This window comes from Mesocricetus auratus, unplaced genomic scaffold (assembly GCF_017639785.1).
Source record: "Mesocricetus auratus isolate SY011 unplaced genomic scaffold, BCM_Maur_2.0 Super-Scaffold_100038, whole genome shotgun sequence".
NCBI lineage: Eukaryota > Metazoa > Chordata > Mammalia > Rodentia > Cricetidae > Mesocricetus > Mesocricetus auratus.
In genome coordinates this window covers 11,071,136-11,205,284 of record NW_024429216.1, presented here as the reverse complement: position 1 = coordinate 11,205,284, position 134,149 = coordinate 11,071,136, and the positions used below count along the sequence as shown (strand labels likewise).

The 134,149-nt window shown below is 55.8% G+C and overlaps 7 protein-coding genes across 19 annotated transcripts; 4 read left to right on the top strand and 3 right to left on the bottom strand.

Annotated features, from left to right (window-relative positions):
- Positions 1–13,704: 13,704 nt before the first annotated feature.
- Ercc1 (ERCC excision repair 1, endonuclease non-catalytic subunit) lies at positions 13,705–24,642 on the top strand. 2 transcript variants are annotated; one of them, XM_005086305.4, is made up of 10 exons: positions 13,705–13,834; positions 14,239–14,340; positions 16,393–16,608; positions 18,471–18,574; positions 19,070–19,169; positions 20,604–20,680; positions 22,114–22,213; positions 23,152–23,223; positions 23,339–23,407; positions 24,542–24,642. In XM_005086305.4, the coding sequence occupies exons 2-10, from the start codon at positions 14,239–14,241 to the stop codon at positions 24,593–24,595; spliced, it is 894 nt and encodes a 297-aa protein (XP_005086362.1). In that variant the 5' UTR covers positions 13,705–13,834; the 3' UTR covers positions 24,596–24,642. The 2 variants fall into 2 exon arrangements, with proteins under 2 accessions (XP_005086362.1, XP_012980906.1); XM_013125452.3 differs by having other exon boundaries at positions 13,713–13,834; positions 14,192–14,340.
- Positions 24,493–27,360, bottom strand: Polr1g (RNA polymerase I subunit G). Its single transcript, XM_021223211.2, has 3 exons — positions 27,236–27,360; positions 26,938–27,079; positions 24,493–25,926 (listed from the first exon to the last, which is right to left on the bottom strand). Exons 1-3 carry the CDS (start codon positions 27,255–27,257, stop codon positions 24,780–24,782), a joined length of 1,311 nt encoding a protein of 436 aa, XP_021078870.1. The 5' UTR covers positions 27,258–27,360; the 3' UTR covers positions 24,493–24,779.
- A 295-nt stretch (positions 27,361–27,655) lies between these two features.
- Ppp1r13l (protein phosphatase 1 regulatory subunit 13 like) lies at positions 27,656–45,570 on the top strand. Of its 5 annotated transcripts, none has more exons than XM_040734275.1 (15): positions 27,656–27,775; positions 28,610–29,073; positions 35,989–36,067; positions 36,143–36,223; positions 36,313–36,455; positions 37,237–37,747; positions 37,825–37,923; positions 38,000–38,091; positions 38,602–39,031; positions 40,059–40,519; positions 41,450–41,581; positions 41,672–41,805; positions 41,905–42,071; positions 43,856–44,055; positions 44,848–45,570. In XM_040734275.1, the coding sequence occupies exons 3-15, from the start codon at positions 36,061–36,063 to the stop codon at positions 44,884–44,886; spliced, it is 2,496 nt and encodes an 831-aa protein (XP_040590209.1). In that variant the 5' UTR covers positions 27,656–27,775; positions 28,610–29,073; positions 35,989–36,060; the 3' UTR covers positions 44,887–45,570. The 5 variants fall into 5 exon arrangements, with proteins under 5 accessions (XP_040590209.1, XP_040590213.1, XP_040590212.1 ...); XM_040734276.1 differs by lacking the exon at positions 27,656–27,775 and adding an exon at positions 28,267–28,472; XM_040734279.1 differs by lacking the exon at positions 35,989–36,067 and having other exon boundaries at positions 36,147–36,223.
- A 3,300-nt stretch (positions 45,571–48,870) lies between these two features.
- On the top strand, positions 48,871–62,027 carry Ercc2 (ERCC excision repair 2, TFIIH core complex helicase subunit). Its single transcript, XM_040734354.1, has 23 exons — positions 48,871–48,948; positions 49,151–49,250; positions 51,670–51,747; positions 51,824–51,886; positions 52,035–52,148; positions 53,278–53,394; positions 53,476–53,592; positions 53,884–54,007; positions 54,146–54,242; positions 54,328–54,461; positions 54,529–54,697; positions 55,132–55,250; positions 56,803–56,872; positions 56,949–57,018; positions 57,098–57,199; positions 58,136–58,199; positions 58,522–58,643; positions 59,714–59,806; positions 59,884–59,956; positions 60,125–60,195; positions 60,269–60,412; positions 60,514–60,657; positions 60,791–62,027. Exons 1-23 carry the CDS (start codon positions 48,944–48,946, stop codon positions 60,881–60,883), a joined length of 2,283 nt encoding a protein of 760 aa, XP_040590288.1. The 5' UTR covers positions 48,871–48,943; the 3' UTR covers positions 60,884–62,027.
- Positions 60,948–70,306, bottom strand: Klc3 (kinesin light chain 3). 7 transcript variants are annotated; one of them, XM_040734358.1, is made up of 13 exons: positions 65,920–65,976; positions 65,084–65,349; positions 64,120–64,350; positions 63,654–63,723; positions 63,123–63,342; positions 62,743–62,830; positions 62,568–62,669; positions 62,148–62,321; positions 61,738–61,828; positions 61,622–61,662; positions 61,441–61,547; positions 61,301–61,364; positions 60,948–61,143 (listed from the first exon to the last, which is right to left on the bottom strand). In XM_040734358.1, exons 1-13 carry the CDS (start codon positions 65,930–65,932, stop codon positions 61,072–61,074), a joined length of 1,539 nt encoding a protein of 512 aa, XP_040590292.1. In that variant the 5' UTR covers positions 65,933–65,976; the 3' UTR covers positions 60,948–61,071. The 7 variants fall into 7 exon arrangements, with proteins under 7 accessions (XP_040590292.1, XP_040590290.1, XP_040590291.1 ...); XM_040734356.1 differs by having other exon boundaries at positions 61,622–61,828; XM_040734357.1 differs by having other exon boundaries at positions 60,948–61,364.
- Positions 70,307–88,822: 18,516 nt separating this feature from the next.
- On the top strand, positions 88,823–98,808 carry Ckm (creatine kinase, M-type). Its single transcript, XM_005086307.4, has 8 exons — positions 88,823–88,979; positions 92,134–92,345; positions 92,791–92,945; positions 93,339–93,471; positions 94,858–95,029; positions 96,786–96,909; positions 97,630–97,819; positions 98,428–98,808. Exons 2-8 carry the CDS (start codon positions 92,153–92,155, stop codon positions 98,604–98,606), a joined length of 1,146 nt encoding a protein of 381 aa, XP_005086364.1. The 5' UTR covers positions 88,823–88,979; positions 92,134–92,152; the 3' UTR covers positions 98,607–98,808.
- Positions 98,809–101,303: 2,495 nt separating this feature from the next.
- Mark4 (microtubule affinity regulating kinase 4) lies at positions 101,304–131,507 on the bottom strand. Of its 2 annotated transcripts, XM_040734300.1 has the most exons (18): positions 131,160–131,507; positions 125,202–125,402; positions 122,329–122,382; positions 122,174–122,222; positions 121,621–121,686; positions 121,169–121,239; positions 119,886–119,942; positions 117,894–118,130; positions 112,992–113,111; positions 112,609–112,708; positions 111,332–111,441; positions 111,076–111,235; positions 108,990–109,207; positions 107,147–107,250; positions 105,172–105,450; positions 104,948–105,027; positions 103,823–103,867; positions 102,307–102,518 (listed from the first exon to the last, which is right to left on the bottom strand). In XM_040734300.1, exons 1-18 carry the CDS (start codon positions 131,208–131,210, stop codon positions 102,454–102,456), a joined length of 2,067 nt encoding a protein of 688 aa, XP_040590234.1. In that variant the 5' UTR covers positions 131,211–131,507; the 3' UTR covers positions 102,307–102,453. The 2 variants fall into 2 exon arrangements, with proteins under 2 accessions (XP_040590233.1, XP_040590234.1); XM_040734299.1 differs by lacking the exon at positions 104,948–105,027 and having other exon boundaries at positions 101,304–102,518.
- Positions 131,508–134,149: the final 2,642 nt, after the last annotated feature.

Here is a 134,149-nt window from a genome sequence, read left to right as displayed (position 1 = left end):
TACACCTGTCTTCCGCTCGAAAATTTGAAAACCTCTTAGCCCCTTAAAAGGCAGTGTCCCTGTGCCTCTCCAAGACTGAGGGTCCCCCTCTTTTCTTTTCTTTTCTTTTCTTTTTTTTTGGTTTTTCGAGACAGGGTTTCTCTGTGGCTTTGGAGGCTGTCCTGGAACTCGCTCTGTAGACCAGGCTGGCCTCGAACTCACAGAGATCCACCTGCCTCTGCCTCCCTAGTGCTGGGATTAAAGGCATGTGCCACCAACGCCCGGCTCCCCCTCTTTTCTTTTGAGGCAAGGTCTCATAGGCATATATATATATATCTCAGGCTGGTTTAGAACTCTTGCCTCAGCTTCCTCAGGGCTGAGATTAGGGGCGTGCCCCACAACTCCTGTGGGAGGGGTTTAACGGTAGTACCTGGGTCCTAGTGCCACAGGGTTTCAGCGTGGTTACCACAATGATAGACAGCCCCAGTGAAGGCGTGGAGATGGCTGCGTAGACACTAAGACCCACAGAGTTAGTATCGCTAAGTGACAGGCTGGGGTGGCAGAGGGAGCATACAATCCTAGCACCCAGAAGATAGGAGCAGAAGGGACGGTCAAGATCATTTTAGCTTATAAAGCCAGTTTAAAGCTATTCTGGGCTATGGAAGACCCTGTCATAGTAAAGAAATAAAAGACAAAAGTTAAAAATGGTGGATATGCTAATTAGCCTCTGCAGATCATTGCCCAATACAAGTGAAGATTTAAAAAAAGATATAGTATCTCATGAATATATATAAATAGGACATCAGTCACAAATAGTAAATAAGACCCTGGGAGGTAGCTTATTTGGTCAAGTGCGTGCTTGCCTTGCAAAGGGAGGACCTGAGTTAACCCACTTTAAGAAACAAGCAAACAAGCCGGGCGTTGGTGGCACACGCCTTTAATCCCAGCACTCGGGAGGCAGAGGCAGGCGGATCTCTGTGAGTTCAAGACCAGCCTGGACTACCAAGCGAGTTCCAGGACAGCCTCCAAAGCCACAGAGAAACCCTGTCTCGAAAAACCAAAAAAAAAAAAAAAAAAAGAAACAAGCAAACAAAAAAAGCTGGGTTTGGTGGTGTGTGCTTGTAAGCCCAGCACCGAGGAGCCAGAGACAGGTAGACCCCTGGAGCTCCGTGGTTCTCGACTCGGCAGGTTTCAGGATACCAAGAAACCCTGTCTCAAAAGCAAAAGCCTGTCAGAGATGGCTCAGTGGTTAAGAGCACCGGCTGCTCTTCCAGAGGACCCAGGTTCAGTTACAGTACTCATGCGACAGACAGCTCACATCCAGTTCCAGAGGCTCTCACCCCCTTCTCTCAACATCCCCCTCCCCAGGACACTGAACACGCTGGTGCCAACATACAGGCAGGCAAAACACCCAACCACAGAGGAGTTTGAGGCCGGCCGGAGGTCTGGGGTTATGCAATTAGAGAGCCTCAGCCCACCCAAGGAAAAGTAAATAAAACAGCCGTGCAGGGTTGAGGAGACAGCGGCTCAGCCATTAAGCATGTTTACCACTCTTGCAGAGGACGCTAGGACCCACAAGGTGGCTGACAAACCCGTATTACTCCGATTCTAGGAGATGTGACGCCATCCTCTGGCCTCCAGAGGATCCCCCATTGCATGGGACGCCCATAAACCCATCCAGGCACCAAGCCAGCCGGGACAACATAGCAAGACACCCCCAACAGTGTGGAGGCGGGAGACTGGGGCTGGCGGAGTTGGTCAAGGGCTTGAGCATGAGTACCCGAGTCCACTCTGAAGCATCCTTGTACAATGCAGGCTGTGACTGACTGCACGTGGTGTTAGTCCCAGAGGTAGAGACCAGAGGATTCAGTGAGCTCCAGGGAGGAAAGCGATTGAAGAAGACAGGACTTTGACCTCTGGCCTTCACAGGTGTAAATACACATGAAATAAATAAGTGTATATTTAAAACATTTTAAAAAACCGATAGATAAATAACCAGGCATGCTAAACTTCTAATCTGAGCACTCAGGAGGCAGAGGCCAGCCAATACAACGTATTTGAGACCCTGTCTAAAAAATACACAAAGAAATATCTTTTTTTTTTTTTTTAATTGACACAAGCCGGGCAGTGGTGGCACGCGGCTTTAAACCCTGCACTCGGGAGGCAGAAACAGTTGGATCTCTAAGTTCGAGGCCAGCCTGGTCTACAAAGCGAGTTCCAGGACAGTCAGCGCTACATAGTGAGACCCTGTCTCAAGAAAAAACAAACAAATAAACGAAATAAAAAAAAGTAAGGGACCCCAGTCAGGCCCAGGGTGAGTCCCAGCTCAGGACATCTCAGGAGACCCACCCCAAGAATGCCAGACCCTCTCTCAGCGCTTAGCCGGGCTGCCTCACGGGACCCTGCGGCTGCCGCGAGGCTGGGATGGACAGAGGCGGAGGTCGGACGGACAGACTCGGTGGAGGGGGTGCAGATCCGGGCTGGGCTGGCCCGGGTGACCGCGGGGCCGCCTCCCGGCTGCCTTCCGCTCCCCGGAAGCGCTGAGTCGTCGCTGCCTTATCAGGCGGCCGCTATTTCGGGCTCCGCTCGCAGCGCGGTGACTATTTTTAGCGGCGTTCGGGTAAAAATGGAGGCGCCGCGCGCGCGGGTGGCCGAGGCCGTGCGCGCCCGGGGAGCCGGGGACGCGCCTGAGTCACCGCCGCGCAGAACCTTCCAGGAGCCTCGGGCGCAGTTAGGAGGGGGCCTTCCACGCACGGGCATGGCGGAAGGAGGAAACCGAGGCATGCTGAGCCCCCGGCCCCCCCGGGAGGGGCTGGCAATGTGGCTAATGGGCTAACTGCAAGGTAGCATCCTGCGACTTCAGCTGGGATCTCTCTGTCTTTCTGTCTGCCCGTCTGTATTTCTGTCTCTGTGTGTCTCCGTTTCTGTATCTCTGCCTCTGTGTGTGTGTGTGTCTGTCTGTTTCTCTGCCTCTGTGTGTGTGTCTGTCTGTCTGTTTCTCTGCCTCTGTGTGTGTGTCTGTCTCAGTTTCTGTCTCTCTGTCTCTCTCTCTCTCTCTCTCTCTGTGTGTGTGTGTGTGTTTCTCTCTCCTCTCTTCTGAGATAGGTTATACCAGACTAGCCTTGAACTCAGAGATCTGACTGTCGTTGCTTCCTAGCTTCCATCCTCCTTCCCTCCCTCTTTGTCTCTTTCTCTCTCCGTCTGTCTGTCTGTCTGTCTGTCTGTCTGTCTGTCTCTCCCTCCCTCCCTCCCTCCCTCCTCCTCCCCTGCCTGTCTCTCTGTCTCTGTGTGTGTCTCCCTCTCCCTCGCTTTGAGATAGGGTCTTACTGTGCAGCCCTGGCTGGCCTGGAACTCCCTATGTAGACCAAGCTGGCTTTGAACTCCAAGAAATCTGCCTGTTTCTGACCCTCAAGTGCTGGGATGGCTTACACCTTCAAAAGTGACTTTTATGTTTTTTAGTGTGTGTGTGTGTGTGTGTGTGTGTGTTGCATGTACAGCCTATGTGCCTTTACATGGGTTCCAAGAACACCTTTACTCACTGAGTCATCTGGATGGTCCCATTATACACTTACAAAATTTATTGCCAAGCAGGGCCGTACACACCTTTAGTCCCAGAACCACGCCCCCCCGGGTCTTCTTGAGAGGCAGGCAGAGATCTCTAAGAAAGGTCAGCCTGGTCTACATATGGAGCTTGAGGCCAGCCAGAGCTTTGTAATGAGACCCCGGGCCACCACAGACAGCCTGCCTTCTAGGGGAGGGTGGGCAAGCCCCCGTAGGAAATGCGGAGATGAGCATCATACAGCCTGGGCCTCACAGGGTCCCGGCTGTCACGCAGAGAGTATCATGATGCTGTCCCCAGACTCAGAGTAGTAGAATTCAGGGCTAGTTCTGGGAGGCCTTGGAGAGAAGCAGGGGATTAATTAGGAACTTCTCAGCCTTGGCTGCCAACTGGTTGAGGAAAATGTATTGGGCTTAGCAAATAAGTCAACACAGAGAGCGTGTGGAGGGGGAGAGAAAGTGTGACTATCCAGCTTCAGTCACAGCTTGACGCCATGAGATCACTCACTGTCTGTATTCTCCGTGATCCCCCAAAGCAGGCTCTCCATGTTATTTGTTAATCATTAACTTATTATTGCACGTGTGATGGGAGGTACGGGTGTCACCTGTGTGGTGGTCAGGGGACAGTTTTGTAGAGTTGTTTCTTTCCTTTGTTTCCCTTTTGTTTTTCGAGAGAGGGTTGTGTGTGTGTGTGTTTGTGTGTGTGTAGCCTTGTCTGTCCTGGAACTCACTCTGTAGACCAGGCTGGCCTTGAACTCACAGAGATCCGCCTGCCTCTGCCTCCCGAGTGCTGGGATTTAAGATGTGTCACCACTGCCTGGCTGCTTCTTTCTTTACACCTTTACCTGGGTTCTGGGGACCAAAACCAAGTCCTCATAGTAGCTAGGATGACTCTGAATATTTTTCATATAATTTGTTTTCATTTTATGTGTATGACTACTGCGCCTGCGTGTATGCATATGCGTATGCGTATGGACCACCATAGTGTAATACCCTAGGAGGCCACCAGGGTGCGGCATCCCTGGAACTAGAGTAATGGATTGTTTTGAGCTGTCACGAGCGTGCCAGGGATCTGTCTTAGCGTATGTGTAGAAGGAAGTATTCAATTGGGGGCTTGCTTACGGTTTCAGAGGGTGCGAGCACGTGACCATCATGGCGGAGAGAATGGCAGCAGGTACTAGCTGTGAGTTCACATCTTATCCGAAAGTTGCAGGTAGAGAGCGCGGGACAGTCAGGACCTTGGAACGCTCAAATCCCACTCCCCAGTGACATACCTCCTAATTTTCCTCAAACAGTTCCACTAGCTAGAAACCAAAAATTCAAATATATGTCCTCCCCTTCTCCCGCCACCCCGTCCCCCAGACAGGGTTCTCTGTGTAGCCATAACTGTCCTGGAACTCGCTCTGTAGACCAGAACTGGCCTGGAACTCAGGGATCTGCCTGCCTCTGCCTCCCGAGTGCTGGGATCAAAGGCATGCGCCACCAATGCCCAGCTCACAGCCAATATTCTTAACCATGGCCGTGGGCTTCTAATTTTCCATCTCCGAAGTGTGTGTCATTCCATGCTGGGGATGGAGTCCCGGGCTTCATGGTTGCTAGGCAATTGATCTACCCACTGAACCACACCCCCAGCTCGCGATCTACTGAACCACACCCCCAGCCCATATTTCATCTTGTTAGCGTTATTTTAGGAGAGTGCTCACTCTGCCCTCCAAGCTGGACACCTAGCTGTCCAAGCCCCTGCCTCAGCCATCATTCACTGGCCCGCAACAGGGTCATATGCCTGTCTCTGACCCAATCACGGTCACTTGTGGGCAGAGGGATGGGCCTGGATTGGGTGAACTCGCTTGAAAAAGAGATGGACTGACCCCGAGGGAACGCTGTGAGTTGAGGTTTGGAATGGGATTCTCTCCCCATGAATTGGATGGTGCTGACGGAAGTCCTGTCCCAGCATCCACGCTCGGGTGGCCGGGAGGAGGGGGGGCAGGACAGGTTTCCTCCCGTGGTAAAGGTATGAGAACAAACAGTACTTTCCCTTCCAGGGCTGGGGTGAGCATCTGCACGGGAGGCATTCAGCCCACAGTTTGGCACCACCGAGCGGGTGCTGGGTGACAGGCGGCTGCCACTTTCAAAGTCACCTCTGCAGCTCCTGAGATGCAAGTACGAGCCGGGAGGTCAGGAGCTCCCCAGCTAGGGATGGAATCAAGCTAACCCTGAACCTGAGATGGACCACACTCTGCCACTAAGTCTTCCGAGTCTCCCTCCTGGTGACAGGTGGATGGGATGGGGAGCCGGAGGTATCAGCCCAGCCACCGTTACCTGTCATGACTCCCAACAGGGCCTGCCTGGTCGGCTCTCACCAAGCCGTTCTGTCTGTCAATTCATGTATTCACTGGTTGTGTTTACTTATTTATTGTGATGTGGTCAAGGCTGGCTTTGAACTTGCCACTGGAGGAGGGCCTTGAATATCTGAGCTTCCTGGTTCTTCCTCCAGGGTCCTAGGATTGCAGGTGTGCCAGGCTTCCCTGGATCTGCTTTATTCAATAGCCGCTTGCTTCCTTTGGAGACAGGGCCGCGGTAGGTAAACCAGACTGATCTGAACTCACAGAGACACATTGGCCTCAGGCTCCAGCCTCTCTCTCTCTCTCTCTCTCTCTCTCTCTCTCTCTCTCTCTCTCTCTCTCTCTCTCTCTCTCTCTCTCTCTCTCTCTCTCTCTCTCTCTCTCTCTCGGTGCTTGGGGTGGAACTCAGAGCTTCCAGGGAGACAGGCACGTGCTATACCTACCGTTGAGCCACGTCCCCTGCCCCTCACTGGTGATTTGATTTGTATGCTAAAAAGATTGCTTTAAAAGCCTCACAGACTCATCCTGTCCAACCACCCTCAATTGGTGTGACCCTTGCTCTTCAGTGTGACTCCTTGGACTCAGAGAACACCTGAGCCTCCTGCACTGCTGCATACCCAAAGAGGACCAGGCCACATTGAGCCAGCACATAAGGTGCACCAAGAGTAACCAACACTGGGGGATTCTAGGCAGGAGCTCTACCACTGAGTCACACCCCAGCCCCTCACTGGGGGGATTCTGGGTAGGGGCTCCACCACTGAGCCACACCCCAGTTCCTTACTGGGGGATTCTACACTGGGTCACACCCCAGCCCCTCACTGGGGGATTCTAGACAGGGGCTCTACCACTGAGTCACACCCCAGTTCCTTACTGGGGGATTCTAGGCAGGAGCTCTACCACTGAGCCACACCCCCCAGGCCCTCACTGGGGAATTCTAGGCAGGGGCTCTACCTCTGAGCTACACCTCCTGGGGTCTCAGCGTTGTCAGTTTCTGTAACATTCTCAACAGAGTCACATTTGTGTACATTTTCTGAATAAAAATTAAGCTATACCAGTTCTCAGGAGCTGATTGATTGCCCCCTGTTCCTGCCTAACCTGGGCTACACAGCAAGACCCTGTTTTGGGAAGGGGTGGGGAGTGTGGAGGGGAAGGAATGCAAATTAAAACCTCCAAATCTGGCTGGCACCATGACTTGGGGGAAAGGGACACACAGAGCTAGATCCCTGGGACCTTGTAAAGATGGCAGGGAAATGGCCACGAAGGTGCCCTGTGACCTTACATGTGTGCTGTGGCGTGCACGTGCCTCTCCCAGTAGCAGGTAGAGCTGTTAAGAAGCCCCGACACATCCCAGCACTCGGGAGGCAGAGGCAGGCAGATCTCTGTGAGTTCGAGGCCAGCCTGGTCTACCGAGCGAGTTCCAGGACAGCCTCCAAAACAATACAGAGAAACCCTGTCTCGAAGAAAGAAGCCCCAACACTCTAACCAAGTATTCTGTCTCCCACTCACGACTCACCACTTGGGAAACTGAGGCAGGTGTATTGGTGATCTTTTGGGGGAGGGTTTGGTTTCTTCCTGGGCTAGCCTGGCCTACATAGCGAGTCCCTGCTACAAAAGAAAACACAGTCAGAGTTGATGTCCCATGCCAGTCACCCCTGCCAGGCTGTGAGGCAGGAGGACTAAGAGCTAAGGACAGCCTGAGCTACAGAGAGACCCCATCCCGAATAATTAGTTAATTAAAATTAAATGCAAAAAAGTCACCAGACCAACAAGACGGCTCAGTCGGCAAAGACATTTGTACCAAGCCTGATTACCTGGCTTTAATCTCCAGGACCCACGGGGTGGAAGGAAACAGGAAAACACTCTTGACTGCTGCCCTTTGACCTCAATATGAATACTGTGTTCGTGTTCCCTTCCCAAATAAATGTCAAAGAAGTTTCAAACATAAGCTGATAATAAGAACAAAAATAGCGCCGGGCGTTGGTGGCTCACGCCTTTAATCCCAGCTGTTGGGAGGCAGAGGCAGGTGGATCTCTGTGAGTTCGAGGCCAGCCTGGTCTACAAAGTGAGTTCCAGGACAGCCTCCAAAGCCACAGAGAAACCCTGTTTTGGAAAAACAAAAGATAAAAAAATAATAATGAGATCGGGCCAGGTGAGGTGGTGCGTGGTGCACACCTTTAGTCCCAGCACTTGGTAAGCAGAGGCAGACGGATCTCTGTGAACTCACCGCCCTGGGTTACATAGTGATTTCCAGGCTATCTTGGGCTATATAAAGAGACTCTGTTTCAAATGGATGAAAACAAAGAAAACGGATAGGTTAAAGGGACATGTAACAACTCATTAAAAGTATAGTAGTAACCAAATTTCATGTTAACCCGTGTTGTACAGTTTAATAAAACACATTCTCCAGAAGTCAGCAAGAAGGTGTCGCTGGTTTTAATATTTTTTTTTTTTGGTTTTACGAGACAGGGTTTTTCTGTATTGTTTTGGAGGCTATCAGTCCAGCCTGGCCTCGAACTCACAGAGATTCACCTGCCTCTGCCTCCCTAGTGCGGGATTAAAGGCGTGCGCCACCACTGCCCGGCCTTTTTTTTTTTTTTTTTTTTTTTGAGACAGGGAACTCGCTCTGTAGAGCAGGCTGACCTGGAACTCACAGATATCCCCCTGCCTCAGCCTCCCAAGTGTTGGAATTGAAGGTGTGTGCCACCACTCTCTGGCTCTTGATGTCTTAACTTATTTTTATTTTATGCCCACGGGCTTTGGGCTCCCTGGAACTGGAGTTACAGACAGGTGTGAGCTGCTATGTGGGTGCTGGGAATTGAACCCAGATCCTCTGGAAGAGCAGATTTCTCCAGCCCCTGTTTTTGATGTTTTTTTTTTTTTTTAACACACTATAGATCTAACCAACGGTATAGTGTTATTTGCTTGTTTGCTTTCTTATTTACCTGTTTGTTTTTGGGACAGTTTCAGGTAGCCCAGGCTGGCCTCAAACTTGCTAGATTGCCCAGGATGACCATGGACGCCTGATCTTGTAGCCTCCATTTCTCCTGTGCTGGGATAACAGGCCTGAACCGGCCTTTGAGGTTTGTGTAGTGATGGGGGATCGAACCCAGGACTTTGCCAATGCTGGGCAAATGTTCCAGCAACAGAGCTATTCTGCAGCCATTACTTGATCTCGTTAAGACAGTACCTTGCTGAGTAGCCCAGCTGGTCTCTAACTTTTCGTCCCCTGGTCTCAGACCCTGGAGGGCTGGCATCTGGGTCTGGGCCTCCATACCTTAGTTAGGATTGTGAAGTCATTACAAGCCACCACCTTGTTGGGCTTCAATGAGACATCACTGCTCTCCCTCACACTTCTTTTTTTTATTTTTGAAACAACCTTATTTACATACAATCCCAGTTCCTTCTCCCTCTCTTCCTTCCACTACCCCCACCGTCTCCCCATGGAGGCCTCCCATGGGGGATCACCAAAGTCTGTTACATCACACAGGCCCTCCCCCTGTATCTAGGGTGAGCGAGTATCTGTCCGTAGGGAGAATGGATGGTTCATGTACTGGGGATAAACACTGGTTCCACTGCCAGAGGCCCCATAGGCTCTCCAAGGCCCCCAACTGACGCCCATACTCGGGGTGCCTGGTTCAGTCCCATGCTGGTTCCCCAGCCATCAGTCTGGGGTCCATGAGCTCCCACTTGCTTAGGTCAGCTGTGTCTGTGGGTTTCTCCAGCCTGGTCTTGACCCCTTTGCTCATCACTCCTCCCTCTCTGCAGCTGGACTCCAGGAGTTGGGCTCAGTGTTTAGATGTGGATCTCTGCTTCTGCTTCCATCAGCTACTGGATGAAGGCTCTAGGATGGCATTTAAGGTAGTCATCAATCTCGTTATGGGGAAGGGCTGTTAAGGTGGCCTCTCCACTATGGCTTGGATTCTTCCTTGGGGTCATCCTTGTGGATTGCTGGGAATTTCCCTAGTGCTAAGTTTCTTGTTACCCCCATAATGGCTTCTTCTACCAAGGTATCTCTTTCCTCCCCCCCCCCCTCTCTCTCTGTCTCTGTCTCTGTCTCTCTCTCTCTCTCTCTGTGTTCACATTTATTTTTGTGTCTGGTCTGCTGTGATTTCCTACAGGCTCCATTAAACCCGGGGGGGGGGGGAGTCTGTCAAGTGTCCACGTGTGATTACAACGGTCATTTGGATGTCCTAGAAGGGCAGGGAGCCCCTGAGGGCCATCACACCTCTCCTGGGCTTCCTAAGGCCCGGATGCTGAGGCCTGCATGACCACGGGACCAGGTTGCCCAGGTGTAGGCGGAACAGAACGGCACTGTCAGTCTGGCTGAGCTGCCCCCCCCCCGCATAAGCATCTCTGCAGTGTGCCCATTTTCTCTGCTTGCCAACACTTTCTAATTCGCGCTAATCGGCTAAACTGAATCTATATTTAGCTCCGTCTTGCGCTACCCTGGGCATCACTCCTTTACCTCAGGCCATTAGGTCACAGAGGGATGGCGCTCGGGAGTAAGTGGACCGGTTCTCAAGTCTTTGGAAGCAAGGATGAGCATCCCGGGCGGAGGAAACACTGGAGGGGGATCGTACAGGATCCACGTTATGGACTGACGGCTGTCTGTGGTCAGTGTGTCCGCGCCTCCACCCCGAAAACATTTCAGTACTCTTTCTGGTGAGAAGCCAGTGTGCATACCTAAGTCCAGTTCATTTGGTGGAAGTCCTACCGCTAATCCAGCCGCAGTGCCCCACGCTGCAGACATCTTTTCGCTGTGTATCTGTCTGTCCACGGCCTGTCCCAGTGGACACGTTGGGATGGCCTAGTAGAAGAGGTATCCGTGAGGGCGCGGGGTCGGGTCCGGTGTGTCCCACTGTCCCCCATCCCGGGGCCTCCACTCCGGGCCGGGTGAGTCAGCCCCGGGCGGCTCCCGCGTCATCCCGGCCGCTCTGCTCCGCGCTATTTCGGGCTCCGGGCGCTATAAATAGAGGTTCTCACAGCCTAGGCGAGCCGCCCCCCTCTCTGCTCGGGCCCCCTGCGTCCCCAGCCCGCCGCGATCGCCGTCACCACGGCTAAGTTTAGAGGCGGGTGGGGACGCCGGCCTGGTCACTGCGCCCCTCCCCTACCTCCCCACCGCGGAGGGCGGAAGCTTTGAGGGTCTCCAGCTGTCTGTCCAGTTACTTTTTGGTCCCCCCATTCCCCATCCCTTCTGGAGTGCAGAGGGGAAACCAAGCTGATACAACAGGAGGAACAAGCTCAGGAGGAGACCTGGACCGGGATGCTAAGTGAGGAAAGTGGGATCATTTGAACTCAAAGCCCCAGCAGTGGCAGGCTCTGGATTTGGGCATGCAGGACTCAATGCAGAAACTGAGCATGGAAAGCAAACCTAGGGATGATAAAGAACCAAGAGCAACTTTTCCCGCCCTAGACTAGTACAAACGACTCAAAGTCACAGCCGTGGGCGGCCGGGACGCAGGTTGGCTGCGATAGGGATGCGCATCGCCTTCTCGCTGGGTCCTGAGCATTCCTCGTGGTGCAGCCCAAGCCGCTGGGGACTCCTCTAGCAGGGAGCTGGCGGCCCCTGGCGGTAGAGCCGAGAGTTGCAGAATCAAGGGCTGGGGATACCCGCACCCCCACACACACACGTGGGAGAAACTGAGTTAGAATTCTGCTTGGCTTGGCATCTCAGACACGCTCTCTGACATTTCGTTTGGATTCACAGGCACGTGTCCTGACGCTTTATTTTAAAAATGGCGTGCAATTCTATTTTGTTTTCTACGCATGAGGGTTTTGTGTTCCTGCTGCCTGTGGAGGTCCTCTGGAAGGTTTGAGAAGGTTGTGAGCTGGGAATCGAACCCTCCGGGAGAGAGAGCCGTCAGGACTCCTAACCGCTGAGCCATCTCTCCAGTCCCTGGTCCTTTTATAACTCACTGTTGTAGACCAGACTGACCTGGTACACTCACAGAGACCCGCCTGCCTCTGCCTCTCGAGTGTTGGGATTGAAGACGTGCACCAATCAGTAGTCAGGGTTGTTTTTTTGTTTTTCCAGGGTCTTGTGGCAAAAGCTAGTTTGGAACTTGCAGTAGTCCTCCTGCCTCGGTTTAAAAGTACGCTAGTGGTTGTCAGCACACACTGCTATTTTACTGTGTCCTTTTAACCTCAGCAAACGATTCCAGGTAGGGAAACTAAGTAGGGACTCGCCTCGCAAGAGCTGGGTTTCTGTGGCTTCTGCACACAACACGCGGCTCAGGCGGGCCCTCTGGAGGCCGGGCTTGTGAAGGGCCCTCTTACTCGGTGGTCACTCAACTCTTCATTTCCTGTACGAGTAGGCTCATCGGCTACTTACTACTTTTTCCTTTCCCTTCCTTCCTTCCTTCCTTCCTTCCTTCCTTCCTTCCTTCCTTCCTTCCTTCCTTCCTTCCTTCCTTCCTTCCTTCCTTCCTCCCCCTCTCTTTCTTTCAGACAGGATCTCACTTTGTAGCTCTGACCTGGAAATCACTCTGTAGACTAGGCTGACCCTGAACTCACAGAGTTCGCCTGCCTCTGCCCCCTAGTGCTGGGATTAAAGGTGTGCGCCACCATGCCCAGTTATTAATTGTTAGTATTTTCTGCTGTATATCATAGCTCCAAAGGTGTGGGGTGTGGCTCGGTGGTATCCCCCTGCGTACAATGCCCAGCATACATACATCATAACAGGGAAAGCATTAAAAATACACAGCAGCCGGGCGTTGGTGGCGCACGCCTTTAATCCCAGCACTCGGGAGGCAGAGGCGGGCGGATCTCTGTGAGTTCGAGGCCAGCCTGGTCTACAGAGGGAATTCCAGGACAGCCTCCAAAACAATACAGAGAAACCTTGTCTCGAAAAAAAAAAGCAGATTTCATATTATAACTTTAGGGCATGTTCTCCCTCAACATACCAAGACCAAAGGGAAAACATGTTGATAAATACAAGCAAAAACGGAGAATCCCCAAAGTTTGAACCAGGAGGAAACATTTGCAGTCTATGGAAGTGACTAACAGAACCGATACCCAAGCATCCCTCCAATAAATGGGCAGTAATAAAAAGATGCTCATCTTTGCCTCCCCTTTTTAATTTTAAAAACTGTTTAATTGAATTGCTCATTTTGAAAAAATGGGCAAAGGATATGAGCCAACCTTTTTTTTAAAAAAATGGGCAAAGGAAATGAGCAAGAACTCAAAACATAAGACCATTAAACTCACAGAACGGTGCCCTATTTCCTTAGCAATCAGAGAAGTACAAGTTGAAACAGGGTGAAATTCTCCTTTCAGGAAATGAGTAATACTCAGTCATCCGTCGTCGGGCCCCAGGTCTCTGGGCTCAGATGTCCCTTCCTTCAGGAAGCCGGTTCTGACACCCAGGCTGGGTCAGGTGCTGTCCCTAGCCAGGTCTCAGTGTCCTCCGGGCTGTCCCATCCCGGCCCTGCCCCTTCTAGGCTGCCCTGTCTGGGTGGGACCATGTGTGACTGTCCCACTGGACTGTGAGCCCCAGGGAGGTCAGAGCTGTCGCTTGCAGCCACTGTCTGGCATGCAGGTGAGTGAGTCAGTGTCAGCGGGCCGGGGTTCCAGCCGAGTCCACCCACATGGACGGGGAAGGCGTTCTTGGGTTTCCCGCCTCCCCGCCTCTCTTTTTCCCATCCCCGAGCCCCCGTCTGGGACCTGGGGACACAGGAAGCACTCAGCAGGGCCTCGTGAGCGAACCGCTCGCCTTCAGAGACTCCTGGGTACCCAGGTTCACGCCCCCTCTCCGCCCCAAACCTCCACGGTCCTCCAGGACCATAGAGAGCGGCGCCCAGACGGTGCCTCTCCGCTCCGCCTCCCCTGGGGAGCAGCGAGACGAGCGAAGGGCCAGAGCGGCCGGAAGTGAGTCCAGCCTGGGGTAGTGCTGGCCGCGCTGGCGGTGCGCCGCCTCTATCCCCCTCGCGGTAGTTGCTGCTCGGCCTCGGGAAAGGGTGAGTTCGACGGGGCTCAGACCCCGGGGTAGAGCCCAGAGGGGCGGGGGAGAGGGCGAAACGGAGGCCGCGGGTTGATGATTGGTAGAGGCAGAGGCCAATCACAGCCCAGGCCGAGACAAGGCCGACACTGGGCGGTGCCGGGGCATCCAGGTGAGCCTCTGGGGGCGGGGCCAACCGGCCCTGAGCCGGTGTGGGGCGGAGCAATGCGGCAATGGGCGGGGCTGCGGGTTCGTGGACCAATCCGGAGTGGGCAGGTTGAAAGGGGCGGGCTCACGGGGCGGGCTGCGGGAACCTAACGCGGCTGGAGCCCTGCAACCTTTTGGGCTGCACCGTCGTGGCCGACTTTCCCGTTAGAAGATGGGAATGCCAACCTGGATGTCGCCACGCCCCTCACGCCCCAGATGGACCTCGGGAAAGACGAGGGAAGTCTGCCGCCGCCCTCAGGGCCGCCCACCAGGAAGAAGTTTGTCATCCCCCTGGAAGAGGAGGTCCCTGCTGCAGGGGTAAGGGCGAGGACTTGGGGGCTGCTGGGGGTCGAGGGAACAGTAAGGGACCCCTGGGATCACGGTGTGAGTTCAGCAGTCTTTGAGGTTTGAGCTGCTTTGGAAAAACAGCCTGCTGGCCTCGACAAGCCTCGGTTTCCCTGTCTGTAAAATGGGATGGCAGGGTGGTTAAGAGAGGGCTAAGTTACAAGCTGTAGGCTGGCAGCTAGCCAGTGGCCAGTGACGGTGTCTGTTTAGTTTTGGTCTTGAGGTTGGGTCACATGTTTCCTGGGCAACCGTTAAACCTAGTATGCGGCTGAGGCTGTGAGCCTATTCTTCCCACCTAACCTTCCAAGTGCTGGGATTACAGAACTGGACCATGCCGTTTGTTCTTGAGATATTTACTGTTTTATGTGCGTCGATGTTTAGCCTGCACATATGTCTGAGCATGCATGCATGTAGGCCTGCAGAGGCCCGAGGCTGGCATTGCACCCCCTGAACTGGAGAGAGAGAGAGTGTTGGGAGCTGCCATGCTGGTGCTGGAACCCAGGTCCTCTTTAAGAGCAGCCAGTGATCTGAACGGCCAAGCCGCCGCTCCAGCCCCTAAAACACTTATGGTGCGTGTACACCTGTGGGTGTGTGCCACGGAGCTTCTGTGAGGGTCAGATGGGTGACTTGTGGCAGCTGGTTTTCTCCTTGCTCTGTTTGAACAGAGGTCATCGAGTTTGGTGGCCGTCACCTTTACCCACCAGGCCATCTCTCCAGCCATTTTTCCTCCTCCCTCCCCCTCTCCCTCCTCCCCCCTCCTTCCCTCCCCCTCTCTCCCCCCTCCCTCCCTCCCCTCCCTCCTCCCCCCTCCTTCCCCCTCTCTCCCCCTCCCTCCCTCTCTCCCCCTCCCTCCCGCCCTCTTCCCCCTCCTTCCTCCCCCTCTCCCCCCTCCCTCCCTCTCTCCCCCTCCCTCCCGCCCTCCTCCCCCCTCCTTCCCTTCCCCCTCTCTCCCCCCTCCCCCCCTCCCAGACAGAACATTGCTATGGTAGGCCTGCCTGACATACAAGTCGCAGCAATCCTCCTGCCCCATCTCCAGGTACTAGGGCATCACTGGTGTGCTTCACCACAGCGATCTCTGCTGTGTGTTTTCCAAGACCTACTACGGTTTTCAGGATCGGGATTTACATCTGACATTGCTTGTCATTCTGTGTGTCGGGTGTACCTGCCATGGCACTTGTGTGGAGATCAGGGGGCAGCTTTGGGGAGTTAGTTCTTTTCTCCCACCACGTAGCTCTCAGGCATGAGGTTGTCAAGCCCAGCCATCTCCCTCGGCGTTGGTGGCCCACAGCTTTAATTCCAGCACTCGCAAGGCAAAGGGAGGCGGATCTTAGTGAGTTCCAGGCCAGTCTGGGCTAGAAAGTGAGTTCCAGGACAGAGACGCCCTGTATCGAAAAAGAAAAAAAAAAAAAAGAATTGAAAGCTTATATATTTTAAGAAAGAAAAATCAGGGTCCTGGAGAGATGGCTCAGAGGTTAAGAGCACTGGCTGCCCTTCCAGAGGTCCTGAGTTCAATTCCCAGCAACCACATGGTGGCTCACAGCCATTTATATAGGAGCTGATGCTGTCCCTCTTCTGGTGTGCAGGCAGAACACTGTATACTTAATAAATACATAAAAAAAAGGAAAAAGAGTCCCAGGAAGAGCAGTGGGGCTGGAGGAGAGGGAGACAGGCGCAGCTCACACAGGTGTCTCCCAAGGCGGGGCTGCAGGGGCAGACCTAGCTCTGTTAAGTTTTCTTTTAGACAGGGTCTCAGGTAGCCCAGGCTGGCCTGAACCTTACCACATCAGTGAGTATGACCTGAACTTGTGAGCCTCCTGCCTCTGCCTCCCGAGTGCGGAACGATGTGTGTACGCTATTCTGCCTGGCTCACCAGAGCTTAGGCAGGCACTGCACCCACCGAGCCAAAATCCCAGCCCTCGTTTGGAGTTCTTAGCCCCTGAAAGCATCTGGAAGAAGGGTGAGAGTCAGAGGAGGGGGAGGGTTCCAGCGTTCCTTCACAACCCCGAGCTTCCTTTCTCTCCACAGGCCAAGCCCTTATTCAGATCCTCACGGAACCCCAGCACCTCGGCAGCCTCGGTCCCAGCGGCTCCTCAGACATACGCCGAGTATGCCATTGCCCAGCCTGCAGGAGGGCCGGGGGCCACTGGGCCCACAGGCTCTGAACCTGTTAAGGGAGAGAACTCCAGCCAGACCCTGAAAACAGGAACGAAATCCAACAGCATCCTCGTGAGCCCCCGGCAGGTGAGGGGGAGCTGGCGTGCTGGGCGTTTCTGGTGGGAAACCCCATTCCAGGGATCAGTGTTGGGATCAGCGGAAGGAGGTCTGAGGCGCATATGCCGTTCTCAGAAGCAGTGTTTGTTCATTCCTTCACTCATAAGTCATCACTCCATTCGTTAATTCCTTCCCACAGTTCCCTCATTCATGCATTCATTCATGCATTCATTGATGGCTTGTGGATGAGCGCCCCAGGCCTTCCTGCCAGGCAGCTCTGCTCCTGTCCCCAGGTTTGTTCACTGAGTTAGAACCTTAGGGAGAGCACTCCATGAAACTGTGGGTGCTTGGGGATCCCACTCAGGTCTACATCTTACTGTTTTTACCACTTCACCAAATGAGCCCCATAATTATCTATTTATTTAGAGAAAGGCTCTCACTATGCAGCCCTGGTTGGCCTGAATCTCACTAAGTCACCATGCAGACCAGGCTGGCCTCAAACTCAGAGATCTGTTGGCCTCTGTCTCCTGAGTGCACCACCACACCCAGCTTTATAATGAAGGATTTTGATATCTGTGGTGGCTTCAATGAATTCACCCATCCATTCATTCCTGGGTATGTTCATTCGCTCCTTTGTCTATGCGTTAACTCTTCTATGCATTTAATGCCTGGAGTGTCATGGCACAGGAGAGGGCCCCCACACCCCCACCCTCCACCCTCTGGGACCACCCACGCACCCAGCTACAAGGAAGCTCTTTTTTTTTAAAGATTTATTATGTATACAGTGTTCTGCCTCCATGTATGTCTGCATGTATGTCTCCATGTCAGAAGAGGGCACCAGATCTCATTACGGATGGTTGTGAGCCACCATGTGGTTGCTGGGAATTGAACTCAGGACCTCTGGAAGAGCAGTCGGTGCTCTTACCTCGGAGCCATCTCTCCAGCCCTACAAGGAAGCTATTGAACTTGGTGCTTTTGGGTCATGGCCGATGATGTCATAGGCTCGGCTGGTGCCATCCCTAACTATTGGCCTACACTCAGCCTTGAGCTCCTCCCTTCGTGGAGGTGGGGCACAGTCCCAGCCCTGAATTCTGAGCATGGGTCCCTGTGTACCGGTATCTGTTCTGGACCAAACAGGAGCCACTCTGAGTCACCCGGGACAACACAGGGTGTTCCCGTCCCTCAGGAATTCCACAGGACTTAGGAAGTCCATGCCAGATGCTATCTGTCACTCAGGAAATTCCACAAGTCTTAAGAATCGGGGTCAAGGTGCATGTAGCAGAACCAAAGGCTGCCTTTGTGTCCCGTCCACAAGGGCTTCAGGAGAGCCAGATCTGGAACCAGGGGTCAGAGTCCAGATGATCACAGAGCCTGGTCACTGCTGTGTACCCGGCATGGATCAGAGCTTGACTTGTCCAAACAGTCTCGGTCCCAGGCTGTCGAGGTTGTCAGGGAGCACCGGAGGGAAACTGGAGAGGACATGTTCAATAGCCTGCTTCATTCTGGGGACACTGGGGGGCCATAGCCGAGCTTAGCTGATGCCTCTGGTTATCATTTGCAGGGTGGCCAGGAGGCAGTGAGGGGATGCTGACACAGGGTGCAGATTCCACCACAGGGGGGGAAAGAGGTGCAGGACAGGCATGGAAGCCGGGGCCTCCCCGGAGGGACAAGTATGGATGCTGCTGAGGTCACAGTGAGAGCTGGCATTCAGCAGACAGCAGGAGGGATTGACGCTGGGACGGAGGCTGAAGTCTGTGGGTTGTGATCCTGGGGAGGGGAAGAGCCAGCCCTGAAATCCCCGGCTTTAGGGTGGGAAGGGGGAGGGGAGGGGCTGGCCACTTCTTAGTCCAGGTGCTACCCCATACGCGGCTTCTGCCTGTCTCCCTTGGCAGAGGGGCAACCCTGTGTTGAAGTTCGTGCGCAACGTGCCGTGGGAATTCGGTGAGGTGACCCCTGACTACGTGCTGGGCCAGACCACCTGTGCCCTTTTCCTCAGGTAAGCTCCAGGGGCTCCGATGTCCTGTCGCACAATTTCGGCACTTTGAGCCGTTCTGTGGGCAAGTTGTGGTTCAGTGTCCTGGGCTCTGGGCCTGTGAATGGCTGTGTTGCAGAAGGGTTTGTGGCATGTAATCATCCAGGTTGTGAGGGGAGAGGGGCTGGACGCTGGATCTGAAGAAGGGAGGCTGGACTTCTGTATCTGAGAAGGGAGACCTGGGCTCCATATTCCTGGCTGAAGGAGAAGGGTGGGGTCCTGACTTGAGGACAGTAGTCAGTGTCCTGCCCAGAACACCACAGCCAGGTTGCCCTTACCTGCCATAATCCTAACTTGAAATCCATCCCTGTTGGTTGACTTCCCTGGGCCCTGGCAATATGCTGGCCCCTTGCTGTGCTAATGGGTCTCAAGTTGTGCATGCCAGTGAGATGCATAAGGCTGCCTGTGCCTCGGAGACATTGGGACCCTCATACGTGTCCCCTTCCCTGTGTCCGCCAGCCTCCGCTACCACAACCTCCATCCAGACTACATCCACGAACGGCTGCAGAGCCTGGGGAAGAGCTTTGCCCTGCGTGTGCTGCTGGTCCAAGTGGACGTGGTAAGCAGGGCTGTCGTGGCTGGCCTCCCTCTCTCCATGCAGCTGCAGCGTGGAGTTAATACATGGGCTGCTGAATCCCTTTTAAGACAGAATCCCTAAAACCTCGAGGAAGAATGGATTTTCAGCTGAGATTGCTACGGGTCTCGGGAAAGCCTGCATGAGCTGGGAATGGAAGGGAGCCTTGCTAGAATCAGACATGATGGTGCATCCTCGTCATCCAATCTCAGCACTCTGGAGGCTCCTGAGCCAGCCTGGGCTACAATGGGACTTAGACTCAAATAAAAATAAAAGATGGGATTTCTAGCTCAGCAGGAGAATCTCCCAGTGAGGGGCTGGGGTGGGGCTCCATGGAAGAGCCCCTGCCTAGAATGTACTAGGCTTGGTCCACAGTACTGCAAGAGCAAAAGCTTGCCCCAGGCCTCTTCACCTAATCCCTGGCCTTGACCTAAATATCTCTTATTTCTTGTTCATCTGTTACCACAGCCTCTCATGTCAGATTCAGTTTCTCCCTGTCACCACCATTTATTTAGGGATTTTTTGTTGTTGTTTGTTTTTTCGAGACAGGGTTTCTCTGTATTGTTTTGGAGGCTGTCCTGGAACTCGCTCTGTAGACCAGGCTGGCCTCGAACTCACAGAGATCCGCCTGCCTCTGCCTCCCAAGAGCTGGGATTAAAGGCGTGCACCACCAACGCCCAGCTCTTTTTTTTAACAAAGTCTCACAACAGAGCCTAGGCAGCTAATCTAGAACTTTATATATCGCCCAGGACAGCGTTGAACTGACAGCAGCCTCCTGTCCCAGCCTCCTGAGTCCTAGCATTAAAAGCTTAAGCCATTGTGCTCACCTCTGTTCTCTTGCTCAAAACCCTTCCTAGCTCCCTGGCACCCCCTCCTCTCTCCCATGGTGAGTGAGTAACTGTGAGATGTGACCCCCACTTGGGTCCCTGCTCTCATGTCTAAGCTTCTGTATTTGATGTTGTTTTAAAGACTTGAGAAGTATTTTTCCATTTATTGATGTGTGTGTGGACATACACATTCAAAAGTCAGAGAGCAACTTTTCGGGGATCGATTTTCTCCTCCCTTGTGGATCTTGGGGACGAGCCTCAGGGGGTCGGCCTGAAACCAGGCACCTTCAGCCAAGAGGGTGGAGACGCCCACAGCCCTGCACAGCCACTGCGATGTACTCGTCTGTTTACTGAGACAGGACCCTCACTGGAACCTGAGCCACCACATGAGATTAGCATGCCACCACATCCAGGTTTTCCGTCCGTGCCGGGGACAGAACTCGGGCCCTCGTGGCTTTACCAGCTGTGCTGTTTGTCTGTCCCTGTGTCAGCATCATCCCTGCCCTGTCCCCTGGGCCACCCCCTCCCCAGCGCTCAGCTGTAAATCCCTGCTGGCTCCCAGGTCTCTACCTCTGTCTGTCTTCTCTTCCAGAAAGATCCTCAGAAGGCCCTGAAGGAGCTGGCTAAAATGTGTATCTTAGCGGACTGCACCCTGGTCCTGGCCTGGAGGTAAGACACAGACCCGGCCCACTCCACCCGCCACCCACCCAGCCTGGGTAGGTAGTTCCTAAGCCAGGCATGGTGGCACAAGCCTATTACCCCAGCTCTGGGGAGTCAAGGCAGGCTGGTCAAGGGCACAAGGCCAGCCCGGGCTGATGAGACCAGGTGCACTGCCTCTCTCTGAGAAGATGAAGATGGGGTCTTCTCTAAGTTTTTGTTTTGTTTTATTTTTCAAGACGGTTTCTCTGTGTAGCAGTCCTGGCTGTCCTGGAACTCGATTTGTAGATGAGGCTGGCATCCAACTCGAGACCCGCCTGCCTCTGCTTCCCAAGTTAAAGGTGTGCGCCCCCACGGCCCAGCAAGTTTTTTGTAGTTATAAGCACCAAGGTGGGTGACAGAGGTCAGATATGTCCAGGTTAGACCAGATGACTGAAGGAATTCTGTATTTAGTGTTTCTGGTTTGTTGTGTCCCCCAGTCCCCATAGCCAAGGCTATCCTAGAATACAGTCTGCCTGCCTCAGCCTCCTAAGCGCTGTTATTGTGTGTGCCACCATATCTACATCTATAGAGGTCTCTAAAGGGCACACCAACAAACCCCAAGTAGAAAACACACACACACACACACACACACACACACACACACACACACACACACACACACACACACAGTTCATTTGGGGAAGAAAAAAAACACTCCTTCCTCACACCCACCATAAGTAAAATCAAACCCTGGTAAGTTAATAGCCTTCAACTTAAAGAGACAGGTCAGTGTTTGCGAGCGCTGGCTTCCTGGCAGCAAGCCCTGGTGTCTAGCGCTGTACCGCATAAACCCAGCAGAGCTGCTCACGCCTGCAATTCCAGCTGTACCTGGGAAATGGAGACAGGAGGATCAGGCAGTACAAACTTTACTAAGTCAGCAGTTCAAAGCCAGCATGGGATACATGAGACCCTGTCTCAGAGAGAAAAGACATCTTAGGCTGGGGGTGACGGGAGACATCTGTCATTCTAGCGGTAGGCTGAGGCAGGGTCAGTTCAAGGCCAGGCACAGAGACATAGTAAGACCCTGTGGTGGTAGAGAAAAGGGAGATGGGGGTGTGGCTCAGTGGTAGAGCCCCTGCCTAGAATTCCCCAGTGAGGGGCTGGGGACGTGGCTCAGTGGTAGAGGCCCCTGCCTAGAATCCCCCAGTGAGGGGCAGGGGCATGGCTCAGTGGTAAAGCCCCTGCCTAGAATCCCCCAGTGAGGGGCAGGGGCGTGGCTCAGTGGTAGTGTCTAGAACTCCATCCCAGCATGAATAAATAACATCTGTGAGAGCCTACCCTGCAGGGCTCACTGGTTGGGACAGGAGTTGGGGCTGGGGTTGGCTAGTTGTGGAACTGTTAGCAGTCCCATGAAGGAGAACCCCGAATGATAGCCTCACCCTGCTGACCTGTCCTGTACCCAGCGCCGAGGAAGCAGGGCGGTATCTGGAGACCTACAAGGCGTATGAGCAGAAGCCTGCTGACCTCCTCATGGAGAAGCTGGAGCAGAACTTCCTGTCCCGGGTGAGACACCTCCCTTGTCCTTTCAAAGCTCACCCACACCCTTGCCCTCATTCCCTGTCCAGCCCTCCCTCATCCGCGCCTTCAGCTGGAAGGCTCAAGAACAAACCAGACCTTGTCCCTCAGCCCTGACTTCCTCGCCTGCCCTCAGCATCTACCATCCCTCTGCTAGAATCTAATTTCCCATGCCAGCTCTGATGCCACCTCCTCCAGGAAGCCTTCCTTCATCCTCTCAGCCCAGAGTGCCAGGCTGGAACCATCCTGACCTTACCGTGACTGCAACGCTATGCAGCACTGTAGCCGTTGGGATGTTATTTTGTGAATGAACTGATGATTTCCCATGCTCATGAGGGACTCTGCATTTGCTTCTGGAGTTTTCCTGGGAAGTGACCCAGCCCCACAGCTGCACCCCCTTCCCACACTGGGCACATTGGCTCCAGAAGCCCCAGGAAGGGTCTCCCCTTACCCCAGGGGAAGCAGAGGGAGAGACTCAGCTGACAGCCAGTGTGACCCGATCCTGCCCACCCAGCCATTTAAATGGCTTTAATCCTAGCACTAGAGAGGCAGAGGCAGGGGGATCTCAGCAAGTTCAGGCCAGACTGGTCTACAGAGCGAGTTGAGACCGTCCTGGTCTTCCTAATTGTAGGCTAGTCAGGCTTACATCTAGAGACCCTGTCCCAAAAGGTGAGTCACCCAGGGTGGGTGCTGGGAACTGAACCTGGGTCCTTTGGAAGTGCAGTGTGGGCTCTTAATCGATGAGCCATCTCTCCAGCCCCCTTTCTGTTTCTGGAGACAGAATCTCCCTGGGCCCTGCAGGCCTGAAAATGGCTGTGGACCAGGCTGGCCTCAAACTGGCCTCTCCCTGCAGCTGCCTTCTAAGCAGTATTCACAGGCTGTCCCGATACCCAGGTCCTAAAAAATATCCTGTCTCTCCCACCCAGGCCACCGAGTGTCTGACCACCGTGAAGTCAGTCAACAAGACCGACAGCCAGACCCTCCTGGCTACATTTGGAGTAAGAGGCCCCCTGGGTATCCCCTCCTGACCTCCCCAGGGGCGTCCTGGGCCCCCTACAGCAGGGACGGGCTGGGGTAGAGCCACTGCCCTGATGTCTCGGTCCCATCTTTCAGTCCCTGGAACAGCTCTTCACTGCCTCACGGGAGGACCTAGCCTTGTGCCCCGGCCTGGGCCCCCAGAAGGTGAGAGCTCTGGGGGGACACTGCAGGGGCGAGGGTGAGCCCCAAATCAATGAACATTACACCTTGAAGGGCTATTAAATCAGTGGTTCTCAACCTGAGGGTCATGACCCCTTGGGAGGTCACCCAGAACCATCAGAAAATACAGATGATTTTATGGTTGGGGTCATCACAACGAGGAACTGTATTAAAGGCCACAGCACTAGGAAGGTTGAGAATTACAAGGTTGTTTTTAGACAGGGTCTGAATGTAGCGCTCTGGCTGGCCTGGAGCTCACTGTAGACCAGGGAGGGCCTGAACTCCGCCAGCTCCACTGGGCTCTGCTGCCATCATCGGCTTGAGTCACCATGCTTAGCTTAAACAGCTCCATACAAGCTTTCTCCTGGGGGCTGAGAATGAATGTCGCTGAGTTGGTAGAACGCTTTCTTCTTTTTATTTTTTGGTTTTTCGAGACAGGGTTTCTTTGTGTTGCTTTGGAGCCTGTCCTGGAACTCGGTCTGCAGACCAGACTGATAGAATGCTTTCTTAGCATTCACAAATCCCAGCTGACACCAGCACTGTCTGACTAAGCATGGGGGGCACTCAGAGCAGCCCGTGAGTCCTGGATAAGGCAGGGGGCCGTAAGTTCAAAGTCATCCTTGGCTAAACAGCTAGCCGGACCAGCCTAGGATTCTGACACTGTGTTTCAAACATGAATAAGGTTGTTTGTTTCTTTTACTTGATTTTTTTTGAGACTGTCTCATGTAACTCACGCTGGACTTAATATAAGGCCCCAGCCTCCCAAGTGTTGAGATTACAGTGTGTATTTACTTATTTGAGACAGTTTCTCTGCATAGCCTAGGCTGTCCTGGAACTCGCTCTATACACCAGGCTGGCCTCGAACTTAAGAGATCCACCTGCCCCTGCCTCCCAAGTGCTGGGATTAAAGATGTGGCCACCACAGTGGGCTAGTTTTATTGTTCTAAATGATTGGCTTACATCTGCCTCTCATACACATATGGGGAAACTGAGGCCCAAAGGGTGGGTGGGAGCCCCGTCTCCGGGCCAGTCTCAAGTAGAAACCTAGGATAAAAGAGCCACATGGGCGCTCTAAGCAAACAGCCTTTAATGACAAACTCTTTCTCTCCCGGCCCTTAGGCCCGCAGGCTCTTTGACGTCCTCCACGAACCCTTCCTCAAAGTGCCCCGATGACCCGCTGCCCGAGCTCCAGTGTCACAATAAAGCATTTTCCAGGCCCCTGCTGGGTGTGCTGGCATGTTCTCCTTCCTGGGCCCCGTGAGCCCCGCTAGTTCCTCAGTTTCCCCAGGGTGCTTTTAGGGCTCTTCTGCTCTGTCTCCTGTCCCGCGGTAGGTATCTCCCAGTGGGGGACGGTGCCTTACACCCCACTTCCCTGATCCTTCCTCTGCTTCTTCTTTTTCTTTGTGGTCCCTTGAACGGCCTCGGGCTCCTCAGACTCTCGTGGGTCCGTCACCTCAGATGGGGGCTCAAAGTCAGCGGGAAGTGCAGCCTCTGTCACCTCGGTGCCCAAGGCCAGCTCCTCACCCAGCCGCTTTTCCTTCTTCCTCTTCTTTGTTTTCTTGGGGGACACAGGAGCTGCCTCGGCCTGAAGCCCGTGTCCGGAAAGTTCAGGCTCTGTCACCACTCCAGGGAGCCCCGCCTCTGGCTTCACTACCAAATCCTGCCTCTTTTCTTTCCTCCTCTTCTTTGTGGGGGGCAGTGGGATGGCTTCCTCCTGGGGTTCCACAGGGACCTGTGACGGAGAGTCAGCCATGGTGTCCTCGGCTGCCTCCATCCCTTCAGGCTCCTCCCGCCTCTTCCTCTTCTTGGTGGGGGACAGGATGGTCCCTTCAGGAGGCTGCGTCTCAGCCTCAGGCTCCGTGGGCCCCAGCTCCTCTTGTGGCTGGAATGTCTCTGCCCCCCTGGACCTGCTCCTCCTGCTCTTCTTCTTGTTTCCGGTGGCAGATGGGAATGGTGGTTCCGAAGGCTCCACCGTCTCTGCCAGGGGCTCTGCTGCTTCCATCGTCTCTACCTCACCCGCCTGGTGCTTCTTCTTCTCCTTCATTTCTGGGCCACCCCAGGCTGTGTCTCCCTCCATGGCTCCGTGCCCGTGCGCTGCCTCCTGAATGGCTGAGGCCTCTGCGAGCTTTCTCTTCTTTTTCTTCTTCCCTGAAGTGGACGACCTCAGAGGCATGACGGACCCAGGGCCCGTGACAGGAGGGCTCCCTCCAAAGGCAGAGAACCGAGGCCTTAGGCCATCAGGGATCTGAGGTGGCAGGCTTGTGGGAATGGGCTGCAGAGGGACCCGAGAGATAAGAAATTCTTGAAGGCCCTCCATGATCCGTAAGCTTCCATGGGGGGCTGGGCCACAGGTGAGTTTCCCTCCGGCCTCTGCTGACGAGGCCAGCAGGGTGGCTTCTCCGGCCTGGGGGCTGCTGGTAAGGACCCTGTATCGGCACTTCCTGCCATCCAGTTTGCCCTTGACAGTCTTTGAGCCGGAGAGAGGCACGCGCCGCCCATTGAGGCTGAGGAAAGAGGAGAAGGCAGAGGCTAGCTAGATCCTTTGCCAGGAGGACGGGGCTCGAAGCAGCTTTCTGGGCTGGGGTGCAGCTCAGCGCTAGAGCCCTGGGTTGTTTCCTGCTTCAACCAACCAACTTCTGTCGTGGGGGTTTGTGTGACGCCCAGAACTCCTCATCAGCCTGCATCACCCCACGTACTGCAGACAGACATGTGCCACCGCTCCTGGCTTGCTTTTTATTTTTTGGGTTTTCAAGACAGGGTTTCTCTGTGTGGCCCTGGCTGTGCTGGAACCAGGCTGGCGGGGAGCTAAGAGATCCACCAGCCTCTGCCGACTGAGAGCTGGTTAAAGGTGTGTGCCACCAGCGCCTGGTTCCTAGCTGTTTATTTTTTTAGAGAGGGTTTCTTTGTGTAGCCCTGGCTGTCCTGGAACTCCTTCTGTAGACCAGGCTGGCCTTGAACTCACAGAGATCCACCTGCCTCTGCCTCCGAGTGCTGTGATTAAAGGCGTGAGCCACCACCTACCGGCCTGTTTCTTGAGACAGACTCTGTGTGAAGCTACCTTGGTATGATAGCCTTGGAGCCTACAATTTCCTGCTTCAGCCTCCTGAGATTAGGCTAAGTAATGTTTAAGGTGGGCAGACAGGCAGGCAATGATGCTCAGACACGGAGTGTGTGTCTGGCATGAACGAGCCCTGGATTTGATCATTTCACTACATAAAACTGGACACGGGGGATGTACTACTTAGGTGGAGGCGGGGGACCTGAAGTTTAAATACTACATGGGACGTAAGACTCTCCAAACAAAAGAGAGCATGTGACACCCACGTGTAGCCCCAGTACTCAAGAAACTGAGGCTGGGGGATTCTGGGACTTAGAAACCAGCCTGGGCTACAGAATGAGGCTGTTTCAAAACAACACAGAGCAGCGTTTCCGGGCTGCTCAGAAATTAAGTTCTAGGTCCCGGTGTGTGTGTGTGGGGGACAGGGTACCCCAGTAGGTGGCCTGGGACCACTCACCACTGTGGGGCGAAGTCCGCAGGGGCTCGGATGAGCCACACTTCTGTATCCGGGAATGTCAGCGCCTCCAAGGAGAAACGAGGGGGGTCCGCGTCTGGAGACACCGCCGTAAAGTTGGGGGGGCAGGAGAACCGAGCGGCACCTGTGGGGAGAAGGGCGCAGGGTCCTTGCGGCGCCGCCATCCTCGCAAGGCGGGTCCCTCGCCTTCGCCTCCCGCGGCGTCCCTCCCCTCCGGGAGCCGCCCCTCCGTCCCCCGGGCCCCCTTCCCCGCCATCCGCCCCCGCTCCGCTCCGCTCACCCGAGGCCTGGCCGCCCGCCATGCCGGCTCCGGAGCAGCCCACGCGGGACCGGTGCTCGGCGCGGCCTGCCCACCACGTGGGCCCGGGAGGTGGAGTCGCACCCGGAAGCGTCCAAATCGCCGGGGTGGGGTGGGGGCGTGGCTCGGCCCCTGTCCCTCTGCTTACGGGACCCGGCCGGTGATTGGCGCTTCTGAAGCGCACACAGCGGAGGAACGACTGATTTCCCAGCCGTCCACTCCCGGGGGAACCCAATCCCGTTTGTCGGGAACGCAAGCCGGCTCGGATCTCGGAGGGACCCGAGCTTTGCTCACGTGGTCTCTCCCAACGCCGTCTTAAAGGGGCCGCGGCTCTTAAAGGGACAGGCGTCTGTTGTGCGGGCGTCCACGTGAGAGCCCGGGGAGGATTCCGCTCGGCTGCGTCGCGCTTCCGAGGCTGGAGTGTGTCTGGGCAGGCCCCGACGCGGCGAGGGCTTGAGCGGACGGGGTCGGGAAACGGGGCGTTTAAAGCACCCAGGAGAGGCGGAGTTTCTGGAGCTTGGGGTGAGCGGGAAACCTGGGAAGGAGGAGTTTCTGGTTAAGGGGCGGAGCCTCGGGTCCAGAGGGGCGGGGTCTCGTGGTTAGGGGCGGAGTCTCGAGCCCCAGGGGCGGAGTGAACGGCAGTGGGGCGTGTGAAGAAACCCCTAGGTGTGCCCGTGGACCAAGCGTCCCGAGCGGGACGTGTCCCCGCGCCCCGAGGGAGGCAGAGCCGCCGCTGGCCGCCCCCTCCCGGCCCCGCGTCCCAAGTAAACAGCCGCACGTGGGCGCGGGGTGTGGGGGGCGCGTCCACGCCCCTTCCCAGCAGAGCCGCGGGGCGGGGGCGGAGCCGCGGGGCGGGGGCGGAGCCGCGGGGCGGGGGGGCAGAGCCGCGGAGCTGCAGAGGGGGCGGAGCCGCGGAGCTGCAGGGCGAGCGGCGAGACAGGGCGGGCCGACCGCATTCCTGGCCGGTGCGTCAGCGTCGCGTCTCGCCCCCTCCGCGGAGATTCGGGCGACTCCTCCAGAACCGGGGCGCTCTCCCTCCTCCTATGCCTTTCGAGGACTCGAGGGGGCCGGGGGGCCGGGAGCTGCGCACTCCGCGTCCTCCGCGCGCGGCCTGAGGCTCTGGGCCGCCCTCCGAGGGCTCCTGGACTGCGGTTCCCAGGGGACCCCGGGTGGCCGGCGGGGACTCCGCGCCAGCAAAGCCTGGGCGAGTTTCTGTGAGGTGCTGATTTTTGAGACGTGGTCTTACTATGTAGCCCAGGATAGCCCCGAACTCGCAGAGATGCCCCCGATTCAAATCCCCGACTCTAAATCCCCGATTCAAAACCCTTATTTTTATTTTTTACTTTATTTAAACAGGTAGGCCGGGGCTCGGAGCCCTGATTAAGACGGACCCTTTTCTCGGCATAGTATTGGACCGTGTAAATTTCTCCCTGCCCTGGGAAACTGAGTCAGGAGGCGTGGGGAACGACTAAGGAGCTCTTCCCCTGCACCCACGGTGAATGGGGGTGTGGACTCCTGTGCATTTCGCCGCCCAGGGCACCCTCGATCTTCTGGTCCTCGCTCTTGCCGTCTGTGAAATGGATCGCGCCTGACTCCAAATGGCAATGTGCCTGGCTGCGCCCCGGCCCTCCAGGACTACAAATCCCAAGATGCTCCAGGCGACCGCGGCTCTCCCTCCCCTGCGGGACACGCCTCCCTCCAGCCCGAGTCACGTCGTCTAACCTGTTCCCCTGCGACTGCCCCGCCCCGTCCTCCGCTCCCCGCCGCCGGAGCCGGAGCCCGAGGAAAAGCCCCCTGGTGCCAGGATCTGCCCCGGACGCGTGAGTTCCACCCCACCTGGGGTCTAGCCACCCCAGAACCAGACGCCGCGGCCCTGGGGAGACTTGGTGGGACCCCGGGCACCTTTAGTCCCGGGGCAGACTGTGAGGTGCTCACCCCGGGTCCCCGGGATGGGGCAACTGGGGCGCAGGCTTTCCTGCGCAGGAGGATGGGGCTCGGACGCCCGCGGTCTTAGGGGCACTCGGAGCCTTTGGAGTCTTGAAACCTTTAACTGCGGACTCTGGCGAGTGTCTCGGGGATGTTGCGCTCCCGGCTCTCTGGGTTCGGGGCAGCTGTGGGAGGTTAGGACGGTCTAGAATGGCCGGGCGCCCCTTCGCCCTCCCGCTGACTTGGGCGCCGAGCCTCTAGGTCCTTGCGTCAAACCAGAGGCGCTGGGATAGTGGACCCCGGTCCTTGAAGGCAGTGAGTGGGGCCAGCACGGGGGTGGGGCGGGGCAGGGGGCGGGTGTTCTTCGGGGGGCCGTGTCCCGACGCTACACACACTACTTTCTGGTTTTGGGGTGGGGGCAGGGGGTGAGAAACCGGGGCAGCTCTCCAGCCTCCTCTGTGCCGCTGAGCGAACCCCAACATGTCATTAGCCGGGGCGTCAGACCTGCCTAACCAGAGCAGGCACAGCCTACTGAAGGCGCCCCCTAGCCGAAGCGGGGTCGGATCTCTCGTTGCCCCCACCAGGGTGGGACATTCCTGGAGTTGGCTGACATCAGTGTAGAGCCCAGGCCAGCATAACAGGACCGCGGGGATGGGCCCGGGGGGGGGGGGTTGTGTGACCCTGGCCTGCTGCGTTTGCACGGAATGGAAGGGGTAAACCGAGGCTGGTTTCCCCCTGACAGCTGTCTATGGAAGGGATTCCTCCCTCCCAGCAGATTCTTCTAACTAGCCTTCTTCCTCTCGGGGTGGGGGGTGAGAAATGTCACCTCCACTTCCATCTGTGTGACCTGGGTATTGTGGGAGATAAGGGAGGGATAGAGGCTAATTCTGGAAGTGTCTGTCCTTGAGCCTGGGAGAGGGCGGGGCCTGCAGGCAATTCCCTCATCTCTCCACCTCTGGGCCCCTGGGTCGGGGACTAAGAAGGTGGGATGGGGAGGTGACAGGGATCTGAAGAGTGTGAGGGGTTAATGCCAGGGAGAACGCGGGTGACAACCTGAAATGAAACGTGTAAACAGTAGCCACATCTGCCAACCCAGACTGTCCTGCCGGGCTCGGGTCAGGATGGGTCTCTGTGTCCGCACAAGTGCTTGGCAGTCGTCCAAAGGAAAGAACGTGGAGCTCCACCTTCAGTGGAGTTAGTTGACCCCGCGGAAGGACTCCTCCCCAGCAATGGGGAAACTGAGGCAGGCAAAAACGACACCGCCCACACGCTGGGATCTTGCCAGTTTCTGTCTGGAATCTTCCAGGGTTCTCACCCTCCCATAGTCCTGCGTTACTCAGGGTAACCGCGGTTGTGGGTGGGAAATTTAGGGTCTGAGGTCCAAAGGCTCGGGCAGTTGAGGCCACTGGCCACAGAAGCAGAGCTCTTCAGAAGGGTTGGCATGTGGGCTCAGAGTGCTGCCTTATCTAGCATGCAGGAACCCAGAACTGAATGAAGCAGACTCCACGGTAAACGCCGGTATTTCTAGACCGGGGAGATGGGGCAGAGGACTGGAAATGTAAGTTTAGCATGGAGGTGGTGGTGCACACCTTCAACCCCAGCACTGGGCGGGGGGCAGAGGCAGGCAGATCTCTGGGTTCGAGGCTAGCCTGATCTACAGAGTGAGTTCCAGGACAGCTCAGACTACACTGAGAGATCCTGTCTCGAAAACCAAAAAGAAGAAAGGAAGACAGAAAGAAGGAAAAGAAAAAGCGTAGGAAAGGTTACATGAGATGCTGTCAGAGAACACAAACAAAACCCCAGCCACCACTGTGGGGGGTGGTGGTGCACACCTTTAATTCCGGCTCCTAGATCCCTGAGGCCAGCCTGGTCTGCACAGATGCAGAGAAGACAGGGCTACGCAAACAAACCAACCAACCAAAAGAACCTCTGGGAGCATCTCCGGGGCCTGGGTTGTCCTCCCTGGCTCTGAGCCTGCCCGTGTGTGATTGATCCCCCGGCCCCATTACTGAGCCCAAGACACGTGCAGGCTACATAAGCAAACTGTTGCCGGGAGCTGAAGTTCAGCTCGTGTTTGAGACAGTGTCACTCATGTAGTCCAGGGTGGCCTCAGTGCTGGGACTGCAGACACTCACCTGCGCTACCCTAGGAACCATGGAGGCAGGCTGGCAGACCGAAACATTCGGTCTTTAGATTGCACTGTTGTAAACACTGTATAATTTAGGTCTTCTCATGCTCAGAGCTCATCTGGGTGAAGGCATTAACCCCCCCCCCACACACACACACTCTATACACATGGAAAGCAAGGGACAAAGAAGCCATCGTGATAACTAGCTCAAGGCAGAGGGGAATGGGCTAGGGGAAGTCCCTGGCCCATTTCACAGAGGCAAACATCAAGTCTGACCCGGCTGGAGTGAAGGATTAAGTTGTGGGTGTTCCCCGCCCATCCCAGTGCCCTGACCTGGATCCCAGTGAGTCCTCCAGGAAGCCCAGAAGGACCCTTCAGCTCTGAGAACCTGTTTGGTGCAGAGGAGGCAGGGAAGCCTGAGGGTGGAGATTGGGAGCGGGTTGAAAGGGGAGCTGTAGAGTTGGAGGGGAGCCCAAGGAAAAGACCCGAGGGTGGAGGGAGGAACAGGAGCATGGGAACAGAGGCTCTGCCTCGCCTGGCTCGCCCGGTCCCTGGCCTGCGGAGCTGTGCACCTGCCCGGGCCCGCCTCGCATTCCTGGGGCCTGAGCTCAACCATTGCGCTCGCCGGGAACGCGCGCCCCCTAGCGGTCGCGGTGTTCCTACCAACCACACCAGCGCGGGGACCCCGCGCTCTCAGAACCCAGTGGATAATGACGCGTTTCCCCAGAGATCATTTTCCTAGGAAGGGGATTTCTGTACTCGGGAAGAACAGGCTCTTACCTGCTGAGCCACGCCTCGGCGCTCTGTGCACACAGGAGAGCCGCTACCCGTAGAGGTCGAGGCTGCCGCTGCAGCTGGGAAACTTTGGTCCTCCACATTCCAAACGGTGCAGCCTTCTCTCCAGCCCGGAGACCAGGTCGTTCGTGTAGCTCTGGCCGGCCCTGGAGCATGAAATGTAAACAAGCCTGGCTGTCTTCAGGCCTCTGCCTTTGGAAGCTAGGATTACAGGCGTGTGTGGCCAGGCCTAACTATCCTCTATTTTCTGAGGCCCAGTTTCTCATGGCCCTGATTTCTTCTTGTATTTTCTGTCCAGATAGATCTTTGCATTGGTCCAGTGAGGCAACCTCTTTACCTTTGTTTTACAAGTTAAGCAGCTGAGGCACTGTTGCCGGGGCATTCCAGAGGTCTCATCTCTGGTTTCTGGCTTGTGGTAGACTCCAGGAGAGTGCAGTTCTGGGATAGACAGAAAGTACAGCAGGAAAATTGTAAGTTGTGGGCAGAGCAAACTAAAGAATTCTAGAATAGAATAGAGATAGAAGGATAGAATCTTGAACTTGAATCCTATTTTTCAACTAGGGATTGAATCTAGGGCCTCAATCACGATAGACAGAGCTCCATTATTGAGCCACGCCCCCAACCCCTCACTGGGGGATTCTAGGCAGGGGCTGTACTACTGAGCCACCCCCCCAGCCCCTCACTGGGGGATTCTAGGCAGGGGCTCTACCATTGAGCCACATCCCCAGCCCCTCAGTAGGGATTCTAGGCAGGGGACTCTGCTACCATTCCAAGCCCCAGCCCCTCACTGGGGGATTCTAGGCAGGGGCTCTACCACTGAGTCACACCCCCATTCCCAGGTCAGAAGTTTCTCTCAGTAGACACTCAAGCCTTCATCTCCATCTTTGTAGAGCTTTACCATCTCAGAGTCATTACTGGGTGTGGCGATGCCTGACTGTATCCCCAGCCACAGAGAGGCAGGAGGAGCCATTAGCAAAGTCCCTGGATAGCCTGGGCTACATGAGACTATAACATCAGGTTCCAGAGTGGAGCCCTCCCTGAGATCAGAAGGGCCTTTCCGAATACTCAGTTCGCACCCTCCTGCCCTGTGGGGGTCTCGGGCGGAGTCAGGGAGTCTCCAACCCCAGGAGTGCAGATCACACATGCTCAGATGAGCCAACAGTCCCAACAGGTTCTAGTCGTCATGGCTCTCCAGACAGAGGCTGGTGTCGACATGTCCCAGCTGGCCCCGCGGCCTACACCTTTACCTTTACCGCCAAAGCTAAAAGGTGACAGGCTGGCGGGCGTGGCGGCTGCCATGGGGATAGAGATGGCTGGCCTGACCGGTTCCCAGCAGCCTGGCTTCCTCCCTCTAGCTTGTGACCATAGCTGTCTCTCTGGCCCCGGCCACGCCCCTGTCCGTCCTCCTAACAATGGGTCAGTGTGAACAGGGCCTCCTGTGGACGGTGACAGAGGAGGTGGTGATGTACCTGCCCCTGGCTGGCCTGGAACTCACCAGGCTGGCCTGAAACTCAGAGATCCACCTGCTTCTGCCTCCCAATGCTGCAATTACAGGCGTGGCCACCACCACCCGACTAATTTATTTTATTTTTAAGTACGAGAATGCAGAGGGTGCTGGGATTGACATGTGAGGCTAGCTCGTTTCTAATTCAAATTTTAAAAAGGTGTGTGGGTGTTTGTTGGTACGCACATGTGAGTGTGGGTGCTCTCTGAGGCTGGAGAGGGCATTGGGTGCCTGGGAGCTGGAGTTGCAGGCAGCTGTGAGCCGTTGTGCTTGGATGGGTGCTGGGAATCGAACTCAGGCTGCTGGACAATCCGACCCCAGGCTCTGTCTCTTCTTCCATTGTATCTCTTCTTTTTCTTTTTGCTCTTGGCGGCAGGGTCTCCTATTGTCTGAGCTTGCCTCCAACTTGCCGAGAGGCCGAGGATTGCAACTCATGATCCCCTTGCCTGTTCCTCCCAAGCACTGGGATGGGGGCGCACCACAGACATGCGCTCGCTCCAAGCTGTGTGAATTGTATTAGCAAGAGGGTTTGTGCGCTCCTGTGTGTGGAGTGTGTGTTCCTGTGTGTGGAGTGTGTGTGTGCACCTCTCTGCATGTGATGTGTTGGTGTGGAGTGTGCTCTATGTATCATGTGTTGGTGTGTCCTTGTACATGGAAGCCAAGGGCAATAACGCAAATCTTCCTCTACCACTCTCCACCCTATGTGGCTGTTTTTTAGGATTTGTTTCTTTTGTTTTATGTATATGAGTGCTTTGCATGCTGGAGTTACAGAAGGTTGTGAGCCGCCATGTGGGTGCTGAGAATTGAACCTCTTGACCTCTGAACCCTCTATCCATCCCCACCTTCGGTTTTGAGACAAGGTCTCTTTCGGAACAGATTTGGCAGGAGCAGCTGCCTGTCTCCACTTCCTCAGAGCTGGCATTCCCAACATGCACCTGTGCTCCCAGCATGCACCTGCCCCTCTGAGTTTCCCTGGGGTGCTAAGGGCTGACTTCAGTTCTTCATGCTCAACAGAAAGGCCCGAACCAACCGAGCCAGCTGTGCCGTAGCCTTTAACCCAGGTTAACTTCTCACTTGCTTAGCCTCCTGCCGGCAGGCACCACCACAATTGGTTAGAAATGTTTTTAAGGTAGGGCTCACTCTGTATCCCACACTATATTGAACGCACGTCGTAGACCAGGCTGGTCTGAAACTAGAAGTCCTTTATGGGACTGGAGAGATGGCTCAGTGGTTAAGAGCACTGACTGCTCATCCAGAGGACCTGGGTTCAATTCCGAACCCACATGGCGGCTCACAACTGACTGTCACTCCAAGATCTGACGCCCTCACACAGACACACATGCAGACGAAACACCAATGCACATAAAATGAAAATAAATTACTTTTTTTAAAAAACAAATCCTTTGCAGCTGCCTCAAGAACTAACGTTGCAGGTGAATGACCCAGGTCTAGCCCGTAACTGTTGTTAGAGGTGGAGCAGGCCCTAGGGCCGTGGTTTAGTTGGTAAGGCGCATACGTAGCGTCCGTTCCCAGCACTGCACAATCCACTTGGCACTCCAAGCCTGTAATCTCAGCACTCAGGATGTACAAGCAGGAGGACCAAAAGTTGGAGCTCACCCTAAATTACGTATGAGCTTTAGACCAGTCTGGGCTACGTGACACCCTGTCCCACACAACAACAACAAAATTGAGCTGGAGAGATGGCTCAGAAGTTAGGAGCCCCTGTTGCTCTTACAGAGAACCCAGGTTCAGTTCCCAGCACCCGTATGTTAGTTCACAACTATTTGTCATTATTGTTCAAGGGAATCTGACGCCCTCTTCTGATCACCATGGGCACCAAGCTTGCAAACGTGCGTGCAGACTCTCATATACATGAAATAAGTAATCTAAAAGTGAGCAAAACAAAAACCAAACAACAAATTTAGTATGCAGGTACAGGCCTGTAATCCAAAAGTCCTGGAGGCCAAGGCAGGTCAAGGATTGTGAATTTGAAGTCTATGTGAAGTTTTCCAGGCCACCCTGAACACTTAAAAAGACTGTGTCAACAGTAAAATGATGGCTGGGGGAGTAACTCGGTGGTAGAGTCCCTGTCTAGAATCCCCCAGTGAGGGTCTGGGGGTGTGGCTCAGTGGTAGAGCCCCTGCCTAGAATCCCCAGTGAGGGGCTGGGGGCGTGGCTCAGTGGTAGCGCCCCTCCCTTACATGCATGTGGCACTGCCTTTAATTCTCATTATAGCAATAAACAAAACAAAAAATGAACACCAAAACTGGTGGTGTCTCCTCATCCCTAGTAAACTTTCATTATAGTAGCAGTTAATTATTTCAACCTCAGTTCAATACCACACGGGGTTGATGGTGACATTCTTTGTCTCAAACTTTCTAGAATGGCTTAGGACTTCTAGGTAGCTAATGGACATGGACAGAGTTTTGAAGGAATTGGCATTCTGGAGCCTTAATGGCTGGTGAGGGCCCTGCCTTCCCCGGGGGTCGGGCCTTGGGGGCGTGGCCTGAAGGGTCTGAGCACCTTCTCCATCCAGGCAGGCACCCTGCTCCGGCCGGCACCATGGACAGCGAAGCATTCCAGAATGCTCGGGATCTCCTGGATCTGAATTTCCAGTGTGAGCTGGGGGCAGGGGCGGGCGGGCGGGGCCCGGTGAGGGGGCGTGGTGGAGGGGCGTGGCCTTGACTTTCACTCTCACCCACCCAGCGCTGGCCATGAAGCACATGGACCTGAAACAGATGGAGTTGGACACCGCGGCCGCCAAAGTGGACGAACTGACCAAGCAGCTAGAGTCCCTGTGGTCAGACTCGCCAGCGCCTCCTGGCCCACAGGCTGGAGTCCCCCCTAGGGTGAGCCTGGTGACGCTCCTGACCCCCAAAGACAGCTTCTCTCAGGGAAGGCTCGAATTTCTAAGGCTGTGAGCTATGCAAGGCCATCTAGAAGAGAGGGACCCTAGGCATGGAGAACGGACGCTTTCCCGCTCTAGGGGAGCTAAGGCAGAAGGATCGATTCAGTGCCAGCCTCTCCGGACTTCATAGTGAGTTCAAGGCCAGCCTGGGCTACGCAGAGGCTGGCTAAGTTATAGAATGTTTGCTTGGCATGAATGAAGGTCTGGGTTCTAGCTCCCGATTCATATAAAATCAGGGCTTGTGGTACACTCCTGTTATACTGGAGATGGAGAGGCAAGAGGATAAGGAGTTCGTGGCCACACTTGGCTACATGAAATCTCAAAAGTTTTTTTTTTTAATTAATTAATTAATTAATTAATTTTTTGGTTTCGTGAGACAGGGTTTCTCTGTGTATCTTTGGAACCTGTTCTGGAACTGGATCTGTAGACCAGGCTGGCCTGGGACTCACAGATCCACCTGCCTCTGCCTCCCAACACCGCCCAGTGTTGGGATTACAGTGTCCGCCACCATTGCCCGGAGTAATTTGTTCATTTTTTAAATCAGTGTCTCAGTATGTAGCCCTAGCTGGTCTGGAACTCACAGAGATCCACCTGCTTCTGCCTCAGGGTGCTGGGATTAAAGGCGTGGCCACTTTTTTTTTTGAGACATGTTTCTCATATGCAGTACTCACCCCACTCCCTTGTCGTCTTCTCTGACTCTTCCATGCCCGACTTCCCCACAGATGTCCCGGTACAGCGCCAGCCCTGTCCCAGAGCATTTTGGCAGCAGAGGGTCCCCACAGAAGACATCCAGCGATGGCACCGAGGCCCGTTTTGGACGCTCGGAGAGTGCCCCGTCCCTGCACCCCTACAGCCCTCTATCCCCCAAAGGCCGGCCGTCCTCCCCGCGTACCCCCATCTACCTGCAGCCGGATGCCTACAGTAGCCTGGAGCGCGCGCCGTCGCCCAGACCCCGAGCCTTTGACGGGGCAGGCAGTCCCCATGGCCGGGCACCGTCCCCACGGCCGGGGACTGGCTCGATGCGCCAGCCGGGACCCCCAACGCCCTTCGACTACCTGGGCCGTGCGGGGTCCCCCCGGGGCAGCCCTCTAGCCGAGGGACCCCAAGCCTTCTTCCCGGAGCGCGGACCTTCTCCCCGGCCTCCCGCGGCAGCGTATGACGCACCGGCCGCATTCGGGAGCCCCCTGCTGGGCGCGGGTGGCAGTGCCTTCGCCCCGCCGCTTCGCGCACAAGGTACACAGGGAGCCATCCTGGGGGGCTGGCCTAGTGTAGCCAATGCTTACACCCTCACTCACGCACCCCTTCCCCAGACGACCTGACGCTGCGCCGGAGGCCCCCGAAAGCCTGGAACGAGTCTGACTTGGATGTAGCTTATGAGAAAAAGTCTTCACAGACAGCGAGCTATGAGCGTGAGTGACAGGGATAGGGGAACCTGGAGGACGGGAATCCGGAGTCCATTCCAACGATGAGATGCGTGTTTTGCAGGGCTGGATGTCTTCACACGGCCTGCCTCGCCGGGCCTGCAGCTTTTGCCCTGGAGAGAGAGCAGCCTGGATGGGCTGGGGGGCGGTGGCAAGGTGAGGGGCAGGTGGGCAGCACGGGGGTAAAGTTGGAAGTGCGTGTGTGCCTTCTCTCATGGTCTTTATGGTGGGGGGCTGAGGATTGACTCTAGGGCCGCGTTCATTCTAGGTGAGTGGATACTGCTAAGCTACCACCCCCAGCCCCTCACTGGGGCATTCTAGGCAGGGGCTCTACCACTGACCACACCCCAGCCCCTCACTGGGGGATTCTAGGCAGGGGCTTTACTACTAAGCTAGCTGTATCGACAAACTTCTGCTTGGTTTTCAGTCCCTTCTGAGTGGTAGCCTCCAAGTGTGCATACTCTTCCTCTTTTGTGTGTGTGTGTGTGTGTGTGTGTGTGTGTGTGTTTCTCTAGCCCGAACTGGCCTTACAGTCAAAGTCAAGGCAATCCTCCTGCCTCAGCCTCTCCTGCTGGCTTTCCTGTGCATGCCGTCACACACACGTCCTTTCCTTCCCCTCACCCTGTTGCCCTTACTTGTCTACATCCCTTTCTCCCTCCCCCACAGGACAACATCACCAGTGCCACATTGCCACGCAATTACAAGGTGTCCCCTCTGGCCACCGAGCGGCGTTCCGACGTAGGCAGCTACCGCCGCTCTGTGGGCTCGGCGGGGCCCTCAGGCACTCTGCCCCGCAGCTGGCAGCCCGTCAGCCGCATCCCCATGCCCCCCTCCAGCCCCCAGCCCCGCAACGCCCTGCGCCAGCGCCCCTTACCCCTCAGCATGATCTTCAAGCTCCAGAACGCTTTCTGGGAACATGGAGCCAGCAGGGCTGTGCTGCCGGGGTCCCCCATCTTCTCCCGAGCACCCCCACCTAAGCTGCCTCCCCAGCAGCCACCCCAGCCAGCCCCACAGCCCCAACCTCAGATGCCCCCCCAGCCCCAGGCTCAGCCCCAGACTCCGGCACCTCAACAGACTTGGCCTCCCATCAGTGAAGGTGAGTCAGACGAGGGGTCCTGGGGCAAACGATGGGGACCAGGGCAGCTGGGCCGCCACGGCAACCAAGCCTGAGTCCAGACGCTGTCCCTGGGGAGAGCCGGGCCACATAAACACGGGGCCAAGATGACAGAGCTTGAGACGTTCAAGGCATGTGCTAACCGCTCTGAGCCTTGTGCTCCCCGAGCGTAAAGCCGGAATCTTGATAGAATCCTATCTTTTGGGCCGTGATGCTGAAACCATATCAAGTCATGAAAATACGGCCCAGCGCATAGTCACTGCATAATTCCCATTGTCTCCTGGTTGACGGCATCCGTCTGTGCTAGAGGGGCGGAGTGATGCTGAGAGTGAGCCTCTCCAAGATGCTCACTTGCTGTGTGACTCAGGACAAGTCACTCAACCTCTCTGAGCCTATCGTGGTGGCATTGGGATGGTGGATGAAGACCAGTGGATGTTTTTCACCAGCTTCTGCAGCGCTGCTGGGGAGGGGAAGGGTTATAAAACAAACAGAGATCCCTGAACACCAGGTTTCTCCTCTGGAATTTCCTGCATGAGAGGTCAGGGCAGTGAAATTCTTAGGATCCTAGATAGCCAAGTTTGTTGTTGTTTGGTGGGGCGTGCAGATTCCAGAGTCAACCAGCTGTGTGACTTTGGGCGAGTGGATCTCCCTCTCTGAGCTGCAGATTCCTTTCTGTCAAATGGCGACAGTCACTGATCTTTTCTACAGTGTAGAAGGGATGCCTGTGTAAGGCTGAAGATACAACTTGGTGTGTCCAATGCTTATCGTGTGCCCTGTGGTCAGTGCTCAGCACCGTAAATAACTAAGTCGGCCATGTGGATGTTCAGTCAGTGGGAGATGCCGTCACGTTGTGTTACCCACAGCCCCAGGCAAAGTGTGTTCTAGAGTCTAGAGACGGCAAGTCACTGCCCTGAGGTCACACAGTACAGGATCTGGGTGCATCCCAGAGGCTGTGGATCTTGGTTAACTCCTGGTTGGCTTCCTCTGACGGGGCTCTTGTTCCTGCCAGGCCTCCTCAGATGCCCTGCTGAGCTGGAGCCCGAGCCGGAGCTGGAGGGGCTGCTGGCTCCCGTGCTGGAGGCTGGGGACACAGACGACGGTGCCGTCCCGCGGCCTCTTAGCCCCACCAGGCTGCAGCCGGCGCTGCCACCCGAAGCCCAGACCGTGCCTGAGCTGGAGGAGGTGGCCCGGGTACTGGCCGAGATTCCCCGGCCCCTCAAACGCAGAGGCTCCATGGAGCAGAGCCCTGCCGCCGCCCTGCCCCCCACCCACAAGAAGCAGTACCAACTGATCATCAATAGACTCTTCCATCGGCATGGCGGCCCCGGGCCGGGAGGGCCCGAGCCAGAGCTGTCCACAATCACAGAGGGATCGGACGCCCGAGCGGGGCCCCCTGCTCCCGCCCCACCGGCTCCCATCCCGCCCCCAGCCCCTCCCCAGAGCAGTGTTCCAGAGCAGCCCCAGAGCGTGGTAAGTCACAGGAGGAGACTGTGGTGCTCCTCGTGGATACAGTTGCTGTCTTTACCACACAGTGGTTTAAATGAGACACAGTGTTGTACCCAAACCCGGGCTACACACTATCCACTCAGATTAGCATGGCTTCCTGACCCAAGATGGTGCCCACCATGCTGCAGGAGGAGCCTGGGAATTGTAGTCTTGTGTGTAGACGGGGCTGGGCTCAGGGAAGGGGACAGACTGGGTGGATGGAGGGTGACCTGACAGCTTGGCTTCCTTTGCCTGTGCCTCGTGCCCAGCTTTCCTTCATGAGTCTCAGCTTTGTACCTGCAGCTGACTGGAGCGTTCAGTGTGACAGTGCGCTTATCTGAGACCTGGGGACCAGGCAGTCTGTGGCGCCTGTGTTTTCTGGGCTCCTGCTCTGTCTCCTTTTGAAGAGAGAGTCTCTGGTCCCCAAGCCTTTGGTCATCAAAAACTGCAGAGTTGCCGGCATTGGTGGCGCATGGCTTTAATCCCAGCACTCGGGAGGCAGAGGCAGGCGGATCTCTGTGAGTTCGAGGCCAGCCTGGTCTACAGAGCGAGTTCCAGGACAAATCCTGAAACAATACAGAGAAACCCTGTCTCGAAAGAGAGAGAGAGAGAGAGAGAGAGAGAGAGAGAGAGAGAGAGAGAGAGAGAGAGAGAGAGAGAATAAGTGCCTTGAAGACCACCTACTACTCCAAGCATTCCTAGCTTTTAGATCTCGGGGTCCTAGACTCCAGAGTCACAGGATGACCCGATAGTTGTGAAGGGCCAGTGTACCAGGGCGCAGCCAGCTCTCCCTCCCTTCACTCTTCCCTCCTGGGAGTGAGCCCTCCTGACCGTGAGGTGACCCGGCCCCGGGTCTGTGTTTCCCCTGAGGTGTGGGCGGGAAGACCTCCCTTGAAGCCCCGCTTTATGCTGCAGGAAATGCGTTCGGTACTGCGCAAAGTGGGGTCCCCGCGCAAGGCCCGGCGAGCGCGCCTCAACCCGCTGGTGCTGCTGTTGGACGCAGCGCTGACGGGCGAGCTGGACGTGGTACAGCAGGCGGTGAAGGAGGTGAGGTCCCCACACCCCGTGGCAGCCCCACCCCGGGGGGGGGCAGTGTGTGAGAGGCGGGGCTGAGCCCCCTCTTCCTGGTCTTCCCAGATGAATGACCCAAGCCAGCCCAATGAGGAGGGCATCACCGCCCTGCACAACGCCATCTGTGGTGCCAACTACCCCATCGTGGACTTCCTCATCGCCGCGGGCGCCAACGTCAACTCCCCTGACAGCCACGGCTGGTGAGCGGGTGGTGGGCGGGGCCTCGGCGTGGGCACTTCCAGTTGGGTGGTGCTGCGGGTTGGGACCGCCCTGCCTGAAGCTCAGCCTTCCGCCTCCAGGACACCGTTGCATTGCGCGGCTTCATGCAACGACACTGCCATCTGCACCGCGCTGGTCCAGCACGGTGCGGCCATCTTTGCCACCACGCTCAGTGATGGGGCCACCGCCATTGAAAAGTGCGACCCTTACCGGGAGGGCTACACAGACTGCGCCACCTATCTGGCAGGTGCGAGGCTGTGCCTGAAGTGGGGGTGGGGGTGGGGGCCGTGCAACCCGCCAGGCCGATGCCCGTGGATGGGTAGCGATTCAGGAACCGTGTCATTCAGACCGCACGGGCATTCCACCTGAGGGGCGAGCAGTCCAAACTCCAAATACTCTGTCCAGCTGCTGTGGGAGCCCACACTTGCCATCCCAGCGCTAGGGAGGCAGAGGCAGGGAGATCTCTGTGAGTTGGAGGCTAGCCTGGTCTACATAGCAAGCTCAGTCTAGCCAGGGCTACAGAAGGCTACCCTGTCTCAAGACCAAAAACCAACAAGAGGAAGGGCAGTGTGGCCCTCTGCTGGGAAGCCGTGTAGAGGCTGGGACACTTGCAGATGTCCCTGTGTTCACATCAGCTTTCACCAGGGACCAGGCTAAACTGCATGAATGGCACAGCCAAGATAGACTGCACCAGAGGCTTGCCCGCAGTCTCCACCGGGAGAGGCGGATGGGGTCATAGCTGGCATTAGGGGTCACGGGGCATGAGGTGGGGATGGGGGTCAGGCCATGCCGGCCCGTTCCTAAGGCTGGAGGACATAGTTGGGACCAGCTAGAGTCCCAGAGAGAGCCTGTCTTTAGAAAAGCTAGAGCCCCAGAGAGAGCCTGTTTTTAGAAAAGCTTGGGTGGATGGCAACTGTCCATAACTCCAAGACCTGACACTCCCACACAGACACACCTGCAGGTAAAACACCAGCGCACAAGGCAGCGTTGGTGGCTGCCTTTAATCCCAGCACTCGGGAGGCAGAGGCAGGCGGATCTCTGTGAGTTTGAGGCCAGCCTGGACTACCAAGCAAGTTCCAGGACAGCCTCCAAAGCCACAGAGAAACCCTGTCTCGAAAAACCAAAAAAAAAAAAAAAAAAAAAAAAAACACCAGCGCACATAAGATAAAAAAGCAGACACTGAAAACGGGGGGCTGGGGGGGTTGGGGGTGGGGGGTATGTGTAGCTCAGCGGGTGGAGCGCTCGCCTGGCATGATAGAGGTTCTGGGTTTGTCCCCTGCACTGCAGAGAGTGGGTGCTGAGGCCACACCACAGCTAGGGAGGCGGAGCCAGAAAGACTGAAAGTTCAGGGTCACTCTTGTCTATGTCTAGTCTGAGGCCAGCCTGGGTTACAGCTGGCCCTGTCTGTCTTTAGAGAGGGAGGTCACTCAGCAGTCAGGAGTATTGAGTTCAGTGCCCTGCACCGCCGTGGTGGCTACAGTCGTCTCCACTGTAATCCATGGGATCCAGTGCCCTCTTGTGGTGTGCAGATGTACAGGCAGACAAAGCTCCATCTACATAAAACATATAAATAAGCAAATCTTTAAAATAGGAGGGGAGGGGCTGGAGAGACGGCTCAGAGGTAAAGAGCACTGCTCTTCCAGGGGACCTGAGTTCAGTTCCCAGCAACCACATGGCGGCTCACAACCATCTGTAATGAGATCTGGTGCCCTCTGCTGGACTGCAGGGATACATGCAGGCAGAACACTATACATAACAAGGAGAGAGAGAGAGAGAGAGAGAGAGAGAGAGAGAGAGAGAGAGAGAGAGAGAGAGAGAGAGAGAGAGGCATGAAGGGTTGACCATCATTTTGGCACACCAAGATTCCTCAAGTGTCAGAGAGTGCCTGTTCCAACCCCTCACTGCCACCCACAGACAGAGACCTCTGTTGTTCCTGTCCCGTGCGGCTCCTTCCCCGGCCCTGCCCATGCTGCCGTGTTCTGTGTGTTCCCCGGCCCTGACCATGCTGCCGTGTTCTGTGTGTGTTTTCAGATGTTGAGCAAAGCATGGGTCTGATGCACGGCGGGCTCGTGTACGCACTCTGGGACTACAGTGCGGAGTTCGGGGATGAGCTGTCCTTCCGGGAGGGCGACTCAGTCACTGTGCTCCGGAGGGACGGGCCGGAAGAGACCGACTGGTGGTGGGCCTCACTACACGGCCAGGAGGGCTATGTGCCACGCAACTACTTTGGGGTGAGCCCAGAGGGGACCCGGTGGAAGCCCCCATTAATGGGTTTGGCCTGGCTGCTCTCAGGAAAGAGAAGGAGCAAAATGATGCCATTTCCTGTTATCCCGGTGCTTTGGAGACTGAGGCAGGGGAATTGCTAAGAGTTTGAGGCCAACCTAGGCTACATTGTAAATTTTAGGTTAGCCTAAGCTACAAATGGACTTCTTTCTCTCTTCAGTCCCTCTGCCACATCTGCTCACACACACACACACACACTCACACACACACACACGCACACACGCACACTCACACACTCACACACACACACACACACTCACACACACTCACACACTCACACACTCACACACACACACTCACACACACACACTCACACACACACTCACACACACTCACACACACACTCACACACACACTCACACACACTCACACACACACTCACACACGCACACTCACACACGCACACACACATATTCACACACACTCACACACACACTCTCACACACACACACTCACACACACGCACACACACACACACTCACACACACACGCACACACACACACGCGCGCTTCATTATTACCGTGGTAAAGGAGTCTAAAAGAATCCATCATTGGGTGTGCTATGGTGCAGGCCAAGGGGACCCCTTTCACTCAGGAAAGGAGATGGCAGTCACGTACAGGTTGCCCCATGTCTTCCCACCCTTGCCAGGGTGTGGCGGGTGGTCAGATGGCAGCCCCCCTCCTTGGAGGTGGGTTAGACGGGGCTGGGCTCCTGGTGTCTAACGGTCCCCTTCCTTCAGCTCTTCCCCAGAGTGAAGTCTCAGAGGAGCAAAATCTAGCAGGAATGAAGGATGATGTCGAGGACAAACGTGCAAGCCAGCCTGCCTTCCACCCGGACCTCCCCAGTCCAGCTACTGCCGAGTTTCCCTGCGCCCTCATCTCCAGAGGGGTGCGGCCTGCGCCAGAAGTTCCTCCAGAGGCTCAAGGAAGGGCAGCTCCAGACTTGAGATTAGGAAGCCGCCTTAGGCATCGGGTGAAGTGGGCCTGAGGACCTTTGTGGGCAGGAGACCTCCCCCACCGCACGCAGACACACACACATACACAGACACACAGACAGACACACACACACACACACACACACACACACACACACACAGACTTGCCAAATCAGACCTAGTTCAAAGAGCCTGCTAACTGCCCGCCAGCCGCTGCACTGTCTCAGCTGGCCTGGGAGGGTGGACGCACCCTTCATTCCTCCCTGAGTCCTTCTGCCCCCATTCCTCCCAGCAGCCCCCATTCCTCCCAGCAGCCCCCATTCCTCCCAGCAGCCCCCATTCCTCCCAGCAGCCCTCATTCCTCCCAGCAGCCCCCATTCCTCCCAGCAGCCTTGGGTGGGGTGCATGGCTCCTCAGCAGGATGTCTGCCCCCCCTCCCCAACCAAGTGCCTTCACACCCGTGTGGCTTAATGTTTGCCACGACATGGGGAACTGTTTCCTTTATAAATAAAGGTAGTTTGCACAGAAGCGAGCATCATTTTGCATCTGTTCAGGCTCCAAGAATGCTGTCTTTGCTTCAGAAGGATGGGTTAGTTTTTGTCAACTTGACACAAACCTCGACAAGATACTCACAGAGGCTGTCACTCACAAGCCCAATGTCTTTATTTTATTGTTTGTTTTTTGAGACAGTGTCTCACTATATATTCTAGCTGCCCTGGCTCTTGCTATGTAGATCAGGCTAGCTTCAAGCCTGCTTCTTCCTTTCAAATGCTAGCACTACAGATGAATGCCACCATACCCAGCTTTTTGTTTTGTTTTGCTTTTTGAGACAGGGTTTCTTTTTTTTTTTTTTTTTTTTTTTAAGGAGACAGGGTTTCTCTGTATTGTTTTAGAGGCTATCGGTCCAGCCCGGCCTCGAACTCACAGAGATCCGCCTGCCTCTGCCTCCTGAGTGCTGGGATTAAAGGTGTGTGCCACCACCGCCCGGGGAGACAGGGTTTCTTTTCTTTTTTTTTTTTAAGATTTTATTTATTATGTATTCACCACTTCATGTATGCCTGCCTGCCAGAAGAGGGCGCCAGATCTCATTACGGATGGTTGTGAGCCACCATGTGGTTGCTGGGAACTGAACTCAGCACCTCTGGAAGAGCAGCCAGGGCTCTTAACCTCTGAGCCATCTCTCCAGCCCCGAGACAGGGTTTCTTTCTCTGTGTAACTAACCCTGGCTCTCCTGGAACACACTCTGTAGACCAGGCTGGCCTCGAACTCACCACCTGCCAACCCCTCCTGAGTGCTGAGATTAAAGGTGTGTGTGAACACCTCCTTGCTCATGCCCAGTTTTTTAAAAAGGTTTTGAAACAGGATTTTATGTGCAGTCTAGACTACCGTTAAACCTATAATCAGACCCTGTAGGAGCTGGGGTTGATAGATGTGCCCCACCACGACCAGCTTTATTTATTTAGCAAAAGACAAAGAAAAGCTTTTAAATCATGTGACGTGGAAGAAATGGGAATGGCCCAGAGAATAAAAATGTTTAAAGGGGAAATAAAGAAAAATTAAAAAGGTCTGGCACCGCCTCCCCCAAGTCCATCTTCAGGGTCCTAACGTGAGGTCTAAGTTGAGAGAGCAAGAGGAACGTGTAACTGAGTGACTGGACACAGGCAGAGTGAGGTCCTGCCCATCACTGACCCCTCAGTGCCAGGCTGGGCTCCCCCTGCAAGGTGGTTTGATACAGGATCAAGAACTGTGTGAAGCCGGGTGGTGGTGGCACATGCCTTTAATCCCAGCACTCGGGAGGCAGAGGCAGGCGGATCTCTGTGAGTTCGAGGCTGGGCTGGACTGACAGCCTCCAAAACAATACAGAGAAACCCTGTCTAATAAAAACCGAAAAAAAAAAAAAAAGAACTGTGTGAAATCTCAAACCAAGAGGAACGTTTCCTCACTGACTGGCACCAGTGCATGCGTGCGTGCGTGCGTGCGTGTGTGTGAATGATGTGTTTAATTTGGTGATTTGGAGGTTAGAGACATCCTTGTTTAGAAGATGACATCTGTGCCTGGTCTACAGAGCGAGTTCCAAGACAGCCTCCAAAACAATACAGAGAAACCCTGTCTCGAAAAAAAAAACAAAAAAAAAGAAGATGACATCTGTCATCTGTGTGCTGGCAAGACGGCTCAGCAGGTCAACGAATGCACTTACCATGCCCAAAATTCTGAGCTTTCAATCCCCAGGATCTGCACAATGGATAGAAAGAAGCTTCCGGCAAGTTGTTCTGCAACAGTTCCCGTGCATGCCCCTGTAACTAATAAAATGGGGCTGGAGAGACGGCTCAGCGGTTGAGCACTGTTGCTCCTGCAGAGGATCTGGCTGTGGTTTCCAGCGCCCGTGTAGGGGCTCACAGCCATCCACAGCTCCAGAACCTGGGGGTCTGATTCCTTCCTCTCACCTCCAAGGGCGCCAGGTAGACGCCTGCTGCGCATACTTGTGTGCAGGCAAAACACTCATACACATACAATAAAATAGTTAACTAGGAAGAAAGAAAAAATAGCCAGGCATTGTAGTACACACCTTCAATCCCAGCATTCAGCGGGCAGAGGCTGGTGGATTTCTGAGTTCGAGACCACCCTCTGGTCTACAGAGTGAGTTCCAGGACAGCCAGGGCTGCACCCAGAAACCCTGTCTCAACAAAACCAAAACAAATAAAATGTAATTAAAAGCAGGCACTGAGGCAAATAGCTCAGTTGGTAAAGTGCTTTTTTTTTTATTATGCATGTATTTATTGTTGGTGGTTGGTTGGTTTTGGATTTTTTTTTTTGAGCCAATGTTCTCATAGAGTCTCGGCTAGCCTTGAACTCATTAAGTAGCCAAGGATGCTTTTTTCTGCCTCTGCCTCCTCAGAGTGTATGTGCCCCTAATTGTAGGTATCCTTGGGAGCCAGAGCTAGTGCTACAGGCGATTGTAAACTGCCTCATGTAGGGAGCTGGGATCCCAGCTGGTCTTGGGCGTCCTCTCCAAGATCAGAAAACGCTGGTAACTGCTGAGCATTGCCTTTAATGAATTTTCAAATAACACGTAGGAGAGTCTGGCTAGAGTAGGGAGAAGCTGTTTGTAGGTTTCTTTTTTTGTTTGTTTGTTTGTTTTTTTGTTTTTTCGAGACAGGGTTTCTCTGTGGCTTTGGAGGCTGTCCTGGAACTCGCTTGGTAGTCCACGCTGGTCTCGAACTCACAGAGATCCGCCTGCCACTGCCTCCCGAGTGCTGGGATTAAAGGCTTGCGCCACCAACGCCCGGCTGTTTGTAGGTTTCTTGCGTTATGTCTGGACACAGACTTTAGAAATCCGTGCTTGTCGCCGGGCACTGGTGGCGCACGCCTTTAATCCCAGCACAGAGGCTCTGTGAGTTCGAGGCCAGCCTGGTTGGTCTACAAGAGCTAGTTCCAGGACAGCTTCCAAAGCCACAGAGAAACCCTGTCTCGAAAAACCAAAAAGAAAAAAGAAAAGAAAAGAAACCCGTGATTGTCTGGTACAACTGAGCCATTGTAACTGCAAGGCTCCGAAAGGCCTCCAATTTCTCGGCTATTCTCCCCTGGGCTCCAATTCACAGCCAGGGCACAAACCAGGAAGAGCTGAATCGATCGCGTCGGCTCTCTTCCTTCCTTCCGCAGCCTGTTCGCAGCCGTCGACGATCCTCAGCGATGCCTCGGGCACCGCCTCCCTCCCAGAGCCCGCCCTCCCGCCTCCACGCGCACGCGCCCGCCCTCCGGTTGGGCGGAGTGACGGGCAGGAGCAGCCAATAGCGTCGCGAGGAAGGCGGCGCTCTCGGCTCACGCCCCCGTTGCATATTCAAGAGGCGGGCGGGCGGGCGGGCGGGCGGTGGAGCGGACGCCGCGGCGGCTGCGAGGCGCCATGAAGTGAGCCGGGGGCTCGGCGGTGGGCGATGGGGCGGCCGGCGGGCGTCGCTGGGGCCGGGGCGCGGCGCGGAGAGGCTGCGGAGGCCGGGCCGGGTGGCCTCGGGGTCCGCGGCGGGGGCGGGCGGGCGGGCGGGCGGGCGGCACGGAAGCCGGGACGGCCCGAGAGCCCCGGGCACCGACGCTTCGCTGCCGCCGTCGCCAGGCTCAACGTGGACGGGCTGCTGGTCTATTTCCCGTACGACTACATCTACCCGGAGCAGTTCTCCTACATGCTGGAGCTCAAGCGCACGCTGGACGCCAAGGTGGGTGGCGGCTGCCCCCCCGGTGCACACCCCTGGCTCCCTCCGCTAACTTCCTGGTCGGGGGTGGGGGGGCCGCCCGGCCACGTTGCCCCGGGCCCGCAATCCCAGCGCCCTGTGAGGCTCAGGCTGGAGCGGCGCTGCGAGTTTTGAGGCCAGCCTGGACTACATAGCGAGCGAGACCCTGTCTCGGCAAGAACAAAATAAATAAATAAATAAATAAATAAATAAATAAATAAATAAAACAACCAATAGGGCTGGGAACGTAGCTCGCCCGGTTGGTGTAGGGTGCTTCCCTGGCTAGCGTCAGGGATGGAGATCTGGGTTTCATCCTGGCACCGCATAAACGGAATGTGACAGTGTATTGCTATGATTCCGACGGCAGGGAGGCTGAGGAAGGATTGAGCCGAGTTTGAAGGGCAGCTTGGCTTTTATAGTAGTGAGTTCCAGGCCAGCTAGGGCTCTGTACGGGAGACTGTTTCCCAAAACATCTAGATGACTTGTGGAGGTTCATAGAATGTTTGCCCAGCATAACCCAAACATGGAGTTAATGATGCGCCGTGCCTGTAACCCGAGCCCTGGGGAGGCTGAGGCAGGAGAATGACTTGGGGTTTGCAGCCAGTCGGGGTGAGTTTCAGGCAAACCAGGGCTATATAGTCAGGGCCTTAAAAAGATAAGGGCGGGAAAAGCTGGGCGGTGGTGGCGCACGCCTTTAATCCCAGCACTCGGGAGGCAGAGGCTGGCGGATCTCTGTGAGTTTGAGGCCTGGCTGGACCGACAGCCTCCAAAACAATACAGAGAAACCCTGTCTCGTAAAACCAAAAAAAAAAAAAAAAAAAAAAAGAGTAATAACAGGATTTGATAATAGAGTCAAGGCTGAGTCTTAGGGACATAGAGACTTTTTTCTGTCAGCCTGGCTTCTACCTTGCACTCTTGGGCATGTCTTTAAGCTCTTGCCAGTTTCCACCCCCTGTAAATGGTGGCTGTACTTCTCCATGGCGGGGCACTAGAGATTAGTGTGGTTGGGACACGCACCAGGCCCCGGTTTCATTAACAGCGCGGTGTAAAACGAAGTCTGAATTCACACCTGTAATCCCAGCCCTCAGAATGTGGAGGCGGGAGGATCACAATTCATTCTCTGGTACAGTAGGGTGTTGGGGCCTTGCCTGGTGTTGTAAACAGAGGAGGCAGAGGCAGGAGGAGCCCTGTGACTTGGTCTATAGCCTGGTCTACATATGGAATTTCAGGGCAGCCTGGGCTACATATGGAATTTCAGGACAGCCTGGGCTACATAGAGAGAGCCTGTTCTGTGCTGGGCAAGTGCCCCTGTCTCCCGCTACAACAAAGCCGTCTCTTCACTTAGTGTTGGTGAACGTCCTGGGGTGGGTGAGACCGCCTGAAAAGGAGGCGCTGGAGAGGTGGCTGGGTAAAGAGGGCTTGCTGCCCTTCCAGACCCCAGTTGATTCCCAGTGCCCATGTCTGCACTGACCATCAGCTGTGACTTCAGCTCTAGGGCATCCTCGCCCTGCTTCTGTGGGCTCTGCGTACACACATTAATTAATTTTTTTTTCTTAGTTTTTCGAGACAGGGTTTCTCTGTATTGTTTTGGAGGCTGTCCTGGAACTCACTCTGTAGACCAGGCTGGCCTCGAACTCACAGAGATCCGCCTGCCTCTGCCTCCCGAGTGCTGGGATTAAAGGTGTGCACCACCACCGCCGGCCTTTTTATTTATTGTATATACAGTCTTCTGCCTCATTTAAGGTGGTTGGGAGCCACCATGTGGTTCCCAGGAATTGAACTCAGGACCTCTGGAAGAACAGTCAGTGCTCTTAACCGGTGAGGCATCTCTCCAGCCCCAAATTAATCTCTTTGTTGTTGTTGGTGGTGGTTTTTTTTTTTTTTTTTTTTTTTTTTGCTTTTCAGGACAGATTTCTCTGCATTTCTTTGGAGGCTGCCCTGGAACTCGCTCTGTAGACCAGGTTGTCCTCGAACTCACAGAGATCCTCCTGCCTCTGCCTCTTGAGTGCTGGGATTAAAGGTGTGCGCCACCACCGCCCGGCAGTCCTCACAATCTTGCTCCAAGTAAAGGCTATGGAGCCACTTAGAATCGAGGATGCTGTGACCCAGAGAGGTCAGCAGAAATAGGCCCAGCCTGTAACCCCAGTACTCAGGAGGTGGAGGCAGGAGCATCACCAAGCGTTCAAAGCCAGCCGGAGGTGCATAGCAAGTATTAGACTAGCCAAGGAAAATCCTTGGAATGAAAACTAAGAAAAGAAGCAGGGATGAAGCCCCTTGTTTCCTGGCCTTCATGGCAGTTCACCGTTGTGCGTGTTGAGTTCCTGGTAATGATGTGTTGGGGAGGGTCCCCAGAGTTCACGTCCCTGAGGTTCTGAGAGCCCTGTCTTCTGTGCCCAACTTTCAGGGTCATGGAGTCCTGGAGATGCCCTCAGGCACAGGGAAGACAGTGTCCCTGCTGGCCCTGATAGTGGCCTACCAGAGGGTGAGTGGCCACCCCAAGAGTCTGGGCTGGGGATCGGGGAGGGACTGGGTGGGGCTGAGCTGATTGTCATCCACAGGCTTTTCCGCTGGAGGTGACCAAACTTATCTACTGCTCTCGGACCGTGCCAGAGATTGAGAAGGTGGGCAGTGGGGTGGGCCCGGTGCTCCGTCCCCTCCCCTGGGCCTCAGTGGTCCCCAGTTGCTGCCCTCACTGGCCTGGTGGGCCTGGTGGGCAGGCTTCTGCTTGTCCTGTCTGAGTCCCCACGCGATGCTCCCATCTCTAAGCAGGTCATAGAAGAGCTCCGCAAGCTGCTCAGCTTCTATGAGCAGCAGGAGGGCGAGAAGCTGCCGTTCCTGGGACTGGCACTGAGCTCAAGAAAGAACCTGTGCATTCATCCCGAGGTGAGACCCCGGGCTCGCCCTCAGCCTTGGGCTACCCAGTACCAGCCCGAGACAACCGTGGCCAGTATGAGGTGACCACCAATGTAACTCCTTTTTCAGGCTCATCCGTCATAGCCCAGGTTAGCTCCTGTGCCTAGATCAGAAACTGCTTGAGTGCCAGTGTGGCGCCTCAGAATTTCTCACTTGACCTTAACGGGATAAGTCAAGGTCTAAGTGGCATTGCACACTTGAAGTGTTGGGATTTTTGTATACCTGAAACATAAATGAATTTCATGGCAGCTTCCTGTCCTCTCTGACGGTAGCCATTATGTGTATGAAGGTATTCCAGAACCTCAAAACACAGTTGAGCCAAGGGCTTCTCAGTGAAAAACAAGGTTTCTCTGTGTAGCCCTAGCTGTCCTGGAACTCATTCTGTAGACCAGGCTGGCCTCAAACTCACAGAGATCCGCCTGCCTCTGCCTCCCAAGTGCTGGGATCAAAAACGTGTGCCACTACTGTCAGCTTGATTTTTTTTAAAAGATTTATTTACTTACTGGCAGGTTTTTATTAATTTTTTTAAAGATTTATTTATTATGTGTACGGTATTCTGCCTGCATGTCTGCAGGCCAGAAGAGGGCACCAGATCTCATTACAGATGGTTATGAGTCACCATGGGGTTGCTGGGAATTGAACTCAGGACCTCTGGAAGAACAGTCAGTGCTCTTAACCTCTGAGCCATCTCTCCAGCCCCAGGTTTTTATTTTTAAACACTCCTATTGAGTGTGCTTTTTAAAGGTATTTTTATTTATTGTGGGTGCAGTGTTCTTCCTACACACATGTCTGCACATGCCTCACTGTGGGCCTGGCCTGAGCGTGCCCTCCCGTCCTCCCGCTTCGGCTGTCTTAGTAACTGGGACTCGGGCACGTGCTGCCATGCCCAGCTCTGGGGACAGTTCTGAGTCTTAGCGGTGCTCCCTCTCTGACACCCTGAGGAAGTCCTTTTAACTAGCAGTGGCTCAGGTAGAGGCTCCAGTGCCCAGAAACCCCAGCGGACGTGCTACTCGTGGTGTCCCGAGTTTGGGGGCCCAGGTTGGCATGGCTGGCACACGCTGCCTCCTGTCTCTGTTGTAAGCTGTCCCCTGACCCCCAGGTGACACCCCTGCGCTTTGGGAAGGACGTGGATGGCAAGTGTCACAGCCTCACCGCCTCCTACGTGCGAGCCCAGTACCAGCAGGACGCCAGCCTGCCTCACTGCCGCTTCTATGAGGTGCGGGGAGGGCCCGGCCGGGAAGGGCACAGGCACTCGGGACAGCAGCTCCCTGACCCTGCCATCCTCTGCCTTCCCCAGGAGTTTGACACCCATGGGCGCCAGGTGCCCCTCCCTGCAGGCATCTACAACCTGGACGACCTGAAGGCCCTGGGGCAGCGGCAGGGCTGGTGCCCCTACTTCCTGGCTCGATACTCGGTGAGGGGTTGTTTTGTTTTCCTCTGGGGCAGGGTCTCCCTTATAACCCAGGCTGGTGTCACCTAGAATGCCCTTACCTCAGTTTCCCAGCTATGGGTCATAGGGACCCCTCCGTCAGCCCGTGTGTCTGCTTGTGCGCTGTTGACCTGGTTTCCAGGCCTTCCTATCTCCGTCCTGTCTCCTGTCTCTGCCTTGCCTGGTGGTCCCGTCTGTCGCGTCTGTGCACCGGGAAGGAGCGGTGTGCCGGGGGCAGCAGGACCAAGGCCAACCCCTTTCCCTCTGCGTGCCTAGATCCTGCATGCCAACGTGGTGGTTTACAGCTACCACTATCTCCTGGACCCCAAGATCGCAGACCTGGTGTCCAAGGAGCTGGCCCGCAAGGCCGTTGTGGTCTTCGATGAAGCCCACAATATTGGTGAGGAGGGTGCGGGCTGTGCAGACGTGTGTGTGTGTGTGTGTGTGTGTGTGTGTGTGCGCGCGCGCGCAGCCCCTCTGCCCCGCCCCCAAGCCGGGCTTAGCCCAGCGCTCCCCTCTCCTCTGCTCTCCTCCCTAGACAATGTCTGCATCGACTCCATGAGCGTCAACCTCACCCGCAGGACTCTGGACCGCTGCCAGAGCAACTTAGACACCCTGCAGAAGACCGTGCTCAGGTGCTCACCCTGCTCCCCGTGGGCCGCCTGCCTCCCCGGGGCCCTCGACGGCCGGCCCGCTCCAGCCTGTCCCGTGTCCCATCAGGATCAAGGAGACCGATGAGCAGCGGCTGCGGGACGAGTACCGGCGCCTGGTGGAGGGGCTGCGTGAGGCCAGTGCGGCCCGGGAGACAGATGCCCACCTCGCCAACCCCGTGCTGCCGGACGAGGTGCTGCAGGGTGAGCCGCGCCCCAGCCCCGCCCCTCACGCCCTCCTTCCTGTGCGGCTGACTCAGTCTCCCTGCAGAGGCCGTGCCCGGCTCCATCCGCACCGCAGAGCACTTCCTGGGCTTCCTGCGGCGCCTGCTGGAGTACCTCAAGTGGCGGCTGCGCGTGCAGCATGTGGTGCAGGAGAGTCCGCCTGCCTTCCTGAGCGGCCTGGCCCAGCGCGTGTGCATCCAACGCAAGCCCCTCAGGTGCGCCGCCAGGGGGGCCACAGCCTGGTGACAGGGGCAGGTCACAGCTGGGTATGGAGGGAGCCCGTGGTGGGTGTCAGTGTGAGAGAGTGTGGGTGTGTCTGTGTGTGAGAGTGTGAGTGTGTCTGTGTGTAAGGGGGAGCTGGTGACGCAGCCTCTGTGAGCCTGGGAAAGTGTGGCTGTTCCTCTTTGAGCGTGGGGTCATGACCTGGCTGCGGGGTGGTAACACAGGAGCAGACTGACTGTTGGCCATGGGTCTCGTCTGACAAGAATTTGCATACGAGCGGCGAGCCTGGGCACCACGTGATAGTGTTGTGCGCCATCCTGGAGTAACAGCTCTGGGTGCTTGCACAGTGTGGACACAGCTTGGCCACAGACAGTGCCAGGTGCCCAGCCTGTTGTTGCTGCCCTCTGCCGACCCCGTTGCTCCTCAGGTTCTGTGCTGAGCGCCTGCGCTCCCTGCTGCACACCTTGGAGATTGCTGACCTGGCGGACTTCTCCCCGCTCACACTCCTTGCTAACTTCGCCACTCTCGTCAGCACTTACGCCAAGGGTAAGCTCCCCTCTTGCCTCTCCTGGGGGCCTGGCAGCACGACTTGGGGGCCGGGCATTTGTTACAGGAGGTCTGGGCCCTGGGGAGCGGTACCGTGTCTGTGAGCGGGCGAGCCTCCTGTTGAGACTCTGAGTCCAGAGGCTCCTCCTGGCTGCAGAAGGGAGAAAGCGAGTGAGCCGGCTGAGAGGCCTCACGTAAGCCCGCGGGCACTGGGGAGCCGCGGCAGCGTCTGGGCAAGGGGTGCTCACCTAACAGAGACAGGGAGCCGCAGGCTCTGGGGACAGGGAAAGAGGGGCTTAGGGAGAGCCGTGGGAGAGAGAGGCCAGAGTGTAGAAGCTTGGTGGCTGCATGAAGACCCTGAGGGAGAGGGACGCTGGCTGACACACGAGGCAGAGGGGACACGGTCGCCGCAGCTTTGCCTGGGTCACCCCCCCCCCCAGCTGTACACTGAGTTTTTAAGCTTATCCCTGGGGATTACTACTGTAGCCAGGAAACCAGGTCAGCTGGCATCCTAGCTGGCCCGGCCTCGGAAGGAGGACACCCGCCGTCAGCGCACCCCAGGGCTGTGGGCAGCTGCCCCTTCCTTCTGCCCCCACCCAGCCCCTTCTCTTGGCCCTCATGGTTCTCCCTCCAGCCCCAGCCACCGAGCCTTCTTCCCCTGCCTAGTCAAGTCCTTTATCTCTCAGAGAGTCGCCCGCCCCACTCCATGCTGGGCCTGCTCCCCCTGTCCCAGCCGGGTCTCTGGATCACTGCGCGCCACCCCCCCCCCGTGCAAGGGGAGCCCTTGTGGGTGGGACCAAGACTCTGCTGGGCACTGCTGTGTCCTCAGCATGATGCTGGACACAGGACCTGATGGCTCCTTGCCAAGTGAAACAGAAACTGTGAATGTAATCATTGGTTCAGTCAACAAACGGGCCAGGCTGGGCCCTGTGGAGACAGCGGGTCTAACGCAGTCAGTGTAGACCCTGTGGAGACAGCGGATCTAACGCAGTCAGTGTAGACCCTGTGGAGACAGTGGATCTAACACAGTCAGGGTAGACCCTGAGAGACAGCGGATCTAACAGCCTTAGCTGCACCCTCATCCCCCCCATCCATATCCCAACCCTCACCCAGGAGTCACAGCCTGGGGGCCAGGAGCAAGGTCATCCCAGGAGACAACATGCAGCAGTGCCTCCCAGGGGGCTGTGGGACGAGGACTCAGCCAGTCAAGTGGGCCCTGGGGAGGACCCTGGGGAGGATGGGGACGGTAGCTAGACGCTAGGGTGACACTGCAGAGCTCATGGCACACTAGTGGGTGTGGGCAGGGTGGAGACACCAGCATCCTGAGGTTCCGCGGCGTCTCCCTTCTGCAGGGGGGGGGGCAGAGCTGCCTGGGGAGGGGCGGCCTGGCCTCACTGCTTGCACAGAGGATTTGCCCAGCCCTGCCATGCGCTAGCCGTGCAGGGGCATGGGCGGGTGGGGGCTGTTGTGCGCATCACTTGGATGGTGTCTGGGGACACAATGGGTCTCCTGTGTAGTGACCGCACGGCACTCACCAGCCCCCTCCTCCCAGGCTTCACCATTATCATCGAGCCCTTCGATGACAGGACCCCCACCATCGCCAACCCCGTCCTGCACTTCAGGTGAGGTGCGACCCTGTGTGGACGCCATGGCTTTGGCCCCGCCTCTGCCCTGAATGATGACTGTGTTGTCCCACAGCTGCATGGACGCCTCCCTGGCCATCAAGCCCGTGTTTGAGCGCTTCCAGTCTGTCATCATCACCTCTGGGGTGAGGACTGGGTGCTGTTGCTCCGCGGGGTCCTGGTCCCTGCCCCCTCCTGCTGAGGTCCCTTTGCTGTCTGTTGCAGACGCTGTCCCCACTGGACATCTACCCCAAGATCCTGGACTTCCACCCCGTCACAATGGCGACCTTCACCATGACGCTGGCCCGAGTCTGCCTCTGCCCCATGGTGAGCGGGTGAGACCCATGGGGGCCGGGGGATTTCTCCCAGCACCCCGGACCGCATAGTGCTTAGGGAGCAGGCCTGTGCTCCGTCACCATCGGTCAGGGTGAGCGTGCTGTTTGTCATCCATCTGTGACCTGGGTAGTGACCCTCCGTCTGCAGCCTAGGGCAGGGCTGTGTCCTCTCGGCTCGTAGCCTCTGCCTTGGAGTTTAGAGCCTGGCAGGTTTTTAGACATGTTCACCCCATAGCCCATGAGCCACGTGAAGCCAGCTGTGGCTGGGGATGCGGCGCTGCCCCTCAGAAACACTAACCCTTGTACAAGGTTTGTCGCCTGGTCGCATGCTTGTGGAGCACGAGCTGTGTCGAGGGAGGGCAGTGCCAGGAGTGAGCTGTCTGCAGGCTGCTCACCTGGCAGCAGGGACAGGCGGTGGTTTCTTGGGCTGCGGGCTTTTTGGGATGTTCCCCCTGACCTCTCACCGGCATGGTGGACTGAGGAGTGGTCCTAATGGGTGTGTGTTTTGAGTGACCCGTGTTCTGGAGCTACCTAAGGCTGGAGTGTTGTAGCCTTGCTTAGAGGCACAGAGGTCCCTGCCCTGGGCTTGTTGCTATGTGACTGTAGGCCCGTGGCTTGTGACTGAGCTCTAGACATCCAGCTTAGGACCACGGTCTGCATGAGGCTTTCCTGAGCTCAGGCCTAATGCACGGCAGGCCTTGGGGTCCGTGCCTGGCAGTACCTGTGATCAGGAGGACCAGGAGTTCAGGATCACCTTGGCTACATGGAACTTCAGAGGTTGGAGAACAGCCTTCTCATGGGCTTGGGAGGATGGGTAGCCTCAGTGAGGCTCCTAGACTAAAGGCCAGCCTGGGCTACATGAGACACTATCTCAAAAAGGGGACATTTGTCTGTCACGTGTGTCACAGCACCTTCATCTGACTTCCAGATCATTGGCCGTGGTAATGACCAGGTGGCCATCAGCTCCAAATTTGAGACCAGGGAAGATATTGGTGAGTCACCTGTGTGGCTTGGTGACAGTGTGTCGCAGGTGGAGAGGGCCTGCTCCACAACAGGCCCCAGCCTCTGGCTAACACAGGCCCACTGTGGGTTGAGTCCCCGGGGTCTCCTCACTTTGGGGCTGCACCACCAGGCACATCACTGAGCCTTTGGAACACAGCCACCCCCACACGTCTCTTGTGCTGGGACACGTCATAAGAACCTCGGGGTGGCGGGGGTGGGGCAGTGGACAGCTTGGGAGGAAGAATCGGGATATGGGTGAGTAGCCTCAGTGGGCGGCAGGAGAGGATGCAATCTCCAACCCCCCCTCTCTAGCTGTAATCCGCAACTATGGCAACCTCCTGCTGGAGATGTCTGCTGTGGTCCCCGACGGCATTGTGGCCTTCTTCACCAGCTACCAATACATGGAGAGCACTGTGGCCTCGTGGTATGAGCAGGTACGCCTAGTCCCCACTGCCCAAACCTCAGCTCCACTCTTCCTGTGGGGGCTTCACTCCCCATCTTCCCACTGGTGACGCGGCACACCACAGGATGCCATCCCCACCACAAGCCTGCAGGCTGTCAGTGTTTCCTCCACCAGAGGGGACCACCCCGCCTCTGGGGTCACTGCAGACTGTGTCCCCAGCAAGCAGGCCTGCTGCCGGGGACGGTGCTGTGAGCTCAAGGTTCCGAGAGTTAGGCAGGGATAGAACTCCCACTGCAGGGGCTCTCGTAAGTGTGTGGATGAGGCCCTGGGGTCTGGTGCTCCATGGGGCTACAGGGACCATTGTCCCTCTGTCTTGTGACTGCACTGAGCCCAGCTTCTCAGGCCTGGGTTCGAACAGGCCCTGTAGACCGTGACTCAGGCAGGCACCTAGTCTGGACTTCCCCATGAGGGGCTGCAGGTCTAGTTAAGGGTTGAGCATGCCCCAGGAACTTGCCACAGTCTATCCCTAACCCTGAAAACCAAGATCGAGAGCCGCCTGAGGTTTTGAGGCTGCAGTGTCTTAGCTGTGTCTATGAGGCAACAGTTGTTTTTCCAAGCAACAGTTCCGTAGTTAGCGTTTTTTGTAAAGAACTCTGCTCACTGAGTTGCACTGGTAACCCTGGCTGGTGCCTCAGGACCCTTTTTCCTGACAAGGTTAATCTGTGTAGCTTTGGAGGCTGTCCTGGAACTCGCTCTGTAGACCTCCCAAGTGCTGGGATTAAAGGTGTGCGCCGTCCCCCCCTCCCCCTGGCCAGGACCCTGTATCTGGTTCTGGTTGGTGGCCTGACTTTCGTGGCAGTCACTGCAGTGACAGACTGCAACTCTCGGGATAGCCCGTGGCTGGTCCTGCCTGGATTACGGCCAGGCCCTCCACCGGCCAATTTGGGCCCCGTGCCCACCTTCTCGGGTGGGATCGGCTCCCCGCTTTGAACTGCCAAAGAGGCTGGACAGCTGAGGGCCTGGAGAAGGATCTCCGTGGGAGGCCACAGCGGCCACAGCGGCGGTGCTTGGTCCTGTGTCTGACCTCCCTGTCCCCCCCAGGGCATCCTTGAGAACATCCAGAGGAACAAGCTACTCTTCATCGAGACCCAGGACGGGGCAGAGACCAGTGTGGCCCTGGAGAAGTACCAGGAGGTGTGTGCCGGGACAGGCAGGTGGGCGGTGGCGCACGGGAAGGGCTGAGGAGTGACGGGCTGCCTCTACCTCCCCAGGCGTGCGAAAACGGCCGGGGGGCCATCTTGCTCTCAGTGGCTCGGGGCAAAGTGTCGGAAGGGATTGACTTTGGTGAGTGGACCCGGCTCTGGGCCAGTGCCTGCCCTCCCTACCGTGGCCGTTCCCCTGGGGACCGCTGGCACACAGAGGGGTCTTTTCCACACCCCGGGTGACCTAAGCATGCAGCCTGGTGCCAGCCCCCAGCCCCCGACGCGCGGTAACCCTGCTGTCTGCCCCCAGTGCACCACTACGGGCGGGCTGTCATCATGTTCGGTGTCCCCTATGTCTACACCCAGAGCCGCATTCTCAAGGTGAGTGGGGCAGTGGAGGAGGGCATCGTGTGTGGGAAGGAGGGCTGGACCCCGCTGACTCCTCCCTCCCCAGGCCCGGCTGGAGTACCTGCGGGACCAGTTCCAGATCCGAGAGAACGACTTCCTCACCTTTGACGCCATGCGCCACGCAGCCCAGTGTGTGGGCCGGGCCATCAGGGGCAAGACAGACTACGGTCTCATGGTCTTTGCAGACAAGGTGGGGGCCTGTGGGACCCCAACCCAGCCCTTCCTCTCAGGGGACGGGTGGTAGGCAGCCTGGGTTCCGGCCGGGGTTCAAGTCCTCCCCTCCCTCCTCAGCGCTTTGCCCGGGCCGACAAACGTGGGAAGCTGCCTCGCTGGATCCAGGAGCACCTGACAGACTCCAACCTCAACCTGACGGTGGACGAGGGTGTGCAGGTCGCCAAGTACTTCCTGCGGCAGATGGCGCAGCCCTTCCACCGGGTGAGCCCCTTCTCCCCCCTCCCTCCCGGTCACCTCAGGGTCCCCATGTCCAGGAAGTAGGGCAGCCCAGGAGACACTGATGAGAGACCCAGTGGTCATGTTGATGTGTCCTGCCCTTCACCTCTGCCCCCAGGAAGATCAGCTGGGCCTGTCACTGCTCAGTCTGGAGCAGCTGCAGTCTGAGGAGACGCTGCGGCGGGTTGAGCAGATCGCACAGCAGCTCTGAACACAGGACTGTGGCGACATCTGTGCCACCAGGAAGGTCCCCGGACCCTCAGGCAGTCACCCAGTGCCAGACAGAGTACAGTCTTTAATTGCAGGGTCCCGATCCACAGGTGCCACCGTGCAGGGTGCCAGGCAGCCACCCATCCCCTCCCCGGTTCCTGGGCAGCCGTGGCCACCGCAGCCGGCCACTTATCGAGGGCTCAAGTCCTGGGTGCTGGCGCTGAGGGTCCGAGAGGCCTCACTCAGGGTCCCGGTTGAGAGCTGGGGGCAGGCACCGGAGCCGTCAGAGCTCTCTTCCAGTTGACACTGGGCTGTCATGCCTCTCCCCCACCCCACCCACGTGCTTGTCCCCGAGGGAGCCCCGCCTCTCCCGTCTGGCTGAGCCTGCCAGCGGCACCCGCTCCATCTCTGGCCTCACCTGCGTCCTGGCGGCCCGCGGGCCATCCACGTTCAGCGTGTTGAGTGACATGGCCCTCTTCATCCTGCAGAGGACAGGAGTGGGTCAGGGAGGCGTCACAGAGGAGGGCTGACAGGCTGCTGACCCCAGCCAGCACTCACCCTGCAGCCCCTGCCGCGGCCTCCCCTCGGAGGCGCGAGACCAGCTTCTCACTGCCCCTCCGGATGGACTCCCGCAGCTTGGAGAAGGAGCTGCTCCTGCGCAGGACCTGGGGAGGGCGGGCACGGTGACATGTGGGGACATGGTGGGGACCCACCCAGGACCCGGGTGGGGCCTGCTTACTTGCTGCTGTGCGTCACCAGCCGTGCCTGCGTGGGGGGCTCCTGTGGGACAGAAGGTGGTGGGGTGACAGGCGCCACACCGGAGGGAGGGTGGGCAGGAAGTAGGGGTGCGCTCACCAAGCGGGGCGGGCAGGGCCTCCTGGCTGAGGATCTCCTTGTACAGCTCCTCAGCCTGCTGGTACTTGTTCTGTTTCAGGTAGGCCGAGGCCTGCGGGGAGGGCAGGGGCAGGGGCAGGGCGCGGCCATCTGGTTTAGGCCTGGGAACGTCTCAGACCTGGCCGCCGCCTTCCCCGCACCCTGCCTCAGCTGATCACAGTGCAGACGCCCCTCTGTGCCTCGCTTTCCTACCTCAGTGAAATGTTAGGGGCATCTGCTGTGAAATAAAGCCTGACACAGGCTTCTGTGAACGGGTTCGCTCCTGGCCTCGTGTTACTCGGGACCCCCGCCCCTGCCCGCAGAGTCCCCGGAAGGACCCACACCCCCGCCCCTGCCCGCAGAGTCCCCGGAAGGACACACCCGTGCCTCACCAGGTTGTTTTTGGTCTTGGCCACGTTGGGGTCCTGCGGCCCCCCCAGGGCCTCGTAGATGCTCAGGGCCCGCGCGTAGTGCCGCTCCACGTCCTGGAACTTGCCTTGGTTCTGACAGAGCAAGGCCAGGTTGTTGAGCTGCTTGGCTACATCCGGGTGGTCGGCGCCCAGGACCTGGGGACGCACAAGCCATGTGTCACATAGGGTGGTCCGTGAGATGCCACAGTCACCCAGGGTCACAGGCTGGGGACGTGGTGACCAAGGAGAAGTTAACAAGGGGGGTGGGAATTAGTGAAGCCAGAGGTCACGGGTGCGGAGCCCAACAAACCAGCTTGGAGATGGGACGTGGGTCAGGGAGTGGGTGCCCAGGCCCAGGTGGGAGAACAGCAGCCGAAGGCCAGGCACCCCAGGGGCGAGCACCTTCTCCCGGATCTCCAGGGCACGCTGGCATAGGGGCTCTGCCTCCCGGTAACGTCCACGCTTCCCGTAGAGGACGGCCAGGTTGTTGAGGGTGGCGGCCACCTGCAGGGGGAGAGTTGGCAGAGGAGGGCCCCTGCAGTCCCCCCAAGCCCACCCTCCCCGAACTGCTGCTCACCGCAGGGTGTTCAGGACCCAGAGTCTGCTCCCGGATTTGTAGGGCGTCGTGAAGAAGGTCCGTGGCCTCCTTGTATTTGTTCTGGTCCCTGCCGAGCAGGGATGGAAGGCAGGGTTAAGCTGGGGTCACTGGCTGGACTGAACCAGGTGTCCCTGACATCTCTCAGGGGTCCCCTGTCTCCCACACATCCCAGGCCTCTGCCAATTCTGTCCAGCGTTGGGTCTCCTGTCCCTTGCCCACCCTGGTGCCCAGACTGGATCTCTCCAGATCTCTGTTCCTTCCGTTGTCCGCCCCCCCATTCTGCTGCCCCCTGGATGCTTTATCTCCAGGGGATCGCCAGTGTACCCCGCTACCACAGACGCGTCAGCCACGGCGCTCACCTGTATACCAGTGCCAGGATGTTCAGCATAGTGGCCACGTCGGGGTGGCAGTGGCCCGAGCTCCGCTCCAGGTCCTCCAAGGCCTGGCGACACAGAGGCACAGCCACCTCGTAGCGGCCCTGGCCAGCGTACTGGATGACCAGGTTGTGCAGGGTCCGCAGGCGAGCCGGGATCTCATAACCACCCTGCTGCGCTGCTGCAGCCCCCGCTGCCTCGGGACCTGGAGGGGGTGGCGTGGAGTCCTCTGTGGGCCTCAGCCCGCACCCAACCTCCGTCCGGCACCAGGGCCGACACTGCCCACGGGGGTTACCGGCATCAAACCGGCCAGTGGGATGTTCGGTGCCAGCACAGAACCAGCCTCCGGGCTAATGAGGGCCCCCCGATTCATCTTCCAGACCCTGCCCTCCCTCCCCACGCCGTGCCCGGCTCAGAGACCTTGGCGTCCCAGGTCAAGGCTCCAGCCCCGGGCTTAGCCTGCAGTCCTGGGTGACGACGACCCTCTGATAGCGTGCCCAGGTCTCCCACACACACCTTTCCTTTCCTCCTCTTCACTGGGGAACAAAGAAGCCAGGCTGTCTCGGCGAGGCGGGGACTCGGGCCTCTGTGGGGACCAGGAAAGAGTAATTCCCAGAACAGCAAGCGTCAGTGCCCTGAAGCTGCTTCAGGCCTGCCCGGGAGGCTCTCTGTTGTCTAGAGCAGGGGTTCACTCTGTAGACCAGGCTGGCCTCGAACCCTCAGAGACAGACGCACCTGCCTCCGCCTCCGCAATGCTGGGGTGCCAGGCTTCAGGACTAGTTTTGTCTGTGAGCCTCACTATGTAGCCCAGGCTGGCCCTGAGCTCTCAGCACCCTCCAACCTCAGCCACACCAGCTCTGAGTCTGACAGAGATGTGTGGGTTAGGAGTCTTCGAGGTCTCAGGGGCTGAGGAAGAGCATGGAGGGGGCTTTGGGGAGCCACACGTGCCAGAAAGGGCTCGGGGTGCCCAGGGGCTCTGTACCTGGCTGTCCTCGGGCGGATCGTACTGCCGCAGCTGGCCCAGGAACTGCAGATGGCTCTTCTCCTCCTCCAGCTGGGCCACGGCCTCCTCACTGGCCCGCAGTCGCCGCTGCGTCTCCTCCAGTTCCTCTCGGAGCCACATGTTCTCTTGGGCTAGCCTCCGCGCCTGCGCCCGCAGCCTCTGCTTCTCCGCCTCTAGCACCCCCACGTGTGCGGACAGGGCCAGCAGCACCTGAGAAGCATCGGGACCGAGGGCAGTGGGGGCAGCCCTGGGACAGCCCCAGGCCCAGCCCAGGCTCTGATAGTAAGAGTTTTCCAGAAACCCCTGACTTCAACCAAACTATGCATAGGGCTAATTGCTACTCCATCTGTTTAACCCAGCACCTGTGTAAAATTCATCTGTGAATAACAGGGGTGTGGCTCAATGGTAAAGCCCCTGCCTAGAATCCCCCAGTGAGGGGCTGGGGCGTGGCTCAGTGGTAGAGCCCCTGCCTAGAATCCCCCAGTGAGGGGCTGGGGTGTGGCTCAGTGGTAGAGCCCCTGCCTAGAATCCCCCAGTGAGGGACTGGGGTGTGGCTCAGTGGTAGAGCCCCAGGTTTTGCTCCTGGTAGGCAAACCTCCTACCAGCACTGAGTTCTACAGGAGGGCCATGTGTGGCACACTCAACCGCTCATCCCTAAGCTTCCTAGGGATGCAATCTGACCTGCAGTCCCTCCTTCCAGGCCTGGCTCCTTCAGGCCACCTGTACCTCCCTACATTATGATCCCCTCATCCCTGGGCCTCCCCACCAGGCTAATCCTACACACAGACACAAACACACACAGACACACATACATACAGACACACACACATAGACACAGACACACATACACACACACAGAGACACAGACATGCACATACACACAGACACACACACACAGGCACACACGCTTCTCATCCCTGGTCCTTCTCATGGTCCCGCATACCTGGGCCTCGCCCAGCCCCAGCTCGATGGCCTCCAGCGAGTGGTTCACCACCTGCTGCTTCTCTTCCAGCAGCTCCGCTCCAGCCACAGGGCCCGGCCCGGCCAGCGCCTCGGCCAAGTGCCCGGCGAGGCTGTAGTGCTCCGCCCGCAGGGCCTCCAGCCCCTGCACCACCTGTCGGGTCTGCCGCACCAGCTCCTCGGGGTTCAGGCGCTCGGGGCCCAGCCCCGTGCTTCCCGGGGCTGCCACCTGCACAGACATGGCCACTCCTGGGGGGGGGGGGTCGAGGGAGTCACCATCTGGCCACGCAGACTCCCCCTGCCCGCCCACCCATCCTGCTAGCTCCCCTTTCCATCCCGGGGCAGGGGTGAAACTCTCTACCTCTGTAAACCCAGGGCTCCGCTCTAAACCGTGCGAAGTAATTAGCTAAGAGGGCGAACAGCTGGCTCCAGCCGCCCCCTCCACCCCGCTCACCTGGCCGGGCCCCCCCACCCAGGTCCCCAGACACCCAGGCTCAGAGCTCCCGGCCTGCTAAGCGCGCCCTAGGACCGGAGGCGCCACCTCTGCCAGGCTGGGGGCGGGGCGTGTGGAGGCGGCAGGATGAGGTGAGCTCATTCTTAGGGTGTTTTTGTCAGGAACCAGTCAGGCCACTGGGTGGGGGGGGGGGGAGCGGAGGGGCGGGATGAAGGATGGAGCCCTGAAAGCTGGGAAGTCGAGCAAAGGGCCTGGGGGCGGGAGGGGGGTCTAAGAGGGGCCTGAAAGTTGGCTCCCGAGTTTGGCAAGACCTTGAGGGACCAGGACCAGGGGCCCCAAACAGCCCAAGGTTTGATGAGACGCACCTGGGCTAGCCATGGCTCACGGGTGGCAGAGGCCATGTGACACCCGGGCATCTGAGGCTGGTAAGGGGTGAGAAGGGGTGAGGGTCCCCTAGTGGGGTTACATGTGGGTGACCGAGTCAGAGGTACAGTGAGTCTCTCTCTCTCTCTCTCTCTCTCTCTCTCTCTCTCTCTCTCTCTCTCTCTCTCTCTCTCTCTCTCTCTCTCTCTACACACACACACACACACACACACACTATTCAAACACACCCCAGCAAACACATACAAAACTCTCTCATCCTTATTATTTATTATGTTTTAGCCGGGGTCTCACCATGTATTCCAGACTGGTCTAGAACTCACTGAAATCCACCCATCTCTGCCTCCAGAGAGCCTGAATTAGAGGGATGTGCCACCACACCTAGGCTTTACTTTATTTATTTTTGAGGTTGGGTCTTAGGTGCCCAGGCTGCCCTTGGCCCTGCTATATAGTTAAAGATGACCTTATACAACGTGAACCACCACATTCAACTTACGGGGTCCTGAGGGTGAACCGGATCCGGGGCATGCTGGGCAAGCACTCTATCCACCGAGCGGCAGCCCAGGTCCTTCTTAAAGACGCGACGGCAGACATAATCCCATCTCAGCTACACACACACACACACACAGACACAGACACACTCACACACAGACACACACACACACAGGCACACACACACACAGACACACACACACACAGGCACACACACACAGGCACACACACACAGGCACACACACACAGGCACACAGACACACACACACACAGGCACACACACACACACACACACACACACACACGCACTCCCGCCTTTCACACGCCCCCACACCTCTAAACAAACACGCATACATGTATGACCTCATTAGAAATACAACATAGTAAAAGAAACAACAGGGAAGAAATAGAGCATCATTATACATTCCCATCTTTGAAATCCAAAACACACCACACTTTCTCCTCCCCACAAAGTTCAGAGTCAGGCTAGCGTACACCACACACAGGCTGGTCCTGGAGGCTGGGGCAGGAGCAGCATAGGATGAGGAGCCATGAGTTCTGCTTTGAAAAAAGAAAAAATGGGCTGGAGAGATGGCTCAGTGGTTACGGCTGCTCTTCCGAAGGACCCAGAGTTCGATTCCCGGCACCCACATGGCAGCCCACAGCTCCATGTAACTCCAGTCCCAGAGGACAGGGGATCTGACACCCTCATACATATATACATGCAGGCAAGACACTAATGCACATGAAATAAAAAACAAATAAAAAAAAGAGCCCCTGTTGCCCTTGTAGAGGACCTGCTCTTGTATGTTAGCTTCCAACCACACCTCCAGTCCCAGGGGATCTCGCCCTCTTCTGGCCTCCATGGGCAATGCACACACGTGGTACACACACATGCATGCAGACACACACTCATGTACATAAAGATAAATCTTAAATGAAAAGGTGCACGCTGCAGACACAGCTGGCCAAGCATGGCCAAGGCCCTAGGTTCCATTTCTTGTACCAAAAGGAAAAAAAGTTGAGGGACAGTCATGTGTTACAGACATGAGATCTGAGTTCTCCAGAGGCAGAAGATCAGGGGTTCAAAGCCATCCTTGGTTAAACCTTCCCGCCTCCATCCCCCAAGTGCTGGTTACAGGCAGAATGCACTGTTCCAGAGCTCTGCTTTTTACGGGGTCTTTTTTGTTTTTGTTTTGTTGTGATTTTTGGAGACAGGGTTTCTCTGTGTAGCTTTGGAACCTGTCCTGGTAACTTGCTCTTGTAGACCAGGCTGGCCTCAACCTCACAGAGAGCCGCCTGCCTCTACCTCTCGAGTGTTGGGATTAATGCCTGGCTTAATACCTGTAATGTTTAAAGAGACAATCCTCTAATACACAGAGTCATCCCCCCACACACATACACACCAGTTTCCTCTGACGATCTTGGGCTGCCTAAAATAGCTTTTCCCATGTCCCAGCCTCACAAGCAGGTCGTGCTGCAGAATTCTTTCCCAGGGAGACCAAACTTCAAACTCTGAAGTATAGTTTCTCCTTGGTGCCATTTTCAAAGGGTTTTAAGTGAAAAAATCCTAATTCTGTGAGTTCGGGGCCAACCTGATCCACAGAGCTAGTTCTAGGACACCCAGGGTTACACAGAGAAACCCTGTCTTACAAAACCAGGCTGTGGTGGCACACACTTTTAATCCCAACACTCAGGAGGCAGAGGCAGGCGGATCTCTGTGAGTTCGAGGCCAGCCTGGTCTACAGAGCGAGTTCCAGGCAGGCTCCAGAACAATACAGAGAAACCCTGTCTTGAAAAGCTAAAAAAATAAGAACCAAACCAAACAAAACACATCACAGGGTGTAGGCAGGAGCCACACAAGTGATCAGTCTCTTACGGCCGCCAGCATGGCCAGCGCCGCCGCCACCTCCCACCCCAATCTCAAACCCAAGCCGAAGCCCAGATGCAGCCTCCCCCACACCACAGCCAGCTGCTCGCTTCAACAACCCCAGCGGCAGCTTCGCCACAGCCGTGAGCCACTCCGGCCGTCCCTGGCAGTCAGAGGAGCCCCGAGGGCAATCTCTCGGCACGGCTGAAGAACCCATGATAACCACCGCACAGCCCGCTGTCCATGCCATCACCCACACAGGAACATCTCTGCCATGTCACCCCCCACCCCACAGCCACCAGAGAGCTTCCAGCTGTCCATACAGCAGGCGCACGCACGCACGCACACACGCACGCACACACGCACGCACACACGCACACATGCACACACGCACACACGCACACACAGGCACACACGCACGCACACACACCTATGCAAGCCCCCCCCACCTGCATACCAGGGACACACAGCCAGGATGTCCACCGTCAGTCAGTGACAGTCACATATCGCCCAATTCCACACACACAATTCCCGCCACTGCACGACACCTAGGTCCAACCCCGTAAGAGATTCCACTCCCTGTCACACAGGTGAGTCCGCCACGAGAATAGAGCTCACCACAGACCCGGCATCTCACAGTGGCTCATGGTAAGTAGTGTGTATATAGTCCATACCTAACACACACAGGGTGGACCCACACAATCAGAAGTCACCCGCACTCACTCACCCGTCAGAGGGTGACATGGTAGCTCTATGCCCTATTTAAAAGCTTATATAGAAGCTGGGTGGTGGTGATGGCGCACACCTTTAATTCTAGCCCTTGGAAGACAGAGGCAGGGGGATCCCTGTGAGTTCGAGGCCAGCCTGGTCTACAGAGTGAGTTCTAGGACAGCCAAGACTACAGAGTGAAACCGTGTCTCAAAAAAAAATTATGGCGGGGCATTGGTGGTGCATGCCTTTAATCCCAGCACTCGGGAGGCAGAGGCAGGCGGATCTCTGTGAGTTCGAGGCCAGCCTGGTCTACAGAGTGAGTTCCAGGACAGCCTCCAAAACAATACAGAGAAACCCTGTCTCGAAAAGCCAAAAAAAAAAAAAAAAAGTATACATATGCGTGTTCAGGGTCTCTCTCTGCACCCCTGGTTGGCTGGGATTGACTATGTGGTCCAGATTGGCCTCGAGCTCAGAGATGCACCTGACTCTGCTTCCTGCGCGCTGGGATTAAAGGTGTGCACTATGATGCCCGGTCTTAAGTTATTTTTCTTTCCTTTACATTTATTGTGTGCATGGACGGTCAGAGGGCAACGTGCAGCTTGAGGGAGTCAGTCCTCCCCCTCCCACCTTGTGAATCCGGGAAATCAGCCTCAGCAAGTCAGGCTTGGCGCAAGCACCTTTACCCACTGCGGCACCTCTCGCTCTGGCCCTCCTTCCTTCCCTTCTCTTCCTTTCTGACGCTGGTACCCACGATCTATCCTCTTCCCGTCTCTCTCGAGGAAGAGCCTCCCTACGTAGCCCAGGATGGCCTCCAACTCTGCTCCTCCTCCCGCCTCAGTTTCCACCGCGCGCCCTGCCTCACACCCTCCCGTATGCACACGACGGTCCCTTACCGTGCATGTCTTGCACCGGCAGGCTGCAGCCGGCCACCCTCCCCGGGCCCCGACAGCCGCTCCCCGCGGCCGCCGAGACCCTGCAGCCAACCGCGCGTCACAAGGCCCCGCCCCGCCCCCAGCTGTTTTCCTAGCCGGCGAGGGGCGGGGCGCGGCCCGCGGGGACCCCGCCCCTCCCCCGGGCTGGTCCCCGAAGCCAGGCCCGCGGCCCTCTCTCCATCCCCCGAGACTCCCTCGGGGACCCGGCAGCAGCCGTCGCCGACCCCTGCACCCACCTGGCAGCTGCAAGTCCGAGCCGCCTGGCTGCGGCGCCCGAACACCGGTGCTCCCGCTGCGCCGCCGCCGAACCGGGCGGCTCCTCGCGAGGGCGGGGCGGGGCGGGGGCGAGGCCACGCCCACGCAGGTGAGCCGGCCACGCCCCCGACCGCCGCACACGGAGAAACCAGGCAGCCTGAGAACTTTGCAAAACTTTGTTTGGGGCCCTGCGAGCGGACTCAGGCGGTAAAGGCGCTTGCCACCAAGCCTAAGGAGCCGAGTTCGATCCCGGGACCGATTCCCCCAAGTTTGTCTTCAGATTTCCACATGTGTATAAACGGGACATGCACGCATAGGAAATAAATGCATAAAAATGTAATTTATGTCGGGCGTTGGTGGCGCACGCCTTTAATCCCAGCACTCGGGAGGCAGAGGCAGGCGGATCTCTGTGAGTTCGAGACCAGCCTGGACTACCAAGCGAGTTCCAGGACAGCCTCCAAAGCCACAGAGACACCCTGTCTCGAAAAAACCAAAAAAAAAAATGTAATTTATATATCTCTCTGATTTGTTTTGCCATTGTAACATATATATATATATATATATATATATATATATATATATATATATATATATATATAATTTTTGAAGGGTTGGAAAGATAATGGCTCAGCGGTTAGAGCACAGGCTGCCCTTGCAGGATCTGGTCTCGAGATTCCCAGTTCCAGGTGACCCAGCACCCTCTTTGCGGGGCCTCCACAGGCACAGCATGCCCACAGCGCACAGACGTGCAAGCAGAACAGCGAATAAACACAAACCTCTCCAAATTTGTTGTTTTCATAATTCCAGCCTCAGAACTTGGTAGAGGCCCTTGCTGACATGCTTGACAACCCGGTGTTCATCTCCAAGACACACATGGAGCAAGGAGAGAACTGACCCACCCCGGAAGTTGTTCTCTGAGCCCCGTGCATGCATGGAGAGTGTGGGCCCACACATGTGCATTTGTGTGTACATACAGACGCACAAATCAGAGGGGTTTTGGTGCCAGGAGTTGGTGGCGCATGCCTTTAATCCCAGCACTCGGGAGGCAGAGGCAGGCGGATCTCTGTAAATTCGAGACCAGCCTGGACTACCAAGAGAGTTCCAGGACAGCCTCCAAAGCCACAGAGAAACCCTGTCTCGGAAAACCAAAAACAAACAAACAAAAAAAAAGAGAGGGGTTTTGTTTTGTTTTGAGACAGGGTTTCTCTGTGTAATAGTCCTGGCTGTCCTGGAACTCGCTCTGTAGCCCAGGCTGGCCTCGAAATCACAGATATCCACCTGCCTCTGCCTCCCGAGTGCTGGGATTAAAGGCGTGCGCCGCCAACGCCCGGCAATTTTTTATTTTATTAACAATTCCCCCCCTCTTAGAGACAGGTCTCACTGTGTACCCCAGCGTGGCCTCACAGTCATAGAGATCCTCCTGCCTTGGTTCCCTTAGTGCTGGGATTACAGCCACTGCACCCTAAGTTGTCTTTGTTTTATTTTGGGGGACCGTGTCTTCCTATAAAGCTCAGGCTGAGCTCAAATTCACAATCCTCCTGCCTCAGTCTCCTGAATAGTTGGGAATGCAGGCCTGCGCTCCCCCACCGCGCTTCTCGGGGCCCAGCATCTAAGAATCCCTTAATGTTGGCTCCTATAATATCCCACCACAGGCATCTTGTCTGTCTTTCGTTTTTCTCAAGGAAAGGCTGCATGGCAGCAGGACACAGGTGCACAAGAAATAGTTGCGGGGTGACTGAGCCAATCAGGTTCCAACCGTCACGAAAGAGCCTGGAAATGCGAGACGTGGCCGCAAGAGGGCGCTGCGGCTCCACGGAGCAGCCCACGGTGCGCGCATCCTCAGGAGCCCAGGCCGAGGGGTCCTCCCCACGGAAACTCTCTGCGATCCCCCACCCGGGCTCGCAACCTCGTGGGCTCCAGGTCTGCACCCCTGCACACTCCGGGTCGACACACTGGCCGACAGGTGTCTGCCACATTGAAGCTGTCAATACTCAGCGCAGGGCAACGTCCCGGAGCCTGAGCGTGGATTGCCTGGACATAAATTCAAACTCATGTTGTAACTTTTCTAGTTATTTCTATGGCCCGGGACTGAAGAGGGTAGTTAAGTTCCACCGGACACTAACAATGGATCTGCCACATGGTCATCATGAAGTAGATGCAGACCCCCCCGTGTCATTTGCTGCCTGTGACACACACACACACACACACACACACACACACACACACACACACACACACACGCGCATGCACACCGCCTCCGGTTCTTCCTGGACGACAGAACCAGATCCAGGAAGGGAACCTACTTTTCGTAAGCAGGTCCTCCGAAGGTCTTTGGATGGGGTGGGTGGGAGGGGCTTGCTGCCCAGTCTGGCAGCCTGGATTCGATCCCTGGGACCCGTCAGGCAGGAGAGAGCTGGCTCCCACAAATCGGGCTGGGCAGCTCCGTCAGCATCCTAATCTGGCCGCCTTCTCCCCCGTGGCTGTTCCCTTCTCCACACAAACGCAGCATCCGAGGATTACAGGAGATAAAGATTGGAAGAAACCTCCAGGGGGCGTTGTTGTCAGGCCAGCCGCGGTCCCAGACACCCGCTGCACACCCCAAAGTGGGGCCTGAGCAAACTACTTCCCTGCAGTCTCCCCACTGCTAAGATGACGGAGACGAGGCACAGCGTGGCTGGGTGGGTTCTCAAGATCACACAACCAAGGAATCATAAAAGCATCACACAGAGCCGGGCGGTGGCGGCGCGCGCCTTTAATCCCAGCACTCGGGAGGCAGAGGCGGGCGGATCTCTGTGAGTTCCAGACCAGCCTGGTCTACAGAGTGAGTTCCAGGACAGCCTCCAAAGCCACAGAGAAACCCTGTCTCGAAAAACCAAAAATAAATAAATAAATAAATAAATAAAAGCATCACACAGCCAAGGGATCATCATGAAAGCATCCTTAGGCCACACAGCCATCCATCCCCCGAGGTAGGCTCCCTAGCCAGGCCCCTGTGACTAAACGAAGGCTCAAAATTGTTTGCCAAGACCTCAGACCAGGGGAGGTCGTTCAAGCCTGTAATCCCAGCAACTGGGAGACTGAGATAGGACGATTGTCTAGGCGTTGCCAAGCTAGCCTGGGGTACATGGTAGTAAGACCTCAAAAGTCCTAACAAAACACAAGCACGGTGGCCCCTGCCTATGGCGGTGTCACTCTGGAAACTGAAGCAGGAGGGTCTCTGTGGGATCCAGCACAGCCTGGGCCCCCAACCTTCTCAAGACTTTGGGCTCCTGACCCCCACTAACTCTCAGGCGTGACACAGACTGGACGGACATGACCAGTCCTGAAGGACTAGGGACTGCGGACAGCCTGGTGATGCAGAGAGACCAGGACTCATTTCACTAAAGCTCTGCACCCTCTCTGCCAGGCTGTGCCCCTCTGATGGGCAGCTCTCCCCCTTCCTAGCTGTTTGCCCTTGGCTGGTTGCCTAACCTCTCTGAGCTTTGTTGGTGGGCATGTGCTGGCCGAGTTACTGTGTGAGTTCTCAGAGCAGTGCTTAGCAGATAGCATCAGCACACACACCAGCCTCCCTGCCCTTCATCTTCTGACAGGTAGAGCCTACCTCTGATTGGCTCCTCCTAGATCACATGGTGAGCCCGTGACTGCAAATCATTCTGGGAAACTGAGTTCTCCATATGTTTGGCATCTCAAAAGACAAGTGAAGCGCGACCCCAGGATCTCCCTGCTCCCCCAATGTAGAAATCTACAGGTAGGGAAAAAGAATGCCTAGGGTCGGCAAGGCGGCTCGGTGGTAAAGGAGCTTGCAGCCAAGCCTGACAACCTGAACTCAATTCCCGGAACCCACAGAGCACAAGAAGGGAACCAACTCCCAGAAACTGTCCTCTGACTGCCAAGGTGACCCGCCCCCTCATCCCTGGAGGCAAACAAACAACTACCTGTAACCTTTTAATTTATTTTTAATTTTTAAAATTTTTTTATTTTTTGGTTTTTACGAGACAGGGTTTCTCTGTATTGTTTTAGAGGCTATCGGTCCAGCCCAGCCTCGAACTCACAGAGATCCGCCTGCCTCTGCCTCCCCAGTGCTGGGATTAAAGGCGTGCGCCACCAACGCCCGGCCCCCACATTTCTAATTAAAAAGAAATGTTGAATGGCCCCTGAGGGGTTCTCAGGGGCCTGGAGCTTACGATGTGGCCAGAGCCCACCTCTCCTTGACTATAACCTTCAGTGGCTTCCATCGGTGTGGACAGATAAGGCAGCTGCCCCTTCCCCAGCGTGTCTGCTGCTGTCCTCGATGCTCCTACCTCAGGGCTCGCCACCACCTCTTCCCTCAGCTCCCACCCTCCCTCCACAGCGCCTCTCCTCACACCAGATATCACACTCCCTCCTCGGGAGGCCTGCCTTGATTTACCCCCATCTGAAACAGCACTGTGATCAGTTACCCTTCAAAAGTCTGTTGACGTGTCTGTATCCACCAGCAGGGGTCACCAGGCGGGGTCGGGGAAGACACGCTGTACCCCGTTTCCCCAGTAAGTATTTTTTTTTTCCAGACAGGGTTTCTTTGTGCCTTTGGAGGCTGTCCTGGAACTCGCTTGGTAGTCCAAGCTGGTCTCGAACTCACAGATGCCTGGGTGTCACATGGCCTCTGCCTAGCCAGGGGGAAGTAACCCTTATAGAACAATTGCCTTTGTTAACAAAAGGTTAAAGTGTTCCTTTGAATACTTTCTACCCCTCCCTAATACCTGTGCCTGACTTACACTGACAAGCATTTGCGGAATGCAACTGATGGAAAATTACAGCTTCGTCTTTACCTTATTTGGTGTATATTTGAGTTGAGACTTGATCGGCATGCTTGTACCGTCCCCTGAGATTCTCTTCCTATAAGAACCATCTCACCCCAAAAATAAACGCTCTTGATCAGCAAAAGTTGTCTTGAGCCTGCTTCCCTTAACCTCTTGAAGTTTACTTTTAAGATCGGATCTGCTCGTGAAGACCCACCAAATTAGTAGCGACCCTCATCACCTCATCCCCGCGGATCGGGGATCCCCTCCGGGGGATCCCCTCTGGGGATCGCAACTGGTGCCCAACGCGAGAAACGAGTTACAGACCACCAATCGGACAGCAGAGGTGCGACGAGTCCGGAGCCCACTCATAAGACGTCAGGTAAACCCCATCCCGGTGGCGCAGAGTAGGGTCAGTCTAATAACCTAGGTTAACACCGCCGTCCCATTCGTCCCACGAAAATGGGGACTAATCAGCAAGGAAGCCAGATTTATTAAAGGAATTCAGAAAGAATTAAGAGATAGAAACATTGAGGTTAAGAAAAAAGATTTGCTTAAGTTTCTGCTTTTTGTCCATGAAGTCTGTCCCTGGTTTGTCATTACCTGCCCCTATTTACGTTATCAAAAAGAAATCAGGCTTGGGGATGCTTTATTTTTGGAAGCCACAGATGTAGTTTTTCTGGATGAATTGTTTTTCTTATAGATGCATCGGTGTGGTATGCTTTTGCATTGATCTGCAGGGTGATTTGAATTTTATTTTTACAAGCAGTTTTTCAATCAAATTCTATATTTGATACAATGTGTTAAAGGTAGATCAGCCTAGAGTCACACAGCTAACAGCTGGGACCCCTGAGTGTCTAGGAGTCCTTAGAGGCTAGGTGGCCTCTCTTGGTGGCCCTGTGGTGGTAGCGCTGGCTGATCACAGGAACGAACCTTCAGTGCCCTCAGCATGGCCCTGAACTCTTGGATTGTTACAAGGATTTTTCATGGGCATTTTGCTACACAGGCAGTGGACAATCCCAGTAGTCCCAGGTATGCCATAAGCAACCTTTCTGTGATCTCTCCCTAACTCATTTTTCACACCTATGAAAAAAGGAATGTGCTCTGAGTAGATGTTACACTCCCTTGGTGTTCATATGCCTCATTTGCAAATGCAAACATTTTGTTTATGTTTTAAACCCTTCCCCAAAGTAACCGTGCTGGCTGGCTCACCATAGACAGTACACGTGTAGCTCTGTCATGGGCATCCTGTGGCAGGCGTGCTGATCCTGTAAATTGCACTGATCTTGTGACAGTTTTCTTTATCACATCCAGCAATGAATCTGCTGTACTCTTTCTTTCCTTTTTTTTTTTTTTTGGTTTTTACGAGACAGGGTTTCTCTGTTTTGTTTTAGAGGCTGTCGGTCCAGCCCGGCCTCGAACTCACAGAGATCCGCCTGCCTCTGCCTCCCGAGTGCTGGGATTAAAGGCGTGCGCCACCAACGCCCGGCTTGCTGTACTCATTTGAAGTGATTGTAAACAGACTCGCAGTGGCAGGAGTGATGTGGATCTAGGACATTGCCTTGCTTCTACGATCCCAACACATTTCAGTATTATATGCTAGAGTGTGCGGACCAGACTCTGCTCTCTCGAGCTCTGTGGACTGGCCTTGTCTGACTTTCCAACAAAAAGTTTCCCACCTCTGAACAGCATGCTCTTTTAGACCTAAAGAAAAGGCTTGAATGTAAACGTATTAGTTAGGAGTCTTTGTGGCACTTTTGGTCTGTTTAGTTTTCTTGTGATCGGCCAGGCCCCCAAAAGTATGTCATTCTAGTTCCATGTGGCCTTTGTCAGCTTGGACAGCATCTGAATGGCCCAGCTAGTGTTACCAGGCCATCGCTGCATTTCTTTAGCCAGTCCTGAACTTAAAGCTGTGAGGTCACTGCTGTGTCACACTGTTGTTTATGATACATCCATGGGTGGCAGGGGCACCTGAAGCCTTGTGACCCTGCTGGGTTCTAAGTCCATGCTCTATTCAGCCCCACACAAACTGTCTGTGGTCAGGGTACTCAGTGTCTGAAACTAAAGGAGCTTTTACACTCAAACCGCTGTGTATGTGTGTATGTATATGTGTGTGTGTGTGTGTGTGTGTGTGTGTGTGTGTGTGTGTGTGTGCGGTCAGTGCCATTACAGAGCCTTCACTTTGTGTCTTTGGATTTGTTCTGCCATTTTATTGTCTCTCAAGTTGAATGTATCGGCTTAGCCAAATCACTACAGAAGGTGGTTTCTTTTTTTCTTTTTTTGGTTTTTCAAGACAGGGTTTCTCTGTGGCTTTGGAGACTGTCCCGGAACTAGCTCTTGTAGACCAGGCTGGCCTCGAACTCACAAAGATCCACCTGTCTCTGCCTCCCGAGTGCTGGGATTAAAGGCATGTGCCACCAATGCCTGGCCCAGAAGGTGGCTCAGCCTGGAGACAGCCCTGCCCCTGCCTGGTTTGCTTTCCTATTAAGTGTAAGAAGGCATCCTGTCCCCTGCTTGCTTACAAATGGGTTGAAAGTGGCTTCCGGCTCTGTCCTCCTTTTTGGACACTATAAACTCATAAAGGTGCTCCATCTCTGACTCTCGTACAAATAATGTATTTTCAGCAGTTGCGAGGATTCAGATAGTGCAGGCGTGGCTAGCCTTGGACTTGACCCTGTGTGTCAGTGAAGGACTGAGGCTGTGCTCCCCCTGGACCCTCTCTTTGGAAGTACAGGTCCCCACTGGTGTTGGCAGCGCAGGTCTGACTCCAGGTTTGTTGTGGGGACCCACACCTCTAGCCAGCTCTCCTGTGGCTGTCCACTTTGCTGTCATCCTCTTGCATCATGGCTCTGCCTGCATCCCCTTGGCCTCCTCTTCTTAAAATTTCCTTGGGCTAATTTTGGGAAGTCATCGCAAGCTCCCAGATTCCTCCACTGGTTGGCTTAGGAAACCTTGAGGACAGTTTTACAGTGTCAGGAAGGCAGGTGCTTGAGTGTAGAGGGGTACAGGACGGCTCTGTCAAATGTTATCTCTGTATGCTCCTCCCCATCTAGTTCTAATGCATTGTAGACGGTGTGTGTCACCTTGCATACTTTTGGCTTGGACAGCGCACTGCCCTTAGAAGTCCTCACATATTTCTCTGTGGAGAAGCAGAGGCATGCAGTGTGTGTATTTGTGGCACCCCAGGTTATTTGGGTCCTCTGACTTGGCTGAGGGTTTGGTGAGAATGCAGGGAGACACAGGCATATGGGCACCAGCACAGGGCCAGCCTTCCCTCTCATGACCCTTGTGAGGGACACCAAACAACCAAAGCCCTGGCCGGCCACTGCAGTCCTATGACAGCTAGCCCCTCTTTTTTGGATACATTTTCCATCATCCCCTAACAAGGTTCTAGCCACGTATCCCCATTTAGTACTTCAGCTCCTTATACAAGGCTGTGAAGTGTTGGGGGAAGTCCTGTGCATTTGTCAATAAAGACGGTCTGGCCAATAGGAATCTAGATAGGTGGGACTAGGAGTCCAGGAGGATTCTGGGAAGGAGAAACATAGAGAGAGTCAACATGTGACACCATGGGGTAGGAGCCTGGAACTATTCTCCGGTAAGAGACATACTTAGATTAACAATTACAGGGTAATTACTTAAGTCAGAGCTAGCCAGTAAGAAACAAGCAAGGCCAACAGCTTCATAATTAATACAGTGTCTTGTGTGTTTATTTGGGGACTACAAAGCGGCAGAGCCCAGGCAACTGGCGGGAGATAAACCAAAGCGGCTGGCAAAGAAAAAAGCTTCCCTTAACAGTGAAGCCTCTGTTAAGCTTTTTGGTTGCCAACCCACTAAGGTTATTGTTCCTTACACCAAGCCGGAACTACAATGGCTGATGGAAAACCATCAAGAATGGTCGTTTTCAGCCGGGCGTTGGTGGCGCACGCCTTTAATCCCAGCACTCGGGAGGCAGAGGCAGGCGGATCTCTGTGAGTTCGAGGCCAGCCTGGTCTACAGAGCGAGTTCCAGGACAGCCTCCAAAACAATACAGAGAAACCCTGTCTCGAAAAAAAAAAAAAAAGAATGGTCGTTTTCCCCTCAGGGTTTTCAGGCACCATGGATAACCACTATATCCCCCAAACAAACTGCTTCAGTTTTTGCGCTTGCACCCTGTTGTTTTTCCTAAGATTACCAAACTTCAGCCCATTCCTAATGCCTCCTTAGTTTTTACCGATGGCAGCTCTAACAGCATGGCCGCCTTTAAGGTGGACGGCGTTATTCATCGAGTGCCCACACAGCACACCTCGGCACAGCTTGTCGAACTTGCTGCAATTGTTAAAGTTTTTGAGTTAGTTCCCCAAACTTTTAATTTGTATACAGATAGCTGCTACATTGCAGCGCCCCTTCCTCTTTTAGAAACAGTCCCTTATATTAAGCCTTCCACCCCTGCATCTGCCCTTTTTGCTAAGATAGGGGAACTCCTTTTACTTCGCACCAACCCATTTTTCGCTGCTCACATTAGAGCGCACACTGGTCTTCCTGGCCCTCTGGCTGAAGGAAATGATTCAGTCGATAATGCTACACACGACTCCTAGCTGTTCTTGATCAGTCTAACTCTTTAGAGTTAGCACATCAGGCTCATAGATTACATCACCTTATTGCACTTAGGCTGCAATATTCCATCACTCGTGAACAGGCTGGAGAGATAGTTAAATCGTGCAAAGCTTGCCTCTCCCTTTTGCCTGAGCCTCATACAGGAGTCAACCCCCCGTGGTCTTGTGCCTGGTGAGCTTTGGCAAATGGATGTTACTCATTATTCTGCCTTTGGCTATCTCAAATATATTCATGTTACGGTGGATACCTTTAGTGGCTTTGTTTGTGCCTCTCTCCAAACAGGAGAGGCCGTCAAAGATGTTACTGCCCATATTTTACATTGTTTTACCAGTATTCCTGTCCCTATCGCCATTAAAACTGACAATGGCCCAGGGTACATTAGTTCTAAATTTAAGGATTTTTGTACAAAATTTGGCATTACCTACAAAACAGGAATTCCCCTTAACCCTCAAGGACAGGGAGTTGTAGAGCGAGCTAATCAGACCTTGAAAAATATGCTCTTTAAGCTTTCTTACGAAAGTGAAACCCTGTACTCTCGCAAAGGCAAGCATCACCTGCTTTTAAATCATGCACTTTTTGTGCTCTATTTTCTCTCTCTGGACAACAATGGCCGATCAGCTGCTGATTGGCTCTGGCACCCTACCACCCGTGAAAACTTTCGACAGGTACTCTGGAAGGATGTGCACACGGGCCAATGGCTCGGTCCTCACCCAGTCCTTATCTGGGGAAAAGGACATGCTTGCGTTCATAACACCAGCAATGGAGAAACGCGCTGGCTTCCAGACAAACTGGTCAAGCTTTACAACCCACCCAGGGAAAGAGCCCCTGAGGAATCTCTTGTTTTCTCTTTCAGATGCTGTTGATAACAAAACTCCCAGTGAAGATAACACCACATCGCCTGCTACTTCTTCCATTTCTCCTTTTGATTTTTAGTTTCCCTCCTTACATCCCTGCCAATCCCCTTTGTTCACACAGTTGGTGCAACCTCCTCCATATCCAGTTTACGGCTGCAGGAAAAAGGTTCCTCTGGGACGGTTCCCGAGACGCTCACTGGGGTCTACGCCTATATGTTTCTGGCACGGACCCAGGCCTCACCTTTTCCATTAGACTGTTGAAAGAAATCCCTTCCTTTCGCCCTATTGCTGTTGGCCCCAATCCTTTTTTATACCCCTCTGGTGGTGGCTCATTCCTACCGAAGGCTGCCGCCCCTCGCCCTCATCCTAATCTCCATTCTCCAGCTCCCGCTGCTGCCACCACTGTTTATCAACCCACCATGCCCGCAGGTCCAGTCTCCACCGCGGACCTCATCCTTCAGATGGTCAACGCCTCAGCCCAGGCACTCTCCAACACCACCTATGAGCGCTGCTGGATTTGCTATTCGCCCATCCCTCCATTCTACGAAGGAATTGCAGCCTTCGGCTCACCCATCTACACCAACGACACCAACCTGCTTCGCTGGGGCACGCAGCCACAACCACGCGGCATGACCTTAGGACAGGTCGTGGGATCTGGACTCTGCCCTTTGGGACCACGTATGCTTCCTCCCACCCCGCTGTTGGAAGCCTGTACTCAAACCATGCAAGTTGCTGCTCATGCTTCCTTCCTTATTGCCCCCAACCTCACCTTTTTTGCTTGCTCCACAGGGTTATCCCTGCATATTATTGTAGATGTTTTTCTTGTGCGCAAGGACTACTGCGTCCTTGTTGTACTCGTGCCCAAATTGACTGTTCACCCTGAATCTGATTTATTACCCCAAAGCGATCCAACTGTAACTCTCTCTCACCGAAAAAGAGAGTCGGTCACCGCCCTCACATTAGCCATATTGGTTGGGTGCAGCAGGAGCTGGCACAGGAATTTACTCCCTACTCCACACAAAGGACTCTGTTAATGCTCTAACCCGCACTGTTGTTAGAGACATAGACGAGCTAAAAAAGAAGTTTAGATTACTTAGAACAAACTGTTGGTTCCTTAGCTGAAATGGTACAACAAAACCGTCTCGGTGTCGACCTCGCCTTTTTGCGGGAGGGGGGAGTTTGTGCCGCCCTTAAAGAGGAATGTTGTTTTTTTTTTTTTCAAAGAAATCAGGATTAGTTAGAGACAGTATCAGAAGAGTTGAACAGAGTCTGGAAGAAACAAAAAGAAATTTGGATCAAAGTGAATCTTGGTACAAAAATTGGTTCTCTACCTCCCCCTGGCTGTCGACTTTGCTGCCTAGTTTGTTAGGACCCTTTATTGGCTTCATGTTACTTATTTCCTTTGGTCCTTGGGCATTTCGTCGCCTTACTGGTTTTGTTAAAAATCAGGTTGATGAGGCTACCAAAAATTCAGTTCAGGTTCACTATCAGCAGCTCTCTCAACAAGACCCCGAAGAACCTGAGGCTGTAGACAAACCTACATTCCAGCCTTTGAGCTTTCAGGAGTTTGAGTACCTGGCCAACTGCCCGCGTTCACTCTGCTCCAGGCTGTGGAGATGCTTAAGACGGGGATAGCTTGGTGCCAGAATCTGGGAGCAAACATGGCTCTCTAAACATTGCCGGCAAAAACTTAATTCGTATCCTCTCTCGCCATGTCCAGAACTGGAAGCCCACCAGGTAACCTAAGCCAGGCACTTCACCCAATTGCTCTCTTCTTTTACTATATAGAAAAGGGGGAGGTGTTGGGGACTGCTAAGAACCTTGAACAAAATGGAGTCTGTCAGCCATTTCTTGGCCTTCTGCCTACGTGACTGCGGGCACACATGCCCTTGAGACAAAGGAAATAGCTAACCACGAAAGTTTAATTTACACAGGGTAGCCCACCCGCCTAGCCAGGGGGAAGTAACCCTTACAGAGCAATTGCCTTTGTTGGCAAAAGGTTAATGTGTTCCTTTGGATGCTTTTACCATAATGATAGGCAGAAGTAACCCTTATAGAGCAATTGTCTTTGTAAACAAAAGGTTAAAGTGTTCTACCCCTCCCTAATTCCTGCACCTGACTTACGCTGACAAGCATTTGCAGAATGCAACTGATGGAAAATTACAGCTTCGTCTTTACCTTATTTGGTGTATATTTGAGTTGAGACTTGATCGGCATGCTTGTACCGCCCCCTGAGATTCTCTTCCTATAAGAACCATCTCACCCCAAAAATAAACGCTCTTGATCAGCAAAAGTTGTCTTGAGCCTGCTTCCCTTAACCTCTTGAAGTTTACTTTTAAGATCGGATCTGCTCGTGAAGACCCACCAAATTAGTAGCGACCCTCATCACCTCATCCCCGAGGGTCGGGGATCCCCTCCGGGGGTCGCAATTAGTGATCAGGAAGGTCAGGAATCCCATGACCAGGAGAGAAAAATCTCATTTTCAGGAACAGACAGGTGGGATAACAGGCTGTACTTATCTGGAGTCCTCTTTGAGCTGTGAGAAGTGGATCCAAGCTGTATGACTTTTGATCCTCTGAAGCCTATGTAAATTTTGTTATACAAAAGGACATAAAGGTTATAGGTACAGTAGCATTATCAATTGGTACTGAAATCTACATTGTAGAAAAAGCAGATGTCTGGGTATCTGTATTTTGTCCTAGCAGAAACTACAGATTTGGGCTAGTAGTGTACATTTGTCTTCTGTCCAGGGAGCCAGGTATGAATTGGACAGAGGTATCTTTGGCCTGATGAAAAGCCCTTTATGTTTATACTTAGATGATAACCAAAATAAACCTAAAAACCTTGATCTTGTACTTACATCCTTCGATCCTTATTGAGACATATTAAGGCTTGATTTCTACATAAATAAAATGAGCTACCAAGCTGACTATGGTCTTGTGGATTTGACTGCCTAATGTCAAGCTGACAACCATTAATACTTTTAGAGATCTGAGAAGGATAAATTTTATACAGTCTCTGAATCTATTAAAAAGTGCCAGGTACCAGCCAGGCGTGGTGGTGCACGCCTTTAATCCCAGCACTTGGGAGGCAGAGGCAGGCGGATCTCTGTGAGTTCGAGGCCAGCCTGGTCTACAAGAGCTAGTTCCAGGACAGCCTCCAAAGCCACAGAGAAACCCTGTCTCGAAAAACCAAAAAAAAAAAAAAAAAGTGCCAGGTACCAGTCCATATACAGCCATACCCAAGTCTCCTCTATTAGCACTGGAGGCACAAGTATCAGGAACAGCATCAATCTTTACCAGGCCTGTAAGGTGAGTTTTCTTTCTCTCTGTGGAAGAGGGAAATGGAAAAGACTGACCTTGTTTTGTCTCGGCAAAAGGGGTGCAATCAATTTTCCAGTGTCCAGCAGCTTTGTCCACATTCTGGGCCAGGTCCTGGCAGCAGCAGGTGTCACCTTTGAGCATCTTGCTCACTGGTCAGAGTCAACACAATCCAGGTGTAGGGAACAGGGTGCCTCGTAATCTTCTTTGGAGACTTTGGGTCACTGTCAGGATCTGGCAGTCTGTCTGATATTATAAACTTTTAAATTAACATTTTAAATGCCATGTTCTGCAGGTCTCTGAAGTATTAGAGGTTTGTCTGCCTTAAGCTTAACTGTTGAAAGTGTAAACTTTATTAACCTTTATAAAACTAGAACTTTATACTGTCAGGTTTAGCTTTAAACATTTTTTAAAAGATTTATTTATTACATATACAATGTTCTGCCTACATATCAGAAGAGGCTACCAGATTGAATTGTAGATGGTTGTGATCCACCATGTGGTTGCTGGGAATTGAACTCAGGACCTCTGGAAGAGCAGACAGTGCTCTTAACCTCTGAGCCATCTCATTATAAATATCTTATAAACTTATAAATTGTAAACATTTTAAAAACTGTTCTGAAGTCCCTTAATGTTTTTTTTAATATTGAAAATTAAAATATATTCTAGGCCTTTAAGACCATTATTATCTGGGTGACTGTTAAATTATAAAACTTAGCATTCCTGTGTATAAAAGCATTAACATTTTAAATCTGAATAAAAACTTGTTGATAGGATGGTACTCATAACTTCCATATGGTCACCTTTAGTCAAGATGGTGGATCAGGTATCTCTTTTAACTTTAGTAAAATGGCTACCAGCCAGCCATGTGGCCAGCTTGCCATGTGACTGACTGTAAAACGGTGGCCACCTGCACCACTTTTGTTTTAGCTCTATGCTTATAATAAAACTTAGATTATGACAGAAAATACAGATAGAACTTTTTAACAAAACAAGCATACATAATTTTTGAGAGATCAATTTTTAAAATTTAGCATTTGTAGAAATGAAACATCATAGTAAGCAGTTTACATTTTAGTTATAACTTTAAGGCCATTCCGTTTCTGTGGAAAGACCGGATCTGGCCAAATGGCTTACCTGCTCCAGCCCTGTGTGCTTGAGCAGGGAGCTCTGGTGGAGGGAAAAGCTGGCAGATGGCTCCTCCTCACCTCAAAGGCAGGCCGGTGAGGACGGAGCAGGCTCAGCTGTGAGGGCTGCAGCAGCAGTTGGAGAACAGAGCAGCTGCCTCACTGCATGCTCAGGGATAGGAGACCCTGCTGCAGCATGCTGCAGCATGGCACACGGCGGGAGGGACTTTTGCCCAGCATGCCATGTGTTTAGGGCAGCAAGAGAAGACCCCTGACCTGCACCATGTGTATAGGCAGGCAAGAACAGAGACAGAGGGATAAGATGGGCCAGTGACTAGCTAGGCTTGGCCACAGTCCTCAGCCATAGGACCAACTTATAAAAAGAATTGTTTATTAAAAAATTGGCATGCAACAGCTGTAAAATGTCTATGAGAACCGCATCATCTGGGGGTAGATGATGATCTGGAGCCAGGACAGGGACCAAGGGTGAAGAAGGTGGGAGGGGAGGAGCCGACGGTTTTCTCCCTGCCTTCAGAGGAGGTAGGAGAGTCACAAACGGGGCTGCCCATGTCAGGGGTCTGTAGCCAAATTTTCCCAAATAACAATGTATGCTATCTGGTCCAGGTGTCCATGGGGTGCCTTGTCAAAGACCCGAGCCTAAACCTGTAAGATAATTTCTAGGTTAAAGGTCCCATCCCGTGGCCAGCCCACATCGAAGGTTGGCCACTCAGATGTGCAGTTTATACTGGTTAGAGGCACGAATCTGCACTTCCTTCCAGTGATCTAAAGTAAGGCTCAAAGGGGTGGTTATGGTTTGTCCCATGCTTGAATCAGAAAACTCAAAATACAAAGACAAGTAGACGAACAAGACAAATAACACAATTAAGCAACTCACAACGAGACACGCTGCGCGCTTTCGGCGGAGAACCGAAAGTAAATACTCAGGTCAACAGGAGTAGTGGTCCCGTTTTTTCCCTTTTCAGGCCCATGAGCTCCAAACAATTGAGCTCCCGGATCCCTGGCACGTCTGCCGGGGTGGCGGGGGAGAAGACTGGGCTCGTCAGCCCCTTCTCAAGCCACCCTAGTTACTGAATGACTACTTAGCCAACCTGCTCGGAGACAGATCAACATACATACATATAACAAAGAACAAAGCAGACAGGGTGCCGGCTAGCTTACCTCCCGGTGGCACTGGTGGTTCTGGGGCAGAAATCTCAGTGGGACCACCAATGAAAGACCTCGGCATCAAAGAGCCGGGCACTGAACCGAACCCTCTGCCCAAGAACCAGGGCCAGACCACTGGCTGCAAATGCAAGAGGTGATTTATTGAGTACACAGGCGCCTGCGGATGCTACTGCAACTCCGGTGCAGAGCATACCGGGCTTGCAGGGAGCACAATATTTATAGAGTTTTAATGGTTACATAAGTATCAGCATAGTAACAGGCATTTCATTGGCTCATCTTGGGGGCAGGGGTAGTTCCCACGGACTAAGTTTCCTGGTATTACCTCATGAAAGACCCCGGCACGCTTCAGCAATTATTATCCGAGTCCCATGACTACTATGGTGATCATAGACACAATTGGGGGCAAGGGTAGTTCCCACGGACTAAGTTTCCTGGTATTACCTCATGAAAGACCCCGGCACGCTTCAGCAATTATTATCCGGGTCCCATGACTACTATGGTGACCACAGATCCTGTTTGACATCCTGCCAGCTGGGCGAGGCACCTGGTCTGGGTTTTTTCATTAGGCAATGGCCTGGCCTTGCTTTTCTTTTCCTAGGTGGTCCTGGGTAGGGGTCTTTCATTAGTTCTTCAGTCATTACTGAAAGACCCCAAATTTATAGAAATAAAATATAAGCTTAAACAGGGAGGGCACCCCACTAGAGAACTTGGGAAATGAACAAAGGACCCCATCCCAGGAACTGGCCAAACCACAGAATGGAATGTATGTTTTAGCAACCTTAATTGCAGAAGGGCTGTAAACCCACAAAAGGCCAATTCCGGGCTGCTGACCACCTGTGAAGAACTGACCAGGGTGTCAGAGATGGGCAAACAAGATTCGTGGGAAACAAGGAGATGATAACCACCATTTACTTAGGGAGAGATGATTAACTCATACCAAGGTTTGAGGAATTTACAACGTGTAGGTCAGGAAGACATCTACTTCCCCTGGTCAGTAGTCACGTACCACCCCCCCCCGTCACAAGATAGGGACCCCTCCCAAAGGCTTTTGTTTTTTGTCTTTAAAAGCTGATTGTAACTGAACCTCGGGGCCAATCGGTCTAAAAGCTGACCGAGAGGCCCATCTGCAGATGCCTAATTAAAGCCTCTTGCGTGTTGCATCAATTGGCGCGTGGACTCTTGATTTTGGGGGTGACAAATCCAGCTTGGGGACCCCTCCTCAATTCGGGGTACCCCAACGATTGCCTTCTAAGACCCCCCAAAAGAGGCCTTTGCACATCTCACTGTGGCTAGCAAGGAACTCGGGGTGCCGGGCCAGAGGCTGAACCCCAAGTCCTTTTTTAAGCACCTCTCTGCCTCCTGGAGCAGGCTACCCTTGGCAACCTGGGCAGAAATGGGGGAGAAGGGAGTGAAGCTAAGCTCGCCACCCAAAAAGGAATCCAGAGCCCGAGGCAACCCTGAAGAAGGAGGCCCTGTCCCTGCAATCCCCCGCCTCCCAGGCAGAGGAGGAAGCTCCCTCCATGCTGGCCGAACTTCTGCATGTCGCCGAGGTCCTCGGTCGCACCTGAGGTGCCAAAAGGCTTGCCCCATACCATGTCCTACTCCAGTCTGTCCACCGCAGCTCAGGGACCACCCAGCCTACCTTCCCCTGGGGACGGGAGCAGCCACCGGGGGTCTAAGCTGCCCATGTATGGAGGCAAGGGTTGGGGACACCCGAGATGCCTGGCTATAATTAACCTGGACACGTGGCGTGGCAGCCCCCCCCAGCACCTGCTGCCCATGGGCCCCCCCATCCCCATGCCCGGGTCTTGGGCTCCACAGACACGGAGCAGAGAGGCTGGCTCTAAAAATAACCCTGTCCCCAGTGAATCCAGGGCAGGGTGCAGGCCGCCGGTGTCGGACACTTCCCCCAGTCCCAAGCTCGTCTCTTTCCCTGTCAGCTCCACGGTGGTGGGAGCAGCCGGTGCAGAGGCTCCCAGGGCGACACTGGTTCTAGGACCTCAGGCTTGGTCATTGCCATCTCTGCAGCTGGGTGGCCGCAGGCCTCTCTGTGTCCTCCCCCAGGCTTTGGGGGCCCTAGGCTCTCACTGCAAAACTCCCTGCACGTGTGCAGGATGTGGTTCCAAGGAGCAGAATTCGCCTGGCATGCGTGAGGTCCTGGGTTCTGAACCCACAACTGCAAGAATTGACACACACCTGGAATCCCACACACTTGGGAGGCTGAGGCAGGGGGATTGCCATTAGTTCAAAGCCAGACTGGCCCACATAGTGAGACCCCCCCGATCTTGAAAATCCAAAAATCAGTAAATATGAAAGTGAAGTCAGGCATGTGATCCTACTTGGGCTTCTGAGCCAGAACTGTCAGAAGTCTGAAGCCAGCCAGCACGATAGCTAACAGTGGGTTCCAGGCTAGCCTTGGCTACAGGGCAAGACCCTATTTCAGCAATACAAACGAAGCCAAAATGAAACAGTTCTCCCAGCTGCTGTTTCTCCGCGAGCCCAGGGGTCCGGGGGAGGGTACTGGCCGGCTGTCATCGAGGCAGGCTACAAGAGGCTCAGGGGCCAGTGCTTCTACGTGCCTGGGCCACCCAAAGTACTCCTGTTCCATGTTCCCGGCGAGCGGCCAGCTGTCCCGGCCAGCTCGACTCAGCACTTGGTCTGGGAACCAGTGAACAGGCCAGCCCCTGGGGCAGCCCATACAAGGCCATGGGGCTGGGCACGCAGCTCACCCTGGTCCAGGGTGGGCACAGTGCCCGGGCAATGAGCTGAGAGCTCAGCTGCCTCGAGGGGCTCCTCCCTGGGGACAGCCCCTCCTAGCCAATCACGCAGTGCAGGCCCCTCTATATAACCCAGGGGCTGCAGGCTCTACCCCCGGGTCAGCATCCTCCACAGCAGAGACAGCCTCTCCCGAGCCACCCAGCCAGGTAGGGCCTGCGGGGAACAGCAGGGGTGGGGGCAGGGGCGGGGGAGTTCAAGGGTCTGCTCTCCCTGTAGTGTTATGCTTGTGAATTCTGCAACACAAGTTGTGGGGACAAATGTCCGGGCCACCGAGGTCTCAACAGCTGCCGAGTGTCCCCGCTTGCAAGGCAGGGCAGCCTGGGACTAGCGCTGAGTCAAATTAATCTGTCAGGGAGGCCGGTGACTCCACGGCACCTGTCGCTGGCCCTTTGCATCTGGCCGCCCTGTGGGTCTGTGTTTTGTCCCCGCGACCTTGAGTCTCATTGTCCCTGGCTCTCTCTTTGGTTGTTTTAAAGAATTATTACGTGCATTTTGTGCGGGGTGGGGTGGGGTGAGGGAAGGGGTCTCACTGCACACGGGACAGAGGCCGGAGGACAGCCCTGGGGAATCCGGTCTCTGCTTCCACCCTGAGTGTCTGGGGACCAAATTCAAATTGTCAGTGTCTTGTGATGAGCTGTCTCACGGGCCCCTGGCTCTTCCCTGAGTCCCTCTGTCTGGCTGTCTCTGGGATCCTGAGGGTGTGACTCAGTTTACCTTGTGATCTTAGGGAGTCTGTGATGGGTTGTCTTGGGGGGCTAGGCTGTGCGTTCTCCCTCTGTCTCTTGCCTCAGGTCCTGTCTCCTGGGGTGTCTGTCCCTGATGCGCTGGGGGGCGGGGCATGCGCTGTCCGGGAGCACCTTCTGAGGGGAGAGGTCTGGGCTGGAAGTCCAGGGTGTCCTTGAGTCCCAGGACCTGGCCGGGTGTCCGCCTGGCCACCCCAGCCCACCTGTCTCCGTGCTGACTTAGTGCAAGGCGAGCCCGCATGAGCCTCTGGGCAGGTGGCGTGGGGGGGGGGAGGATCTAAAAATAGCCACAAAGCAGCAGCTTCAAGGGCCTCATTCCTGCCCCACCTTCTGCTCCCAACCCGGTCCACCGCCCCTCCCCCTTCCAGATCTCACCCGGCCATGGAAGTCCCCCGCTGTCAGAGCTGCAGAGGTCTAGTCAACAATGGCAATAAAATAATAGTAATAGCATAAAAGGGACAGGGCTGGAGAGGTGGCTCCCGCGGCCTGCTGTTGGTCTTGTGATCATCAGGACGTAGTTCAAATGCCAGAATCCACACCCTTTAACAACAACAACAACAAAAAACCCAAAGACAAAACCAAAATAAACTGGTGCCCGGTAGGGTGGTGCACGCCTTTAATCCCAGCACTCTGGAGGCAGAGGAGGGGGATGTCTGTGAGTTCGAGGCCAGCCTGGTCTACAGAGTGAGTTCCAGGACAGCCAGGACTTACACAGAGAAACCCTGTCTCCAAACAAAACAAACAAACAAGCAAAAAAAAAGGCTGGCCGTGGCAGAGCAAATCTTTAATCTCGTTGCTGGTGAGGTCGGGGGCAGATGGAACCCTGGGTCTTGATGCCCAGCCTGGCTCCAGGCCTGTGAGAACCTGCCTCGAGACAAACACACTAGCGAAACCAAAAAGTCAGTGTTGGCAGCACCCGAGGTCACCCTTAGGCACCATTCGAATGTTTACACTTGCACACACACCAACCCACACACACACACACACACACACACACACACACACACGAGGCTGTAACAGTCGCCGTTAGAGTCCCAGACGCCAGACGCCAGATCCACGATTACCAGCCGTGGACCCACGACTCCGCGATCCGCCATCCCCACGGGAAAGCCTTGGCCCCAAGGATGCAGACGTCAGAGAGGTCTAGGCACTAGCCTGGGACCACACAGCGGTGCCTTTTGCAGCAGGGGCTCTGTGAACAGCCAGAGACAGACCTGTTCCTGTGCCCTCAGCTGCACTGCTTTGGACTGGGAATCCCAATGAGCATTTACCTTCTCAGATGTGCACACGCGTAGGCTCCGCCTGGGGTCACAGGGAGCTCGTTGGTGTTGACTTTCAATGCCTGTGACAAACACCACAGCCAAGGCAACTTGGAAAAGCCTCAACTTCAGAGTCTTGGAATTACAGGTAGGGGCTACTGTGCCCAGCCAAGGCCTGTCTCTTGGGGTTGAGACAAAGTCTCGTGTACCTCAGGCTGGCCCCTAACCCTCTACACAGCTAAGGATGACCTTGAACTTCTGATCCTCGAAGTGCTGTAGGACTCACACAGTACGGGAGGCGAGAACGTCATGGCAGAGAGCTTAGGGCAGGCACGCAGGCACGGCCCTGGAGCAACCAGGAAGCAGGGAGAGCTAACTGGGCATGGGGCGCACTTTTCAAACCTCAAAGCCCACCCCCAGTGGCACACCTTCCAACAAGGCCACACCTCCCAATCCTTCCTAAGCAGTTCCAGTGACTGGGTACCACACATTCAAATGTGGCATGCGGGGGCCGTTCTCACAAAAACCGTCACAGACCCGCTAACAATAACCGAATAAAATAATGCATGTTGTATGACAGGCACTGGCCCAGGTGCTTTACCTGTCCTTAAGTCCCTCCAAAGCAGTGAGCACTGTCATCGTCTCCACTCTATAGATAAGGAAACAGAGAAGTCAAGCAAGTTGCTCAAAGCCACACAGCTTCTTGTAAGCAGCAGACCTGAGATTCAAACCCAGGCCGTCTGATTCCAGGTTCTTTGCTCTTCTTATTCATTCATTTATTTAAAGACAGGGTCTCACTCTGGAGCCCAGGCTGGCCTTGAACTCACCACAATTCTCCTGCCTCAGCTTCAGAGTCTTGGAATTACAGGTATGGGCTACTGTGCGCAGCCAAGGCCTGTCTCTTGGGGTTGAGACAGAGTCTCGTGTACCTCAGGCTGGCCTCGAACCCTCTACACAGCTAAGGATGACCTCGAACTTCTGATCCTCGAAGTCTGGGGTTGCAGGCAGGAGCTGCCGCATCCAGTTTTGCTGGGCACCAAATCCAGGGCCCGGTGCATGCTGGGCAAGCGCGCTGCAACCGAGCTCCAGGCCCCAGATCCTCTACTTTTTCCACCATCCGCCTCTGGCTTCAGACAAAGGGTTCCCACCCCTTTCCCAGCTGGGGACTGGGTCCCTGGCCAGGGTGTGGCCACATCGGGCCAACTTAGACCGGGTTCTCGGAGAAAGGGCTCCTCCTGCTTCGAGCCCCGGCAGCTGGGCTCCTGAATCTGAGCTCGCCGTCCCCTCTGCCCACGCAGGGTCCCACAAGCCGCCACCATGCCGTTCGGCAACACTCATAACAAGTTCAAGCTGAACTACAAGCCCGAGGAGGAGTACCCCGACCTCAGCAAGCACAATAACCACATGGCCAAAGTGCTGACCCCCGACCTCTACAAGAAGCTTCGAGATAAGGAGACCCCTTCCGGCTTCACTCTGGATGATGTCATCCAGACTGGGGTGGACAACCCAGGTGAGCCTGCCTGTCCCAGGGAGCCTCGGCTCTCTCCCGCCCGCCCTTCTTGGAATGAAACCCAGGACTTCCTTCCAGCATGCTAGGTAGTCTAGAACTGAGCCACGCCCCCAGCCCCTCACTGGGGGATTCTAGGCAGGGGCTCTACCACTGAGCCACACCCCAGCCCCTCACTGGGGGATTCTAGGCGGGGGCTCCGCCCTTGCACTGTAGTCCACGCCCATGAGGGGATCCTTCAAGCCTCTTACCTGGATCCTCTGTGGAGGTGGATTGCTTGAGCTCAACGTTTTTGGCTGAGATGCTGCATTCATTCGGAGACTTCGAGAAGCCCTAACATCTTTGGCCCCATTCCCCTGGCCCCTGAGATGGCTCTTTTGCCCAGATTGGACACCTGCGTCTACCACAAGCCTAAGCTTCTGGTGCTGACCTCAGCCCCACCCCGCAGGTCACCCCTTCATCATGACCGTGGGCTGTGTGGCCGGTGATGAGGAGTCCTACACCGTCTTCAAGGACCTGTTTGACCCTATCATCCAGGACCGCCACGGCGGCTACAAACCCACAGACAAGCATAAGACCGACCTCAACCACGAGAACCTCAAGGTCAGTGACCCCAAGAAGCGGGGTAGGCGCAGAGATGGAGAGACAAACCGATGGAGTGAGGGACAGACAGAGGAGCAGACTCCCCAGGAAAGTGGGACCTGCGGTGTCCCGGGGGACGGGGCAGTGAGGCGGGGCGGGGCACAGGACGGACTCTGTGTCAGCTGGGGACTTGGAAGAATCTAGGTGAGATCTGAGGAGCCCTGGGGGAACACTAGAAGACCTAGGAGGAAGTGGGGAGACCCAGGAGGATTGGGGACACCCAGGAGGATTGGGGATAACCTGGAAGGTTTGCAGCAAGACTCGTGGAGGATCTGGAGTGAGAGCCCCACGCGATTCTTGGGGCGACCAGGGCTGGCCAGGTCTGCCTTCCCTGACACCCCAGCGCTCCCCCAGGGCGGAGACGACCTGGACCCCAACTATGTGCTGAGCAGCCGCGTGCGCACTGGCCGCAGCATCAAGGGCTACACGCTGCCCCCGCACTGCTCCCGCGGAGAGCGCCGCGCTGTGGAGAAGCTGTCTGTGGAAGGTGAGGTCCCCGCAGCCGCACCCGGCTCCGGTTCCAGCCTAGAAGGTTGGCTGAATTAGTGCCCCCCCCCCCCGGTTTGGGGGCACCTGGCACTGAGGCAGCCTGAGAAGCCCAGCACTCAGCGACCCAGGCTCTTCAAGCTAGTCGTTCACACATCACTCATTCACCGATTGATTCATTAGTTCAGCAAACATTGTTCGAGCTGAGGTTTCTCAGAATGGGTGAGGCAGCAAGGTCACGAATCTGGCAAGCGTGGCAGAGAACGGGCAGAGAGCTGGCCTGAGCTGACACCCTTATGCTTGTCATCCCGGTACTTTGAAGACCGGAGCAGGAGGATCACCGCGAATGCGAATTGCAGGCTAGCCTGAATTCATAGTGAGGCTCTGCCTCAAATACAAGAAATCAGGCCAGGAGGTGGTGGCACAGAGGGAGTTCCAGGACAGTCGGGGCTGTTACACAGAGAAACCCTGTCTTGACACTCCCCCCTCAAAAAACAAAACCAAAACCAAATCAAGAAATCAAAGCAAACAATAACAATAACAAATTGTCCCTCCCTCCCTCCCCATCTCTCTCTTTTGGTTTTTTGAGACAGGGTTTCTCTATAGCTTTGGAGCCATGAACTCACAGAGATCCACCTGCCCCTGCCTCCGGAGTGCTGGGATCAAAGTCATGCACCACCACTACCACCCGGTGCAAATTTCTCTTCTTTTGTTTCATTGAGACAGAGACTTCCTGTTAGCCCAGATTGGCCTCCAACTAGCAATCCTCCTGCCTCAGCCTCCCAAATGCTGGGATTACAAGTGTGTGCCCTTAGCTGGCAGAAAGTGTAAATTCTACAATGACCTTTCTTTAAAAAAATTTTTTTGAGGTAGGGTCTCTCTACATAGACCTGGCTGTCCTGAAACTCACTATGTAGATCAGGCTGGCCTTGAACTCTCAGAGATTCACCTGCCTCTGCCTCCCAGTGATGTAGTGACCATTCTTACAGTGACCCTCTGTGATTAAGTCACACGAAGTGAGTTTGAGGTCGGTTTGGGCTACATGATGAGATCCAGTCTCAGAAACAAAAACAATGAAAGCCATGTTCAGGAATCACACTCTTTGTAGGTAGACTGGGTGGGAATTTCTGCTTTATGTCCTTGGGGACATGGGCATACAGGGGACATGGGCATGTGGGGGGCAGGGCATGGCCATATGGGGGGACATGGGCATACCAGGGAGCGCCCCATGAATTCTTGGAACAGGGCACGTATTTGGGTTTAGACGTGGGGTGCAGTGGTTTGGAGACCTGTTTGACGTCCAGGCCCAGGGTCTCTGTGGGGTCCTCCGGGCTTGGTCCCCCAGCTGGTGAGGCAGGACACTGATCACTCTACTACGGCCCCTCAGCTCTCAACAGCCTGACGGGTGAATTCAAGGGCAAGTACTACCCTTTGAAGAGCATGACGGAGCAGGATCAGCAGCAGCTCATTGACGACCACTTCCTGTTTGACAAGCCCGTGTCCCCTCTGCTGCTGGCCTCAGGCATGGCAAGGGACTGGCCTGACGCCAGGGGCATCTGGTGAGTCGTCCGTCCATCCCCCCCCCCCATTCTGCCAGCTTCTTTCCAACCCTTTAGCCCTTCTCCATGGCTTGAGTCCATGACCTTGCCTTCCAACCCTGCGTAGCCCTGGTCAGGTGTCATAGTTTAGAAAACTTGGCTCAAAGCAGCACAGGGAGGATTCAAGCTCAGGGTCAGACAGACTACAGTGAGTTTGAAGCCAGCCCGGGTCTCAAATAAAAACTGAAAAGAAGCCAGTGGTGGCGCACGCCTTTAATCCCAGTACTTGCGAGGCAGAGGCAGGGGAATCGCTGTGAGTTCAAGGCCAGCCTGGTCTACAGAGCAAGTTCTAAGACAGCCAGACCTACACAAAGACCCCCTGTCTCAAAAAACCAAAGCAAACCAAAAACCTGAAAAGAGAGTTGGAGTGATGTGCAGCTCAGTGGTGCAGCCCCTGCCTAGAATCCCCCAGTGAGGGGCTGGGGGCGTGGCTCAGTGGTAGAGCCCCTGTCTAGAATCCCCCAGTGAGGGGCTGGGGGCGTGGCTCAGTGGTAGAGCCCCTGTCTAGAATCCCCCAGTGAGGGGCTGGGGGCGTGGCTCAGTGGTAGAGCCCCTGTCTAGAATCCCCCAGTGAGGGGCTGGGGCGTGGCTCAGTGGTAGAGCCCCTGCCTAGAATCCCCCAGTGAGGGGCTGGGGGCGTGGCTCAGTGGTAGAGCCCCTGTCTAGAATCCCCCAGTGAGGGGCTGGACTATGGCTCAGTGGTAGAGCATCTGACTTGCATGCCTAGGGCCCAGATTTAATCCTCAGTATGTTAAAGAAAACACAATAAAATGTTTATACTTGAACCACTCCCTTAGAGTCCAAATCTCAGCTGCATTACTAGCTGAGATTTGAACTACATACCTGTAGCAACAGCTATTCCAGAAGCCTTAAGCAGGAAGATCACTTGATGGCAGGAATCATTTTTAGTCAATAAAGACCATTTTTTATCAAAATCCATTGTACAACAAAGTACATGTATGAAAATATAATAATAATAATAACAATGCTAGGCTTGGTGATGTATGTCTGTAATTACCACACTGCAGAGGCTGAGGCAGGAGGATTACCATTTCAAGGGCAGCCTGGGCTATATACCAAGACTCCATTTCTGAATAAAAGATAATACTCATTCAAATTATTACATTAATAATAATTTAAGCAGGGGGGTAGGGGTGGGGGGATGGGGTAGGGGTGGGTGGTGGGTGTGGGTGTGGGTGTGGGTGGGGTGAGGGGGAATGTGGGGGTGTGTGGTGGCACATGTCTTTAGTCCTAGCACTCGGGAGGCAGAGGTAGGCCGATCCCTGTGAGTTCGAGACCAGCCTGGTCTACAGAGAGAGTTCCAGGACAGCCTCCAAAGCCACAGAGAAACCCTGTCTTAAAAAAAAAAATTGAAGACGGTTGAAATCTCAGAATCCTGAGATTTGAAACTTTGGATCAGAATGGTCACAGGAGGTACATTGCCACTGCATCCCGCTCTGGCCTAGAACTCACTCTGTTGCCCAGCCTGCAGATCGTCCGGCTCAGCCTCGGGGTGCCAAGATAACAGGCCGGTGCCCAAAGTCAAGGAGTCGAGCTAAGACCGAAGCTGTGCAGACGAGTGCCTGGGAACCCGTGTACCGCATTCGGGTCCCCCAGTGCGCAGGGGAAGGGACTGTGTTGGGACGAACGAGTGCATTTGCTTTCCTGGGCCATGCGGCTCCTGCTGACTTTTAGGCCTCGGGTTGCCCCTTCGTAGGCACAATGACAACAAAAGCTTCCTCGTGTGGGTGAACGAGGAGGACCACCTCCGCGTGATCTCCATGGAGAAGGGGGGCAACATGAAGGAGGTTTTCCGCCGCTTCTGCGTCGGCCTGCAGAAGGTGGGTGCTTGGTGAAGCCACGCCCCTTCCTAGAGCCCCGCCCTTCCAGACCGCCGAGCCCCATTCCCAAGACTCCTCTCCTTCCACGTATACCCAGCCCCCCACTGGCTTTTCCCTACACACTTTCCAATCTCTACCTCTTACATTCATACACACACACGTGTACACACATGCATAGACACACACAAGTGTATACACACGTAGACACACGCACTCTTACTCACACATGCACGCACGTACACACAGGCACACACACATGTATACACACACGCATAGACACATACGTACACACATGCACACAGGGTCATATCCACACGCATGCACGCACATTCACACTGCGTACACACACACACACACACACACACAGAGCAAATTCTGCCCTTTCCGATTCCACTCTACCCATTTCCCCAAGAAGGTCCCAACTCTTCCCCACACTCAGACACCCCTAATCCATCCTACCAACATTCGGATCCCAGCCCTAGCCCGAGCCCCACCTTTCAGAACCCCGCCCCTCCCCGCCCCCAACCCGAGACACACCCAGGGGCTGAAACCCGCCCCCTTCTCTGCCATGGTCCACTCTCCAGAACTCCGGGCTGGTTCTCCGCTCCCACCCTTTGGGAGTCCCACCCACCCCCACCCGCATCCTAACACGGGGTCCCCCAGAGGCCTCCTGGCAGTCTGCGTTTGGAGCCCAGCCCCTGGTGCCCTCTCCCCTCCCAGATTGAGGAGATCTTCAAGAAGGCTGGTCACCCCTTCATGTGGAACGAGCACCTGGGCTACGTGCTCACCTGTCCCTCCAACCTGGGCACCGGGCTGCGCGGAGGCGTGCACGTGAAGCTGGCGAACCTGAGCAAACACCCCAAGTTCGAGGAGATTCTCACCCGCCTGCGCTTGCAAAAGCGTGGCACAGGTGAGCCCGCCCGCCCCGTGACGCCTTCCTGAGGGGGCGTCCCTGCAAGTTCCGGGGTCAAAGCCGTTGTATGAAACTTGCTTTTACGCCCAGACTGGCCTTGAACTCTCAAAGTTACAGAACTCGCTCTGTAGACCAGGCTGGTCTTGAACTCACAGAGCTCCTCCTGCTTCTGCCTCTCGAGGGCTGGGGTTAAAGGCATGGCTCGGCATATTTTAAAAACTGCATTTATTTATCTGTGCGTGAGAGAGGGCATTCCGTTTGTGCGGAGGTCAGAGGGCAACTTTCGGAAGTCAGGTTTCTCCTTTCCACCGAGTGGGTCCTGGGAATTGAACTCAGGTCGTCGGGTTTGGCAGCAAGCGTCATCGCCAGTTCTGCCACTTCTCAGTCCTGTACTGTGATTTCATGTTGGATGCTTGAGCGAGGAGCTCACCGTAAAGTCCGAGCCGGTGACCTGTGTACAGCGAGTTCCCCAGGCGTCTGCAGCTGGGCGCGGGGCGTCCTGCACCTCTACTCCCTGCTCATGCGTCCTGCACCTCTGCTCCCTGCTCATGCGTCCTGCGCCTCTGCTCCCTGCTCATGCGTCCTGCGCCTCTGCTCCCGCGCAGGTGGCGTGGACACAGCGGCCGTGGGCGCCGTGTTCGACATCTCCAACGCCGATCGGTTGGGCTCATCCGAGGTTGAACAGGTGCAGCTGGTGGTGGATGGCGTGAAGCTTATGGTGGAGATGGAGAAGAAGCTGGAAAAGGGCCAGGCCATCGACGACATGATCCCCGCGCAGAAGTAGGCGCCCCACGCGCTGGGCTCACCGGCCAGCGGTGGGCATCTGGAGCCCCGCCCCCCGGAAGTCCAATCCGTGGGCGCTGTCCTCTGGGTTCCGGCCAATCAATGAGAACCCGCCTCTCCGGAGCCCCGCCCACCATCCTGAGACAGCTGGAGCACCGGCTGCTTCCCCACCCCGTCTTAAATAAAAGTCCGTGGTGGCCTTAGCTTTGAGTGTGTCGGCTGCTGAAGGAGAGGAGTGGGGACTTCGGCATCCAGCCACCAAGGCTTTCATATTATGCGTCTCACTGGTTTCCTGTCTTCGGCCCTCTCTAGCTGCCGGGTTTTTGTTGTTGTTGCGCTTTTGAGACGGCCTCTCAAGTAGTCCAGGTTGGCCTCGAATTCCCTGCGTGGCTGAGGATAGGTATGGATGATTTTTTTTTTTTGGTTTTTCGAGACAGGGTTTCTCTGTGGCTTTGGAGGCTGTCCTGGAACTCACTCTGTAGACCAGGCTGGCCTCGAACTCACAGAGATCCACCCGCCTCTGCCTCCCGAGTGCTGGGATTAAAGGCGTGCGCCACCAACGCCCGGCGGTATGGATGATTTCTAATTCTCCTGCTTCTACTTTCCCCAGAATAAGTTCTAGGTTTAGAGGAGTGCACCACCATGCTTGGCTTGTGTGCGTGTGTGTGTTACACGTACTTACTATGTAGCCCAGGCTGGCCTCAAACTTGCATTAACCTCCTGCCTCAGCCTCCTGAATCGCGGATAACAGGCAGACCCCACCACGCCCAGTACGGACGGCTGTCAGTGGAGGCAGCTCACAAGGTGTCATGCGCCTAGCAGTAGCCAGACGGTGGGGTGGGAGTCTGGTCCCAGAACCCGTGTCAGGGAAGAAGGAAAGAACCAACTCCCCGCACTGAGTTGTGTTGACAAAGGTGATCCTCTCACATTGCATGCACAAATAAAGTGAAATAACTAGAAAATCTGCCACAGTCCCCTTCTGTGGCTGTGCTCCTTCAAGGTCAGGTCTCATGTAACCCAAGTTGGTTTCTAACTCACTGTAGACCCAAGAATACCCTTGACATTTTTTTGTTGTTTTGTTTTTGAGACAGGGTCTTTCTACGTAGTCACGGCTGGAACTTATGTAGATCAGGCTGGTCTTGAACTCACACAGATCCGCCTGCCTCTGCCTCCCGAGTGCTGGGAGTAAAGGCGTGCGCCACCACACCTGGCTGACCTTGGACTTCTAATCATTTGGTTTTCACCCCCTGAATGCTGGGTTACGGATGCACGCCACCATGCCTGTGCTGGGGACCCCATCCAGGGCTTCCTGCGCGCCAAACCCTCTACCAAATGGCCTTTGACTCTGGTCCTCCACGCCCAGCCTCTTCCACCTTGGCTACCCGTCTTTGGCTGAGCATCTGCTTCAGGTGGATGGTGCGGGTTGGACCTTCACTAGCAAGTCCTTAGGGTTGGGATCTTTCTCCCCAGGAACCGGCCAGAAGGCTTGTAGGAGGGCATGTGTTTGAACTGAGATGGGTAGGTAACACAAGTCCATTATTGTCAGGCATGGCAACCCACCACCTAGGTCCCAGCAGACAGGAGGTAGATGCAGCCAGATCTATGTGAGTTTGAGGCTAGCCCAGCCTGTACCTCTAATTCTGGAATTTGGAAGGCAGAGGCTGGAGGATCAAGGGTTCAAAGCCAGCCTTGGCTACATGGCGTTTGAGATCAGTCTGAGACCCTGCCTGAAGACAAACCAAAAGCTAGGGTAGGTGACAAAGACAGCTTGCCAGACCATCAAAACCATCCCTTTGAGAAGCTCCCTGCCCTGCTCACAGCCACTATTATTCATATTATTGGTTTTCCAAGACAGGGCTTCTCTGTGTAGCCTCAGAACTCACTCTGTAGACCAGGCTGGCCTCAAACTCACAGATCCTCCTGCCTCTGCCTCCTGAGGGCTGGGATTAGAGGAGTGTGCCACCACCACTCACGGTCATTATTGAAGACACAGAATTATCAAGTTTGGTCTGTCTGTCCCGTCTGCTTTGCCTCCTGAGTCAGTATCTACCCACTGACCCCCACCCCCCACCTTCCAGCCTCTCTCCATGTTGACAGTCACCAGGGCTCCCGACTGCCCTTGGAAAAGAATAAATCCCCTAGCCAGCCCTCTTCTGGGGTGCAGGTCCCTGAAGGCAGGGCTGTGGCTGTTCCTCACACACTGTACTATCAGCAAGTGAAAGGCCAGCCTGGGCTACATAATGAGATGAGCCTGATGCTTGCAAGTGTCAAAAGATGACAAACACTACTTTGGCTAGGTTGGGAACAACAGGCAAGACTAATTTTAGGGCTCCAGGGCAAAACCAGAGCATGCTCAACTTCTGTTCATTGGCAGGTTTCTGTGAAAACGTTTTTGTTTTTTGTTTTTGGTTTTACGAGACAGGGTTTCTCTGTTTTGGAGGCTGTCGGTCCAGCCCGGCCTTGAACTCACAGAGATCCGCCTGCCTCTGCCTCCCGAGTGCTGGGATTAAAGGCGTGCGCCACCAACGCCCAGCTGTGAAAACGTTTTTGTGGGGTACCCCAGCACGGCCCTTACCTCGCCCCCACCACCCACACGCTGGGGTTACAGCCGGACACACACTGGCCTCCTTTTCCTGTGGCCTGCCCAGGGCTCTGGTTACCCCCAGCCCCGCCCCCACAGATGGGCTCTGCACTCGTGTCCGGAACTGGGCCTCGAGTGAGTCGGCTCCAGTGGTTGGGAGTTTATTGAGTACATGTATTACTGAATACGAAGAGGGTTCCAGTCCAGTGTAATACGGCAGAGGGAGCCAGCGGCCAAGAGGAGGGTTTGACAGAACGCAGGGGCCTCACGGAGGAGGCTGGGCTGGGTTCCGCCCTCTTCCATAGCCATCCTTGACCCTCCAGCCCCTCTGTCCCCATTCTGCGGATGAGATAACCAAGGCTCAGCAAGCAGAACCACAGGTTGGGGTCAAGTCCCCGGCTCCCTGGCTCACCTGCAGGCCAAGGGCCGGGGAGGAAAACCCCAGATCGGCCAGGGAGGGGCTTGGGGGCCAGAGGGACTCTCCTACTATTTATTGGGTGATGGGTTGCAGATGAGGAGCTGACGGGGGGAGGGGAGGCAATAACTTAAAAACCGGAGGTGACAGCAGCAGCTCCCCAAGAGACCTCTGCCGAGGGGCAGGAGTATATACAGGGGTTTGTACAAAGTGCCCTGCACCGGTCTGGGGCAGGGAGGGAGGGCGAGCGTCAAGGGGAGGGAGGGGAAGGTTTCTGCCTGTGAGCCCCCACTCCCCGCACCCCAAGTTCTGTCTCCCTGAGCGGGAGAATTTCCTCACTTTCTCTTCTCACTCCTGTCTCCCTGCAGCAGAGCAAGGTGCCGGGCGGGGCCCTAGAGGAACCGTATTTTATCATGTCACGTGTCCCCACGACAGCCTCTGTCCACCTATCTAACACGGGGAAACTGAGGTCGAGAACGAGGCACCCCCTCCTCTGTCCTCTTCCCGCCTTGGGGAAGTGAAAGGGACCAGAGAAAGAGGGAGGGACCCGGGCTGTGATGGCGGCTGTGGCGGCGGTGGCTCAGAGTTCGAGGTCGTTGGAGATGCGGGTGACGAGGGTGCGGAAGGCCAGGGCGGTGCCTGCCACTCGGCGGAAGAGGACACCCCTGAGGCCGGGCCGGGGCAGCTGGCACACCTCTACTTCGAAATGGGACAGGGGCTCGGGCCCGCCCGCACCCCCGTGCAGGCAGGCCAGCAGGAACGGCTGCGGCTGACGGCAGCGGCAGCGGGCGGCGGCGGTGGCCTGTCGCAGGGCAGCCATCAGGGCCTCGGGAGGACGGGAGCTGGTCAGCTTCACACTCCAGGGGAATCGGAGCAGCCGGGGGGCGGTTTCCGCTTTATCCCAAGGTAGATGGCAACTGAGGAGGGACGGAGGGGTCAGACAGGGCAGACGAGGGGGCAGACGGTCTCCCTCCCACCCGCACAGGGACACAGGCGCCGCTCAAGGTTGTACTTCCCAGCCTCCCTTGCAGCGAGAGCGCCCACCCCCATCTGTGGGCCAAAAGGGTGAAATTCACTCTGTAGTCCAGGCTAGCCTGAAACTCACGGAGATCTGCCTGCTTCTGCCTCCCGAGTTCTGGGATTAAAGGAATGTGCTACCATGCCTGGCTACGCGTATATACACATACATCATTCATTCATTCATTTATTCGAGACAGGATCTCACTGTGTAGCCCATGCTGGGCTTCAGCCTCCAGAGTCATGGAATGCCAACCCTGGCAGCTCACAGGTAACTTCTAGCAAAGTAGGGGGTTCCCTCTTTGTTCTTTGTTCTGGGATAGTCAATGTTCTGGCCGATAAGTATGTGCCAGGTATGAGCACATGACCAAAGCTGGTCAGTCAGCGCCCTGAACTCTTCTGGCTGCAGACATTGCTTTCGAGATAGACATGTCACCCAGCCAAGGAGACATCCTGGAGGATTCTGAACTGGTGGTGTGCCAAAGTAAGCACAGTGGAGCAAAGTGTAACACTGCCTGCTTCTGCAAATAAAGGGTTACTGAAATACACCTATATGAGTTAATTTTTTTCTCGTTGTAGGAGTCTGGGTAAGCACTCAACACTGAGCCATACCTGAAGCCCCTCACTGGGGGACTCTAAGCAGGGGCTCTACCAATAAGCTACATCCCAGGCACCCTCATATTTGAGACAGGATCTTACTAATTTGCTAAAGGCTGGCCTTGAGCTCTTTGTAGCTTTGGCAGGCTTTGAATTGCATTCCCCCTGTCTCAGCCTCCAGGGTGCTGGGATTGGCAGATCTGCCTGACTACAGCCAGCATGGATATAATGTTTTACTACAACACAGTGATATCTATTTGTTTCCACAGAGGCTATGGCTTCTTTTGTCCTAGAATGGCAGAACCCAGCAGGAGTCACTGAGATAGACTTTTAAAAGTATTTGCGGACTGGGTCTGCATGGATACTCAGCTATTGCGTGGCTAGATTTGCCTACATCCTGCAGGCAACGCATAAAGGATCCGGGTAATAAACAAGAGGTGCAGATGTTGGAGGGACCTTGGGCCGCAGGTGGAAAGGGACTCAAAACACTGACAGCTGTGGGAAGGTACGGAGACAGGACGCGGTGGGGGAGGGGCCCCAGAATATTCCAGCAAGTCGGCTTTTTAGGGCATGAGACGCGAGCAGGCAGGGCGGGGACCACACTCACCTTGTGACCTCAGGTCCCCCGATTCTCTCAGGTTCGTCTGCGACCCTAGCGGAGAGGGTGGGGCAGCTTGTAAATCTAGACATCAGCAACCCCTCCTCCCCCACTGCCACCGGACTCCAGGCGGCCCCTGCGGTGGATCAGCTCTCCCGCCTGCCGGCAGAGCTGCAGTGTGGATTTGACCTCTTCCATCCAGAGGGGGTCCACACGTAAATGGTTAGTGCAGGTTGAAGAAATACCGAAGGATTTGAAAGATGAAAAAGGGCAGGCAGACACACCCACAGACAGGCCCAGACACACCCACAGACAGGTGCAGACACACAGTCACAGACACATACAGTGACACACAGGTATTCACGTGACAGGCACTTTCCTTACTGAGCTCTCTACCACTGAGCCACGCCCCAGCCCCTCACAGGGGGATTGTAGGCAGGGGCTCTACCACTGGGCCACGCCCCAGCCCCTCACTGGGGCATTCTAGGCAGGGGCTCTACCACTGAGCCACGCCCCAGCCCCTCACTGGGGGCACTTCAGGTTAGTGATTTTACAGCTGAGCCCCATCTTCCCTTCCTCAAACACCCTGTCAGCTCTATTGCTGTTGAAATTTTCAGACGTGCTCTTCTGTATCCTGGCTAACCTTGAACTTGGGATCTTCCTGCCCAGGCTTCCTAGTGCTGAGACTGCACGCGTTTTTCCGTCAGTTCTCTCACTAACTCATGGGTATCAGAAGGGCAGCTCTACCAGCATGGGGAGACCTCACATTCTGTTAGCCATGGGAGGCACACAGTAGGTCTCTGTGGGTAACAGAGACAGAACGACAACAGATGTCTCAACAGCATCGTCCACGGCAGTGTCCTCTGAGTCCCCGTGACCACCCTTGGAAGTAGTTTCTGTGGTCATCAGCCCCGCCTAAGGTCTGTCTGTCTGTCTGTCTGTCTGTCTCTCTCTCCTCTCTCTCTCTCTCTCTCTCTCTCTCTCTCTCTCTCTCTCTCTCTCTCTCTCTCTCTCTCTCTCACACACACACACACACACACACACACACACACACACACACACACACACACACACACACACACACACAGGCAACCACACCCACAGAGACTAGAGCCGGAGCAGAGCAGGACTTACTGATTTTGGATCCCTGGGGCAGAGAGGCGCCCGAGACACAGCGGTTAGAGTTCTGCCGTTTAGAGGGATCGAGGGTAACCCTGCGGGGTAACCGGGTGGGAGGAGTGACAGGAGGTGCAGGGGACCGAGAGGTCAGACAGGCAGGAGGCAAAGCAGAGAAGACCGGTTAGGCCCCGCCCCTCGGCCCCGCCCACACCGACCCCCCCACCTCCGCTGCAGCTCACCTTCGGGTCAGTTTGGAGGTCAGCTTGGTGAAGAGGTTGGTGGTGGGCCGAGGCCGCCCGGAGGGCAGGGGTGAGGCCTCATGGGCCAGCGTGGGCGAGGCTGGAGGTCCATTCTGCACACCCCCGCCACTCCCGGCCCCCGCCCTCCGGTCTCGGACCTGGCCCCCGTGGAACGTGCTGCGGATGGTGGAGCCGCGTGCCAGGCGGCTCCGCTCTCCCGATGGGGGAGCCAGGCTGTGACTGGAGGGGGAGGCAGGGGGCACCCGCGAGGTACCGGAGCTGTGGGCAGAGAAGGACAAGTCAGGGTGGGGTTCACACTCACCCTCCACATTCTCCGTCCAGCTCCTAACCCGATCTGACCCTGCTTAGCTTGCAATGACTGCAACACCAGACCTCCAACGTGTACGGTCCCAGGGACCCTCAAGCTCAGCTCAGAGGCTTCTAAGCCTCATTTCTTCTCAGCTGCGAAATGGAGGAATTAAGACCGACCCAGAATGCAGGAATTAGCCAGGTTCTGGACACGGTCAGGGCAGCCAGAGAGCTGCTGGGTGAACCCCCGTTATCAGTATATATATATATTTTTTTTTAATTTAGTAACTACCAAACAATCTCCTTGTCATTAAACGTAAAGAATTATGGATCCTGGGAGCAGTTAGAGCCAGCCCCGTTTAGAGAAGAGAAACTTGCAATGTCCCCGTTAAGCAAAGCTGAGCAGTCATAATCAGAACACGCACGAACTCGTAGCTCTGTCCCAGAATGCACTGGGTACTGGCTGATAATGTGCCCACGCCTGGCAGGCGGAGTTATGTCTGCTCTAGGTGGGATCCACTCATGCTCCCTCTTTTTTCCTCTTTCCTTCAAAAAAGTTTTTTTTTTCCCGAGACAGGGTTTCTCTGTGGCTTTGGAGGCTGTCCTGGAACTCGCTCTGTAGACCAGGCTGGCCTCGAACTCACAGAGATCCGCCTGTCTCTGCCTCCCAAGTGCTGGGATTAAAGGCGTGCGCCACCAACGCCCGGCTCAAAGTTTTTTTTTTTTCAGATTTTTTTTTCTTTAATGTGCATGGGTGTCTTGCCTGCACGTATGCCTTTGCTACCACGGACCTGGTGCTTGCAGGGACCGGGAGGTGGCACTGTATGTCCTAGAACCGCAGTTACAGAGGGTTGTGAGCCACCCATGGATGCTACCGTTAAACCGGGTCCTCTGCAAGAGCAGCCTGCTTCTCTTGACCCCTGGCCATCTCTCCAGCCCCTCTTCTTATGTTGAGACAGGGTCTCACAGAGCTAGGCTGGCCTTCAAGTTCCGACGCTCCTGCCTTCACCTTCCCAGAGCTGGAGTTACAAGCGTGTGGCCCTCCCCTGGCATAGGACAGGCGTCAGATTCAAGGTTTTAGGCAGGGCAGGCAGGCATTACCCACCTCAGCTACTTCCCAGCACTCATTTAAAACACGAAACAAAACAGGATTTCATGTAGCTCGGACTAGACTGTGCATCAGCTATGTAGCCAGGGCTGACCGCAAAGTCTGATTCTCTCCTTCATCCTTACAGGTGCTTGGCTCCATGCTGTGTGTGTGTGTGTGTGTGTGTGTGTGTGTGTGTGTGTGTGTGCGTGCGTGCGCACGCACTCACTTCCTATTCAAACTCGCTTCCCGGGCTCGTGGGTGGTGTGTGTGTGTGTGTGTGTGTGTGTGTGCGTGCGCACGCACTCACTTCCTATTCAAACTCGCTTCCCGGGCTCGTGGGTGGTGTGTGTGTGTGTGTGTGTGTGTGTGTGTGTGCGTGCGCACGCACTCACTTCCTATTCAAACTCGCTTCCCGGGCTCCTGGGTGGAGGACAGCACAGCCTACACTCTCAGCCCTGAGGACTGGTTACCAAGTAGGAGCACTCTGCTGGGCATAGCCACACTGCCGTGCCCTCTCTGATCAATGTGTACACGCAGGGTTGGGGGTTGCTCACCCGCCCCCCCCCCCCGGCACACCTGTTTTCTTTGCCATTTGGCAACAAGGACGGGCGCTCAGCCCCCGGTCGCTCTGTGCACACGTAGGTGTTTCTGCGGGTCATCATGCTGGGGGGAAGGTTGTTCTGTGGAGACACGCCAGGGGGAGAGATTAGGAGACCAGGAGGGAGAGGTTAGGAGACCAGGAGAGACAGGTTAGGAGACCAGGAGGGAGAGGCTAGGAGACATCCCGGCCTCCTCACACCCCGGCCTCCTCCCCACACCCCGGCCTCCTTCACCTGGCCGTATCCTGCCGCAAGGCACTTTTCTTTTTCCTCCAAAGATTTACTTTTATTAGCTCATGAGCACAGGTGTTTGGCCTCCGCGTGCGCCTGGTGCCAAAGAGGCCAGAGAGGGCACTGGATCTCGTGGGACTGGAGTTACGGACAGCTGCTAGTCACCATGTAAATGCTGGGAATCGAACCCAGTGTCTCGGAAAGAGCAGTCAGTGCTCTTAACCACTGAGTCATCTTTCCAGCCTTATTTTTCTGTTTTAAAGACTTTTTGTTGTCGCTTTTGTTTGAGACAGGGTTTCTCTGGGCAGCCCTGGTCTCCTAGGACTCACTCTGCAGACCAGACTGGCCTTGAACTCAGAGATCCGCCTGCGTCTGCCTATCCAGGGGTGGGTGTAAGGGCGTGTACCAACACCACCAGGCCCAACTGATTTATTTTTATTTTTTGTGTGCTAGTGTTTCGCCTGCAGGTCTGTACACCCCTGCATGCAGTGCCCTCAAGGAGACAGAAGAGGGCACCAGATCCCCGGGCAACTGGAGTTACAGATGATTGTGAGCCACCAGGTGAGTGCTGGGACTCCAACCCAGGGCCTCTGAAAGAGCAGCCTGTGCTCCTAACCAGGAGCCTCCTCTCCAGTCTCCTTTGTGTGAGACGGGCTCATACATCCCAGGCTGGGCTTGAACTCACTACTGCAGAGCTGAGAAGACATCTGGTCCTCCCGCCTCCACTCCGGTGTGCACAGCTCACCTGCACATGCTGAACTAAGCTTCTAGTCCTCACAACTTCCTTCCCCAGGACTCCCATGGGCTTGCCAACTGCCCAAAACAGTCCTCTGTCTTTTGGGGGGCGGTTTAGAGACAGGGTTCCTCTGTGGCTTTGGAGGCTGTCCTGGAACTCGCTCTGTAGACCAGGCTGGTCTCGAACTCACAGAGATCCGCCTGCCTCTGCCTCCAGTGCTGGGATTAAAGGCGTGCGCCACCACCGCCCGGACAGAACAGTCCTCTTACTGCACCCCGACATGCTCCTGCAGATCTCTCCTGGTGTGGTTCCCAGGGCGGCTGTCAGTGCCAGCTCAGGCCCTGCCCCGCCCCGCCTCCAGCAGCAGGCACACTGCAGGGGCTCTCCAGCCTGCTGCAGACCAGCCTTACCATCCAGTACCCCTTTCTAAAGCTTGCCTGAAGCTGGAATTGCAGGGGTTGGAGAGGTGGCTTAGTGGTTAAGGACATTTGCTGCTCCGGGATATGTGGCGGGGGCTGGGGAGAGGATTGGGGGATGCGGAGAGATGGTGGCGTCAGACGCCCTCTTCTGGCCTATTTTGGTACTGCAGGGATGTGCTCTGCCCGGAGCTAACAAAAAATTCCAATTCTCTCATTTGTTTTTTGTATTTACATTTCCCCCCTCTTTCTGAGACATGCTATCCCATGCTGGCCTGAAACCCACATTCTTCTGCATCGGGCTCCTGCGTGCTGGGATTACAGGCACGCACGGTGCCCGGCTTGGCGGATGGGGGTGGGGCTCTGGGAGGGGCTGAGGGCTCAGCAGTGGGGGTCGAGGCGGGGCCCGCATCCCTCCCCTCCGGCCCGCCACTCACAGGAGTGCTCGCGCTGTCCTTCCGTCGCTCGGGGATCTCTGCCTTGTTGGGGTTGTGGGCACTGCTGACCATCGGGCTGGAGGGGGGCAGCCCTCGGCTCCCGCTCCCGGCCGCGCTGCAGCTCGCCTTCCGGCCTGGCAGTCGCTCCTCTTTGAGCTCCGTCTCCCCAGTGCTGGTTGGGCTGCGCTTCGGGTGCAGCGGGGCAGGGGACGGGCCACCTGGTGGGGGAGCCGGTCAGACCCTGGCCAGGCGATGCGGCCCACTGGCCATCCCACCACCGGCTGAGGTCACCGGAGACGCGAGAGGGGGCCCTGGGGGGCGGCGTCTCCAGTACCTGGGGACACTTAATGACAGCTGCGGTTTATTTCTTTTCCTTTTGGGTGCCGGGGGTTGCTTTTTCAAGACAGGGTTTCTCTGTGTAGCCCTGGCTGTCCTGAAACTCACGCTACAGACCAGGATGGCCTCGAACTCACAGATCTTTTCATCTCTGCCTCGAGGGCCGGGATAAAAGCCTACAGTTTCTAATGGTGAAGTGTTTTGACACCGTCTGTCTCAAATGGATCTCTGAGTTTCAGGTCAATCTGGTATACATAGAGAGCTCCAGGCTAGACCTTATTTCAAAAAAGATAATTTTAGCAACAGTGATGGTTACTCCCTTAGATCCACTTGGGGAGTTCAGCAAGGAGCAGTGTAGATTAGCTTCCTGTGGAAGTGTCGGTGTGTGTGTGTGTGTGAGAGGGAGAGAGACAGAGACAGAGAGAGAGAGAGAGAGAGAGAGGGAAAGAGACAGAAAGAGGGGGGAGAGGGAGGGAGAGGGCCTCATTGTGTTAACGGGGTGGGAAGCCCCGCCCACGAGGGGGGGCAGTAGTCTTTAGGCTGTGACCATGGAGAAAGCGTGCCCAGCACTAACACCTGCCCAGGCATTCATTCGCTGCTCTGCACTCCTGACTATGGCATCACCACCAGCTCCTACGGCTGTGACCTCCCCACCATGACGACAGACGGCAACCCTGAGCTAACCAAACCCTTTCTTCTTCAACTGCTTTCTCCAGGCCGTTTTCTCATAGGAACGGTAAAGAAGGTAAGTTTCAGACCTCTGTGGAGGGCCACGCCCCACATTGGCGTGGGGACAGGAGGGCAGGTTCCCCGCAGCCACACTGGGCAAGGTGTCCTGAGATCCCGCTACAGAGCCCGCTCCTAACTAGACTCTTTTCTTTTTTAAAGACTTATTTATGATCCAGCAGTGGTGACACACACCCTTAATCCCAGCACTCGAGGCAGAGGCCGGCCTGGTCTACTGAGCGAGTTCCAGGACAGCTAGGACTGTTTCACAAAGAAACCCTTTCTTGAAAAGAAAAACAGATTTATTTATTATGTATACAGTGTTCTGCCTCCATGCATGCTGCAGGCCAGAAGAGGGCGCCAGATCTCATTACAGATGGCTGTGAGCTGCCATGTGTTTGCTGGGAATTGAACTCAGGACCTCTGGAAGAGCAGCCAGTGCTCTGAACATCCGAGCCAGCTCTCGAGCCCCCTAACCAGATTCTATTAAAGTTCCATCTCTGACTAAGGAGTCTCGCTACCATTTGGACCATCCTAACAGTGAGCTGTGAGAGGTTCGGGAGAGGCCCGAGAGGACAAGGAAAGGATAAGGCGAGAAAAAACAGAGACTGCAAGGAAGGCTTGGGGTCCGAATACTTCCCTAGAGACGGGATCTCAGGTGCACAAGCTGCCCTGGTTCTAAAGATCTGGCTCAGGGGACCCAGGTACGATTCCCAGCACCAGCATGGCACTTAGCAGCCCTTCCCTCTCAAGCCGGGTGCCTGGAAGGCTGAGGCAGGAGGATGGTGGATTTGAGGCTGACCTGGATCATCTAGTGAGATCGAAACTCCTACAAAAGCTTTCTCCCTGGCTTCTGCCAGCCAAGGTGGGGCTAGACCCCAGGGGCGGGGCTAGACTCCCGGGCAGGGCGGGGCTAGACCCCAGGGGCGGGGCAAGATGGGGCTAGACCCCAGGGGCGGGGCTAGGCTCCCGGGCAGGGCGGGGCTAGAACCCCGGGGCGGGGCGGGGCGGGGCGGGCACTCACAGAAGTCACTGTGCCGGCGCTGCCGGTGGTACGTGGAGGAAGCCGCCCGCTGCCCTTTGCCGTGGCTGCTGCTTTTGCTGGAGCTCGTCCCGTTGGTGGTGTCGCTGGGCGCCCGCACCCGTGCCAGGGCCAGCCCTGGGGCACCCCGGTCCCCACCCTCCTGCAAGAGAAAACACGAAAGGCCCCTCAGCGCCCTGCCCGTGCTGCCGGCCCCCGAGTCCCTCCACCCCAGGCCTGAGGCCCCGCGACCTCTGACCTCAGTCTTCCTGCCCAGCAGGAGGTAGGTGGCGGTCACCTCGTTGTACTTCTGGTTGGTCAAGGCCTCTTTGATTTCTTCCCGTGTGTAGCCCATACCCACCATTACCTCTGGGAGATGGATGGAGAGAAGGGTCAGTCTCCTTCCCCGGGCGGCCCCTTCCACCCCTCCTATGGCTCACAATGTCTACTCTTCTCCTGCCAGTGGCATATGAGGTTTGTTTGGAAGAGTTCCCTTCCTTAATGGAACCAGCCTGTTAACCCCTGGCCGCTGCTACCCAGAGTAGGTGCGTGACCCAGGCCCAACATCGTTCAAACCACAAAGACACAAGGTTAGGCCAACACATGCACACCACCAAGTTCTGACAAATCCAAAAGTTCCACCCCCAAGGACACACCGATAGCATCAAAACAGAGGGGCTCTATCACTGAGCCACGCCCCCAGCCCCTCACTGGGGGATTCTAGGCAGGGGCTCTACCACTGAGCCACAACCCTAGCATTAAAGTATTACAGTGGCATTTTCTATTAGTTGCGATCATAAAAGCTGACTATGTGGCTATGCTCCTATGGTGGTCCATGTCTTCAGCTGTGGAACGCAAGGTTCTTAGATTTATTTTTGCTGTTTTTTTCCTCTTATATCCAGGATCTCAGGTCACCCAGGTGGGCCTTCAGATTGTTACGTAGTTGAGGATGACCCCAAGTATTTGGATTAAAAGCATACACTACCATGCTGGGCTGGTCGGTAGCTTATCCTTTATTTATTCTTTGACTTATTTATTTTGTGTGTGTGGATGCTGTTCCCACACCTGTACCCTAGGAGGCTCGAAAAGGGCATCAGAGCCCTGGGACAGGAGTTACCGATGTGGGTGCTGGGAATTAGAACTGGTCCCCCTGGAAGAGCCGCCAGGACTCTCAGTTGCTGAGCCATCTCTCCAGCCCCGGTGGTTTGGTATTCTTACCTTCATAGTCAAAGGCCTACCGTGCCAGGCAGCAGCATCTACACGCTAAGCACTGATGTAAGTATGTATGCAGTAAGTATGCAGATCAGCGCCCTCCCCTGACATGTACGCGCTGGATGGGGAACTAGCAGCACAGAGAGGGAAAGCCCTCACTTGGGGTCACACAGCTGGAATGTGGTGCAGGGATATCCATCCCTCAGCTGTAGCTCAGTGGGGAGCCGTGGCAAGTCACTTAACAATGGCAGAGCGGGCACCGCCAGCCTTGGCTCTGGGGCACCGCACTCCTGAGCCTGAGACACCTGCTTCCTGGACTCTCACCAATTCTTTTGGTGTCCCCGAAGTCCTCTTCGGGCTCCGTGTATGGCTTCAGCTCCTCCCCCTCATAGCCAATGTTAATCCATTTGTCCTTCATGATTTGCTGGGGATGAGGGGACGGGGTCAGAAGGGACCAGAGACGGGACACAGAGCTGCCCATCTGCCACTGGGACTCCGCAGAGCCTCCCGCCCCCCACCCAGAGGCTTCCCCACCACCCTCCTCCTCCGCGTCGTCTGGGTCCCCAGCACCCTGCAATCATCCTGAGAGCTCATTAGCTTAATTACTGACATGGCAGGACCGCCCAGGAGCCTCTGCGCTGCTGTCTTGCTCACCCCCCCGCAGGCTGCACGTATGAAGCGGGTGAGGGGACAGGGCTGGGGCTCACCTCCAGAGTACAGCGTTTGGCGGGGTTCAGCACCAGAAATCTCCGCAGAATGCTCTCGCAGTCTGTAGACATGTAAAAGGGCACCCGGTACTTCCCTCTGAGGACTCGCTCCCGTAGCTCCTGTGAGGACAGGACGGAGCACGCTAGCCTCTGCAGACAGGGCTCACCCCTGCCACCCCACCTCACCTCTGCAGACAAGGCTCACACACCCCCACCTCACCTCTGCAGACAGGGCTCACACCCCACACCTCACCTCTGCAGACAAGGCTCACACCCCCCACACCTCACCTCTGCAGACAGGGCTCACACACCCCCACCTCACCTCTGCAGACAAGGCTCACACCCCCACACCTCACCTCTGCAGACAAGGCTCACACCCCCACACCTCACCTATGCAGACAAGGCTCACAGCCCCACACCTCACCTCTGCAGACGGGGTTCACCCCCGCCACCCCACCTCACCTCTGCAGACAAGGCTCACACCCCACACCTCACCTCTGCAGACAGGGCTCACACCCCACACCTCACCTCTGCAGACAAGGCTCATACCCCCACACCTCACCTCTGCAGACAAGGCTCATACCCCCACACCTCACCTCTGCAGACAAGGCTCACACCCCCACACCTCACCTCTGCAGACAAGGCTCATACCCCCACACCTCACCTCTGCAGACAAGGCTCACACCCCCACACCTCACCTCTGCAGACAAGGCTCACAACCCCCACACCTCACCTCTGCAGACAAGGCTCACCCCCCCCACACCTCACCTCTGCAGACAAGGCTCACACCCCCCCACACCTCACCTCTGCAGACAAGGCTCACTCTACCCCCCCTGCCTCTGCAAACAGGCCTGTTTCCCACCCCCTCCATGTCTGACCTGTCAGACAACTGAAGTTCCAGCCCAAATAGAGTGAGGAAAACTTAGTTCCGCTGCCCTGGCCACACTTTCTCGTCTGTGAAATGGGGGCAACCCTAAAGACAGCAACTTAAAAAAAAGTCCTCCCCAACTTCAAGACAGGGTGTCACGGAACAAGCCTACTTCCACCTCGAGAATGCTGGGTAACAGGTGTGAGCCGCGCCGTGCCCCGGTTACGGCTGTGCGGTGCCGGGGACAGAGTGCAGGGCTTTGAGTCTTCACAGGCAGATACCTGAGCCACACTCCCCAGACTTCTGAAGTCTTTTTTTTTTTTTTTTTTTTTTTTTGGTTTTTCGAGACAGGGTTTCTCTGTGGCTTTGGAAGCTGTTCTGGAACTCGCTTTGTAGACCAGGCTGGCCTCGAACTCACAGAGATCTGCCTGCCTCTGCCTCCCGAGTGCTGGGATTAAAGGCGTGCACCACCAACGCCCGGCCAGACTTCTGAAGTTTAACAGTCTAATTTTTTTCCCCCTTCAGAACTTTGAGACACAATCTCATGTAGCCCAGGCTGGCCCCAAACATGTTGTATAGCTAAGGATGACCCTGAATTCTTGATCATCTTGCCTGTCTTTGGAGTGCTGGGGTTACAGGAATGGGCCACCACACTCCATTTATACAAAGGTGAGGATGAATTTAGGGCTCCCCGTGAGTTACACATCACTCTGTCCAGAAAGGCTGTATCCTCAGACAGAGTGAACAGTGTGTAAAGACCAGGTTTACAACGGGAGGGGACCCTGCCACTGTCCCTCACCTAGAGTCTGCTTCCCAAATAGCCGTACTGCTTCAGTGGCAATCTTCATATATTTATTTATTTTGGGGCTTGGGAGAAGGAATCATGTTCTCTAAATGGGGCTAGTCATGAACTCACAATCCTCCTGCCTCAGCCCCCCCAAAGTGCATTGCCACCATTCCTCATTCAAATGGATACTCTTTTAAAAATGAAGTTTTTGTTGTTTTTTTTTTCTTGAGATAAGGATTCTCTGTCTGCATATTTGGAGGCTGTCCTGGAACTCACTCTGTAGACCAGGCTGGCCTCGAACTCACAGAGATCCACCTGCCTCTGCCTCCTGAGTGCTGGAATTAAAGGCGTGCAATACTACCGCCCCTCTTATAAATGATTTATTAAAGTTACACATATTTGTGTGTATATGTGTTTATCTGGGCAGAAGAGTGCATGAGATCCCCTTGGAATGGAACACAGATCCTCCAGAATAGTAGCAAATGCTCTTAGCTTCTGGGCCACCTCTCCAGCCCTCGAGGGGACACTTTTTCTTTAGTTTAGTTTAGTTTAGTTTTTTTAGACAGGGTTTTTCTGTGCAATCCTGGCTGTCCTGGAACTTTTGCTAATAGACCAGGCTGACCTTGAACTCACAGAGATCCTCCTGCCTCTGCCTCCAAAGTGCTGGGATTAAAGGAGTGTGCCTCCATGGTCCAGCATGGGGACGCTGTTAATATCCCCCCAGACTTGGCCGAGAGCTTGTCAAGTGTGTATGAGGACAGGGATTCAGATCCCTAAACTCCGACATTCCAGTCGGGCGTGGCCGACGCCCGTACACCCCGGCCTGAAGACAGAGAGGGTTCACCAGAGCAAGTGGGCCAGCGGGTGCAGCCACATCACAGAGCTGAGTGTTACTAAGACACAGCCTCACGGGGCGATATGGGAGAGGACGGAGATGGGTCCCTAGCAGCGGCCTCCCCAGCACCCACACACACAAGGCGACACAGGGTGGGAGGAATGGGGTCAGCGGCCGATGGCGGTGGTCACTGCTTTTGCAAAGGATCGAAGTTCGGCTCCCAGCACCCACATCGGGCAGCTCGCACCCTTCCTTTGGTGGTTCTAGTTCCAGGGGATGCAACACTTTCTCCTGGCTTCTGTGGGCACCCACACAAACGTGAGCAAACACACGCACGCGTACATATAAACAAACAACCACGCACGCGCACGCACACACACACATACATGCAAATAGTGAGCAAACAAATCCGTAAATAAATAAAGGAACACGGCCTCGCTGCACTTGGTAGAACTAGAACAAGGGCCTGGGGCAGCTGAGCTATTAGCCTGAGTCTTTGGAAATGTGTCCGCTCCGTATCTGAACTTGCAAAGACAACCCCACAACAGGCCCTCTCTCTGTGCTCCGGGACACCCCAAGTGCTTCAGCGTTGCATCAGCCAGCAGGAGAGGGGAGTCTTGGACAATGGGCGGGGCTGACTGAGGGTCAAAGGGCTTAGTCCTTCACCCTGGGACGAAGATTAAAGGCATTTCCTGCTCATTACATGCTCTCCTGAGGTGGCCAGTCCTCCCCGGCACCAGGAGCTGCTGAGGAATTCCTCAACTACTCGCCAGGGGACAAGAGACATCCAGACTGAGGGACACTCTGAAAATAACTGACCTTAAGCTAGCCACAGGTCAAATCAATGAGTGCCCCGGTAAGGGTCTCGGAGCGTGGCACAGAAGTAGAGCCCCTGCCTAGAATCCCCCAGTGAGGGGCTGGGGGTGTGACTCAGTGGTAGAGCCCCTGCCTAGATCCCCCAGTGAGGGGCTGAGGGTGTGGCTCAGCGGTAGAGCCCCTGTCTACAATCCCACAGTTAGGGCCTGGGGGCGTGGTTCAATATTCCTTAGACAAATGATGTCTAACTTCTGCCTGTGGGGTGGAGGCCATCACTGTTTCAATGCTGCACTTCCTGTGTGGGATCAGCCACAGGAAAATGTCCCAAGTCTCAGGAGATAACCACCTCAGCCCGTAAAGACAGTGGGACACCGTGTCTACAAAGAACTGTCCAGTGTGCCATCAATAACGACACGGCTACGTGCGTATGCAGTGACACAGGCGGTTCCAGGGCTGGAGGTCAGCCAGGGTGGACCTCCTGGAAAGTACTGGGTGTCTCTATTCTGTCCTTGCAACTTCTCTGTGCATTGGCAATGTCTCAAAGCAGACACTTCAAAGGAAAAAATAAAACAACAACAACAACAAAAAAACCCACCTTCAAATCAACCCGATGACACACGCCCCACACTTGCAGTAACTCCCAATTATCTGGGCTCTGTGTTCCTCCCTAGCACCGGGCGGCAACTGATAAAAAATTTCTGTTTAGCTCATTCCTTTGTTCTCTGCCTTGAGCCACTGTAGAAATGTCCACTAGATTTGGATGGAATCTTTCTGTGCCTTTTGTTTTTCTGCGGTGCTGAGGGTGGAACCCAGGGCTTCCTGAACACCCGGTCATAGCCCAGCTTCCCCTGACCTCTGTTGAGACTGTGGGTCCCTAAGATGCCCAAGCTGACCTTGCATTTGCCATCCCCCTGCCTCAGCCTCTTCAGTGCTAGAATGACGGGCATGCTCCATTGTATGTAGCATTTGAACAAAAACAACTTGTAAAAGCACAACTCTGAGGAATTTCAGTGTGTCTGGTGAGGACAACCATCACCATAATTAATATTAAAATAGTTTTTTATCATTAAAAAAAATGTGCTATGAAGGCTGGGGGTGTGGCCCAGTGGTGGAGCCCCTGCCTAGAATCCCCCAGTGAGGGGCTGGGGCGTGGCTCAGTGGTAGAGCCCCTGCCTAGAATCCCCCAGTGAGGGGCTGGGGTGTGGCCCAGTGGTGGAGTACCTCGCCCTCAGTTCCACCCTTTGGCCGGTTTCCCCTCCCATCCGAGTCTGCTGCTGCTTTCTGTGGATTTCCCTGTTGTGGGCATTGCACAGAAACGAATCTCTGCCCTGCCTTCTGTCACTCTTACAGAAGCTCACCCCCCCCCATGCTTCTGCCTCTTACGCACAGTAGACCTGAAAATGGGGCACGACCCATTAACAACCCCCCCCCAGCGGGCCAAGCCTGGAACCCAAATCCACCAGATGTGCACTCACAGCTGGGGCCGTATCACTGGTCCCACGGGCCGTCCTCCCTGCAGTGGGCGCCCGAGTCACCCTCGGCCCGCCTGCTCCTGCCCGCCCTGCCCGCCCGCCCCTGCCCGCCTGCGCCTGGCACCTTGAGATTGTGGCCATCGAAGGGCAGGGAGCCGCTGACCAGCGTGTACAGGATGACGCCGAGACTCCAGATGTCCACCTCTGGCCCGTCGTACTTCTTGCCCTGGAACAGCTCTGGGGCGGCGTATGGGGGGCTCCCACAGAAGGTGTCCAGCTTCGAGCCCAGTGTGAACTCATTGCTGAAGCCGAAGTCGGCGATCTTGATGTTAGCCTCCGCATCCAGCAGCAGGTTCTCTGCCTGAGAGGAGAGGGGGGCTCACCATGGAGCCTGGGTGACCCAGCTCGCCATCCTCCTGCCTCTGCCTCCCCAGCGCTGCGATTACGGGCGAGCGCCGCCACACCAAGTTAGTTTATGAGGACTTGGCAGCAGGGCCCGGGGCCCTGTGCATGCCAGACTTGCGCTCTTCAGAGTGAGCCACGCCCGCAGCCTGGTGACCTTTTCTGTGCCGACATCGGAGGCGCCACAGCCCAGCCTTCACCTTAGTTCTGACGGCCAGCAGGCCCTGGGAAACCACTCTGGCCAATTCCAGTCTCCTTCACTAGGTGGCGCCCAGCCTCCAGGTTAATTCTCCCTATCATCCAAGCCGCCAGAGATGGCCAAGTGCCAGCCTGTATCCAGAAGTTTCCACAGCCATCCTGCAGTGGGCTTCATGTCTCGGAAACCAGGCTTCCTTTTCTTTTTGTTGAGACAGGCTCTGTGTGGCTCCAGGCGGCTTTGATCTCAGCGCACAGCCCAGGCTATCCTCCCACGTGCTGAGACCACACACAGGCTTGAAGCTGGCGTGAGGCTTGCATTTTTAGCCCAGACTGTCTTCAAGCCTGTGGCCGTCCTCCCGACAGCTGGAATTACAGGCCACACCAGCCACACCCAACTTCCCCAGCTTTCTTTGTTGCTGCTGCTGCTGCTATTTTTAAGACAATGTAGCTGAGGCTGGCCTTAAACCGTCATCGTCCGCCCCCCCCCCAGTTGAGAATGGGTTGAGAATGAAGCCAGGACCTTGCAAGTGTCAAACAAAGTAGTACTCTATTGCGAACTATTTTCATAGCCCTTGGCCTTGAACTCCCGATCTTCATGTGTCTACTTCCCAAACTCTGGGGTTGCAGGTATGAACCCCACGGAGCCAGCCCCAGGGCTTCCGTTGTTGTTATTATTAGTTACGTGTGACAGGGAGGCGCACACGGCCCGTGGAGGTCAAAGGCTAACTATGAAGTCAGTTTGCTCTCTTCCGCCATGTGGGTGCCCGCGGGTGGGACACCCGGTTGGCGGGTGGGAACAGCCAGGTACCTCTTACCCACCGAAACCACCTGGGGACCGTCCCCAGGGCTCCTAAAGACGACGGGACAACTCTGCTCCTCAGGCAGAGTCTGCCTTTAAAGCCCTTTTCCTCCAGCCCGGCACACAGTAGGTGCTCACAAAGGATGACCCAGATGGGCTTGCCCGGAGCCTGCTGGGCTATCCTGGGAGTCACCAGATGGGCTTGCCCGGAGCCTGCTGGGCTATCCTGGGAGTCACCAGAGAGGCTGCTGAGCTTGGCTGCAGCAGGAGGCTGGGCTGGGCCCTAGGGGCGGCTTTCCTGCCCTGGTGCCGGAGCTGGGGCCTCTGCGCCACCCTAAGGCCCCGGGCTTCCAAGACTCTGCGGGGTGGCCCGGCCCGAACGCCAGGTTCTCACGGTTCCCAGAGGACTAAGAGCGAGCGTCAGATACACGCAGGCACCGAAGGTCGGGCACGGCTATCTTATCTCAGCCGGTGTCCTCTCAGAGGCCGCCCCGGGACACTAGGTCCCCACGCGCTCCCGCCTCCCTCCTCCCTCATGTCACAAGCGCACAGAAAAGAACCGTGGGGCCTGGGGGCAGCTGGGGTGGGGGCGTGGCCGCGGGGCTGGGGTCGCAGTGGGCAGCTGGGGTGGGGGCGTGGCCGCGGGGCTGGGGTCGCAGTGGGCAGCTGGGGTGGGGGCGTGGCCGCGGGGCTGGGGTCGCAGTGGGAGGGGCTTACCTTTAGGTCCCTGTGCACAATGTTCTTCTGGTGACAGTAGTGCACGGCCGACACGATCTGCGGAGGAAGACGGTCAGCGGCCACGGAGCCACACCCACAGCGACCCCACCCCCGTGTCTCCCTGCGCACAAGCTGAGCGGGACCAGGCAACACCTGACAGCCTCACCGGCAGGTCACACGCGCACACACGCGCGCACAGACATGGCGCTCACCTCACAGACACACACAGACACACGCACAGGCACACACAAGCCCACACACATGCACACACAAGCCCACACACATGCACACACGCATACACACGCACGCGCACACACGCGCGGACATGGCGCTCACGCCTGTGCTCTCTGTCTCCCAGGCACGGATCTTTTCACCCTGAGCCTGCTTCACACCGCGCTTCCGGCTGTGTCCTCAGCACCGCGATCCGCACGGACTCCTGCGCACCGGGCACGACATGCCCGGTACCGGCGCCACCCCACCCCGCCCCGCCCTCCACGCACGCACCCATCACTCGCCTACACACGCACCTCGGCAAGTCCACACACACTCGGCTGTGTGCGCGTGGCTTCCTGCACGTGCGTGTCCGTGCGTGTCGCATGCGTGTGGAGGCCAGAGGCCGACGCCCTCGGCTAGCTGTTCCCTGCTGTGTTTACTGGGCAGGGTCTCTGTCTCTGTCTGTCTCTCTCTCCCTCTCTGTCTCTCTCTGTGTGTCTCTCTGTCTCTGTCTCTCTCTCTGTCTCTGTCTCTGTCTCTGTCTCTGTCTCTGTCTCTCTCTCTCTCTCTCTCTCTGTCTCTCTAAACCCAGAGTTTGCCAATCTAGCAAGCGCAGTTACCCCGCCACAGAGAGAGTGCTGGGCCGAGGTTAGCCCGCCCCGCCCGGCCACCCCACGATGGCAGGGAACCAAACTCGGGGCCTCTGGCTCGCTCAGCAGGTGCTGCATCCTGAGCCATCCCCCAGCATCCTCTCCCTTTCCCGCTCCCCTTCCCTTTCGTGACAAGGTCTTACATAGCCCAGGCTAGCCCCAAGCTCTGCGTGGCCGAGGATGACCTTGAGCTCCCGACGGGGACCACCCAGCTCCGCCACCCATGTTCCGGTGCTTTTCCCATCCTCCGGACCCTCACCCAGGCCCCCGCACCACACCCACCTCCATCACTCATCCCCACAGCCCCCCCAGTCCCTGCACATCCTCACTCCTGCACATGCGCACCTGCAGGCACACCGCTCAGCCCTCCCCGGACCCTCTTCCCAGGGGCGGGGCGGGGCGGGGCACCCTGCTTCTCACCTGCCGGAATTTGGCTCGGGCCTCCTTCTCCTTCATGCGGCCGTGGGACACGAGGTAGTCAAACACTTCTCCTGCAGGTGGAGGAAGAGGCAGGGGTGTATGAGCAGGGCGTGGGGTGCAGGGGTGTGAGCAGGGTGTGGGGGGTACAGGGGTGTGAGAGCAGGGTGTGTGAGCAGGGCGTGGGGTGCAGGGGTGTGTGAACAGGGTGTGTGGGGGTGCAGGGGTGTGAGAGCAGGGTGTGTGAGAGCAGGGTGTGTGAGAGCAGGGTGTGTGAGAGCAGGGTGTGTGAGCAGGGCGTGGGGTGCAGGGGTGTGTGAGCAGGGCGTGGGGTGCAGGGGTGTGTGAAAGAGCAGGGCGTGGGGTGCAGGGGTGTGAGAGCAGGGCGTGGGGTGCAGGGGTGTGTGAGCAGGGTGTGGGGTGCAGGGGTGTGTGAGAGCAGGGCGGGGCCTCACCTGCGCTGGCATACTCCATCACCAGGTACAGCGTCTTCTCTGTCTCTATCACCTCAAAGAGCTTGACTGGGGGAGGAGAGGGGAGGGCAGGGGAGGGGAGAGGAGGGGAGGGGAGGTGAGGACTCGGGGTTAGGTAGGGTGGAGGAGCCACCGTCTCCCCCTCACTCAGTGTCCCCGCCTCACTCAGTGTCCCCCCACTGGCAGCTCTTCCGCTGCTCAGCCCCCTTTCTCTACAGAGTTTCAGCCCCGTGAGGTCAGGGGCTGACTAAGTGCCACCAGCACTTCCGGGGCGGGACTGTGCTCCTCTCCCCTGCTAACTAGTGAGTGTCATCCGTCCATGCGTCCACCCGGCGGCTCACACAACCCGGATGCACGTGCCACCCGGCTCCACTGACCCAGCCACTGCAACCCGGAGGCACTGCACGGGCTCGGAGAGGCCACGCCGCTCGCCCAGAGTCGCCCGGGGCGAAGGTGCCACCAGTGACCGGGTCTCTGTGACACGACCCCACTCTCCCTTCCCACGGCCCCACCCACGGCTCCCGGCCCTCCTCACCGATGTTGGGGTGGTTGAGGCCCTTCATGATTCGCACTTCTCTGAACAGCTGGGCAGGGGCAGAACAGACACAGGCGGCGGTGAGGGTGGCTTTGGGGGTGGCTTCCCCACCAGGCCTGGGGCCGCCCCTCACCCCGTCCCTCTCCGGGTCTCACCTTCTGCAGGCTGCTGGGGTTCAGCTGCGTCTTATCGATGATCTTGATGGCGACCTGGAGGTGAATGAAGGGGGAAGGTCAAATCCCCCAGCTCAGGTCACGCAGCAGGCGTGAGACATTCTCTTACGTTTCCTTAAACACTGATGCTGAGTCTCCATTGGGGTACGGATGGCGGTCGATGCCTATCACGCCAACAACGGGGAGGCAGAGACCAGCCCCAGGCAGGAGAAATGTTAAGCACAGGGATGGTTCCTGCAGAATTCAGCTCCCAGCACCCAAGGGAGCCGGCAACCATCAGTCACTCTAGCTACAAAGTGTCCAACGCCATCAACGATCAGTCACTCTAGCTACAAAGTGTCCAACCCCGTCTTCTGGCCTCCTCCGCCCCCTGCACTCTTTTTTTTTTTTCTGGAGACAGGGTTTCTCTGTATCGTTTTGGAGACTGTCCTGGAACTCGCTCTGTAGACCAGGCTGGCCTCGAACTCACAGAGATCCGCCTGCCTCTGCCTCCCGAGTGCTGGGGTTACAGGCGTGTGCCACCAACGCCCAGCCCCCTGCACTCCTGTGCACACATCCACCCATGAAACACAGACACACAATTAAATAAGTAAATAAATAAATGAATTTTTATACAAGGTGGGAGGCAGAAGGGGGGGATCTCTCTGAGTTCTAGGCCAGCCTGGACTACACAGGGAGGCCATGTCACAAGATAATGATAATAATAAAAGTAAAGATTTAAAACAAGTATGATATATCCTTGGGGGAAGCAACCTCTGGAATGCAGCCTGTACCCCACATACGGGGAACAGCCTGTGCCCTTGCCGGATTCTCACACATGGGTTTTGAGAATCCTGTCAGGCACTCTGCATGCCAGCACTGAGACGATCATATGGTTCCTTTCATCTGTGAATGTGACGAAGCATAAGAATAAATTGTGGAATGAAGAACTTTGCTTTCCTGGGAGGGGCCCAGCGCTGGTGCTAATTCATTTGCCTGACCCCATCCCTAACTCGGTCTTTGAGACGGGGAGGGGTGCGGGGTGCGGTCAGACGTCTCAGCAGGTAAAGGCATCTCCACCTAGCCTGACAGCCTGAGTTGGAGCCTTGGAACCCACGGGTAAGACGAGAGAATTAATCCTGCAGGGTGCTTCTGACCTCTGTACACAAAACGAATAGATGGGGAAAAAAAAAAACCACCTCAAACTTGAGCCTCCTCAATCTAGCAAAAGCCAATCTCAAAAAACGAAAAGGGTTCTCATTTATATTTACACTGATGAGCAATACCAGCCTACCATTCTGTTTCTTAGGACCGGCTTTGCTTTATTTTTAAAGCCCTAGATGGGCTGGAACTCACTCTACAGACCAGGCCGGCTTCCAAACTCATGAAGATCCCTCTGTCTCTGCCTCCTGAGTGCTGGGATAAAGGTGTGCACCACCTTGCCTGGTCCTTAGGGTTCCAGGTTGTGTAGTTTATGTGCCCTAGGTACCAAATCCAAGGCCTTGTACAAGCCAGGCACCCCCTCTACTAGGCAGGGCCTCCACCACTGAGCCACGCCCCCAGCCCCTCACTGGGGGATTCTAGGCAGGGGCTCCACCACTGAGCCACACCCCTAGCCCCTCACTGGGGGATTCTAGGCAGGGGCTCTACCAATGACCCACACCCCAGTCCCTTACACCCCAGCATTGGGATGGACTTGGGAGCAGGACAGTGGATGCTGGGAGCTTGTCCCAGTTTAATGAGAGAACCCATCACAAGGTAAACAGGTGAGAGGCAGAGACACCTGATGTCCTATCTGGTCCCTCCCTGTCTCTCGCACACACATACAACAACCAATACAATAAAACTTTGTAAAACCCAAAGAAGAAGGCAACACACCTGTGACCTGAGACTTCCTGACAATTCAGGGAGCCTTCTGACTCGTTTTCTTTTCCTACTGAGGCTGTTCTGGAAAAATCTGAGCAAGCAGGGGCTAGAGAGATGGCTCAGCACTTAAAAAGAGTGCATGCCGCTCTCCCACAGGACAGATCTGACGCCCTCTTCTGGCCTCTGTGGACATTCCATCCCCATACATAGACACACACACACTAAAAATAACATTAAAGCCAGGTGTGGCAAGCACAAGCCTTTAATTGCAACACTCAGATGGTAGAGTTGGACAGATCTCCGAGTTCAAGAGCAAGCTCCAGGACTACACAAAAAACCTTGTCTCAAAAACAAAACAAAAAAACAAAACAAAGCCGGGCGTTGGTGGCGCACGCCTTTAATCCCAGCACTCGGGAGGCAGAGGCAGGCGGATCTCTGTGAGTTCGAGGCCAGCCTGGTCTACAGAGTGAGTTCCAGGACAGCCTCCAAAACAATACAGAGAAACCCTGTCTCGAAAAACCAAAAAAAAAAAAAAAAAAAAAAAGTAAAAATAACATTAAAAAAAAAAGCTTTAGCCGGGCGTTGGTGGTGCACGCCTTTAATCCCAGCTCTCGGGAGGCAGAGGCAGGCGGATCTCTTGTGAGTTCAAGGCCAGCCTGGTCTACAGAGCGAGTTCCAGGACAGCCTCCAAAACAATACAGAGAAACCCTGTCTCAAAAAACCAAAAAAAGAGAAAAGCTTTAAAGTTAGGTCAGGCATAGTGACACACACTTTTAATACCATCACTCAGCAGGCAGAGGCGGGTGGCTCTTTGTGAGTTTGAGGCCAGTCTGGTTGATTTAGGGAGTTCAAAGACAGCCAGGGTTGGTTATGAAGAGAGACGCTGTCTCGAAACAAAACCAACGTTACATTTTGAGCAAGTGGAGGAATTCCCTACGGTTGGGAGGCCAGCCAGGACCAGTCCTGACCTCTTCAACTCCCCTGCCCGGCCCTCGGTCACCCGCACTCACCTCCCGGCCCGTGAGGATATGCCGGGCCAGCTTGACTTTGGCGAAGTTGCCCTTCCCGATGGTCCTCAGCAGGCGGTAGTTGCCCACGTGGGGTTGCTCCTCGGGGCAGGAAGCGATCGAGTTCCGACAACGGGCACCCAGGGAACGGCTGGACCAGGACGGCCCTTTGTCTGAGGACCGGCCACTGCCCAGGGTGCCATGCTGTGAGGAGAGGAGATTGTGAGTCACCCCAGTCCCTTCCCGGCGCAGTGGCCCCAGGCCCAGCGTGGCTGGCTCTCCCGAGCGCGGGCCACTGCGTCTTCCCTTCTCTGCAAACTCAGGCCGTAGGAAAACAATACTTTTGGGTCCGTCCATCTGTGTGCTGCCCCCCCTTCCCCAGCAGTGGCTGTGCTTGGGTGGTGGAGAGCTTGCCTAGCAGGCGCCAAGCTCCAAGTTCCAGCACTCTGTTGGATGGTAGAGACGGGTGGATTGGGAGCACAGGGCATCTTCTGCTACACCCTGAGTTCCAGGCTAGCCTGGGCTACGTAGCAATCTACTGCTTTTGTTCTGTTGAGGAAGGCTCCCCCTGGAGCCCAGGTTGGCTCTAAATTGATCATGTGGCCCAGGAGCAGCCTTAATGTCTCAGAGGCTGTGACGACAATTGTGAACCACCACGGTCTCAAGAAAAAGCAAGTTCTGGGGAAGCATTTCGGCGGTGGGTGGAGTGCTTGGTTCCCTGGCACAAGGCTTAGGGTTCTATGCCCAGCAATGCACAAAAAGCGGGGGCTTCTGAGACCCCCCCACCCGCCCCTTCTCACGCCTGGGGCTGCCAGCATCCTGATCACGCTCTTCCAAATGCTGCTAACCTCAACCCCCAGAGAGCGTCAGCCGCCATCGAGATGCAACAAACGCCTCTTCCCGGCCAGCACAAATCCCAAACACCCTATTTATCCATCAACACTTGGCTAGCCCCAAGTCTATTTTTCTTGGGGTGGGGGAATGGGGAGGTTGGGAGACGATCTGAAGTAGCTCAGGCTGCCCTCCAACTCGCTATTTAGCCAAGGATGACCTCGAATCCCGGATTCTCCAGCCTCGGCCCACCTAGCGCCAGGATTAAGGGCCTGTAGTCACCATACCCAGCCTTCCAGCCCCTCAATTCTGCGCCCCGCAAATGCGTTCCTACCTCACTCCCAGCTGATCGGCCAGACATTCTCACAGTGGTCTCCTCACTACCCACTGGTTTTCCACTATTTGAAAATGTTACACTGAGCCAGGCGTTGGTGGCGCACGCCTTTAATCCCAGCACTCGGGAGGCAGAGGCAGGCGGATCTCTGTGAGCTCAAGGCCAGCCTGGTCTACAAGAGCGAGTTCCAGGACAGCCTCCAAAACAATACAGAGAAATCCTGTCTCAAAAAACAAAAAACAAACAAACAAAAAAGAAAAAAACACCAAAAATAGCCGGCGTTGGTGGCGCACGCCTTTAATCCCAGCACTCGGGAGGCAGAGGCAGGCGGATCTCTGTGAGTTCGAGGCCAGCCTGGTCTACAAGAGTGATTTCCAGGATAGGCTCCAAAGCCACACAAGACAAACTGTCTCGAAAAACAAAAAACAAAAAGACCCTCCCGCAAAAGAGTTTTCTTTGTGTTTTTTTGGGGGGGGATATTTTTTTGAAACAGGGCCTTATGTGGCTTTGAACTTACCATGTAACTGGAGAAAACTGTCAACTCCCTATGGCTAGAATGCCTCTATTTCAGCAATGTTGTTACTCTCTTGCGGTATCCTACTTATTGACATATATATATGTATATTGGTTTTTCAAGACAGGGTTTCTCTGTATTGTTTTGGAGACTGTCCTGGAACTCGCTCTGTAGACCAGGCTAGCCTTGGACTAACAGAGATCCGCCTGCCTCTGCCTCCCCAGTGCTGGGATTAAAGGCATGCGCCACCACCGCCTGGCTTTTTTCTTTAATTTTTAAATTTTTTTTGATACTTGGTCTGGAATGTGTAACAATCCTTCCTGCTTCTGCCTCCTAAGGGCTGGGAGCGCATGCATGCTGGGCTTTTATGTTACAGTTGAGACAGGGTCCCGTGTAGCCGGGGTTAGCCCTGAGCTCTCCTGATGCTCCTGCCTCAGCCTCCCAAGTGCAGGGATGACAAGCCTGTGCCACCATGCCCAGCTTGTACTAATTTATAAGCGCCCCTCCCGATCAGCCCACATGTCTACACAAAGAGAGAAATCAAGTGTACTATGGGTATAGGCGCGGGAGCTTCTGGGAGCTTCTGCCTCACCATCCCCGCTGCCCCGGATTCTCCTGCAAGCAACAGACGCCTTCATTCTGTCCACCAAACACTGTTTCACTCTGACCGCCCTCCGCCACCCCGCCTGCCGTCTCCCACGCCATCAGCTCCTCTGTTCTCACTGGCCTGTCCCTCCCCAGCCTCCCCACGAGGTGACAGCTCAGGTCAGCTGCCCTGTCCTGGTTGGGAACCTCCAGGGACTGGCCTTCCTTTCTCGGCTGGGTCTACAGCTGAGGAAAACAGGACACAGGGAAGACAGGAGAGGGCCAGACAGACAGAGCCGAGGCCTGGGCCACCCCACGGCAACAACCAGCACGGACAGCCTATGTACCATCGCCCCCATTTCACAGCCAGGGGAAACCGAGGCCTAGAGCTGGGATCTGAACTCAGCTATTTTGTCAAACTGACATTTTTTTTCTAAACAGGTGTTTCATTAGACTGACCTGTACTTCTACACCTGTTCCTGTGTTTTGTTCAGTTCTCACAACTTAGAGAAGTGCTCCTCCATTCGGCCACGCCCCCAGCCCCTCACTGGGGCATTCTAGGCAGGGGCTCCACCGCTGAGCCACACCCCCAGCCTCACATTCCCTCAGTCGGCACTTTACCACGCCAGCCATCTCCCCACCCATACTCCAACTCTCATTTTAACCGTGATTTTGAGATAAGGTCTTGCAAACTTGAAATCCTCCTGCCTCGGTTCCCCAAGTAGCCGCGCTCACCGGCTTACTCCACCACGCCTGCTTCCCACGTGGTTTTACTACATAGATGACACCATCGGCCAAGTCTTGTGCAGACAAGCACTTCACCCACCCACGCCCCGTTCCCAGCGGAGCCCGGTGAGGGAGGCCCCTGCGCCCCCACAGTCCGGGGAGCAACGAGGCTGGGGCTGGAGAGGAGCCAGCACATTCACCCAGCTTCCTCACAAGAGGCAAGAGGACAAGGCCCACCAGGCCCGACAGCCATCCCAGACACGTGGGAAGCAGAGGCCATCAGGGGTTAAATTCAAGATCTGCCGGGAAAACAGAGTGCGTTCACGGCCAGCCTGGACAACCCAGTGAGATCCTACCTCAGGAACAAGTGAAAGAGCTGAGAGAGTTCAGCGTAGAGCATGAATTAATCAGGGGCTGGGGGTGTGGCTCAGCGGTGGAGCCCCTGCCTAGAATCCCCTAGTGAGGGGCTGGGGTGTGGCTCAGTGGTAGAGCCCCTGCCTAGAATCCCCCAGTGAGGGGCTGGGGTGTGGCTCAGTGGTGGAGCCCCTGCCTAGAATCCCCCAGTGAGGGGCTGGGGGCGACAGAGCTCCTGAGTGACACGCCCAAGGCCCCGGCAGAGCCTCGCCTGTGGTGCAGCACCTGCTGCTTCCAGTAAAAAGAGAAGGACCATTCCAGGCTGCTTGGTTCCAAAGTCCACCCCGTCCCCTCCCGCCCCTCGCATCCCTGCTCCAAGCAGAGTCCAGACCACTCCCAAGCCTAGACTCGGCTTCCCCAAGGCTGGTGGGAGAGTGCTTGCCCAGGGCTCAGGCGTGCGTACGGGGAGCGGCGCGGCAGGCCTGGGACTCTGGCTGAGCTGCAGGTGCCGGGAGGGGCAGGCGGGCGTGGGAGCCGTAAGATAAGGTCCCTGCTGAGCCAACAGCCTGGGAAGAATCCCTGGCACTCAGGAGGCCCTGCACGAGTGACCAAGGGACCCCTGCGAGGGGCGAGGGATGACAAAACCCCCAGTGGTCAGAGGCAGGAGCTAAAACGCCGGCACCACCAGCTGGCCCGGTCCTAACGGACCAGCCCCAGGCGGCCCTCACCAGTCACCAGGTAGCAGGGGAGGGGTCTGAAGCCTCAGACTGCAGAGAGAAATGGGTGTCACTTCAGCCAAGACTGGAGTTGGGGAGGGGGGACACAACCACCCATCCGAGTATCCCCACTACACGCCAACAATCTCAGGGTCACAGGGAAGGGGAAGACCCGCTAGGAGTCCAATTATCGTACAGGTTTGGGAATCGAGGCTCAGAGAGGTGAGGTCACTGGCCTGAGGACACACAGCAATGTGATGTGAATCTGTCAGGGAGGCGCAGCCATCAACCCGCTGACTAGGAAACTGAGGCTGGAGCAGCCCCGCGAGCTTGCCTGACAAGTAATGACAGCTGGGGTTGAGAACGCAGCGCCTTCTGACTCAGATCCACAGTTCACGCCGGCAGCCGCGAGCGCCGCCTGTATACCACCAGCCTGCACCCACACGTCCCCGGCAATTCTTTGCGGGACTCAAGTCGTTACCCCCACCCCCCAACACACACACACTTTCCGAGGCAAGAGCCAGGCTCAGAGAGGGACGGCCAGGGGCCTGAAGCCACAATGAAATGTGGCACACGGAGGTGGCGTTTGAACCTGGGAACCGGGTAACCAAGGTGGATGGGGCTGGTTGAAACCTCCAACTTGAAACTTGGGCCACTATGGGAGAGGGGGCAGAGGGGAGAATCTGTGACACCACGGCGGCAGATAAAAGCCTCTGGTTGCACACAGGAGGCAGAGGCAGGAGGATCTCTGTGAGTTCGAGGCCAGCCTGGTCTACACAGAGAATCCGGGTCTCAAAACAAAGTGTCTGGCTGGGCTGTGGTGGAGGAGCCCACGTCCTAGGGGAAGGGACTGGCGACTCGGTTTTTAGGGACCCGGAAAGCAGTTAGGATTGCGGCAAACGCGGGGGCGCGGGCAGGCTGGGAGAGAGGGGAAACTCTGGGCTGGAAGGCGGCTCTGAGTCCCTGAGCCGGGCGCTCCAGGCTCAGTCAACTCCCAAAAGTCAGGGCGAAGGGTCCAGCCCCGGGAGGTCAAAGGCCTGGGCAGAGCAACCCCAAGGGGAAGGAAGGCTTAGAGCCTGGGGTCCAGTGCGAGAGCCTGGGGGCGCACATCTGGGCGCAGGAAGCCGAGGAGCCTAGCAAGGAAAGGGGGCTCCGGTGAGCAGGAGTCCCGGGGAGGGTGTGAGGTGTCGGGAGGGAGGCTGGGCTCGCCTGCCAGCTGAGGCTGCTCGGAGGCCGGGAGTCAGCCGGGTCCAGGGCCTGGAAACCCAAGCCCGGGATGGAAGCCCGCAGCCTGGAAGCCGAGACTTCCTGCAGCAGGAGCAGCCGAGTCCGGGTCGCACCTAGGGGCGCCCCGACGCGCCAAGGGGCCAAGGACAGTCAGTGGCTGCTGCCGGGCGAGCAGGGCCGAGCCCGGGGGCCGAGACACCTTGAAGGAGCCAGGCAGGGCCCTGGGCCCGGGTGGCACTCGGCTGCCTGGGGGAGGCGGCTCCCGGGGACCGGCAGGAGGCAGGAGGGCAGCCAGCAGGGCCAGGCCTGGGGGCAGGGGGGCGAGCGGGGCTGCGCCTCGCGCACCGGGGGCTGCGCCGAGCCGGGGACCGGGCGAGCCGAGGCCGCGGGGCGGGCGAGCCGGGAGGGGACCGGCGCGGGGACGGGAGGGGCTCCGGCGGGCAGGGGAGGGGGCTTCCTGGAGGGAAGAGCCGGCGGAAGCGCTCTGCGGAGGGACAAGAGAAGGGTCCAGGGGCAGCGGCGCCCCTAGGGGTCGGGCTGGGCCGGGGCTGCGGGGAGGAGGGACGGAGAGGCCTCAAAGTCACGGGGAGCGCCGGCGGGGGCCGCAGGGCCGGGGAAGGGGACCGGGAGCGGCGCGGGGTTCCGGGTCCCCCCACGGGCTGGGCCCCACTCACCGTGTCCGAGTTGCGATCGTTGCCCGGGGCCAGCGCCGTCCTCGAAGACATCTTCTCTGGGGTCCCAGGAGGGAAGGGGACAGGGGTGGCCGGGTGGGGGGGGTGGGGATCCCGGGGTCCCGTCTCTTCCCCTCCCCCCCCAGCCAGCCGACCTGGGGACGCGAGCTCAAAAAAAAAAAAAGCAAAAAAAAAAAAAAAAAAGCTGGGCGCCCGCGGACGCCCGAGTCCTCGCTGTGCGAGCGAGGGCAGCACGGGGGAGGGGCGCAGACGCCCGGGGTGCTAGCGGCCCCGCGCGAGGGGGACCCGGGGCGCCATCGGGGCGACGGGCAAGCAGGAGGGGAGCACGGGCGGGGGCCGGGGAGGGGGCGCGGAGCCGGCCCGGGGCGGCGGCAGAGGGAGGCGGCCGAGGGGCCGGGGAGGAAGGGACGTCAGGGGGAGGGGCGGGAGGGCGGGGCCCGCCGAGACCCCGCCCCCGCCCGCCGGCTCTTAAAGGTACAGGCCCGGGCTGGCCGGGGGGCCGGGGGGCCGGGGCGTGGGGGGGCCGGGGGCGGAGGGCAGGTCCGGGCGCGCCGCGCTCCAGCAAGTTCCCGCAGGAGAGAGCTGGAGTCAGAGCAGAGAGACGCAGGGGGAGCAGAGGGAGGTGTTAGGGATGGGAGGGACAGACACGCGGACCCAGGGACAGACGCGAGGAGCAGAGGCGCAAAGAGGGGCAGAGAAGCCACGGGACGGAGACAAAAGGGCCGAGGGCGGAAAGGGGACAGAGATGGGGGGGGGGGAGAGAGAGGGAGAGAGAGAGAGGGAGAGAGAGAGCGAGCCAGTGATGCCTGTCCCCCTAACACTCAGCTTGGGACAGGAGGAGTTCGAGACCCGCCTAGAACACACAGCAAGCTCCCGTCTCAGAGGCGAACGAACAGAAGCCAAAGCTAAAGCCAGGCCGCGGGGTGAAGAGAAGAGGGCCAGAGGCTTGAGGTCCCGCTGAACGGCCAGCCAGCCGGAGGCGGAGAGCCCGGTGGCGGTGGCTAGTACCCGAGTCTGAGGGTGGCCCTGCCTGGTGGGTGACAGGAGGCGCCTCGGTTTCCTCCCGGACTGGAACCCCTGGAAAACAGACCAGAGAGGGGGAGAGCAATGAAAAGAAAGGGGGTTTGCATAATCCAGGCCCCAACCAGGTGCTCCCGGGGGAAGGGCTCTGCTGTCTTTGAAAGTCTAGCCAGACCCCAGTGTCCTTGGGTGAGAATAAGATGTTGTCAAGCATGGCGGCCTCCTGGCAGATTTCAAAAGCTCCAGGACATCCTTTCAAGTATGCAGTGAGTTTGGGACTAGCCTGGGCTACACGAGATCCTGTCAAACAGAATGGTGGTAAAAGGTAAAAGAGACAGAAGCGCTTAGAGCTAGCCCACTCGAAATTATTACGGGACTTGCTGTTAAGCATAAACATTATTTTTTTAAAAATTGAATTATGCAAGCATACAAGCAAGCAAATTATATTCATATTCAAGTTGGGGAGCTGGAGAGATGACTCAGCGGTTAAGAGCACGGGCTGCTCTTGCAGAGGACGGGGTTCGATTCCCAGCACCTGCACGGCAGCTCACGCCTGTCTGTAACTCCAGTTCCAGGGGACCTGACGCCCTCTTCTGGCCTCCACAGGTGTTGCACACAGGTAATTCGTGTACATACATACATGCGGGCGGAACACCCAACACATAAAATAAATAAATAAATACATGAGGCCTAAAACGTAAGGCCCAAAACAGTGAGTGGCAGGGCAAGGATTATTTCTCTATTACACTTGGGCAATCTATTAAATTGGCAGCCATGTGTCTCCCCCCCTCGCTGTGGGCCATCAGCCTTCACCCCGGAACCCCAGCAGCCCTCCTGTCCTATGCATTTGTGTATTTGAGACTGAGCCTCACAACCCAGGCTGCCCGGAAGTTCCTGTGCGACTGAGGTTGGCCTTGATCTCCTGCCTCCACCTCAGGGAGTACTGACTGCCGGGGTGACCACCCCTGTCATAGCGCCGGGAATGTTAGGTTTTGTTTTGTCAGGGGAGAGGGACAACACAGTCACCTCCTACATTAGGGGGAAATCGAGGGTTCAGCCCATCCACATAGGCGTAGCCCTGAGAAATGATTTCCACCTCCCCGGCCAGGTAAGTGTTTTTATTTTCTGGGCCAGGGTCCCATCCCATAGCCCAGGGTAACCTTGGACTTAAGGCCATCCTCCTGTCTCAGCCTCCCAAATTCAGAAATTATGCTTGTGGGACCAACAATTTATTTCTTTTCTTCCCTTTTGCACAGACTAGCCCCCAGTTTCCAGTCCTCCTGCCCCAGTCTCCCAAGTGCTAGGAATTTTAATTCAGGAACCTTAACTGCAATGGTTTCCTTTTTTTTCCCTCAGTAATAATAGTGTAGCCAAGGTGTAACTACAAATCAAAACGCATACATAAATAAAATGCTTCAAGCCAGGTTAGTAGCAGGTGCCTGGTGTCCCAGCACTTGGGAGACTGAAGTACGAGGGACTCTGAGTTCAAGGTCAGTCTGATGTACACAGAGATTTCCAAGGTAGCCTGAGCTATATAATGTGACCACGCCTTTAATCCCACCACTCGGGAGGCAGAGGCAGGTGGATCTCCGTGAGTTCGAGGCCAGCCTGGTCTACAGAGTGAGTTCCAGGACAGCCAGGGCTACACAGAGAAACCCTGTCTCAAAAAAGCAAAACAAAACAAACATAAGAATGAAAAATATATTTAAAATAAAGTGGAGGCTGGAGAATGTTAAGGGAGGAGCTCCGGGTAAGTTCCCAGGAGTCTTATGACCCCCAAAGACTGTTCAGGGTAGAATGGGGTCCTTGGGGTGGAATGTACTCTCCACGCTCCGCCCCGCCCCGCCCCGCCCCGCAGCCTCCCAGCTCTGACAGCTGCAGTACTCACATCCACCACCAGGGGACATGCTGTTGTCTTCCCTACTCTTAGGGTCTCATTGTCCGCACTTTCC

Coding starts and splice junctions, on each gene's coding strand:
- Ercc1 (XM_005086305.4), top strand. CDS start 14,239: ATGGACCTCGGGAAAGACGAGGGAAGTCTGCCGCCGCCCTCAGGGCCG. Junction 23,224..23,338: donor CCCTCCTGGCTACATTTGGA/GTAAGAGGCCCC, acceptor CCCATCTTTCAG/TCCCTGGAACAGCTCTTCAC. Junction 23,408..24,541: donor CCGGCCTGGGCCCCCAGAAG/GTGAGAGCTCTG, acceptor CCCGGCCCTTAG/GCCCGCAGGCTCTTTGACGT.
- Polr1g (XM_021223211.2), bottom strand. CDS start 27,257: ATGGCGGGCGGCCAGGCCTCGG. Junction 27,080..27,235: donor GGCGGGCGGCCAGGCCTCGG/GTGAGCGGAGCG, acceptor TTCTCCCCACAG/GTGCCGCTCGGTTCTCCTGC. Junction 25,927..26,937: donor GCGGACTTCGCCCCACAGTG/GTGAGTGGTCCC, acceptor CTCTTTCCTCAG/CCTCAATGGGCGGCGCGTGC.
- Ppp1r13l (XM_040734275.1), top strand. Junction 37,924..37,999: donor ACAGACAGCGAGCTATGAGC/GTGAGTGACAGG, acceptor CGTGTTTTGCAG/GGCTGGATGTCTTCACACGG. Junction 40,520..41,449: donor CAGAGCAGCCCCAGAGCGTG/GTAAGTCACAGG, acceptor TTTATGCTGCAG/GAAATGCGTTCGGTACTGCG.
- Ercc2 (XM_040734354.1), top strand. Junction 53,395..53,475: donor CTCACTGCCGCTTCTATGAG/GTGCGGGGAGGG, acceptor TGCCTTCCCCAG/GAGTTTGACACCCATGGGCG. Junction 60,196..60,268: donor CCCAGAGCCGCATTCTCAAG/GTGAGTGGGGCA, acceptor CTCCCTCCCCAG/GCCCGGCTGGAGTACCTGCG.
- Klc3 (XM_040734355.1), bottom strand. Junction 63,724..64,119: donor ATCCGCCCGAGGACAGCCAG/GTACAGAGCCCC, acceptor TGGTCCCCACAG/AGGCCCGAGTCCCCGCCTCG. Junction 62,831..63,122: donor ATCCTGGCACTGGTATACAG/GTGAGCGCCGTG, acceptor CCTGCTCGGCAG/GGACCAGAACAAATACAAGG.
- Ckm (XM_005086307.4), top strand. CDS start 92,153: ATGCCGTTCGGCAACACTCATAACAAGTTCAAGCTGAACTACAAGCCC. Junction 92,346..92,790: donor GACTGGGGTGGACAACCCAG/GTGAGCCTGCCT, acceptor CCCACCCCGCAG/GTCACCCCTTCATCATGACC. Junction 92,946..93,338: donor TCAACCACGAGAACCTCAAG/GTCAGTGACCCC, acceptor GCGCTCCCCCAG/GGCGGAGACGACCTGGACCC.
- Mark4 (XM_040734299.1), bottom strand. CDS start 131,210: ATGTCTTCGAGGACGGCGCTGGCCCCGGGCAACGATCGCAACTCGGAC. Junction 111,236..111,331: donor TGCTGGGCAGGAAGACTGAG/GTCAGAGGTCGC, acceptor TTTCTCTTGCAG/GAGGGTGGGGACCGGGGTGC. Junction 103,868..105,171: donor ACCTCCAAACTGACCCGAAG/GTGAGCTGCAGC, acceptor CCTCTCCGCTAG/GGTCGCAGACGAACCTGAGA.